Source organism: Pyrus communis, chromosome 8 (assembly GCF_041283825.1).
Source record: "Pyrus communis isolate YQ-2024b chromosome 8, ASM4128382v1, whole genome shotgun sequence".
Lineage (NCBI taxonomy): Eukaryota > Viridiplantae > Streptophyta > Magnoliopsida > Rosales > Rosaceae > Pyrus > Pyrus communis.
This window is the reverse complement of record NC_142572.1, coordinates 9,845,633-9,967,528: the sequence shown is the minus strand read 5'-3', so window position 1 is coordinate 9,967,528 and position 121,896 is coordinate 9,845,633. Positions and strand designations below refer to the sequence as shown.

General features: G+C 38.1%; 1 protein-coding gene across 1 annotated transcript; it reads left to right on the top strand.

Annotated features, from left to right (window-relative positions):
- Positions 1 to 1,160: 1,160 nt before the first annotated feature.
- Positions 1,161 to 45,295, top strand: LOC148695064 (uncharacterized; the record flags this gene model as incomplete). Its single annotated transcript, XM_088698297.1, has 5 exons — positions 1,161 to 2,567; positions 22,605 to 22,649; positions 23,460 to 23,759; positions 23,853 to 25,185; positions 45,282 to 45,295. Coding segments are annotated over 5 exons (3,099 nt in total), but the record flags the coding sequence as incomplete, so codon positions are not given.
- Between the last annotated feature and the right edge of the window lie 76,601 nt (positions 45,296 to 121,896).

The following is a 121,896-nucleotide window of genomic DNA, read 5'->3' as shown; positions in this document are numbered from 1 at the left end:
TGACACCCATAAATGTCGATGGGAACATTCTAATGATGAAAGCTTTTCCATTCTCTCTTGTGGAAAAGGCTAAGGATTGGCTTTATGAATTGGCACCCGGGACCGTTACTTCTTGGGAGAGCATGAAGAGAGCGTTCTTGGAGAAGTTCTTCCCTACTTCAAGAGTCATTCTCTTAAGGAAGAAAATTAGCGGAATCCAACAAAGTCAAGGAGAATCTTTTCCGGCATACTACGAGCGTTTTAAAGCCCTTGTTGCATCATGTCCTCAACATCAAATGAAGGAGGAGCTTCTCCTTCAATATTTCTATGAGGGCCTTCTTCCCATTGAAAGGCAAATGCTCGATGCTTCGGCGGGAGGTGCATTGGTGGACAAAACTCCTATGTCGGCCAAGACCCTAATTGCAAACCGTGCTCTAAATGCACAACAATATGAAGGACTTGGGCAAAGGGACCCCCCACGGCAACAAGTGAATGAGGTAAGTTCTCAATCCGACCTTTAAACTCAATTAGCTAATCTTACTTCTATTGTGTCTCAGATGGCCGAAGGAATGAAGATACAAGGACCGATTGTATGTGGTGTATGTTCTATCCAAGGACACCCTTCGGAAAAATGCCCACAATTGATTGAGAATGGGGGATGGGAGAGTGCAAATGCCATTGGATTTCCGAGCCACAATCAACCAAGGAATGATCCATATTCCAACACATACAATCCGGGTTGGAGAGACCATCCAAACTTCAAGTGGAGGGAACCTCAACAACCTCAACAACAAGGAGGCTTTAGACAACAACCCCTGGGGTTCTACACCAAGCCATTCGGCCCCAATCCAAACCAAGCACAACCTGCCCAAAACAATCAAGGTACGTCGTTGGGAAATGAAACACTTCTTAAATTACTTACCAATTTGTCTCAGGGGCAAGAGGATCAAACCAAAGCCATGCAAAACCAAGACAAAAGGGTGGATCACTTGGAGAAACAAATTGGGCAGATTGTGGAATTTGTAGGACAATTCCGAGACAAAGGCAAGCTCCCTAGCTCAACCATTGTCAATCCAAGGGGAGGATTCGAATCTGCCAAGGCAATCATGTTGAGAAGTGGTAAGGAGGTCGAAACCACCCCAAGCACGTCCAAAACAAGTCAAGAAAAGGACGTGTTGCTGCAAGAAGAGGAGGAACAAAGAATAAAGGCCACGGCAAGGGTGAAAGAATCTTTGCCGCAGCCCCCTATTGTGCCAAAACCGTCCAACATGCCTAAGGTAAGTCCAAATTCGACTTTGTCAAGTTCTATTCCACTAAACGTGCCCTTTCCTAGCAGGTTTAGGCAATCAAAGAAGGAGGAGAGTGAAAAGGACATTTTGGAAACCTTTAGGAAAGTTCAAGTCAACATTCCGCTCCTTGATGCAATCAAGCAAGTCCCTAAGTATGCCAAGTTCTTAAAAGAGCTTTGCATCACTAGGAAGAGGATTTCGACCAAGGAAGTGGTGAAGGTAGGTGAGAATGTGTCCGCCATCTTGCAACGCAAACTACCTCCCAAATGCAAAGATCCGGGTAGTTTTACCATTCCTTGTGTCATTGGTAACACTAGATTTGAATCTGCCATGCTTGATTTAGGTGCTTCTATAAATGTTATGCCATATTCCATTTATGCATCTATGAACCTAGGAGTGTTGAAAAATGATGGTGTTATCATACAATTGGCCGATAGATCTAATGCTTATCCAAAAGGAGTTTTGGAAGATGTTTTAGTGCAGGTTAATCATTTGATCTTTCCGGCGGATTTCTATGTTCTTGAGATGGATGAATCGGATCATGCACCCTCGCTGCCCATTCTACTTGGAAGGCCATTCATGAAGACGGCCCGGACTAAGATTGACGTGTTTAATGGAACTTTGTCCATGGAATTTGATGGGGAAGTGGTTAATTTCAATCTTTCTGATTCCATTAAGTATCCTAGTGAAGATCATTCATGTTTCTCTATTGATATTGTTGACTCTTTGGCGCAGGGATATCTTGAAGATTTGAATGACGATGCACTTGAAAAGGTCATTACAAGAGGTGTAGAAGTCAAAACCAAGGAGGCAAGCTATATGCAAACCCACGGCACACTTGAACTACCCTATGCCGTGCCTCCTAGTGAGGAATTCCTTGAAGTAGTTGCTGCCCTTGAGTCATTACCTAAACATGAGGGAAAGTTTCCTAACCGTGAGTCCATTCCCATTTCGACTAACAAATTGCTTCCATCCATAATTCAGGGACCTATTCTTGAACTCAAACCTTTACCAAGTCATTTGAAGTACATTTTCTTGGGGGAAAACGAGACACTACCTGCCATCATCTCTTCCTCCCTCACGGTACAAGAGGAGGAGAAATTAGTTCGTGTATTGAAGGAGTATAAATCTGCCCTAGGTTGGACATTGGCCGATATTAAAGGTATAAGCCCTACAACTTGTATGCATCACATATTTCTTGAGGAGGGGGCCAAACCAACTAGAGAGGCTCAACGCCGTCTTAACCCTCCGATGATGGAAGTTGTGAAAAAGGAGATAATTAAACTTCTAGATTGTGGAGTTATTTATCCTATCTCCGATAGTCGTTGGGTTTCACCTATCCAATGTGTGCCTAAGAAATCTGGGGTAACGGTTGTGGAGAATTCCGAGAATGAGCTTGTGCCTATGAGAATTCAAACCGGTTGGCGGGTATGCATTGATTATAGGAAGATAAATTCCACCACAAGGAAGGACCACTTCCCATTGCCGTTCCTAGATCAAATGTTGGAAAGGTTAGCAGGTCATTCCTTTTATTGTTTTCTTGATGGTTATTCCGGTTATAACCAAATTGTCATTGCTCCGGATGATCAAGAAAAGACCACTTTTACTTGTCCCTTTGGAACGTTTGCATATCGACGCATGCCATTTGGCTTGTGTAATGCTCCTGCCACGTTTCAAAGGTGTATGGTAAGCATATTTTCTGATTATGTTGAGAAGATTATTGAGATATTCATGGATGACTTTAGTGTTTTTGGTGATTCATTTGATCATTGTTTGGATAATCTCACTTTAATCTTGAAACGTTGTGTTGAAACAAATCTTGTTTTAAATTGGGAAAAATGTCACTTTATGGTTAAACAAGGTATTGTTTTGGGTCATATAATCTCTGAAAAAGGAATTGAAGTTGATAAGTCTAAAGTAGATCTTGTACGCTACTTACCCTCTCCTACTTCGGTTAGAGAGGTTCGTTCTTTTCTTGGTCATGCAGGATTCTATAGACGATTTATCAAGGACTTTTCCAAGATTGCACAACCCCTATGCCACCTCCTCCAAAAAGATGTGTCTTTTGAGTTCAACGAGGCATGCGAGAAGTCATTCAAGCATCTCAAAGAGCTCCTAACCACGGCACCCATCATAACTCCCCCGGATTGGTCCATTCCATTTGAATTGATGTGTGATGCCTCGGATTATGCACTTGGGGCTGTTTTGGGTCAAAGGAAAAATAAACAGTCACATGTTATTTATTATGCTTCCCGCACTTTAAATGATGCTCAATTGAATTATTCTACAACCGAAAAAGAACTCTTGGCGGTTGTATTTGCTTTAGATAAGTTTAGATCATATCTTCTTGGTACTAAAGTAATTGTTTTCACTGACCATGCAGCCTTGAAGTATCTTCTCACCAAAAAGGAGGCTAAGCCAAGACTCATTCGTTGGATGCTCCTACTTCAACAGTTCGATCTTGAAATCCGAGACAAGAAAGGGTGTGAAAACGTGGTGGCTGACCACCTAAGTAGAATGGTGCGTGAGGAAGAGTCCACCCCCATTTTAGAAACGTTTCCGGATGAGCAACTTCTGTCCATTGAGGTAAGAACCCCTTGGTATGCCGATTTGGTCAATTTCTTGGTGTCTAAGCAAGTTCCTAGTACCCTAAACAAGTTCCAACGTGATAAACTTGTTCATGATGCACGTTTTTATGTTTGGGATGATCCATATTTATGGAAATTCTGCCCAGATCAGATTGTGCGTAGATGTGTGCCCGAATCTGAATTTAATTCCATTCTTACATTCTGCCATACTTATGCATGTGGGGGACATTTTGGCACCCAAAGGACAGCCCTAAAGGTGTTACAATCTGGATTTTATTGGCCTAATCTCTTTAAAGATGCTAAAATGTTTTGTTTAACATGCGATAAGTGTCAAAGAACAGGTAACATAGGGCCTAAGGACCAAATGCCACAACAATCTCTCTCATTTGTGGAAATTTTTGATGTGTGGGGTATTGATTTCATGGGCCCCTTCCCTCCATCTTTTGGTTTCACTTATATCTTGCTAGCTGTCGATTATGTTTCCAAATGGGTGGAAGCCAAAGCCACCCGTACTAACGATTCTAAGGTTGTTGCAGATTTTGTGAAATCTAATATTTTTGCTAGGTTTGGGATGCCACGAGTTTTAATTAGTGATGGGGGTTCTCACTTTCGTAACAGCACCATTGAAGCTTTGCTCAAGAAGTACAACGTTACTCATAAGGTTTCCACACCTTATCACCCTCAAACTAATGGGCAAGCGGAGGTTTCAAATAGGGAGATCAAACAAGTCCTAGAGAAAACCGTGGGACCCTCAAGAAGAGATTGGAGTTTGCGCTTGGACGATGCATTGTGGGCCTATCGTACGGCTTACAAAACTCCCCTTGGCATGTCACCTTTTCGGCTTATATATGGTAAGCCATGTCATTTGCCCGTTGAGTTAGAGCACAAGGCACATTGGGCTGTGAAAACCTTCAATTTGGACATAGACGCTGCTGGAGTTCATAGGAAGCTCCAATTAGATGAACTTGAGGAGATTAGGAACGAGGCTTACGAGAATGCTCGCATCTACAAGGACAAGACGAAGGCTTATCATGATAAGATGCTTCGTACCAAAACGTTCTCCAAGGGGCAGAAAGTGTTGCTTTTTGATTCAAGACTTCGGTTATTCCCTGGTAAGTTACGTTCTAAATGGATTGGACCTCTTGTTGTTACTAATGTTTTTCCTCATGGTGCAGTCCAAGTCCAAAGCTTAAAAAGTGGCCACGAGTTCAAGGTGAACGGACATAGATTGAAGCCATACTATGAGAACTTTGTGGAGCATGTCGTGGAGGAGACCCCACTCCATGCCGTGGGCTCCAATGGAGCATGAACGTGTCTTCGTCCGGCTGCAAGACGTTAAAGAAAGCGCTACTTGGGAGGCAACCCATGCAATTCAACAAAGGAAGCTCAAGGAATCACTCCAATTCCAGATTTGCGTTCCTAACCCCTTCACTTTGTTGTTTATTTCGAATCTGCCTATTTAGTTGTTTTACTTGCTGTTTGTGTGTTTCTTTGTGTTTTGTGTGATTTTATGCTTGAAACATTGAGGACAATGTTTGATTTAAGTGTGGGGGGGTAACTAAGTGTTTTTGATGCAAATTCATGGGATTTTATCACCCTTTACTTATAGACTTGTTCCTTGCTGTTTTTAAGTGTTTTTAAGCAGTTTTGGTGTGTTTTAGTGTGTTTTGAAGTAAAAATCCGAAAATCACATAAAAATTTGAAAAATTTGTTTTAAAAACCCAAAAAGAGTTGTTTTCAAAGTGTTTTTGTGTGTTTGTTTTTGTTTTAGGGTACCTTCCAACACAATGATGAGGATTCGGTTTGTAATTACATGGCTGTTAAAGAGAGTGATTAACATGGATGAAAGTTTGATTTACTCTTTGTGTATGCTTGGTTGTGATTATAACTTATGACTTCACATGCAATCATAAAGAAAAAAAAAATCAGTTTTTGTAACATGCTTGAAGGAAGGAACTCAAATTAACGCTACAACCTTGTGAGACTTGAGCCTAAACGTTTATTTGGAGAGTTAGAATCTGTGCATTTTTGTTTTCTAAGTCGTTGCATGATCTCATTATTCTTTGCTTGGTTACTACTTAGAGGCGTTTCATCATTTAGTTCCAAATGCTAGAACTCATGCCCATTTCATTCAAAGCATGTTATTGATTTGCATAACACAGATTCAAGATGAAGTTGTGTAGTGACCACCACCTTAGCCATATTGCCGTGTATCCCATGTCATTTTATGTTTAAGTTAACCCACATTATCCTCACCTAGCCTAGATTAGGACCATCCACACCCTTGTTCTTAAAGCTTAGTAAAGCATGATTCAAATTGAATTTCTTTTGATTTATGTTGGCAGAAAACAAGTGTGGGGGAAGTGTTCTTGTGTGAGAATTTGTGTGCCATAGGCACGGCATGAAAGAAAAGAAAAAGAAAAAAAAAAAAAAAAAAGAGTTGAAAAGTTGTGAAAAAGAGTTCCAAAGTATTGTTTGTTGAAGTAAGGGTCCAAAACAATGAATTCGGCCCTAAGGAGTTGTCTAAGTCTTCCCCTTGTGTTTTAAAGTTAATTTCTGCAATCTAAATGAATTCTAAGTCTTAAGTACACTACTTTGCTTAATATTACTTGAAGAACACTTGTTCTCCTTATCTTTTCTTTGTTAACCACTACCCCAAGCCCCGTTACAACCCTTGACTTCATTCTTGAGTGTTATGTGTTTCAATTTGTGGAGTTTGAATTTGGTATGAGCATATGGTCATTGGTTCTCGCATCTAAGTAGTAGCATTCCATTCATGAGATCATTTCTAAACATGCTTATTAACTCCATAAATTGCGTTCTTTGTTATACGTATATGTGAGCATTCGTTTTCATATTTACATCAATCTTCTCACATATAACTAGTATAGGGTGTGTAGTTAGAAAATCTGAGTGAAGATTGAGTGCATATCTTGTAAGGATTGAGCAAATTCTCTAAGGCATGTTACTACATTCAACACATTCTTTTAATCGATTAATTGTGAACTAGTAAGTGGTGACTATGATTAAGTATGTTCTCAATTGTAAAGATGACTCAAATCTGTGGGGATGATGATTTTTAACATGTCATGTACCATTGGAAATCCCTGAGGTGAACGTTGGAAGGTTTAGGTTATGTTTTGTTTCTTTGTTTTGCTCGAGGACTAGCAAAAGCTAAGTGTGGGGGAATTTGATAGGAGCATATTTATGCGCCTTAGTTAGCTAGTTCTTATGCATTTATGTTGTGTTTTCTTACTTAATTTAGTGTTTAAAGTCATTTTCGTGTGTTTATAGGTTCATATGGCTAAGGATGCAAAAGGATGCCTTTCGGAGCCTAATGAGTAGTGAAGGTTGCTAGTCACAACCGCGTTAATTGAATTCTTGGCAAAAGTATCATGCATTCATAGTTACAATTGCCTCGTCAACACTTATAATTCTCATAGAGCATAATGATCTCTCATTGTATCTCTTCTATGCATTCATGTGGAGAACCATTGGAGAATGATTTGAATTGTCGCATGCATCATCCAATTCAATAACATAAGGAAAATTTGAGAGTTAATTAGTGCATCACGGTTAACTTGGGGTGTTGAGCATCATAGATAATGAAAAGCAATTGGAGAATCGATTCATATATAAATGTGTCATGTGTGGAGAATGGACCTCTAACTAATCCATCCATCATCTTGTTTCTCAAATCCGTTTATACAATCTGCCTAGTTTATTAACTTGTTTTATTTAATTTAATTTCGTCAAAACCTTAATCCCCCTTTACTTTAATGTCCAATTTAGTTAGAAATCAATTTAGTTTGTGCTTTTAAGTGTTTTGATTCATTTTATTTCCCAATTTCGTCCAGATTCACCAAAGTGCTCAAAACTGCCCAGAAAGTGATTTTAAGGCAGTTTTGAGTGTTTTGGGTGATGTTTGAGTCTTTTGGTTTGTTTTAATGTTTTAAGTGTTTAGTTTTACATTCTTTGAGTTAGTTTAGTGTTTTATATTGTGTTTTTACGTTCTTGAGTCAAGTTATTACTTAATTTCGTCCAAATTTGTGTTTGTGCTCAAATCTGCCCAGAAAGTGGTTTTTAGGCAGATTTGAGTGTGTTTGTGTTGTTTTGAGTCTTTTGAGTCAATTTCACATTGATTAGCATCCCTAGTTAATCCCCGGTCTAGAACGATCCCTATTTGCTCATTTACTACAATTGTCATCCATAGGGTTAATTTGTGTGTTTAACTATTTTCGCATCAACTGCCTAAAACAATCAAATTGACTCAAACAGAAACTAGAACTTGATTTAGACGAATTTGAAAGTGTTTATGATTCCAAATGCTTAAAAACACAAAATAAAACAGATTTGAATGACTAAGACTCAACAAAATATGGGGGGATTGTGGTTGGACGAATTTAAACTAAATGGGCAGATTGTAAAGAAAACAGATTGTAAGACAAAATTGTGATGAATCAATGGATGATGGAATAGCTAAGGGGTTCTTCTCCACACATGAAATATATGCAACGTAAATCAATTTCCAGTTATCACTTCAATAAGTTATGAACCTCGACACTCCAAGTTAATTAGGTCCGCTTAAATTAACCTTCAGATTTCCCTAGAATCATTGAATTGGATGAATATGCATCGCAAACAAATTATTCCTAACAAATTCTCTATATGAACAGCATGATAAAGACATAAGTTAGAATCATTACGTTCTTTGGAAATCATAAACATCGACAAGGCATTTGTAACTATGAAAAGCATGATACTCTTGCCAGGAATCTACTTAACATGATCCTGACTAGCGACCTTCACTACTTGTGAATATAAATTCATAACGATTAGGTGAAACAAACTTATATCCTAGCACCAAATTCAAGCATGCAAATTAAGCGTGCACTCTCAATCAACATACAAGAATAAGTTCTAAATCAAACGGTTAAGCAAATTGTATTCACGACTTATGCACCGATAACTGGAAGTAATCAACTTAATTCACATATATAATCATGGTTTCGAATACACCCTTAGCCAAAACGAATTTAGCCAATCATTCTCAAAGAAAAACAAAGATTACATGAATTAAACATTGAAATTTAAGATAGAATACACCTAAAATTGTTCAACAACTCAGAATGAAGAGCCAAACAATTGTGTGAAACTGTCTCCTTTCCTTTGCTTGCGGCAGATTGGATGATGATGGTTTCTGGGCTGTTTTGATGATGTAGAATGGATTTTGGGTGGTGTAGAGGCACGGCAAGGGGTGTAGGTTGAGTGTGGATGGGTGTTTGATGGTTGGAAGGTGGTGGAGAACTCGGCAAAGAGGTGGAAGAAGGTGGAGCGGCTGCTTGTATTTTATGGGCGCTAGAATGGTGTTTTGGGGTGTTTTTCTGCCCTAGGGTGTTTTTGGACGAATTTCTGTGATGAATGATGAATGGCTGCGTAGGTTATTTGTTAGGGGGTGCGGCACACTAATGGGTATATTTATATAGCATGGCCGAAACCCTAGCAAACAGATTTAGGGTTAACCTAGCTGATACAAGTGTTTTTGGGCCCCTAAGTTGTGGCATGGGTTTGGGAATTAAGTCCTAGCCCAATTGGTTTCAGATATGGACTTACACAATCCAAATTCAAGAGAAAAAGGGCCAATTAAAATCAGAATCCAATTAGAAATAGGTTAAGAATTTTCGTCCAAAATTGGGCCTTCTAGAAACTAAGTGTCTTATGGCTGATTTTGGGTATTCTAGAAGGCATAAAAGAGGGAAAGGTGTGGCACCCTTTTAGGGTCATATAGGGCCTCTAGAAATTAGGTTTTTAGGTCTACTTGTAGCTAGGATTAAGGTGGAACAAGATTAGGTTAGGACAAGATAGGATAAGGTTTGGATAAGATAAGGTTGGATAAGGTTTTGGATAATGTTTCCTCTTTTCTTGCACTTTCCTTATCTTCTTTGTCATGAACTTTCCTTTTCTGATTTGTAGCATGTTTCTAACCTCTTTTGACTCCAAATTCGTCCATCCACCTTGCTCCATATACAAGCTATCCATAATAAGCCCAAAACTGCTCTAAAAGGCTCCAAAATGCATCATTTTGCCAAAATACGTCTTATGAACCTGAAAACACACAAAAGAGGCTTAAAGAACTAAAATAACTAAGAACTAATAACATAAATGCACGAAAACAAGAAACTAAGTCGCATAAATATGCTCCTATCAGCGGATTGAAGGGATTTAGGTGATGGTGGCTGCGGCAAAAGGGAGAAAGTGGAAGGGTGGCTGCGGCTTAGGGGGAATTAGGTTTATGGTGGCTGAATGATGACAGAAAAGGGATGGGATTTGCTGCAGATATGGATGATGGATGAATGAAAATTGTGAATGAAGAGAATAGGGTGCGGCTAGGGTTTGAAATATGTATGGTTTCAGAAAATAAAACCCTAGCTAATTTTTATTAACTAAAATTAATTCAAAGGCTGCTAGAATTAGGAAATAAAATCAGAAATTAAAAGGGAATTGATTAATAGGTGCGGCTAGGGTTTAGGGTTAGGGTTTAGGTGCATAAAATGGGACAAAACTACCCCTCCTTGCACGGCAAGGGAAGGGAATTAGGGGAAAGGCACGGCAAAGAGGTTTAAGGGGGCTAGGGCCTTTGTTTTGTGTCCTAAAATGCCTACAAGGCCTTCAAAGTGGCTAGAAAATATGGACGTTTAGATTAGGAAAGGTTACCAAAACGGGAAACCTAGGGTTAACTTTCCTACTTCAAGTAGGAATCCTTGTTGAAGTAGGAATCCTTGTTTGAGTAGGAATTCATCGTTGGAGTAGGAATTCATCGTTTCTTCAAGTCTTCAACTCATTCATTCCTCTTTTGCTCCAAAAGACTCCAATTTGCATCTTCTTGCACACTTTGGCCTTATAATCTGAAAATACACAAAAGTGACTTTAAACACTAAAATAGCTAAGGAAACACAACATAAATGCACGAGAACAAGCTAATTAAGTCGCATGAATATGCTCCTATCACTAGCCTAGATTAGGATCACCCATACCCTTGTTCTTGAAGCATAGTAAGCATGACTGAAAATGAATTCCTTTTTGATTAAGGTGTTGCAGAAACTAAGTGTGGGGGAAGGATTATTGATGTGAGTTTGTTGATTTTTGTGTTCTAAAGGGAATTCTAAGTGTCTAATTCATTACTTTGCTCACTATTGTTTAAAGTACTTTTGTTTGTCCTTATCTTTCCTTGTTAGCCAATACCCCAAGCCCCGTTACAACCCTTGACTTCTATCTTGAGTGTTGTGCATTTCAATTGTGGAGTTTGAATTTGGTATGAGCATATGGTGTCACTGGTTCTCGCATCTAAGTAGTAGCATTCCATTCATGAGATCATATCTAAACATGTTTAATTAATCCAGAAATTGCGTTCTTTGTTATAACATATGTGAGTACTAGTCTTTCATGTTTACATCAATCTTCTCACATATAACTAGTGTAGGGTGTGTAGTCAGAAAATCTGAGTGAAAATTGAGTGCATAACTAGTGAGGAATTAAGGGAATTCTCTAAGGCATGTTACTACATTCAAAATGTGTTTTAATTGATTAAATGCGAACTAGTGAATGGTGACTATGATTAAGTATGTGCTCGAGGGGAAGGAAGACTAAAAGCTATGTGAGTAATGATCTTTGACATGTCATGTTTCATTGGAAATCCCTGAGGCAAACGTTGGAAGGTTTAGGTTATGTTTTGATTGTATTGTTTCGTTTTGTTTTCTTTAGTTGTTTTGTTTTGCTCGAGGACTAGCAAAAGCTAAGTGTGGGGGAATTTGATAGGAGCATATTCATGCGACTTAATTAGCTTGTTCTCGTGCATTTATGTTGTGTTTCCTTAGTTATTTTAGTGTTTAAAGTCACTTTTGTGTATTTTCAGATTATAAGGCCAAAGTGTGCAAGAGGATGCAAATTGGAGTCTTTTGGAGCAAAAGAGGAATGAATGAGTTGAAGACTTGAAGAAACGATGAATTCCTACTCAAACGAGGATTCCTACTTCAACAAGGATTCCTACTTGAAGTAGGAAAGTTAACCCTAGGTTTCCCGTTTTGGTAACCTTTCCTAATCTTAAACGTCCGTATTTTCTAGCCACTTTGAACGCCTTGTAGGCACTTTAGGACACAAAACAAAGGCCTTAGCCCCCTTAAACCTCTTTGCCGTGCCTTTCCCCTAATTCCCTTCCTTTGCCGTGCAAGGGGGGGTAGTTTTGTCCTAGGTTGTGCAAATAAACACATGCTCCTCTCCTAATTTAAAACCCTAGCCGCACCTTGCAGCCATTCCTTCTTTAATTTCTGATTTTATTTCCTTTTTCTAGAAGCCTTTGATTTTATTTTAGTTAATAAAAATAAGCTAGGGTTTTATTTTCTAAAACCCTATATAAACTAAACCCTAAGCCGCACCCTAGCCCTCCCTTCTTTCATTCATTCATTCTTCATATTTTCAGCCGCAAACACATCTCTGCCGCAGCCACCATCCCTTCTCCCACCTTCAGTCCGCAACAACCATCCATTGCAGCCACCTTCCACTCTCTGCCGCAGCACCACCATCCATTCCACACCTCCATACACCACCCACACCCCTTGCCGCAACCCTTTACCACCCTAAACCCATCTATAACTCAGAAAATCATCCAAAAACCCATAAAACCTTCTCTGTCGCTGCAAGAAGAAAGGAGAAAGAGGAGCTTGAAACGTGCAGAAATTCAAAGTGGATTCGTTGGGCATTTTAGGTGTAATCAATCTTTTGTTCTTTATGTTTAATTTCAATTTCGTTTCTCTTTCTGCGAACATGAGAGGCTAAATCCCTAGTTAGCTAGGGGGTGATTCGAAACCATGTTTATGCTTGCAATATGAATTGATTACATTTGGTTGGAATTTCATGAGTTGTGGATTCAATTTGTTTAACTGCTTGATTGATAACTTATTTTGTGTATGTTTATTGACAGTGCACGCTTAGTTTTCATGCATGAATATGATGCTAGAATATAAGTGAGTTTCACGTAATAGTTACAAACTTATATTCACAAGTAGTGGAGGTTGCTTATAAACAATCGCGTTAAATGAATTCTTGGCACTAGTTTCATGCTCATCATAGTAACGAATGCCTCGTCAACACTTATAGTTTTCATGTTGCTTAATGATCTTTGATTGTATCTTTATTGTGCTTTTCACATAAAGGACTTTTGGAGAATGTTTTGAGTTGTGTATGCGCTGTCCCATCCAATTCATTAACTTAAGGAAAACTTGAAGGTTAATTTAAGCGGACCTAATTAACCCGGGGTGTTGAGTTTCATGATTCATCGAAAGACCAACTGAAAATCATCTTGTATGCAAGTGTGACATGTGTGGAGAAGAACCTTCTAGCTAGCATTCCATCCATATTTTCATCAAATTCATCTTTACAATCTGTTTTAATTACAATCTGTGCATTTTATTTAATTTCGTCAAAAACTAAATCCCCATTTACTTTAGTGTCCAATTTAGTTAGAAAGTGTCTTAGTTTGTGTTTCTAAGTGTTTTGATTCAAGTTATTACCCAAATTCGTCCAAAATAGTGTAAGTGCTCAAAACTGCCCAGATTGTGTTTTTAAGGCAGTTTTGAGTGTTTTGGGGCTGTTTTGAGTCTTTTGGTTTGTTTTAGTGTTTTATTGTTTAGTTTTGCATTCTTTGAGTCTAGTTTAGTGTTTTAACTTTTGTTTTACGTTTTTGAGTTAGTTTTCAAGTGATTTAGCAATCCCTCCTAATCCCCGGTCTAGAACGATCCCTACTTATTCATATACTACAATTGTCAAAAGAGGATTTTAATTTGTGTGCTTATATATTCCACATCACTAGAATCTCCCATAAGTGCAGCAGATTATGTATATATAGAGGGAGAAAGGTTAAGGCAATAAGTAATTGATAGGAGCATATTTATGCGACTTAATTGGCTTTATCTCGTGCATTTATGTTGTTAATTCATAGTTGTTTTAGTAGTTTAAGCCATTTTCGTGTGTTTTTAGGTTCACATGGCTAACGAAGCAAAAAGGTGCATTTTGGAGCAAAATTGGACTTGGAATGGATAGCTTATGTTTGGAGCAAAAGGAATGGACGAAATTGAAGACCTAATTGAGTTAGGATTCCTAATCACAAGAGGATTCCTAATCAAATGAGGAATCCTAGTCAAAGAAGGTTTCCTACTTGAAGTAGGAAAGTTAAGCCAAGGTTTCCTATTTTGGTTTAATCTTTCCTAATCCTTAAGGACTCCATATTTTAGCAATATCAAAGGCTCCTAACTATTCTAGGTCACAAAACAATGTCCCTTGCAACCTTAAGTCATTGCCGTGTGTTCATGATTCATTGAATAAGAAATTGGAGATTGTTTTGTATGCAAGTATGCCATGTGTGGAGAAAAACCTCCTAGCTAGCCTACCATCCACTTAATTCTATCAAATTCGTCCAAATCTGCCTAGTTTAAAGTCTTGTTTTGTTTATTTTATTTTCGTCCAAAACCAAATCCCCATTTATTCTAGAGTGTCTAACTAGTTAGAATATGTGTTAGATTGTGTTTTCAAGAGTTCTGAGTCAAGTTAGAACTGAATTTCGTTCAATTTTGTGTTTAGATTCAAATCTGCCCAGTTTGTGTTTTTTAGACAGTTTTGAGTGTTTTCAGCTCATTGTGAGTCTTGTGAACTTGTTTTGAGTCTTTTGAGTTGAGTTAAGTGTTTAAAAGCTTTGTTTTATTTATTTGAGTCAGTTTAAAGTGTTTAGCAATCCCTCCTAATCCCCGGTGTAAGAACGATCCCTACTTACCTATATGCTACAATTGTCAAAAGAGGGTTAATTTGTGCGTTAAGTTAATTTTCGCATCAACCCTCTCTCTTTATTGCATTTATTTCGTCATGTTAGTTCGTTTATGTTGTTTGTTTGAATGTGAGTCTTTGTTTGAAACATTGAGGACAATGTTTGATTTAAGTGTGGGGGGGTACGCAAGTTGTTTTTGCATAATTTTCGTGGGATTTTATCACCTATCACTTCTAATGTTGTTTCTCACTGTTTTGAAGTCTTTTTAGTGTGTTTTGAAGTGTTTTTACGTGTTTGGATCAGAAAATACGAAAATTTTACAAAAAAAAAATTGCAAAACAGTTTTGAAAAACCCAAAAAGAGTTGTTTTAAAGTTGTTTTTGTGTGTTTTTTTTTGTGTCCTAGGGTACCTTCCAACACAATGATGAAGATTTGGTTTTTAATTGCAAGACTATTAAAGAAAGTTACAAACATGTGATGTGAAAATTAACTTAACACACAAATTAACCCTCTTTTGACAATTGTAGCATATAAATATGTAGGGATCGTTCTTACACCGGGGATTAGGAGGGATTGCTAAGCACTATAAACTGACTCAAATAAATAAATCTGACCTTTAAAACACTTAACTCACTTAAAAAGACTCAAACACGTTCACAAGACTCATAATAGGCTAAAAAGACTCAAAACTGCCTTAAAAACACAATCTGGGCAGTTTTGAGCCTAAACACAAACTTGGACGAAAATTGGTTCTAACTTGACTCAAAACTCTTAAAAACACAATCTAAAACATATTTGAACTAATTAGACACTCTAAAACAAATGGGGATTTGGTTTTGGACGAAAATCAAACAAACAAAACAAGAAATTAAACTAGGCAGATTTGGACGAATTTGATGGAATTAAGTGGATGGTGAGATGGCTAGGAGGTTTTTCTCCACACATGGCATACTTGCATACAACACAATCTTCAATTGCTTATTCGATGAATTATGAAACTCAACACCCCAAGTTAATTAGGTACTCTTAAATTAACTCTCAGATTTCCCTTAGGTCATTGAATTGAATGGAATTAGCGCATTGCAATCAAATTATTCCTTAAAAGTTTTCTATATGAAAGCGCATATTAGAAAGACAATCAAAGATCATTAGGTTCTATGGAAATCATAGGTGTTGAAGAGGCATTCGTAACTATGAAAGCGCATGATACTTATGCCAAGAATTTACTTAACATAATTGTGACCAACAATCTTAACTACTCATGAATATAAGTTCCCAACGATTAGGTGAAGTTTCCTTATACCTGATAGGAGCATATTTACGCACCTTAGTTTAGCTTGTTTTTGTGCATTTATAGTGTTTTTCCTTAGTAAAGTAGTCTTTTAAGCTAGTTCTATGTGTTTTCAGGTTTTAAGGGCAAAGTATGCAAAAGGATGCATTTTGGAGCCTTTTGGAGCAAATTAGAGCTTGGAATGGACATCATATGCTTGGAGCCAAGAGGATGGACGAAATTGAAGACTTGAAGATGATGATTCCTACTTGAGCAAGGTTTCCTAGTTGAAGTAGGAAAGTCCCTAAATGGAAGATGGGTTTCCTAGTTGAATTAGGATTCCTAGTTAAGATGGGTTTCCTAGTTGAATTAGGATTCCTAGAAGAATGAAGATTCCTACTCAAATAAGGTTTCCTACTTGATAAAGGAAAGTCAAAGTCCAAATGGTCTCAAGTGAAGCAACAAAGAAGTTTTCCAAGTCCAAGAAGGAAAAGGAGTCCAAGATGAAGAAGGAATGATGAAGACAAGGTTTCCTAATCCTAATAGGCAAAGTTTCCAAGTGCAATGAGGAGTCCTTATCCATTTAGGGCACCTTATCCATTTAGGACACCTTATCCTAATCCTATAGGGATGCCATGCACTTTACCTTATCTTGGAGGGTTTCTAGAAGCCTTAGATGCCCTATCCTATCTTTGCCGTGGGTTTTATCCAAATCCCCTTAGTTTTTAGGCTTTCTAGAAGCCCTAACATTATCCCTACAAAGGTGCCGCACCCTTATCCCTTTTTCCCTACAAATTTGGCCCTTAAAACATGTTTCTAGGAACCTTATCTTATCTCCTACAAAAGTGGCGCCCCAAATCCTTCTAGAAAGCTGATTTCCCTTGCCTTGCAAGGCATTCTAGAAGCCTTATCACCTTATCTCCTTACCTGCCGCACCTAGGAAGCATTATCCCTTTCTATTTCTGATTTCTAAGCCTATTTCCTTGTGGATTTGGGTTATTCAAGTCCATATCTGATTACCCTAGGGTTTTAAGTGCCTATATATACTCATATTAACCCCTAGATCAGATCACCACCTCTCATACACATTCATTAATTCCAGAAATTCGTCCAACCCTCTCCACACCCTTGCCGCAGCCACCAAACACTTTTCTCCTTAGTTTTAAGCTTTGCCGCACTATCCCATCCCTCCTAAACACTACCCTACCATCACACATCCATTCCTCCATACAAATACCACCCAAAACCTGTCCCTAGACCCTTGCCGCACCAAGGAGGAGGAGAAGGAAGCTCGGGAGTTCATGCAATTCGAGTTCGCGTCGCTGGAATTTCTAGGTGTTTCTTTTCCTTTGAATTCAATGTTTAATTTCAATTCTCTTTGTTTTGTGCGTATCAGGAACTAAACCCCCCCTTGGCTAGGGGGGGATTCGAAACCATGAACATACTTGCTATATGAATTGATTACTTCTAATTGCGTTTCATAAGTTGTGAATTCAATTTACTTATCTATGTGAATTACATTGATTTGTGTGTGTTGGTTGAGAGTGCACGCTTAATTATCATGCATAAATTGGATGCTAGGATATAAGGAAATTTCACCTAATCGTTATGGAATTATATTCACAAGTAGTAAAGGTTGATGATCTCAATCGCGTTAAGTAAATTCTTGGCATAAGTTTCATGCAATCATAGTAACAAGTGCTTCGTCAATGCTTATGGTTTTCATAGAACTTAATGATTCTTGCTTGTATCTCTATTATGCAATCATGTAGGGGACTTGTGGGGAATGTTTTGGGTTGTCGTATGCAATCATCCAATTCAATAACGTTAGGAAAATCTGAAGGTTAATTTAAGCGAACCTAATTAACTTGGGGCGTTGAGAATTCATGGGTTATTGAAAAGCAATTGGAAATCGTTTTATATGCAAGTATAACATGTGTGGAGATGAACCCCCTAGCTAGCTTCCCATCCATTCAATTCCATCAAATTCGTTTTACAATCTGTTCTAATTTAAAAAGTTTGTTTTGTTTTTAAATTCGTCCAAAACCAATCCCCCTTTACTTTGTTGAGTCATAGTAGTTAGAAATCACTTTAGTTTGTGTTTTTAAGTGTCTTAGGTCAAAGTAAAACCAATTTTCGTCCAAAGTTGTGTCTAGTGTTCAAAACTGCCCAGATTGTGTTTTTAAGGCAGTTTTGAGTGTTTTGGTGCTGTTTTGAGTCTTTTGGTTTGTTTTGGTGTTTTAAAGTTTAGTTTTGCATTCTTTGAGTCTAGTATAGTGTTTTATATTGTGTTTTTACGTTTTTGAGTCAAATCCAAGTGATTAATAATCCCTCCTAATCCCCGGTCCAGAACGATCCCTACTTACATTCTTCACTACAATTGATAAAAAGAGGGTTTAATTTGTGTGCGTATAATTCTCGCATCAAATTTTGGCGCCGTTGCCGGGGATTAGCAACTTTGCTAATCCCTTGGATTGTTATTTTCGTTTTTCTTATTAGATCAGATTCTTATGTTATTTTGTTTCTTGTTTTAGGTACTTGTTTATGACTCGGAGTTCTAATCCGGTTCACGAACATATTTTAGACTTTGACGACGATTTTGAGCGTGAATTGAGACGTAAGAGGAAGAACCCGGAACCTAGTGAATCAAGTGCAAGTTCCGAGTCCGTTTCTGAATTTGAAGAAGAAGTGGAAGACATGGCAGCGGACAACCGAACAATTGATAGAAGCATATTTATGCGCCTTAGTTAGCTAGTTCTTATGCATTTATGTTGTGTTTTCTTACTTAATTTAGTGTTTAAAGTCATTTTCGTGTGTTTATAGTTTCATATGGCTAAGGATGCAAAAGGATGCCTTTCGGAGCCTTTTGGAGCAAATTAGAGATTGGAATGGATTGCATATGCTTAAAGCCAAGTAGATGGACGAAATTGAAGACCAAAGGAATGAAAATGAAGAACAAAGAGTTCACATTCATCACCAACACAACCATGCATCCACACATTCTTTCTCCATCATTGCCGTGCAAAACACCATCATTGCAGCCACATGCACATTCCACTTCATCATTTCAGATTTCCACCATCAACAAAGAACCATTCATTAATCATTTACACTTTAATCATTCAACCACATTCATCCATAATCATCTCTCAAAACCGTGCATTTCATGTTCATTCCAACCTTTATTCCACATGCACTCCCTTTAAATAATCAACCCACATGCACCATTCAAACATAAACCCATTCACCACCAGAAAACAACCATGCCGTGGGTTCCCATTCCAGATTTCCAGCATTCCCTTTTATTTTCTGTCAAAACACATGCATTCCCACCCTTTAATCACATGCATTTCTGCCACATGCATCTCCCATCACCATTTCAGCTTTCCACCTAATTCCTAGTCATCATGTTCCCCCCATTTCACCTATAAATAAGCATGCATTGCAGCCACAAAACACACACTCTTCCATTTCAGAAAACCATCTCTCATACACATTCATTCACGCCAGAAATTCCTCCCCTCTCTCTAGCACTACCATACTTCACCATTCTTCATATTTTCTGCCCAAAAACACTCCTTACCTTCCCCTACATCCATCCCTACCCTAAACACATCATTCTACATCATCCATAACCCCCAAAACTCACCAAAACCCCTTGTGCCGCAGCAACTAGAGGAGAAGAGGCCTAAACGTTCATACAATTCAAGATTGAGTTGTTGGAATTTTTAGGTGTACTTCGATTCTTGTTTTCAATGTTTACTTTGTTATTACTCTCTAAGTTTGTTGTAATCATGAGTGGCTAAACCCCTAATTAGTTAGGGGAAAGTTTGAAGCCATGGATATGTTTGAAATATGAATTGATTTCTTCCAATTGTGATTTGTTAATTTGTGATTGCAATTCAATTATCATGTTTATTAAAGACATGTTTTTGTATGTTGATTAGGGATGCATACTTAGTCTTCATGCATAAACTCGATGCTAGTTTATAAACGAGTTTCACCTAATCGTCACAAGTTTATAAACATGAGTAGTGAAGGTTGCTAGTCACAACCGCGTTAATTGAATTCTTGGCAAAAGTATCATGCATTCATAGTTACAATTGCCTCGTCAACACTTATAATTTTCATAGAGCATAATGATCTCTCATTGTATCTCTTCTATGCATTCATGTTGAGAACCATTGGAGAATGATTTGAATTGTCGCATGCATCATCCAATTCAATAACTTAAGGAAAATTTGAGAGTTAATTAGTGCATCACGGTTAACTTGGGGTGTTGAGCATCATAGTTAATGAAAAACAATTGGAGAATCGATTCATATATAAATGTGTCATGTGTGGAGAATGGACCTCTAACTAATCCATCCATCATCTTGTTTCTCAAATCCGTTTATACAATATGCCTAGTTTATTAACTTGTTTTATTTAATTTAATTTCGTCAAAACCTTAATCCCCCTTTACTTTAGTGTCCAACTTAGTTAGAAAGTGTCTTAGTTTGTGTTTTTAAGTGTTTTGATTCAATTTGTTACACAAATTCGTCCAAATTCACCAAAGTGTCCAAAACTGCCCATAAAGTGTTTTTAAGGCAGTTTTGAGTGTTTTGGGTGATGTTTGAGTCTTTTGGTTTGTTTTAGTGTTTTAAAGTTTAGTTTTGCATTCTTTGAGTCTAGTAAGTGTTTTATATTGTGTTCTTACGTTTTTGAGTCAATTTCACATTGATTAGCATCCCTAGTTAATCCCCGGTCTAGAACGATCCCTATTTGCTCATTTACTACAATTGTCATCCATAGGGTTTAATTTGTGTGTTTAACTATTTTCGCATCAAATTTTGGCGCCGTTGCCGGGGATTAGCAAAATCGCTAATCCCTTGTGTTTTTGCCGTATGTTTTTAGTGTAATTTACCTAGTTTTCTTATTTTGTTTTGTTTTCTTGGTTTAGGTACTAGTGCATGACGCGGAGTTCTCAAACTGTGCATGCACATATCTTGGACTTTAACGACGATTTTGAACGTGATTTGAGAAGAAAGAGGAGGCATCCCGAACCTAGTGAACCTAGTGAACCTAGTTCAAGTTCAGAGGCCGAATCTGAGTTTGAAAGTGTGGAAGAAGAAGTTATGGCAGCGGACAATCGGACCATTAAAGAGCTTTCGGCCTCGGGGTTGGCCAATGCCGCACCATTATGCATTCAATACCCCGCGGCTGCCCAAGGCAAGACCGATGAATTCGAGTTGAAGTCAAGCTTGTTGCACCACATTCCGAAATACCATGGGCTTTCCATGGAAGATCCCAACAAGCATCTCAAGGAGTTCGAGGTTGTTTGTTCGAGCATGACACCCATAAATGTCGATGGGAACATTCTAATGATGAAAGCTTTTCCATTCTCTCTTGTGGAAAAAGCTAAGGATTGGCTTTATGAATTGGCACCCGGGACCGTTACTTCTTGGGAGAGCATGAAGAGAGCGTTCTTGGAGAAGTTCTTCCCTACTTCAAGAGTCATTCTCTTGAGGAAGAAAATTAGCGGAATCCAACAAAGTCAAGGAGAATCTTTTCCGGCATACTACGAGCGTTTTAAAGCCCTTGTTGCATCATGTCCTCAACATCAAATGAAGGAGGAGCTTCTCCTTCAATATTTCTATGAGGGCCTTCTTCCCATTGAAAGGCAAATGCTCGATGCTTCGGCGGGAGGTGCATTGGTGGACAAAACTCCTATGTCGGCCAAGACCCTAATTGCAAACCGTGCTCTAAATGCACAACAATATGAAGGACTTGGGCAAAGGGACCCCCCACGGCAACACTTGAATGAGGTAAGTTCTCAATCCGATATTCAATCTCAGATAGCTAATCTTACTTCTATTGTGTCTCAGATGGCCGAAGGAATGAAGATACAAGGACCGATTGTATGTGGTGTATGTTCTATCCAAGGACACCCTTCGGAAAAATGCCCTCAATTGATTGAGAATGGGGGATGGGAGAGTGCAAATGCCATTGGATTTCCGAGCCACAATCAACCAAGGAATGATCCATATTCCAACACATACAATCCGGGTTGGAGAGACCATCCAAACTTCAAGTGGAGGGAACCTCAACAACCTCAACAAGAAGGAGGCTTAAGACAACAACCCCCGGGGTTCTACACCAAGCCATTCGGCCCCAATCCAAACCAAGCACAACCTGCCCAAAACAATCAAGGTACGTCGTTGGGAAATGAAACACTTCTTAAATTACTTACCAATTTGTCTCAGGGGCAAGAGGATCAAACCAAAGCCATGCAAAACCAAGACAAAAGGGTGGATCACTTGGAGAAACAAATTGGGCAGATTGCGGAATTTGTAGGACAATTTCGAGACAAAGGCAAGCTCCCTAGCTCAACCATTGTCAATCCAAGGGGAGGATTCGAATCTGCCAAGGCAATCATGTTGAGAAGTGGTAAGGAGGTCGAAACCACCCCAAGCACGTCCAAAACAAGTCAAGAAGAGGACGTGTTGCTGCAAGAAGAGGAGGAACAAGGAATAAAGGCCACGGCAAGGGTGAAAGAATCTTTGCCGCAGCCCCCTATTGTGCCAAAACCGTCCAATATGCCTAAGGTAAGTCCAAATTCGGCTTTGTCAAGTTCTATTCCACTAAACGTGCCCTTTCCTAGCAGGTTTAGGCAATCAAAGAAGGAGGAGAGTGAAAAGGACATTTTGGAAACCTTTAGGAAAGTTCAAGTTAACATTCCGCTCCTTGATGCAATCAAGCAAGTCCCTAAGTATGCCAAGTTCTTAAAAGAGCTTTGCACAACGAGGAAGAGGATTTCAAACAAGGAGGTGGTCCAGGTAAGTGAAAATGTCTCTGCTGTGTTACAAAGGAAATTACCCCCTAAATGCAAAGATCCGGGTAGTTTTACAATTCCGTGCGTTATTGGTAATACTAAGTTTGAACAATGCATGTTAGACTTAGGGGCTTCGATTAATGTTATGCCATACTCTATTTATGCATCTATGAACTTAGGTGAGCTTAAAAATGATGGTGTGATAATTCAATTAGCCGATCGTTCTAATGCATATCCAAAGGGTGTTTTGGAAGATGTTTTGGTACAGGTTGATAACTTGATTTTTCCAGCGGATTTCTACGTGCTTGACATGGAGGATTCACCCCATTCCACCCCATTACCGATTCTATTAGGGAGGCCCTTCATGAAAACAGCCCGCACCAAGATAGATGTGTTTAAAGGAACTTTAACGATGGAATTTGATGGGGAAGTCATTGATTTCAATCTTTCTGAAAGTATTAAATTTCCTAAGGACGATCATTCTTGCTTTTCTATTGATATAATTGATGATTTGGCGCAGGAATTTCTCGATTCTTTGGAGAGGGATACACTTGAAACAACAATTGCACAAGGAATTGGGCAAAAATCTGGTTTTGCCGTGCCTAGAAGTGAAGATGAGGCCGAGATGGTTGCTGCACTTGAGTCATTGCCACAACACTTTGGTAAGCCTCCAAAACCGAGTCCAATTCCTGTTTTGACTAACAAGTTGTTACCTTCAGTGATTCAGGCACCCATTCTTGAGCTTAAACCATTGCCGGATCATTTGAAGTATGTCTATTTGGGAGACAATGAGACGTTGCCTGTCATAGTTTCCTTATCCCTCACAGCAATGGAGGAGGAGAAATTGATTCGGGTGTTGAAAGAGCACAAGACGGCCATAGGATGGACCTTGGCCGACATAAAGGGTATTAGTCCTACAACTTGCATGCATCGCATACTTTTAGAGGAGGGGGCTAAACCAACCAGAGAGGCTCAACGCCGGCTCAACCCTCCAATGATGGAAGTTGTGAAAAAGGAGATTATCAAGCTTCTAGATTGTGGGGTGATCTATCCTATCTCGGATAGTCGTTGGGTTTCACCGGTTCAAGTTGTGCCAAAGAAATCCGGAGTGACTGTGGTGAAGAATGAAGAAGATGAACTTGTGCCTACACGCATTCAAACCGGTTGGAGGGTGTGCATTGACTATAGAAAGCTAAATGCCGCAACAAGGAAAGATCACTTCCCTTTGCCATTCATTGATCAAATGCTTGAAAGGTTAGCCGGTCATTCTTTTTATTGCTTTCTTGATGGTTATTCGGGTTATAATCAAATTGTCATAACGCCGGATGATCAAGAAAAGACCACCTTTACTTGTCCATTTGGTACTTTTGCATATCGTCGTATGCCATTTGGTTTATGCAATGCACCGGCCACTTTCCAACGATGCATGGTAAGTATCTTCTCTGATTATGTTGAAAAGATAATTGAAGTATTTATGGACGATTTTAGTGTGTTTGGAGACTCATTTGATGCTTGTTTGCATAATCTCACTTTAATCTTGAAAAGATGCATGGAAACTAACCTTGTTTTGAATTGGGAAAAATGTCATTTTATGGTTAAACAAGGTATAGTTTTGGGTCATATCATCTCTGAAAAAGGAATTGAAGTTGATAAGTCTAAAATAGATCTTGTACGTCACTTACCCTCTCCTACGTCGGTTAGAGAGGTCCGTTCTTTTCTTGGCCATGCAGGATTCTATCGACGATTTATCAAGGACTTTTCCAAGATTGCACAACCCCTATGCCGCCTACTCCAAAAGGATGTGTCTTTTGAGTTCAACGAGGCGTGTGAGAAGGCATTCAAGCATCTAAAAGACTTACTCACCACGGCACCCATCATAACTCCCCCGGATTGGTCCATTCCCTTTGAATTGATGTGTGATGCATCGGATTATGCACTTGGGGCTAATTTGGGTCAAAGGAAAAATAAACAGCCACATGTTATTTATTATGCTTCACGCACTTTAAATGATGCTCAATTGAATTATTCTACAACCGAAAAAGAACTTTTGGCGGTTGTATTTGCTTTAGATAAGTTTAGATCATATCTTCTTGGTACTAAAGTAATTGTTTTCACTGACCATGCAGCCTTGAAGTATCTTCTCACCAAAAAGGAGGCTAAGCCAAGACTCATTCGTTGGATGCTCCTACTTCAAGAGTTCGATCTTGAAATCCGAGACAAGAAAGGGTGTGAAAACGTGGTGGCTGACCACCTAAGTAGAATGGTGCGTGAGGAAGAGTCCACCCCCATTTTAGAAACGTTTCCGGATGAGCAACTTCTGTCCATTGAGGTAAGAACCCCTTGGTATGCCGATTTGGTCAATTTCTTGGTGTCTAAGCAAGTTCCTAGTACCCTAAACAAGTTCCAACGTGATAAACTTGTTCATGATGCACGTTTTTATGTTTGGGATGATCCATATTTATGGAAATTCTGCCCAGATCAGATTGTGCGTAGATGTGTGCCCGAATCTGAATTTAATTCCATTCTTACATTCTGCCATACTTATGCATGTGGGGGACATTTTGGCACCCAAAGGACAGCCCTAAAGGTGTTACAATCTGGATTTTATTGGCCTAATCTCTTTAAAGATGCTAAAATGTTTTGTGTAACATGCGATAAGTGTCAAAGAACAGGTAACATAGGGCCTAAGGACCAAATGCCGCAACAATCTCTCTCCTTTGTGGAAATTTTTGATGTTTGGGGTATTGATTTCATGGGCCCCTTCCCTCCATCTTTTGGTTTCACTTATATCTTGCTAGCTGTCGATTATGTTTCCAAATGGGTGGAAGCCAAAGCCACCCGTACTAACGATTCTAAGGTTGTTGCAGATTTTGTGAAATCTAATATTTTTGCTAGGTTTGGGATGCCACGAGTTTTAATTAGTGATGGGGGTTCTCACTTTCGTAACCGCACCATTGAAGCTTTGCTCAAGAAGTACAACGTTACTCATAAGGTTTCCACACCTTATCACCCTCAAACCAATGGGCAAGCGGAGGTTTCAAATAGGGAGATCAAACAAGTCCTAGAGAAAACCGTGGGACCCTCAAGAAGAGATTGGAGTTTGCGCTTGGACGATGCATTGTGGGCCTATCGTACGGCTTACAAAACTCCCCTTGGCATGTCACCTTTTGGGCTTATATATGTCCAAGTCCAAAGCTTAAAAAGTGGCCACGAGTTCAAGGTGAACGGACATAGATTGAAGCCATACTATGAGAACTTTGTGGAGCATGTCGTGGAGGAGATCCCACTCCATGCCGTGGGCTCTAATGGAGCATGAACGTGTCTTCGTCCGGCTGCAAGACGTTAAAGAAAGCGCTACTTGGGAGGCAACCCATGCAATTCAACAAAGGAAGCTCAAGGAATCACTCCAATTCCAGATTTGCGTTCCTAAACCCTTCACTTTGTTGTTTATTTCGAATCTGCCTATTTAGTTGTTTTACTTGCTGTTTGTGTGTTTCTTTGTGTTTTGTGTGATTTTATGCTTGAAACATTGCGGACAATGTTTGATTTAAGTGTGGGGGGGTAACTAAGTGTTTTTGATGCAAATTCATGGGATTTTATCACCCTTTACTTATAGACTTGTTCCTTGCTGTTTTTAAGTGTTTTTAAGCAGTTTTGGTGTGTTTTAGTGTGTTTTGAAGTGTTTTTACGTGTTTGGATCAGAAAATACGAAAATTTTACAAAAAAAAAATTGCAAAACAGTTTTGAAAAACCCAAAAAGAGTTGTTTTAAAGTTGTTTTTGTGTGTTTTTTTTTGTGTCCTAGGGTACCTTCCAACACAATGATGAAGATTTGGTTTTTAATTGCAAGACTATTAAAGAAAGTTACAAACATGTGATGTGAAAATTAACTTAACACACAAATTAACCCTCTTTTGACAATTGTAGCATATAAATATGTAGGGATCGTTCTTACACCGGGGATTAGGAGGGATTGCTAAGCACTATAAACTGACTCAAATAAATAAATCTGACCTTTAAAACACTTAACTCACTTAAAAAGACTCAAACACGTTCACAAGACTCATAATAGGCTAAAAAGACTCAAAACTGCCTTAAAAACACAATCTGGGCAGTTTTGAGCCTAAACACAAACTTGGACGAAAATTGGTTCTAACTTGACTCAAAACTCTTAAAAACACAATCTAAAACATATTTGAACTAATTAGACACTCTAAAACAAATGGGGATTTGGTTTTGGACGAAAATCAAACAAACAAAACAAGAAATTAAACTAGGCAGATTTGGACGAATTTGATGGAATTAAGTGGATGGTGAGATGGCTAGGAGGTTTTTCTCCACACATGGCATACTTGCATACAACACAATCTTCAATTGCTTATTCGATGAATTATGAAACTCAACACCCCAAGTTAATTAGGTACTCTTAAATTAACTCTCAGATTTCCCTTAGGTCATTGAATTGAATGGAATTAGCGCATTGCAATCAAATTATTCCTTAAAAGTTTTCTATATGAAAGCGCATATTAGAAAGACAATCAAAGATCATTAGGTTCTATGGAAATCATAGGTGTTGAAGAGGCATTCGTAACTATGAAAGCGCATGATACTTATGCCAAGAATTTACTTAACATAATTGTGACCAACAATCTTAACTACTCATGAATATAAGTTCCCAACGATTAGGTGAAGTTTCCTTATACCTGATAGGAGCATATTTACGCACCTTAGTTTAGCTTGTTTTTGTGCATTTATAGTGTTTTTCCTTAGTAAAGTAGTCTTTTAAGCTAGTTCTATGTGTTTTCAGGTTTTAAGGGCAAAGTATGCAAAAGGATGCATTTTGGAGCCTTTTGGAGCAAATTAGAGCTTGGAATGGACATCATATGCTTGGAGCCAAGAGGATGGACGAAATTGAAGACTTGAAGATGATGATTCCTACTTGAGCAAGGTTTCCTAGTTGAAGTAGGAAAGTCCCTAAATGGAAGATGGGTTTCCTAGTTGAATTAGGATTCCTAGTTAAGATGGGTTTCCTAGTTGAATTAGGATTCCTAGAAGAATGAAGATTCCTACTCAAATAAGGTTTCCTACTTGATAAAGGAAAGTCAAAGTCCAAATGGTCTCAAGTGAAGCAACAAAGAAGTTTTCCAAGTCCAAGAAGGAAAAGGAGTCCAAGATGAAGAAGGAATGATGAAGACAAGGTTTCCTAATCCTAATAGGCAAAGTTTCCAAGTGCAATGAGGAGTCCTTATCCATTTAGGGCACCTTATCCATTTAGGACACCTTATCCTAATCCTATAGGGATGCCATGCACTTTACCTTATCTTGGAGGGTTTCTAGAAGCCTTAGATGCCCTATCCTATCTTTGCCGTGGGTTTTATCCAAATCCCCTTAGTTTTTAGGCTTTCTAGAAGCCCTAACATTATCCCTACAAAGGTGCCGCACCCTTATCCCTTTTTCCCTACAAATTTGGCCCTTAAAACATGTTTCTAGGAACCTTATCTTATCTCCTACAAAAGTGGCGCCCCAAATCCTTCTAGAAAGTTGATTTCCCTTGCCTTGCAAGGCATTCTAGAAGCCTTATCACCTTATCTCCTTACCTGCCGCACCTAGGAAGCATTATCCCTTTCTATTTCTGATTTCTAAGCCTATTTCCTTGTGGATTTGGGTTATTCAAGTCCATATCTGATTACCCTAGGGTTTTAAGTGCCTATATATACTCATATTAACCCCTAGATCAGATCACCACCTCTCATACACATTCATTAATTCCAGAAATTCGTCCAACCCTCTCCACACCCTTGCCGCAGCCACCAAACACTTTTCTCCTTAGTTTTAAGCTTTGCCGCACTATCCCATCCCTCCTAAACACTACCCTACCATCACACATCCATTCCTCCATACAAATACCACCCAAAACCTGTCCCTAGACCCTTGCCGCACCAAGGAGGAGGAGAAGGAAGCTCGGGAGTTCATGCAATTCGAGTTCGCGTCGCTGGAATTTCTAGGTGTTTCTTTTCCTTTGAATTCAATGTTTAATTTCAATTCTCTTTGTTTTGTGCGTATGAGGAACTAAACCCCCCCTTGGCTAGGGGGGGATTCGAAACCATGAACATACTTGCTATATGAATTGATTACTTCTAATTGCGTTTCATAAGTTGTGAATTCAATTTACTTATCTATGTGAATTACATTGATTTGTGTGTGTTGGTTGAGAGTGCACGCTTAATTATCATGCATAAATTGGATGCTAGGATATAAGGAAATTTCACCTAATCGTTATGGAATTATATTCACAAGTAGTAAAGGTTGATGATCTCAATCGCGTTAAGTAAATTCTTGGCATAAGTTTCATGCAATCATAGTAACAAGTGCTTCGTCAATGCTTATGGTTTTCATAGAACTTAATGATTCTTGCTTGTATCTCTATTATGCAATCATGTAGGGGACTTGTGGGGAATGTTTTGGGTTGTCGTATGCAATCATCCAATTCAATAACGTTAGGAAAATCTGAAGGTTAATTTAAGCGAACCTAATTAACTTGGGGCGTTGAGAATTCATGGGTTATTGAAAAGCAATTGGAAATCGTTTTATATGCAAGTATAACATGTGTGGAGATGAACCCCCTAGCTAGCTTCCCATCCATTCAATTCCATCAAATTCGTTTTACAATCTGTTCTAATTTAAAAAGTTTGTTTTGTTTTTAAATTCGTCCAAAACCAATCCCCCTTTACTTTGTTGAGTCATAGTAGTTAGAAATCACTTTAGTTTGTGTTTTTAAGTGTCTTAGGTCAAAGTAAAACCAATTTTCGTCCAAAGTTGTGTCTAGTGTTCAAAACTGCCCAGATTGTGTTTTTAAGGCAGTTTTGAGTGTTTTGGTGCTGTTTTGAGTCTTTTGGTTTGTTTTGGTGTTTTAAAGTTTAGTTTTGCATTCTTTGAGTCTAGTATAGTGTTTTATATTGTGTTTTTACGTTTTTGAGTCAAATCCAAGTGATTAATAATCCCTCCTAATCCCCGGTCCAGAACGATCCCTACTTACATTCTTCACTACAATTGATAAAAAGAGGGTTTAATTTGTGTGCGTATAATTCTCGCATCAATACCCTAGCATCATATTTATGCATGCAAATTAAGTGTGCACTCTCAATTCATATACATAAACAAGTTTTAATTAAAACAGATAAGTAAATTGAATTCACCATTCATGAAATCACAACTGAAAGTAATCAAATCATCATGCAAATATAACCATGGTTTCGAAATTCCCCCCTAGCCAAAGGGGATTAGTTCCTCATGCTTGAACAACAAAAAGTATTGAATTTAAACATTGAAATCATAAGAAAGATTACACCTAAACGTTTCAGCAATTCCAAGATGGATTTGATGCACGGCTTGGCTCCTCTTCTTCCTCCTTGCTGCGGCACAAGGTATATGGGGTGGAATTGGGGGTTTTGGATGGTGTTTTCTTATTTAGAGGGATGGAGGATGGTTGATTATGGTGGTAAGGGTGCGGCAGATGTGTATGGAGATGTATGGAGGTGTATGGAGGTGTTTGGAGGTTGAGAATGGAGGCTAAGGTGTTGCGGCAATAGATTTCTGAATAGCATAAGGGGGTTGTACGAAATTTTGGCTGATTTTATGTTTATATAGTCCTAGGGTTAAGTAGATTAGGGTTAGGCTTAACAGATTTTATGGACTAGGGCCCTAGAATTCGGCCATAGGTGAGTTAAATCCACTTAGGAGAGGGTTTGGCCCAATTAGTTTCATAAAAGGATTTGTGTAACCCAAATCCACAAGGAATGAGGCCTAACAAATCAGAATCCAAAAGGAAAAAGGTTTAGGAAATTCGTCCAAAATTGGGCCTTCTAGAAACTAGGTGTTTTGTGGCTGATTTTGGGTTTTCTAGAAGAGATAAAAGGGGGAAGGGTGTGGCACCCTTTTAGGGTTAGATAAGGCTTCTAGAAATCATGTTTTTAGGTCCACTTGCGGCTAGGATTAAGACATGAGAAGGTTAGGATAGGATAAGATGAGATAAGGTTTTGGATAATGTTGGATAAGGTTTTAGATAAGGTTTTGGATAGGGTTTCCTCTTTTGAGCTACTTCCTTATCCACATTCTCTTGAGCTTAGTTCCTTCCTCTTGTCATCACATTTCTAGCCTCTTGAAGTCCAAATTCGTCCATCCATGTGATGCGAAAATAGTTAAGCACACAAATTAACCCTCTTGTTGTCAAATTGTAGTAAGGATGCAAGTAGGCATCGTTCTGGACCGGGGATTAGGAGGGCTTGCTAAAACCTCTAAACTGACTTAAAAACATAAAAACAAAGTTAAAAACGTTCACAAAGACTCAAAGGACTCGAAACAAGTTCAAAAGACTCAAAACTGCCTAAAAACACTAACTAGGCAGTTTCTGACCTTAAACACAATTTTGGACGAATTTAAGATTATGGTTTGATTCAAAACACTTTAAAACACGAACTAAACAGATTCTAAACACTATAGAACAAGAAAGTAAAGGGGGGTTTTGATTTGACGAAAATTGAAATAACAAAACAAGTTATAAAACTAGGCAGATTGTAAAACGAATTTTTGGAAACAAGATAATGGATGGATTAGTTAGAGGTCCATTCTCCACACATGACACATTTGTATATGAATCGATTTTCCAATTGCTTTTCATTAACTATGATGCTCAACACCCCAAGTTAACCGTGATGCACTAATTAACCCTCAGATTTCCTTATGTCATTGAATTGGATGATGCATGCGACAATTCAAATTATTCTCCAACGGTCCTCAACATGAATGCATAGAAGAGATACAGTGAGAGATGTTAATAGGTGCGGCAATGGCAATGGCATAAAACACAATAGGAATGTGTTTTAATGCAAGGAAATAGGAAAGAACTATCTCCCTTGCACGGCAAGGCTTGCATAGGAAATAAGTAAGTGTTTAATTCCCCAAATCCATTCTAAGAATCAGGAATTAAGGAGAATGGCTAAGTCTTGCGGCAAAGGGAGGAAAAGAAGGGGAAAGTGCAATTAAACTTGCAGATTTTGAGTGAAAGGGAATGTATAGGTGCGGCTAAGACTTTTAAGAAAGGGATTGTGACATAATCTTGCAGATTTTGGGAGAGAGAAAGGAAGGTAAGGTGCGGCACAATTTAGGACATGTCTAGGGCTTCTAGAACATGTGATTTAGGCAACCAACATTATTTGGAAACTTCAAAAATGGACACCTTCACAAATGGAAACTCCCAATAATGGAAACTGGTTTCCAATTCTTGATTCCTCCTTCTTCCTTCGATTCTAGGCTCACTTAGTCTTCAATTTCGTCCAACACTTTGGCTCCAAGCATAAGCTATCCATCCTTAGCCCAAAAGTGCTCCAAAAGACTCCAAAATGCACTTCTTTGCTCCTTTAGCCCTTAGAACCTGAAAACATACGAAAAAGGCTTAAAAGACTTAAAGAACTAAGAAAACACAACGTAAATGCATGAGAACAAGCCAATTAAGTCGCATAAATATGCTCCTATCACCATGTTGGCCCATTGATAGGAGCATATTCATGCGACTTAAATGGCTTGTTCTCGTGCATTTAAGTTATGTTTCTTTAGTTATTTTAGTCCTTTATGCTTCTTTTGTGTGTTTTCAGGTTCTAAGGGCAAAGTATGCAAAAGGATGCCTTTTGGAGCCTTTTGGAGCACATTAGAGATTGGAATGGATATCATATGCTTGGAGCCAAGAGGATGGACGAAATTGAAGGATTCCTCCTCCATTGCAGCCACATGCACATTCAATCATTCACACCAAAACCTTGCACATGCTTTCCCATTTCATTATTCATTCACCTTGCAGCCACTCCACATGCATTTCTAGCTTTTCCTTTGCATTCCCCCTTTAATCAACACATGCATCCACTCACCAAGAAATCATTCATTCCACATGCACCCAAAACACCACCAGAAATCATCATTGCCGTGGGTACCTATCCCATTTCAGATTGTCATTCCACTTCATTGCACATGCATCTTCATAATTCAACACATGCATTCATTATTTATTTACTTTGCATCCTTTAATTTAATCACATGCACATTCAAACAAACACAATCATTCCAGCCATACCTTGCATTTTCAGATTGTTCCTCCATCATTGCACCACATGCACTTGTTCCTCTAACATTTCAGCCACTTGCACTCCCATTCTCTCCCAAAACTGTGCACATGCCTTCTCCTTGCATTTCCAGCCATTCCACATGCTATTTCAGCCACATGCACTCATAATCATTCAACCAACATGTGCACATGCAACCTAGCTGTCATGTTCCCCCCATTTCACCTATAAATACTCATTCATTCACACTCATTCATGGACAATTCATTTCACAACAGAAATTGGTCCCTTGGGGCCGTGCCCTTCACAAGTCCATCCATTCCATTCATAAACACTCATCCATTGCAGAAATGTAGACCATAAAACTCCCTTGTGCCATGCTCTCCCTTACAATCCAAACACCATCCTTCCATATTCCACCACTCCTCTTCCATTCCTCCACCACTCCCCAAACCATTCACACCATCAAACTATCCTTAGACCTTGTGCTACAACGAAGAGGAAGAGAAGAGTGCCTAAACGTTCATACAATTCAAGTTTGAGTTGTTGGAATGTTTAGGTGTTTCTTTGATTTCAATGTTTAATTTCAATGCTCTTTGTTTTGTACGAATGAGGAATGGAAGATAAGAGGGCCTAAACGTTCATACAATTCAAGTTTGAGTTGTTGGAATGTTTAGGTGTTTCTTTGATTCTCTTTGTTTTGTACCATGAGGACTAAACCCCCCTTGGTTAGGGGGTGATTCGAATATATGTTTATGCTTGCATTTTGATTTGAATACTTCTAATTGCGTTTCATAAGTTGTGGATTCAATTTGTTTAACCGTTTGATTGATAACTTATTTATGTATGTTTATTGAGAATGCGCGCTTAATTTTCATGCATGAATATGAAGCTAGAATATAAGTAAGTTTCACCTAATCGTTATGAACTTATATTCACAAGTAGTGGAGGTTGCTTATAAACAATCGCGTTAAACAAATTCTTGGCATAAGTTTCATGCAATCCATAGTAACGAATGCCTCGTCAACACTTATAATTTTCATAGAGCGTAATGATTCTTGCTTGTATCTCTTCTATGCATTCATGTTGAGGACTTGTGGGGAATGTTTTGAATTGTTGTATGCGCTAACCCATCCAATTCAATAACGTTAGGAAGATTTGAAGGTTAATTAGTGCATCACGGTTAACCCGGGGTGTTGAGTTTCATGGTTTATTGAAATGCAATTGGAAATCATTTTATTATGCAAGTATAACATGTATGGAGATGAACCCCTTAGCCATTCTATCATCCATTCATTCCATTCCATCAAATTCGTTTTACAATCTGTTTAGTTTATTAACTTGTTTCGTTATTTCAATTCTCGTCAATTTAAAACCCCCCTTTACTTTCTTGTTCTTTAGTGTTTAGAATTTGTTTAGTTTATGTTTTAAAGTGTTTTGATTCAATTTTATTTCCCAATTTCGTCCAAATTCACCAAAGTAAAGTGATTTTAAGGCAGTTTTGAGTGTTTTGGGTGATGTTTGAGTCTTTTGGTTTGTTTTAATGTTTTAAGTGTTTAGTTTTACATTCTTTGAGTTAGTTTAGTGTTTTATATTGTGTTTTTACGTTCTTGAGTCAAGTTATTACTTAATTTCGTCCAAATTTGTGTTTGTGCTCAAATCTGCCCAGAAAGTGGTTTTTAGGCAGATTTGAGTGTGTTTGTGTTGTTTTGAGTCTTTTGGTTTGTCTTAGTGTTTTAAAGTTTAGTTTTGCATTCTTTGAGTCCAGTATAGTGTTTCATATTGTTATTTTACGTTTTTGAGTCAAATCCAAGTGGTTAACAATCCCTCCTAATCCCCGGTCTAGAACGATCCCTACTTATACATATACTACAATTTGACGAAAATAGGGTTTAATTTGTGTGCGTATAAATCACGCATCACCCATATGCAAGCTATCCACATAGTGTCCAAAATTGCTCCAAATTGCCTCAAAATGCACTTCCTTGGTACTTTAACCCATAGGACCTAACACACGAAATTGAGTTGTGATACGACATTAACTAAGAAATAATAGCACAAATGCACAAGAATAAGCTAGTTAAGTCGCCTAAATATGCTCCTATCAAATTCCCCCACACTTATCTTTTGCTAGTCCTCGAGCAAAACAAACAACAAAAAGTAACAAAACAAACAATCTTAACCTTCCAACGTTCGCCTCAGGGATTTCCAATGAAACATAACATGTCAAAGATCACTACTCACATAGATTTAAGCAATCCTTACCCTTGAGCATACTTAATCATAGTCACCATTCACTAGCTCGCTTTTAATCAATTAAAACAACATTTTGAATGTAGTAACATGCCTTAGAGAATTCCCTCAATTCCTTACTAGATGTACTCTCGATTTTCACACAGATTTTCTGACTACACTCCCTACACTAGGTATATGTGAGGAGATTGATGTAAACATGTAGACGAACACTCACATATGTTATAACAAGGAAAGCATTTTCTGGAATTATTAACATGTATATATATGATCTCATGAATGGAATGCCACTACTTAGATGATGCGAAAATAGTTAAGCACACAAATTAACCCTCTTGTTGTCAAATTGTAGTAAGGATGCAAGTAGGGATCGTTCTGGACTGGGGATTAGGAGGGCTTGCTAAAACCTCTAAACTGACTTAAAAACATAAAAACAAAGTTAAAAACGTTCACAAAGACTCAAAGGACTCGAAACAAGTTCAAAAGACTCAAAACTGCCTAAAAACACTAACTAGGCAGTTTCTGACTCTAAACACAATTTTGGACGAATTTAAGATTATAGGTTGATTCAAAACACTTTAAAACACAAACTAAACAGATTCTAAACACTATAGAACAAGAAAGTAAAGGGGGGTTTTGATTTGACGAAAATTGAAATAACAAAACAAGTTATAAAACTAGGCAGATTGTAAAACGAATTTTTGGAAACAAGATGATGGATGGATTAGTTAGAGGTCCATTCTCCACACATGACACATTTGTATATGAATCGATTTTCCAATTGCTTTTCATTAACTATGATGCTCAACACCCCAAGTTAACCGTGATGCACTAATTAACCCTCAGATTTCCTTATGTCATTGAATTGGATGATGCATGCGACAATTCAAATTATTCTCCAACGGTCCTCAACATGAATGCATAGAAGAGATACAGTGAGAGATCATTATGCTCTATGAAAATCATAAGTGTTGACGAGGCAATTGTAACTATGAATGCATGATACTCTTGCCAAGAATTTAATTAACGCGGTTGTGACTAGCAACCTTCACTACTCATGTTTATAAACTTGTGACGATTAGGTGAAACTCGTTTATAAACTAGCATCGAGTTCATGCATGAAAACTAAGTATGCATCCTTAATCAACATACAAGAACAAGTTTTGAATAAAACAGATAATTGAATTGCAATCACAACCTAACAAATCACAATTGGAAGAAATCAATTCATATCTCAAACATGGTCATGGCTTCAAACTTTCCCCTAACTAATTAGGGGTTTAGCCACTCATGATTACAGCAAACTCAGAGAGTAATAACAATGTAAACATTGAAAACAAGAACGAAGTACACCTAAGAACGCCCCAATCTGCAAGCATGAAACGTTCAAGGCCTCCTTCCTCTCCTAATTGCTGCGGCACAAGAGGTTATTGTGAGTTTAGGGGGTTATGGATGATGTTGAATGATGGATTTAGGGTTAGGATGGATGTAAGGGACGGCAAAGGTTGGTTTTGGGCAGAAAATATGGAGAATGGTGAAGTATGGATGTGCTAGAAGGAAGGGATGAATTTCTGGCGTGAATGGTGAATGAATCAATCCCTTGTGGCTGCAACAAGAATGTTTCTTTATAGGATTTCAGGAATTAAAACCCTAGGTTATTTAGGTAAACAGAAATTAAGTCAAAAGCTTCTAGAAATAGGAAATCAAATCAGAAAATTAAAGGAAAGTGGTTAATAGGTGCGGCAATGGCATAAAACACAATGAGAATGTGTTTTAATGCAAGGAAATAGGAAATAAGTAAGTGTTTAATTCCCCAAATCCATTCTAAGAATCAGGAATTAAGTTAAATCCCTTTAAAATAGGTAATTGAAATCAGGAATTAAGGAGAAGGGCTAAGTCTTGCGGCAAAGGGAGGAAAAGAAGGGGAAAGTGCAATTAAACTTGCAGATTTTGAGTGAAAGGGAATGTATAGGTGCAGCTAAGACTTTTAAGAAAGGGATTGTGACATAATCTTGCAGATTTTGGGAGAGAAAAGGAAGGTAAGGTGCGGCACAATTTAGGACATGTCTAGGGCTTCTAGAACATGTGATTTAGGCAACCAACATTATTTGGAAACTTCAAAAATGGACACCTTCACAAATGGAAACTCCCAATAATGGAAACTGGTTTCCAATTCTTGATTCCTCCTTCTTCCTTCGATTCTAGGCTCACTTGGTCTTCAATTTCGTCCAACACTTTGGCTCCAAGCATAAGCTATCCATCTTTAGCCCAAAAGTGCTCCAAATGACTCCAAAGTGCACTTCTTTGCTCCTTTAGCCCTTAGAACCTGAAAACATACGAAAATGGCTTAAAAGACTTAAAGAACTAAGAAAACACAACGTAAATGCATGAGAACAAGCCAATTAAGTCGCATAAATATGCTCCTATCATTAGACGCGAGAACCAGGGATACCATATGCTCAAACCCATTTTAAACTCCACATATTGAAACACATAACAATCAAGATAGAAGTCAAAGGGTTGTAACGAGGCTAGGGTATTGGCTAACAACGAAAGGTGAAGGATAAACAAACATTCTTAAAGCAATAGTGAGCAAAGTATTGAATTAGGCACTTAGAATTCCCTTTAGAACGCAGAAGTCAACTTTGAACACCCAAGGGGAAGTCACACAACACTTAGGGCCATATTCAAACTTTTTGGACCCTTTCTTCAACAATCACACTTGTGAGTTCATTCTCACTTATTCTGACTCCTTTTCTTTCTTTTCTTCTTCTTTTTCTTCTTTTTCACAATTTTTTTTTTCCTTTTCGTTTTTTTTTTTCCTTTCTTTTTCTCGTACCTCTTTTGAGACTTTGGCGCACACACACTCACAAAATCCCTTCCCCCACACTTGTTTTCTGCACAAATGTCACTCAAAAGGAATTCCTTCTAAGTTATGCTCCACTATACTTCAAGAACAAGGGTATGGAAAGTCCTATTCTAGGCTAGGTAAGGATGATGTGGTTAACAAGAAAATAGGCTAAACAAGGCTCAAGGGGGTTTAAACCTATAATACAAATGACAAGGGTGGATTCGGCTATTTGGCTATGGTGGTGACTACTACACAACTTCATCCTGTTATTTGTTATGCTAATCAATTTCATGCTTTGAATAAAACGGGTATGAGTTCTAGTATTTGGAACTATAATGATGAAACGCATTCTAAGTAGCAACCAAGCAAAGAATAATGAGATCATGCAACGACTTTAGAAAACAAGAATGCACAGATTAATAACTCTCCAAATAAACATTTAGGCTCAAGTCTCTCAGGGATGTAGCGTTTGTTTGAGTTCCTTCCTTCAAGCATGTTACAAAAACTGATTTTATCCTTTGTGATTACATGTGAATTCGTAAACTATAACTACAACCAAGCATAAACCAAGGAGCAAATCAAACTTCCATCATTGTTTGTAACTCTCTTTAACAGTCTTGCATTAAAAACCAAATCTTCATCATTGTGTTGGAAGGTACCCTAAGACACAAACAAACACACAAAAACAACTCTTTTTGGCTTTTTCAAAACACTTTTTTTCAATTTTTTTCAAATTTTCGGATTTTTACTTCAAAACACACCAAAACAGCTCAAAATGCATTAAAAACACTTAAATACAGTGGGAAATGATAGGAGCATATTTAGGCGACTTAACTAGCTTATTCTTGTGCATTTGTGCTATTATTTCTTAGTTAATGTCGTATTACAACTCAATTTCGTGTGTTTGTAGGTCCTATGGGTTAAAGTATCAAGAAAGTGCATTTTGGTGCATTTTGGAGCTATTTTGGACACTAGGTGGTGAGCTTGCATGTGGGCTAACATGGATGGACGAATTTGGACTTCAAGAAGGTGGAAATGTGATAAGAAGAGGAAGGAACTAAGCTAAGGACAAAGTGGATAAGGAAAGTGCAAGAAAAGAGGAAACATTATCCAAAACATTATCCAAACCTTATCTCATCTTATCCTATCCAAACCTTATCATGTCTTACTCCTAATTACATGGGGACTTAAATGGATCATTCTAGAACCTATTTCTAGAAGCATCCTAGTCTAGAAGGCCCAAATCTGCCACATAACCTATTCTTTCTAGAAACCCTAGAAAAGTGGCGCCCAAACCTTTCTAGAAGGCTTTACCTTGCCTTGCAAGCCAAGCTACCCTCTCCCCTAAATCAGCCGCACCTTCCTAGGCCCAATCCCTTTGGGATTCTGATTTCCAAGGCCTAATCCTTGTGGATTTGGGTATACAATTCGTTTTATAAAACTATGTGGGCCAAAAACCTCTTCCTAGGTGGATTTGACAACCCATGGCCGAATTCTAGGGCCCTAATCCACCAAATCTGCTAAGGAAACCCTAATCTAATAAACCCTAGGACTATATAAACATATTTTCAGCCACAAATTCGTACCACCCCCTTATGCTAGTCAGAAACCCTTGTGCCTCACCTCCATTCTCCATTCTAAGCCTCCATAGACCTCCCTCCACATCCATACATCTCTGCTGCACCCTTCCCCACCATAATCAACCATCCTCCATCCCTCCAAACAAGAAAACACCACCCAAAACCACAAATTCCATCACCCAAACTTTGTGCCGCAGCAAGGAGAAGGAAGAGGAGCCAATCTGTGCATCGAATCCATCTTGGAATTGCTGAGCATTTAGGTGTATTCTTTCTTATGATTTCAATGTTTAAATTCAATACTTTTTGTTGTGCAAGCATGAGGAACTAATCCCCCCTTTGGCTAGGGGGGAATTTCGAAACCATGGTTATATTTGCATGATGATTTGATTACTTTCAGTTGTGATTTCATGAATGATGAATTCAATTTACTTATCTATTTTAATTAAAACTTGCTTATGTATATGAATTGAGAGTGCACGCTTGATTTGCATGCATAAACATGATGCTAGGGTATGAGGGAACTTCACCTAATCGTTGGGAACTCACATCTATGAGTAGTTAAGATTGTTGGTCGCAATTATGTTAAGTAAATTCTTGGTATAAGTATCATGCGCTTTCATAGTTACGAATGCCTCGTCAACACCTATGATTTCCATAGAACCTAATGATCTTTGATTGTCTTTCTATCATGCGCTTTCATATAGAAAACTTTTAAGGAATAATTTGATTGCAATGCGCTAATTCCATTCAATTCAATGACCTAAGGGAAATCTGAGAGTTAATTTAAGCGTACCTAATTAACTCGGGGTGTTGAGGTTCATAAATTCATCGAATAAGCAACTGGAGATTATTTTGTATGCAAGTATGCCATGTGTGGAGAAAAACCTCCTAGCCATCTCACCATCCACTTAATTTCACCAATTTCGTCAGAATCTGCCTATTTTACATATTTGTTTTGTTTGTTTGATTTTCGTCAAAAACCAAATCCCCAAGTGTCTTAGAGTGTCTAATTAGTTAGAATATGTTTAGATTGTGTTTTTGAGTGTTTTGATTCAAGTTGTTACCCAAATTCGTCCAAATTAGTGAAAGTGCTCAAAACTGCCCAGAAAGTGTTTTTAAGGCAGTTTTGAGTGTTTTGGGGCTGTTTTGAGTCTTTGGGTTTGTTTTAGTGTTTTTATTGTTTAGCTTTGCATTCTTTGAGTCTAGTTTAGTGTTTTAACCTTTGTTTTACGTTTTTGAGTCAGTTTCCAAGTGATTTAGCAATCCCTCCTAATCCCCGGTTTAGAACGATCCCTACTTATTTATATGCTACAATTGTCAAAAGAGGGTTAATTTGTGTGTTAAGTTAATTTTCGCATCAGGAAACAACATTAGAAGTGATAGGTGATAAAATCCCACGAATTTTGCATAAGAACACTTGTTTACCCCCCCCCCCCCCCCCCACACTTACATCAAACATTGTCCTCAATGTTTCACATAAAGACTCACACAAAAGCAAACAAATAACAAACAACTAAGCATGATAAAATAAAGCAGCAAAGAGAAGGGTTTAGAAACGCAAATCTGGGTTTGGAGTGGAAGTTCCATCTTCTCCTTGTTGAATGCATGGGTTGCCTCCCAAGAAGCGCTTGCTTTAACGTCTTCCAGCCGGACGAATATGCCATGCTAACCTTCACTAGTACCCACGGCATGGAGGGGTACATCATCCACAACATGCCCCTCGAAATTCTCATCATATGGCTCTATGAATGGAAGGGGATAGTGATCCTCCCTGATTTTGGTGTTTTGGTTCCTAAAGTCCATATAAATGCTCCCACCACCTTGAAATCGACTGGGTACCTGCACCAAAGAAGGTAACAACCTATTAGTTGAAATGGGAATTGGAATTGGGATTGGAGACTTACTAGGTTGTTGTGGCAATGCCCCTAGGGCAGCCACCATCTCGCCAATTTTATCACTAGGCATGGCCAAATTGGGTGTTTTTAGGGTAATGGCGTGCTCCTTGTGCTCCACTCCAATTCCTTCCTCAATGGTGGTTCTAGATGCATCCTTCTTGATGGGTGCTGAACGTTCCTGCCCTATATTTTTAATTATACTAATGGCAAAACAAGAACGAACATCATTAGGATTCTCAATGGATTCAGAGACTTTAAAGTTAATCATATCACCACCAAATTCCATAGTTAAGGCTCCTTTGGCCACGTCAATCTTGGTATGGGCTGTTTTCATGAAAGGTCGTCCAAGTAAGAGTGGTGATGGTGGAGAGTGGGTTGAATCCTCCATGTCAAGCACATAGAAATCTGCAGGAAAAATCAAGTGTTCTACCTGCACCAAAACATCTTCCAAAACTCCTCTTGGGTATGCATTAGATCGATCGACTAATTGAATAATAATACCATCATTTTTAAGCTCTCCTAGATTCATAGATGCATAAACAGAATATGGCATGACATTAATTGATGCACCTAAATCTACCATAGCATGTTCAAACCTTGTATTACCAATTACACAAGGGATAGTGAAACTACCTGGATCTTTGCATTTAGGTGGCAGCTTTCTTTGCAACATTGCAGAGACATTCTCACTTACATGTACCACTGCTTTCTCCCGAATCCGTTTCCTTGTTGTTGATGCGAAATATATAAGCACATGATGTGAAAATTAACTTGACACACAAATTAAACCCTATTTGCGACAATTGTAGTAGATATGTAAGTAGGGATCGTTCTAGACCGGGGATTAACTAGGGATGCTAATCTATGTAAATAAGACTCAAAAACACTAAACTAGACTCTATGGACTCAAAACTAACTTTAGACACTTAAAACAGCAACCAATACTCAAAAAGACTCACTTTTAGACTCAATAAAGGTTTTGGACGAAAATAGGACTTGACTAGATTCAAAAGACTCAAGGAAAACAAGTTTTGACTCAAATATGAAGACTAAATAACATGGGGATTGTTTTTGACGAATTTTAGACTCAAAACAAAAACTTTATAGAAAACACTTTTGAAAAACGAATTTAGGTAAAATAAATGGGTAAAAGGCTAGTTAGAGGGTCCTTCTCCACACATGATATATGCATACGAACCAATGTCCAGTTATTACTTCTTTAGACTATGAATGACAACGCCCCAAATTAGTTGCATCGCACAACTAACCCTCAAGTTTTCCTTATTTCATTGAATTAGATGGAATACGCATCTAAACCAAATTATCTTTTTCAAGTTCTTTATATGAGACGCATAACAAAGATACATATCAAAAGTCATTAAGTTTTGTGAAAACTATAAGCATTGACAAGGCATTCATCACTATGAAAAACATGAGACTCATACCAAGGATTTACATAACGCGATTGTGACTAGCAACCTCCACTACTTGTGAATATAAGTGAATAACAATTACGTGAAACCCCCTTATATTCTAGCATCAAGTTTATGCATGCAAATTAAGTGTTAACCCCCAACCCACATACATAAACCATTTTTAATAACTTAGATAAGCAAATCACATTCATGCCTTAAGAAATAATAACCGGACGTAATCAATTCATATAAAACATATAATCATGGCTTCAAATTCTCCTCTAACTAAAAAGAAGTTAGTTCCTCATGTTCGCAAAACAAAGATAATTAAATTTAAACATTGAACTATGACTAAGGATAGAAAGCACCAAGAAAAACGTTCAACACTCCAATGGCATGCACGGCACTCCCTTGGATGGCAGATTGCACAATTCCTCCTTTCCTTGCTTCCTTGCTTGCGGCACTAGGGTGTTGTAGAATGGATTGTGGTGTTTGATGGATGAAAGTATGAATGAATGAATGTGTGAGTGGATGGATTAAATGGTGAGGCATTGGCTGTTTATATAGGCTAATTATGCACACTTAGTGAAGGACAAGGATTGCACAATCCCATGGAAAAAGGGTTAAGTCTTTGTAGAAACCAAAAGGGAAAGGGATAGGGAATTTTCGCCAGAAATTAAGGGCTTCTAGAAACTAGGTATTTTTTGGCAGAATTTAGACTTCTAGAAGGGGTAAAGGGTAGATTTCTGGACCTAAATGGATAAGGACTCATGATATAGGTGTAGAGGAAGGATTGCAATTCCTAAACCTACAAGGAATGGAGTTCTTGCAGCATTTAAATGGATAAGGCTTCTAGAAACTGAAATAGGTGTTTAAATGTGTAATTAATTCCCTCTAAGTAGCTAAGTTTAAGTCCTAACTTGATTTGGATAGGATACAATAGGATAATGTTAGAGTTAGGATAGGATAAGGTTTCTAGGATAGGATAAGATAAGGTTGGATAAGGTTCCTTGTTTCTTGCTTCTTCCTTATCTTCATTGCATTAGGACTTCTTCCACCAGATTTGTAGCCTTTCCTAGCCCTTCTTGACTTCAATTTCGTCCATCCTCTTTACTCCATGGTTAAGCTATCCAATCCATGCCCAAAAATGCTCCAAATAGCCTCAAAATGCACTTTCTTGCTCCTTTTGCCATTAGGACCTAAAAACATACGGAAATAACTTAAAAGACTGAAATAAATAGTAATTAATTCACTAAATGCAAGGAAACAACATAACTAAGTAGCATAAATATGCTCCTATCAGCACACAAATTAAAACCCTCTTTTGACAATTGTAGTATATGTATAAGTAGGGATCGTTCTAAACCGGGGATTAGGAGGGATTGCTAAATCACTTGAAAACTGACTAAAAAACGTAAAACAAAGGTTAAAACACTAACCTAGACTCAAAGAATGCAAAACTAAACACTAAAACACTAAAACAAACCAAAAGACTCAAAACAGCAACAAAACACTCAAAACTGCCTTAAAAACACAATCTGGGCAGTTTTGAACTCCTACACTAATTTGGACGAATTTGGGTTATAACTTGAATCAAAACACTTAGAATCACAAACTAAGACACTTTCTAACTAAATTGAACCACTAAAGTAAAGGGGGATTTAGTTTTGATGAAATTAAAACAAAGAAAACAGAATATAATGAAAACAGATTGGAAAACGAATTTGATGAAAATATGGATGGAATGCTAACTAGAAGGTTCTTCTCCACACATGTCACACTTGCATATAAGATGATTTTCAGTTGGTCTTTCGATGAATCAAGAAACTTAACACCCCGGGTTAATTAGGTTCGCTTAAATGAACCTTCAAGTTCTCCTTAAGTTAATGAATTGGATGGGACAGCGCATACAACAATTCAAAACATTCTTCAAAAGTCCTTTACGTGAAAAGCACAATAAAGATACAATCAAAGATCATTAAGCAACATGAAAACTATAAGTGTTGACGAGGCATTCGTTACTATGATGAACATGAAACTGGTGCCAAGAATTCATTTAACGCGATCGTTTATAAGCGACCTCCACTACTTGTGAATATAAGTTTGTAACTATTAGGTGAAACTCCCTTATATTCTAGCATCATATTCATGCATGAAAACTAAGCGTGCACTCTCAATAAACATACACGAATAAGTTATCAATCAAGCAGTTAAACAAATTGAATCCACAACTCATGAAATTCCAACTGAAGGTAATCAACTTATATTGCAAGCATAAACATGGTTTTGAATCACCCCCTAGCTAACTAGGGATTTAGCCTGATAGGAGCATATTTAGGCGACTTAGCTAGCTTATTCTTGTGCATTTGTGCTATTATTTCCTAGTTAATGTTGTATTATAACTCATTTTCGTGTGTTTGTAGGTCCGAAGGGTTAAAGTTCCAAGAAAGTGCATTTTGATGCATTTTGGAGCAGTTTTGGGCACTATGTGGATAGCTTGCATATGGGCCAACATGGATGGACGAATTTGGACTTCAAGAGGCTAGAAATGTGATAAGAAGAGGAAGGAACTAAGCTAAGGACAAAGTGGATAAGGAAGTAGCTCAAAAGAGGAAACCCTATCCAAAACCTTATCTAAACCTTATCCAACATTATCCAAAACCTTATCCAACCTTATCTTATCCAAACCTTATCCTATCTTATCCTAACTAAATCTTGTTCCACCTTAATCCTAGCTGCAAGTGGACCTAAAAACATGATTTCTAGAAGCCTTATCTAACCCTAAAAGGGTGCCACACCCTTCCCCCTTTTATCTCTTCTAGAAAACCCAAAATCAGCCACAAAACACCTAGTTTCTAGAAGGCCCAATTTTGGACGAATTTCCTAAACCTTTTTCCTTTTGGATTCTAATTTGTTAGGCCTTAATCCTTGTGGATTTGGGTATACAAATCCTTTTATAAAACTAATTGGGCCAAACCCTCTCCTAAGTGGATTTAACTTGCTTGTGCCGAACCCTAGGGCCCTAATCCATAAAATCTGCTAAGTGTAACCCTAATCTAGTTAACCCTAGGACTATATAAACATAAAATCAGCCAAAAATTCGTACCACCCCTTATGCTATACAGAAAACACCTTGCCGCAACACCCTATCCTCCATTCTTCATCCTTCATCCACTCCATACACCTCCATACATAACCTGCCACACCCTACCACCATAATCAGCCATTATTCATCCTTCTAAACAAGAACACACCATTCTCAACCCCCAAAACCACCACCCACACCAAGTGTCGCAGCAAGGAAGAAGGAGGAAAGCCCTTAGACATGCATGCCATTCAACTTGGAGTTGCTGGACGTTCTAGGTGTAATCTTTCTTGTGTTTTCAATGTTTAATTTCCAGAATTTTTGCTTTGCGAGTATGAGGAACTAATCCCCTTTTTGGCTAGGGGGAATTTCGAAACCATGGCTATATTTGCATTATGATTTGATTACTTTCAATTGTGATTTCATGAATGGTGAATTCAATTTGCTTATCTGTTTGAATTAAAACTTGTTTATGTATATGAATTGGGGGTGCACACTTAATTTGCATGCATAAATCTGATGCTAGGGTATAAGGAAACTTCACCTAATCGTTGGGAACTTATATCTATGAGTAGTTAAGGTTGTTAGTCACAATTATGTTAAGTAAATTCTTGGCATAAGTATCATGCGCTTTCATAGTTACGAATGTCTCGTCAACACCTATGATTTCCATAGAACCTAATGATCTTTGATTGTCTTTCTATTACGCGCTTTCATATAGAAAACTTTTAAGGAATAATTTGATTGCAATGCGCTAATTCCATTCAATTCAATGACCTAAGGGAAATCTGAGAGTTAATTTAAGCGTACCTAATTAACTTGGGGTGTTGAGGTTCATAATTCATTGAATAAGCAACTGAGGATTGTTTTGTATGCAAGTATGCCATGTGTGGAGAAAAACCTCCTAGCTAGCCCATCATCCACTTAATTCATTCAATTTCGTCCAAATCTGCCAGTTTAAAGTTTTGTTTTGTTTATTTTATTTTCGTCCAAAATCAAATCCCCATTTATTTTAGAGTGTCTAATTAGTTAGAATATGTTTTAGATTGTGTTTTCAAGTGTTTTGAGTCAAGCTAGAATCAAATTTCGTCCAAATTTGTGTTTAGAGTCAAATCTGCCCAGTTTGTGTTTTTTAGGCAGTTTTCAGTGTTTTTAGCTTATTTTGAGTCTTGTGAACTTGTTTTGAGTCTTTTAAGTTGAGTTTAGTGTTTAAAAGCTTTTTTTTATTTATTTGAGTCAGTTTAAAGTGTTTAGCAATCCCTCATAATCCCCGGTTTAAGAACGATCCCTACTTATTTATATGCTACAATTGTCAAAAGAGGGTTAATTTGTGTGTTAAGTTATTTTCACATCATAGCCTCTCATGTTCACAGAAAGAGAAACAAAATTGAAATTAAACATAGAGAACAAAAGATTGATTACACCTAAAACGCCCAACAATTCCACTTTGAATTTCTGCACGTCAAGCTCCTCTTTCTTCTTCTCCTTGCTGCGGCAGAGAGGGTTTAGGGGATTTTTGGATGTGATTTTGGTTTAGGAAGGGAGTTAGGAAGGTATGTGATGCGAAAATAGTTAAGCACACAAATTAACCCTCTTGTTGTCAAATTGTAGTAAGGATGCAAGTAGGGATCGTTCTAGACCTGGGATTAGGAGGGCTTGCTAAAACCTCTAAATTGACTCAAAAACATAAAAACAAAGTTAAAAACGTTCACAAAGACTCAAAGGACTCAAAACAAGTTCAAAAGACTCAAAACTGCCTAAAAACACTAACTAGGCAGTTTCTGACCTTAAACCCAATGTTGGACGAATTTAAGATTATGGCTTGATTCAAAACACTTTAAAACATAAACTACACAGATTTTAAGCACCAAGGAACAAGAAAGTAAAGGGGGTTTTGATTTGACGAAAATTGAATTAACAAAACAAGTTAATAAACTAGGCAGGTTGTATAAATGGATTTGAGAAACAAGATGATGGATGGATTAGTTAGAGGTCCATTCTCCACACATGATACATTTATATATGAATCGATTCTCCAATTGTTTTTCATTAACTATGATGCTCAACACCCCAAGTTAACCGTGATGCACTAATTAACTCTCAAATTTTCCTTATGTTATTGAATTGGATGATGCATGCGACAATTCAAATCATTCTCCAATGGTTCTCAACATGAATGCATAGAAGAGATACAATGAGAGATCATTATGCTCTATGAAAATTATAAGTGTTGACGAGGCAATTGTAACTATGAATGCATGATACTTTTGCCAAGAATTCAATTAACGCGGTTGTGACTAGCAACTGATGCGTGAATTATACGCACACAAATTAAACCCTCTTTTCGTCAAATTGTAGTATATGTATAAGTAGGGATCGTTCTAGACCGGGGATTAGGAGGGATTGTTAACCACTTGGATTTGACTCAAAAACGTAAAATAACAATATGAAACACTATACTAGACTCAAAGAATGCAAAACTAAACTTTAAAACACTAAGACAAACCAAAAGACTCAAAACAACACAAACACACTCAAATCTGCCTAAAAACCACTTTCTGGGCAGATTTGAGCACAAACACAAATTTGGACGAAATTAAGTAATAACTTGACTCAAGAACGTAAAAATACAATATAAAACACTAAACTAACTCAAAGAATGTAAAACTAAACACTTAAAACATTAAAACAAACCAAAAGACTCAAACATCACCCAAAACACTCAAAACTGCCTTAAAATCACTTTCTGGGCAGTTTTGAGCACTTTGGTGAATTTGGACGAAATTGGGAAATAAAATTGAATCAAAACACTTTAAAACATAAACTAAACAAATTCTAAACACTAAAGAACAAGAAAGTAAAGGGGGGTTTTAAATTGACGAGAATTGAAATAACAAAACAAGTTAATAAACTAAACAGATTGTAAAACGAATTTGATGGAATGGAATGAATGGATGATAGAATGGCTAAGGGGTTCATCTCCATACATGTTATACTTGCATAATAAAATGATTTCCAATTGCATTTCAATAAACCATGAAACTCAACACCCCGGGTTAACCGTGATGCACTAATTAACCTTCAAATCTTCCTAACGTTATTGAATTGGATGGGTTAGCGCATACAACAATTCAAAACATTCCCCACAAGTCCTCAACATGAATGCATAGAAGAGATACAAGCAAGAATCATTACGCTCTATGAAAATTGTAAGTGTTGACGAGGCATTCGTTACTATGGATTGCATGAAACTTATGCCAAGAATTTGTTTAACGCGATTGTTTATAAGCAACCTCCACTACTTGTGAATATAAGTTCATAACGATTAGGTGAAACTTACTTATATTCTAGCGTCATATTCATGCATGAAAATTAAGCGCACATTCTCAATAAACATACATAAATAAGTTATCAATCAAACGGTTAAACAAATTGAATCCACAACTTATGAAACGCAATTAGAAGTATTCAAATCAAAATGCAAGCATAAACATCTATTCGAATCACCCCCTAACCAAGGGGGGTTTAGTTCCTCATGGTACAAAACAAAGAGAATCAACGAAACACCTAAACATTCCAACAACTCAAACTTGAATTGTATGAACGTTTAGGCCCTCTTATCTTCCATTCCTCATTCGTACAAAACAAAGAGCATTGAAATTAAACATTGAAATCAAAGAAACACCTAAACATTCCAACAACTCAAACTTGAATTGTATGAACGTTTAGGCACTCTTCTCTTCCTCTTCGTTGTGGCACAAGGTCTAAGGTGAGTTTGGTGGTGGAGATATGGAAGAGGAGTGGTGGAAATGGAAGGATGGTGTTTGGATTGTAAGGGAGAGCACGGCACAAGGGAGTTTGATGGTCTACATTTCTGCAATGGATGAGTTGTATGAATGGAATGGATGGACTTTGTGAAAGGCACGGCCCCAAGGGACCAATTTCTGTTGTGAAATGAATTGTGTATGAATGAGTGTGAATGAATGAGTATTTATAGGTGAAATGGGGGGAACATGACAGCTAGGTTGCATGTGCTAATGCTTGTGTGTGCATGTTAAATCTGCCAAGATGCATGTGATTAAAGGGTGGAATGCAATCTGAAATGCATGTGAATTAAATGGATGTGAGTGGAAATGTGGCTGCAATGATGAAGTGAATGCATGTGATAGCATGTGCACGGTTTTGGTTGGAATGATGGCAGATTGTGTGGGTGAGTGATTAGGTTGGAAATGCATGTGAATGCAAGGTGTGAATGAATGATAAGTGGTGAATGATAAGTGATGAATGATAAGTGGTTATGATAAGTGATAAGTGGTGATGATAAGTAATGGAAGCATGTGAGGGAATGAATAATGAATGCATGTGTATGGTTTTGGGAGAAAGGTGGAGATGCACGGCATAAGGGAATTGGAAAGGTTTAAATGTCCTAAAACTAAAAGGAACAAGGTTCCAACACTTTGGTCTTCAATTTCGTCCAACATTTTGGCGCCAAGCATAAGCTATCCATCCTTAGCCCAAAAGTGCTCCAAAAGTCTCCAAAATGCATCTTTTTGCTCCTTTAGCCCTTTGGACCTACAAACACACGAAAATAGCTTAAAGGACTAAAATAACTAAAGAAACATAACGTAAATGCACGAGAACAAGCCATTTAAGTCGCATGAATATGCTCCTATCAGCAACCTTCACTACTCATGTTTATAAACTTGTGACGATTAGGTGAAACTCGTTTATAAACTAGCATCGAGTTTATGCATGAAGACTAAGTATGCATCCCTAATCAACATACAAAAACAAGTTTTTAATAAACATGATAATTGAATTGCAATCACAACTTAACAAATCACAATTGGAAGAAATCAATTCATATTTCAAACATGTTCATGGCTTCAAACTTTCCCCTAACTAATTAGGGGTTTAGCCACTCATGATTACAACAAACTTAGAGAGTAATAACAAAGTAAACATTGAAAACAAGAATCGAAGTACACCTAAAAATTCCAACAACTCAATCTTGAATTGTATGAACGTTTAGGCCTCTTCTCCTCTAGTTGCTGCGGCACAAGGGGTTTTGGTGAGTTTTGGGGGTTATGGATGATGTAGAATGATGTGTTGAGGGTAGGGATGGATGTAGGGGAAGGCAAGGAGTGTTTTTGGGCAGAAAATATGAAGAATGGTGGAGTATGGCTGTGTTAGAGAGAGGGAATGAATTTCTGGCGTGAATGAATGTGAATATGAGATGGTTTTCTGAATATGGAAGAGTGAGTGATTTGTGGCTGCAATGGGTGCTTATTTATAGGTGAAAAAGAGGGAATATGACAGCTAGGAACTTGGTGGAAAGCTGAAAATGCATGTGCAATGTTTTGGGAGAAAATGGGAGTGCATGTGGCTGCAATGGATTAAAGGGTGAATGCATGTGCAATGATGAAGTGGGATGGCTGAAATTGTAAGGGGAATGCATGTGGGTGAATGTGTGGCTGCATGGTTGAATGATTAAAGGGTGCATGTGGCTGAATTGGTGGTGCAAAGAGAATGAATAATGAAATGGGAAAGCATGTGCAAGGTTTTGGTGTGAATGATTGAATGTGCATGTGGCTGATATGGATTAGGAATCCTTCAATTTCGTCCATTCCTTTTGCTCCAAACATAAGCTATCCATTCCAAGTCCAATTTTGCTCCAAAATGCTCCAAAATGCATCTTTTTGCTTCCTTAGCCATATGAACCTAAAAACACACGAAAATGGCTTAAACTACTAAAACAACTATGAATTAACAATATAAATGCACGAAAACAAGCTAAGTAAGTCGCCTAAATATGCTCCTATCAATGATCACTCATGTTTCTCTATTGATATTCTTGATTCTTTGGCGCAGGCACACTTTGATCAATTACATGGCGATGCACTTGAAACGGTCATTACAAATGGCATAGAAATGAAGGATCACATGGATGTCACCATAACAAACCACGGCACACAATTGAACACCCATGCCGTGGCCTTTGATGAAGATGTAATTGAGACCGTGGCAGCCCTAGAGTCATTGCCACGGCTCCAAGGTAAGTCCCCTAGTTCAATTTCAATTCCAATTTCAACTAATAAGTTGTTTCCTTCTATAGAACAACCACCTACACTTGAGCTCAAACCGTTGCCAAATCACTTGAAGTATGTGTTTTTGGGCGAGCAAGACACATTGCCCGTCATTATAGCTTCATCACTCACGGCACAAGAGGAGGAGAAGTTGGTGAGGGTTCTCAAAGAGCACAAGACGGCCATAGGGTGGACTTTGGCCGACATCAAGGGTATAAGTCCTACCACGTGCATGCATCGAATTCTCATGGAAGAAGGTGCCAAACCATCAAGGGAAGCCCAACGTCGACTCAACCCACCAATGATGGAAGTAGTGAAGAAGGAAATCATCAAATTGCTTGATTGTGGCGTCATCTATCCCATCTCAGATAGTTGTTGGGTTTCACCGGTCCAAGTGGTTCCCAAGAAATCCGGAGTCACGGTGGTGAAAAATGAAGAAGATGAACTTGTGCCTACACGCATTCAAACCGGTTGGAGGGTGTGCATTGACTATAGGAAGCTAAATGCGGCAACAAGGAAAGATCACTTCCCTTTGCCATTCATCGATCAAATACTTGAAAGGTTAGCCGGTCATTCTTTTTATTGCTTTCTTGATGGTTATTCGGGATATAATTGATAGGAGCATATTCATGCGACTTAAATGGCTTGTTCTCGTGCATTTACGTTATGTTTCTTTAGTTATTTTAGTCCTTTAAGCTATTTTCGTGTGTTTGTAGGTCCAAAGGGATAAAGGAGCAAAAAGATGCATTTTGGAGACTTTTGGAGCACTTTTGGGCTAAGGATGGATAGCTTATGCTTGGCGCCAAAATGTTGGACGAAATTGAAGACCAAAGTGTTGGAACCTTGTTCCCTTTAGTTTTAGGACATTTAAACCTTTCCAATTCCCTTATGCCGTGCATCTCCACCTTTCTCCCAAAACCATACACATGCATTCATTATTCATTCCCTCACATGCTCCCATTACTTATCATAACCACTTATCATCATCACTTATCATAACCACTTATCATCATCACTTATCATTATCACTTATCATAACCACTTATCATCATCACATATCATTCACTTATCATATCATTCACTTATCAAACCATTCACTTATCACTTCCATTCACTTATCACTCACCACATATCATTCACTTATCACTTAACATATCATACACTTATCATAATCATTCACTTATCACTTATCATAATCATTCACTTATTCTTTCATCATTCAACCACCAATTCAACACATGCATCTTCAAACATATCAACCCTACAAGCACATGCTCCCCCTAATCCAATACCGTGCATTTCACTCCCATTTCCAGCATGCATTCACATGCATTTTCAGCACCTACACACCTACATTCCACATGCACTCCCATCATAATTTGATGCGAGATTTATACGCACACAAATTAAACCCTCTTCTTGTCAAATTGTAGTATATGTATAAGTAGAAATCGTTCTGGACCGGGGATTAGGAGGGATTGTTAATCACTTGGATTTGACTCAAAAACGTAAAAACAAAGTTAAAAACGTTCACAAAGACTCAAAGGACTCAAAACAAGTTCAAAAGACTCAAAACTGCCTAAAAACACTAACTAGGCAGTTTCTGACCTTAAACCCAATGTTGGACGAATTTAAGATTATAGTTTGATTCAAACGTAAAAACACAATATAAAACACTATACTAGACTCAAAGAATGCAAAACTAAACTTTAAAACACTAAAACAAACCAAAAGACTCAAAACAACACAAACACACTCAAATCTGCCTAAAAACCACTTTCTGGGCAGATTTGAGCACAAACACAAATTTGGACGAAATTAAGTAATAACTTGACTCAAGAACGTAAAAACACAATATAAAACACTATACTAGACTCAAAGAATGTAAAACTAAACACTTAAAACACTAAAACAAACCAAAAGACTCAAACAGCACCCAAAACACTCAAAACTGCCTTAAAATCACTTTCTGGGCAGATTTGAGCACTTTGGTTACTTTGGACGAAATTGGGTAATAAATTGACTCAAGACTCTTAAAAACACAAACTAATTCTAACTAATTTGACATTAAAGTAAAGGGGGATTTAGGTTTTGAACGAATTGAAATAAATGCACAGATTCTAAACAAAACAGAATGTAAAAATGAAATTGATGAAATGGAATGAATGGATGCTAGCCAAGGGGATCATCTCCATACATGTTACACTTGCATAATAAAATGATTTCCAATTGCATTTCAATAAACCATGAATTCTCAACACCCCAAGTTAACCGTGATGCACTAATTAACCTTCAAATCTTCCTAACGTTATTGAATTGGATGATGCATGCGACAATTCAAAACATTGCCCACAAGTCCTCAACATGAATGCATAGAAGAGATACAAGCAAGAATCATTACGCTCTATGAAAATTATAAGTGTTGACGAGGCATTCGTTACTATGGATTGCATGAAACTTATGCCAAGAATTCGTTTAACGCGATTGTTTATAAGCAACCTCCACTACTTGTGAATATAAGTTCGTAACTATTAGGTGAAACTCACTTATATTCTAGCGTCATATTCATGCATGAAAATTAAGCGCGCATTCTCAATAAACATACATAAATAAGTTATCAATCAAACGGTTAAACAAATTGAATCCACAACTTATGAAACACAATTAGAAGTAATCAAATCAAAATGCAAGCATAAACATATATTTTGAATCACCCCCTAGCTAAAGGGGGGTTTAGTTCCTCATGGTACAAAACAAAGAGTATTGAAATTAAACATTGAAATCAAAGAAACACCTAAACATTCCAACAACTCAAACTTGAATTGTATGAACGTTTAGGCCCTCTTATCTTCCTCTTCGTTGTAGCACAAGGTCTAAGGATAATTTGATGGTGTGAATGGTTTGGGGAGTGGTTGGAGTGGCTGCAATGGAGGAGAAAAGTGTTTTGGTGGCTGCTGCAAGGGTGTGGAGAGGTTTTGACGAATTTCTGGAATATGGAAGAGTGAATGAGAATGAATATCTGTTGTGTGAAGTGTGTATGGTTTTTATAGGGAGATGAATGGATGGGAGAGGGAACATGACAGCTAGGTTAAGTGAATGCATGTGCAAAACAGCTAGGATGGCTGAAATTGTAAGGGGAATGCATGTGCAATGTTGGAAATCTGATGGGAGAAAGGTGGATGCATGTGTTGGCTGATTTAAAGAATGTGAGGGAATGATGAAAGGGGAAACATGACAGCTAGGTTATGATGATGAGTGCATGTGGCTGATTTATGAAGAGTGAATGCATGTGGCTGCAAGGTGTGAATGATTATGGGTGCATGTGGCTGCAATGGATTAGGAATCCTTCAATTTCGTCCATTCCTTTTGCACCAAACATAAGCTATCCATTCCAAGTCCAATTTTGCTCCAAAATGCATCTTTTTGCTTCCTTAGCCATATGAACCTAAAAACACACGAAAATAGCTTAAAGTACTAAAATAACTAAAGAAACATAACGTAAATGCACGAGAACAAGCCATTTAAGTCACATGAATATGCTCCTATCAAATACCCCCACACTTATCTTTTGCTAGTCCTCGAGCAAAACAAAACAACAAAAGAACACGAAACTAGACAAAACGAACAAAACACCACCTACACCTTCCAACAATCGTCTTACGGATTTCCAATGCACATGACAAGTTAAAAATCATTATTCCCACATATTTTAGCCATCTTTACACTTAAATACATTCTTAATCATAGTCACCACATACTAGTTCACAATTAAGCATTTAAAACCATGATTTGAATGTAGTAACATGCTTTAGAGAATTTCCTCAATTCCTTACTAGAATGCACTCTATTTTCACACAGATTTTCTGACTACACACCCTACACTAGTTATATGTGAGAGATTGATGTGAACATGAAAGACTAGTATCTCACATATGTTATAATAAAGAAAGCATTTTCTGGATTTACGATAATGACATGAATATGATCTCATGAATGGAATGCTACTACTTAGAATGAGAACCAGTGATTCCATAAGCTCATACCAAATTCAAACTCCACAAATTGAACACATAACATCAAGATAGAAGTTGAGGGTTGTAACGGGGCTAAGGGTAATGGTTTAACAAAGAAAGGTAAAGTAAAACAAAGGTTCTTAAAGCAATAGTGAGCAAAGTATTGAATTAGGCACTTAGAATTCCCTTTAGAACGCAGAAGTCAACTTTGAACACCCAAGGGGAAGTCACACAAAACTTAGGGCCATATTCAAACTTTTTGGGCCCTTTCTTCAACAATCACACTTGTGAGTCCATTCTCACTTATTTTCACTCTTTTTCTTTCTTTTCTTCTTCTTTTTCTCACATTTTTTTTTTCTTTTTCCCGTGCCTCCTTTAAGACTTAGGCACATACATACACACAAAAATCCCTTCCCCCACACTTATTTTCTGCAACATATTAATCAAAAGGAATTCATTTAAGTCATGCTCACTATACTTCAAGAACAAGGGTATAGGAAAGTCCTACTCTAGGCTAGGTAAGGGGTGATGTGGTTAACAAAGAAAATAGGCTGAAAAGGCTCAAAAGGGTTAAAACTTACAACAAATAAGAAATATGAAAAGGGATAGGCTTTTTGGCTTTGGCTTGACTAACAACTTCATCTTATTGTATGTTATGCAAACAATATCATGCTTTGAATGAAACGGATATAAGTTCTAGCATTTAGTTCTATTATGATACAATTGCATTCTAAGTAGCAACCAAGCAAGGAATAATGAGATCATGCAACAACTTTAGAAAACAAAGAATCACAGAAAATAACACTCCAAAGAAGGTAATAGCTCGAGTCTCACAAGGTTGTAACGTTTGTTTGAGTTCCTTCCTTCAAGCATGTTACAAAAACGAATTTTTCTTTTATGATTGCATGTGAAGTCATACATTATAACCATAACCAAGCATATACCAAGAGTAAATCAAACTTTTCTCCATGTTTATAACTCTTTTTAACAGTCATGCAATTACAAACCAAATCCTTATCACTGTGTTGGAAGGTACCCTAAGACACAAACACACAAAAACGACTCAAAACACTCTTTTTAGGCTTTTCAAAACATGTTTTTCAAATTTTTATGTGATTTTCGGAGTTATAAAAACAAAACATAATAAAACACTCTAAAACAACTTAAAAACACCTTAAAACAGCAAGGAACAACATTTGAAGTTATGGGTGATAAAATCCCACGAATTTGCATTAACAACATTAGTTACCCCCCCACACTTAAATCAAACATTGTCCTCAATGTTTTAAGCATAGATTCACACAAAGCATAAGTAAACACACAAAAAGCTCTTAAACATATTAAACATGGCAGAATGTAATTAACAAAGAGAAGAGTTTAGGGACGCAAATCTGGTTATGGAGTGTAAATTCCCTCTTCTCCTTGGTGATTGCATTGAGGCTTTGATCTTTGTGATTCCACAGGCTCATTCTTGAACTGGTTTCCTCCCATCGTTGATTTTCCTTTGTGCTACTCTTGAACTGGGCAGCAGGATTCTTTTGGTCTCCCCCGGAGGTCTGAGCTTTCCCCTTTTATCTGTTTCTTTGTTCAATCTTTGCAGGAGTGGTCCCTTCTCTGGAAGTGTATCAACCGTTGAAGATGACTACTCGAGAGCAACGCTAGGTAAGCAATCAGGAATAAATTCCAGGCAGTCGGATCCAGATCGGAAGACTGACTCCAAGTGCCGGCTGATTGCTTCTTTCACTTTGCCATGCGAGTAAGAACAAGGACAAAGAAAAAGAAAGGGAAAGAGCATGATATGAGATACTTTTGCTTTTGACCTTGATGATATGAGATACCTTTGCTTTTGAAGAAGCGGTGAACGAATCAGCACACTTCAATCCGCCATTTCCTCCTGGGTCATCTGTACTCCAGGCATCTGGTATCATCTTTGGGGAAGAAGAAAGAATTGAGTATTTCGAAAGGCTTTGCTGGGAGTGCACCCTCAGAGGTGAGGGAGAGTTGGGCATTTTCTTCAGGTTTGCCTTGCCATAAAACACGAAGGTCGACATATATAGAGATAATATCAAGTGGTGGTATTGTTCTTTTACCCGTGTCGACAAACGTCTCTTCGATTTCTGAACGGACGCCTCTTCGATTTCTGCACGACGCCCCTTCGATTTCTGAACGACACGTAGTAGTGCGTACGCGGCTCTGTCTGAGCTCTTTTGACAAAGTCGCACGCGTTTTCTGAAAAGCAGAGAAAGCGTCGCCAAAATTTACGCTTGTCGGCAAAAGTGTAGCTGCGATGATGACCTCCACGTGAACTTTTGACAAAGTTGCACACGTCTTCTGAAAACCCGAGAAAGCGTCGCCAAAATTACGCCGGAAATTCCGGCTTTTTGAATCGGTGGACGCGTCGCCTTGGCTTTTTTATTGAGCTATCGATCACCATAACATACACACTCTGAAGATTTTCCATTCTTGAACATCGTCTCCGGCCCTTTGAAATTAACTCCATCCACCCCTTCTCTTTGAACACTTTTGAAAAATGGCAAACCCATCGAACCTTAGCTTAGAATTGAGTCTCAGCAGTGATACGGGCGCGCCCCGTCAAGGTAATGTATGGCGTCCTTCTTTTTTATCTTCTAACGGTCCTCTCACAGGTGAAGACTCCGTGATGCAGGACGCCACAACAGCTACAATAGTAGCTAGAAACCTCCTTACTCCAAAAGATAGTAGGCTGCTGTCAGGACGGTCCGATGAGTTGGCCGTTCAAGAGTCCCTCGCACTTAGTGTTCAGTGTGCGAGTTCTGTGTCCAACATGGGCCAACGCCTGCTTGCCCGCTCCCGTCAGGTGGAATCATTGATGGCGGAGGTGGAAAGTCTTAAGCAAGAAATCAAATTGCTTAAGTACGAGAATAGAAGTTTGCATGTGCTGGCAAACAACTATTCGACGGGCATGAAGAGGAAGCTTGATGAGCTGCAAGAATCCAATGGTCGTATGCAAAGTGACCGTCAAAGTGACCGTCAAAGGCTTGCGGCTTACTTCCAGAGGCATATTTTTCCTGGGTCATCCAGCGCTTGGCCAAGTATTGAGGCCTGGAATGCTCTAGCTCCGATGCCTTCCGCTCCGATGGCTTCCGCTCCGATGCCTCCCGCTTCGATGCCTTCTGCTTCTATGCCTTCCGCTTCTATGCCTTCCGCTTCAAGAGTATTGCCACGTAGTGGGGCTTCAAACAAACAACCTCTGTGAAGGCTACATCTGCTTTATTTTATTTATTTTATTTTTTTTTTATTTTTTTTTTCTTTTTCAATCGGCATGGAATTTGTCTTTGAATGGGCGGTGATACTTGAAATGATCCGGTAATGGTTTAAATTCAAGATTGGATGCCTGAATCATTAACAACATGTTAGTATAAAAGAAAATTGAAATTGGAGGAGGTGGCTTACTTATGTGCTCCGACATGAACTCAAGGATAAACACATCTTCTTTGAACATTTCAGGAACTTTGCCCTTGGACAGATTTGATGTGAGGATTGGTCCTTGTCTTGTGTCATAAAATTCAACTTCTTTGGGGTTGTTTGCCTCAAGACCGTCCTCTTTGATGAATTCATGATATTCCCTACTTTGCACCTTTGGAAGTGCTTCCAAGATGTCTTTTTCACTTTCTTCTTCCTTGGAATTCATGAACCTGCAAGGAATAGGGATATTAGGTGGAATGGGGTTAGAACTAATTAAATTTGGAACAACCTTACTTGAATTAGATGGCGTAGGAGCAATAGGTGCCTCCGACAAAGGTGTTTCCACCCTTTCCGTGGGGGTGTATTCCTCTTCCTTGTGATTTGATTTTGATGTTTGAGGGTCCGTTCCAACCTCCTTTTCACTTCTCAACATGAAAGCATTGGCGGTTTCAAATTCTCCCTTCGGATTTGCAATGGTTGAACTAGGAAGTTCGCCTTGGTCGCAAATTTGTTCTACAAACTCCGCTATCTGCCCAATTTGCTTTTCCAAGTGGTCCAACCTTTTGTCTTGATTTTCCCTCTCTTTGTTTTGAAGTTGGACTCCCTGCGTCAAAGTAGTAAGTAATTGAAAAATCTTATCATTATCACTTGAATTACCTACATCGCTTTGGGCAGGTTGTGGTGGCTGCATAGGCGTTGAATAGAACTCCTCATATGGCTGCCAATATCCTTCTTGTTGAACATGTTGAGGTTCCCACCACATAGAGTTTGAATGATCACTCCAATCCGAATTGTAAGTATTGGAAAACCCATCATTCCTTGAAAATGTACCAACGCTTTGCATTTGGGACTTTTCCATGAGCTGTGACAAAAGAGAAGCATTATCTAGTGCCATGTTGTGCTTCTCTAGTACTTAAAATCGACAAACAAAATACAAATCAAAAACTAAAACTGAAATACATAACAGAAACTAAAACTAAAACTAATAAGAAAACGAAAATAACAATCCAAAGGATTAGCAAAGTTGCTAATCCCCGGCAACGGCGCCAAAATTTGATGCGAGATTTATACGCACACAAATTAAACCCTCTTCTTGTCAAATTGTAGTATATGTATAAGTAGAAATCGTTCTGGACCGGGGATTAGGAGGGATTGTTAATCACTTGGATTTGACTCAAAAACGTAAAAACAAAGTTAAAAACGTTCACAAAGACTCAAAGGACTCAAAACAAGTTCAAAAGACTCAAAACTGCCTAAAAACACTAACTAGGCAGTTTCTGACCTTAAACCCAATGTTGGACGAATTTAAGATTATAGTTTGATTCAAACGTAAAAACACAATATAAAACACTATACTAGACTCAAAGAATGCAAAACTAAACTTTAAAACACTAAAACAAACCAAAAGACTCAAAACAACACAAACACACTCAAATCTGCCTAAAAACCACTTTCTGGGCAGATTTGAGCACAAACACAAATTTGGACGAAATTAAGTAATAACTTGACTCAAGAACGTAAAAACACAATATAAAACACTATACTAGACTCAAAGAATGTAAAACTAAACACTTAAAACACTAAAACAAACCAAAAGACTCAAACAGCACCCAAAACACTCAAAACTGCCTTAAAATCACTTTCTGGGCAGATTTGAGCACTTTGGTTACTTTGGACGAAATTGGGTAATAAATTGACTCAAGACTCTTAAAAACACAAACTAATTCTAACTAATTTGACATTAAAGTAAAGGGGGATTTAGGTTTTGAACGAATTGAAATAAATGCACAGATTCTAAACAAAACAGAATGTAAAAATGAAATTGATGAAATGGAATGAATGGATGCTAGCCAAGGGGATCATCTCCATACATGTTACACTTGCATAATAAAATGATTTCCAATTGCATTTCAATAAACCATGAATTCTCAACACCCCAAGTGAACCGTGATGCACTAATTAACCTTCAAATCTTCCTAACGTTATTGAATTGGATGATGCATGCGACAATTCAAAACATTCCCCACAAGTCCTCAACATGAATGCATAGAAGAGATACAAGCAAGAATCATTACGCTCTATGAAAATTATAAGTGTTGACGAGGCATTCGTTACTATGGATTGCATGAAACTTATGCCAAGAATTCGTTTAACGCGATTGTTTATAAGCAACCTCCACTACTTGTGAATATAAGTTCGTAACTATTAGGTGAAACTCACTTATATTCTAGCGTCATATTCATGCATGAAAATTAAGCGCGCATTCTCAATAAACATACATAAATAAGTTATCAATCAAACGGTTAAACAAATTGAATCCATAACTTATGAAACGCAATTAGAAGTAATCAAATCAAAATGCAAGCATAAACATATATTTTGAATCACCCCCTAGCTAAAGGGGGGTTTAGTTCCTCATGGTACAAAACAAAGAGTATTGAAATTAAACATTGAAATCAAAGAAACACCTAAACATTCCAACAACTCAAACTTGAATTGTATGAACGTTTAGGCCCTCTTATCTTCCTCTTCGTTGTAGCACAAGGTCTAAGGATAATTTGATGGTGTGAATGGTTTGGGGAGTGGTTGGAGTGGCTGCAATGGAGGAGAAAAGTGTTTTGGTGGCTGCTGCAAGGGTGTGGAGAGGTTTTGACGAATTTCTGGAATATGGAAGAGTGAATGAGAATGAATATCTGTTGTGTGAAGTGTGTATGGTTTTTATAGGGAGATGAATGGATGGGAGAGGGAACATGACAGCTAGGTTAAGTGAATGCATGTGCAAAACAGCTAGGATGGCTGAAATTGTAAGGGGAATGCATGTGCAATGTTGGAAATCTGATGGGAGAAAGGTGGATGCATGTGTTGGCTGATTTAAAGAATGTGAGGGAATGATGAAAGGGGAAACATGACAGCTAGGTTATGATGATGAGTGCATGTGGCTGATTTATGAAGAGTGAATGCATGTGGTTGCAAGGTGTGAATGATTATGGGTGCATGTGGCTGCAATGGATTAGGAATCCTTCAATTTCGTCCATTCCTTTTGCACCAAACATAAGCTATCCATTCCAAGTCCAATTTTGCTCCAAAATGCATCTTTTTGCTTCCTTAGCCATATGAACCTAAAAACACACGAAAATAGCTTAAAGTACTAAAATAACTAAAGAAACATAACGTAAATGCACGAGAACAAGCCATTTAAGTCGCATGAATATGCTCCTATCATAATTCCACCACCAATTCAGCCACAAAACATTATCATTGCACCACATTCAACCACTCCACATCCCTCACCAAGAAATCATTCAACACATGCTTTTCCAACTCATCCACAAGCCTTTGCCGTGGCTTTCATTCCCATTTTCAGAACACACTAGCATTTCCAGCTTTTCCCTTTACATTTCACATGCATTCCATATTTTTCCTAGCTATTTTCCATCATTATTTCAGTCATCATTCACTCTTTAATCCACATGCATTCACACACACTTCACACAAACAACATTCACATGCTTTCACAAGCTTTTCCCAACAAACAAATCAGCCAACACATGCACCAAAACCTTCAATGCCGTGGCCTTCATTCACATTCCAACACCTTCACATGCAATTCCAGCTTTCACATGTTTTCCTAGCTATTTGTCCATCATTAATTAGCCACTTGCATGCTTAAACAAACATCCATTTATACCTTCATTCTCCTATAAAAGCCCTTGCATTCCCACCATTCAATTCATCATCTCATTTCATACACAACACACCACAAACACTTCCATTCCTTCTCTTTGCCGTGAGTCCCCTTAGAATCCAAAACCATCTTTTCCATTCCACACTTCCATCCCCCAAACCAATTATCCCTAGACCTTATGCTACAATAAACGAGGAAGAGAAGAGGACCTAAACGTTCATACAATTCAAGTTTGAGTTGTTGGAATGTTTAGGTGATTCTTTGATTTCAATGTTTCATTTTAATTCTCTTTGTTTTGTACGTATAAGGAATGGAAGAGAAGAGTGCCTAAACGTTCATACAATTCAAGTTTGAGTTGTTGGAATGTTTAGGTGTTTCTTTGATTTCAACGTAATGAGGAACTAAACCCCCCCTAGCTAGGGGGGTGATTCGAAATATATGTTTATGCTTGCAATATGATTTGATTACTTTTAATTACGTTTCATAAGTTGTGAATTCAATTTGTTTAACTATTTGATTGATATCCTATTTATGTATGTTTATTGAGAATGAACGCTTAATTTTCATGCATGAATATGACGCTAGAATATAAGTGAGTTTCACATAATAGTTATGAACTTATATTCACAAGTAGTGGAGGTTGCTTATAAACAATCGCGTTAAACAAATTCTTGGCATAAGTTTCATGCAATCATAGTAACGAATGCCTCGTCAACACTTATAGTTTTCATGTTGCTTAATGATTCTTGCTTGTATCTCTATTATGCAATTCATGTAGGGAACTTGTGAGGAATGCTTTGGATTGTCGTATGCAATCATCCAATTCATTAACTTAAGGAAAACTTGACGGTTAATTTAAGCGGACCTAATTAACCCGGGGCGTTGAGAATTCATGGTTTATTGAAAAGCAATTAGAAATCGTTTTGTATGCAAGTATAACATGTGTAGAGATGAACCCCTTAGCTAGCTTCCCATCCATTCATTTCCGTCAAATCCATATTTACAATTTGTTTTGTTTCCAAGTATTCATTTTAGTTTAATTTCGTCCAAATCCAATTCCCCCCTATTTCGTTGAAGTCTTAGTCTTAATCTTTCTTATTTTTAGTTTTGCTTTCTTCGAGCATTAAATAGTGTTTTATATTATGTTTTTATGTTTTTAAGTCAATTTAGAAGGTTTTAGCAAGCCCTCCTAATCCCCAGTCTAGAACGATCCCTCACTTATCCATTCTACTACAATTGTCAAACGAGGGTTTAATTTGAGTGTCAAGTAATTCTCACATCAAATTTTGGCGCCGTTGCCGGGGATTAGCAACTTTGCTAATCCCTTGGTTCTTTTCTTTTTTTTTTTTTTTGTTTAGTTGTTTTCGTTTTAGTTTCTAACTTAGTGTTGTTTTCTTTGTTTGTTGTTACTTTTGATTTTTGATTTAGTTCTCTTTCTTTGATTTTAGGTACTAGAGAAGTAAGATATGGATTTTGCTAGCATTCAAGCTCAATTGGCAAATCTTACTTCTAAATTGTCGCCGTATGCCGAAAGGACCACAATGCAGAGTGTCCCTACATTTGGTGCTTCATATAGGCAAGGATTTCAAGCCAATCAATGTCCACAAAGAGATTGGAGGGATCATTCAAACTCTATATGGTGGGAAGATCAACAAGTTCAACGTGAAGCATATTGACAACCATATGAGGAGTTCTATACAACACCTATGCAGCCACCACAACCTCCCCCACAACAATTCCAATCAAGTTCAAGTATGTCCATGGATAATGATAAAAATTTTCAATTACTAACCTCTTTGACGCAGGACGAACAAAATCAAGACAAGAAGTTGGGTAAATTGGACGAGCAATTTGGGCAGATTATGGAGTTCATGAAACAAATTCAAGAGCAAAGTGAACTCTCCAACTCAACTATTGAAAACTCGAAGGAAGATTTTGAAATCCATAATGCTATCACTTTGGGAAGTGCTATGGAGGTTGGAGCTGACCTAAAAATGTCCAAACATAGCCTAGAAGTGGATGAGGAGCTGCTAATTGAGGAGGAGGAAGAAGACATGCACACGGCAAGGGTAGAACGCAGCCCCCTAAGCCCTCTAAACCACCCACCACAAGTAAGGACGTCCCAATTCCATGTTATTCTGATGTTAGTCCACCCAATGTCCCTTTTCCTAGCAGGTTTTTGATTCCCAACCAAGAAGATAGTAAAAAGGACATCGTGGAAGCCTTCCCAAAGGTGCAAAATGCTATTCCAATTCTTGGTGCAACACAGCAAGTTTTAGATGGTGTTGAATTCTTCAAAGGACTTTGTACACCAAGAAGAATGATTCAAGAGAAGGTAGTGGCTGGAGAAGATGTAGAAGGCATCAAAGAGGACATATTTGAAACCACAATTCCCAAGGAAGTTGGATTTTATGACACGGGACAAGTCATAACTTTCGAAGGGGTGTTTATTCTGGAGTTCATTTTGGAGCACACAGGTAAGCCGCCTCCCTGAATTTCAATTTTCTTTTATACTAACATGTGGTTAATAATTCAGGCACCCAATCTGGAATTTAAACTATTACCGGATCATTTCAAGTATCACCGCCCATTCAAAGATAAATTCCATGCCGTTTGATTTTATTTATGTTAAAAAAAAAAAAAAAAAAAAAAAAAAAAAAAGAAAAAGATACTAAACATGGAGAAAGGTGGAGCTTCACAAAGGTTGTTTGCGTGAAGCCCCACTACGAGGCGCAGAAGCGGAAGGCGCAGAAGCGGGAGGCATCGGAGCGGAAGCCATCGGAGCGGGAGGCATCGGAGCTAGAGCATTCCAGGCCTCAATACTTGGCCAAACGCTGGATAACCCAGGAAAAAGGTGCCTCTGGAGATAAGACGCAAGCCTTTGACGGTCATTGTGAATTCGACCCTCAGATTCTTGCAGCTCATCAAGCTTCCTCTTCATGCCCGCCGAATAGTTATTTGCAAGCACATGCAAACTTCTATTCTCGTACTTAAGCTGTTTGATTTCCTGCTTAAGACTTTCCACCTCTGCCATCAACGATTCCATTTGGCGGGACCGAGCAAGCAGGCGTAGGCCCATGTTGGACACAGAGCTCGCACACTGAACACTAAGTGCGAGGGACTCTTGAACGGCCAACTCATCGGACCGTCCTGACAGCAGCCTACTATCTTTTGGAGTGAGGAGGTTCCTAGCTACTATTGTAGCTGTTGTGGCGTCCTGCATCACAGAGTCTTCACCTGAAAGAGGACCGTTAGAAGATAAAAAAGAATGACGCCATACATTACCTTGACGGGGCGCAACCGGATCGCTGCTGAGACTCAAATCTAAGCTAAGGTTCGATGAGTTTGCCATTTTTTTAAAAAGTGTTCAAAGAGAATGGGTGGATGGAGTTAAATTTCGAAGGGCCGGAGACGATTTTCAAGAATGGGAAATCTTCAGAGTGTGTTTGTGGCGGTGATCGATACCTCAATAAGAAGCCAAGGCGACGCGTCCACCTATTCAAAGAGCCGGATTTTCCGGCGTAATTTAGGCGACGTTTTCTCGGCTTTTCAGAAGACGCACGTGGAGGCCATCATCGCAACTACACCTCTTTAGCCGACAAGCGCAAAGTTCGGCGACGCTTTCTCTGCTTTTCAGAAAACGCGTGCAGCTTTGTCAAAAGGAGCCGCATCTGCACTACCACGTGTCATTCAGAAAGCGAAGGGGCGTCGTTCAGAAATCGAAGGGGCGCCTGCTCAGAAATCGAAGAGGCGTCTTCAAAGATCGAAGAGGCGCCACTATTTCAAAAAACCGGATTTGCGGGATCAAAACGTCTGTCGACAAGGGTAAAAGAATGGTACCACCACTTGATATTATCTCTATATATGTCGACCTTCGTCTTTTATGGCAAGGCAAACCTGAAGAAAATGCCCAACTCTCCCTCACCTCTGAGGGAGCACTCCCAGCAAAGCCTTTCGAAATACTCAATTCTTTCTTCTTTCCCAAAGATGATACCAGATGCCGGGAGTACAGATGACCCAGGAGGAAACGGCGGATTGAAGTGTGCTGATTCATTCACCGCTTCTTCAAAAGCAAAGGTATCTCATATCATCAAGGTCAAAAGCAAAAGTATCTCATATCATGCTCTTTCCCTGTCTTTTTCTTTGTCCTTGTTCTTACTCGCATGGCAAAGTAAAAGAAGCAATCAGCCGGCACTTGGAGTCAGTCTTCCGATCTGGAGCCAACTGCCTGGAATCTATTCCTGATTGCTTACCTAGCGTTGCTCTCGAGTAGTCATCTTCAACGGTTGATACACTTCCAGAGAAGGGACCACTTCTGCAAAGGGGAGTAAGCAAGGCAAGTGAAAGTAGGGCATTGAAGCATGTAGAGACAAGCAATGCTGAGCTATCCTCTAACCCTCTTCAATACGAATTGGAGAGATTGAACAAAGAAACAGATAAAAGGAGGAAGCTCAGACCTTCGGGGGAGACCAAAAGAACCATCCTGCTGCCCAGTTCAAGAAGTAGCACAAAGGAAAATCAACAATGGGCAGAAACCAGTTCAAGAGTAAGCCTGTGGAATCACAAAGATCAAAGCCTCAATGCAATTACCAAGGAGAAGATGGAATTTACACTCTATAACCAGATTTGCGTCTCTAAACTCTTCTCTTTGTTAATTACATTATGCCATGTTTAGTATGTTTAAGTGCTTTTTGTGTGTTTACTTATGTTTTGTGTGAATCTATGCTTAAAACATTGAGGACAATGTTTGATTTAAGTGTGGGGGGGGGGGTAACTAATGTTGTTAATGCAAATTCGTGGGATTTGATCACCCTTAACTTCAAATGTTGTTCCTTGCTGTTTTAAGGTGTTTTTAAACTGTTTTAGTGTGTTTTGTTTTATAACTTCGAAAATCACATAAAAATTTGAAAAACATGTTTTGAAAAACCTAAAAAGAGTATTTTGAGTCGTTTTTGTGTTTTTGTGTCGTAGGTCACCTTCCAACACAATGATAAAGATTTGGTTTCTAATTGCATGACTGTTAAAAAGAGTTATAAACATAGAAAAGTTTGAATTACTCTTGGTATATGCTTGGTTATGGTTATAATGTATGACTTCACATGCAATCATAAAAGAAAGAAAAAAATTCGTTTTTGTAACATGCTTGAAGGAAGGAACTCAAACAAACGCTACAACCCTGAGAGACTTGAGCTTATAACGTTCTTTGGAGAGTATAATCTGTGATTTCTTGTTTTCTAAAGTCGTTGCATGATCCCATTATTCTTTGCTTGGTTACTACTTAGAAGGCGTTTCATCATATAGTTCCAAATGCTAGAACTCATGCCCATTTCATTCAAAGCATGTTATTGATTTGCATAACACATATTCAAGAAGAAGTTGTGTAGTGACCACCACCATAGCCAAATAGCCATACTTCCCATACTTCGTATATGTTGTAAGTTTTAACCCCGTTGAGCCTTGTTTAGCCTTTATTCTTTGTTTACCCACATTTTCCTCACCTAGCCTAGTTTAGGACAATCCCCACCCTTGTTCTTAAATGATAGTGAGCATGACTTAAATGAATTCCTTTTGAGTACATTATGAAAGAAAATGAGTGTGGGGGAGAATGTTTTGTTCTTAAGCGTTTATGTATGTTTTGAGAGTCAAAAGAAAAGAAAAAAAAAAAAAATTGTGAAAAACATATGAAAAAGAAAAACAGAAAAGAAAAGAAAGAAAGAAAGAAAAAAAAAAAAGAGCTTGTTCTCCCTTTTTGTTCAAAAGTTGAGTTTTCATTCAAAAGTGAATTCTAAGTTAATTCAAATTCTTTGCTCGCTATTTCTTTAAGAACCTTTGTTTTCCATATCCCTTCTTTGTTAGCCAAACACTTTTTAGCCCCGTTACACCCCTTTGACTTCTATCTTGATCGTTATGTGTTTAATAATGTGGAGTTTGGAATTGATATGAGCTTATGGTGTCACTGGTTCTCGCATCTAAGTAGTAGCATTCCATTCATGAGATCATATCTAAACATGCTTATTAACTCCAAAAATTGCGTTCTTTGTGATACATATATGTGAGTGTTCGTTTTCATGTTTACATCAATCTTCTCACATATGACTAGATTAGGGTGTGTAGTTAGAAAATCTGAGTGAAAATCGAGTGCATATCTTGTAAGGAATTGAGCAAATTCTCTAAGGCATGTTACTACATTAAAAACATGGTTTTAAATGATTAATTGTGAACCAGTATATGGTGACTATGATTAAGAATGTACTTAAGTGTGAAGATGACTAAAATCTGTGGGATTAATGATTTTTAACTTGTCATGTGCATAGGAAATCCGTGAGACGATTGTTGGAAGGTGTAGGTTGTGTTTTGTTCGTTTTGTCTAGTTTCGTGTTCTTTTGTTGTTTTGTTTTGCTCGAGGACTAGCAAAAGTTAAGTGTGGGGGTATTTGATAGGAGCATATTCATGCGACTTAAATGGCTTGTTCTCGTGCATTTACGTTATGTTTCTTTAGTTATTTTAGTCCTTTAAGCTATTTTCGTGTGTTTGTAGGTCCAAAGGGATAAAGGAGCAAAAAGATGCATTTTGGAGACTTTTGGAGCACTTTTGGGCTAAGGATGGATAGCTTATGCTTGGCGCCAAAATGTTGGACGAAATTGAAGACCAAAGTGTTGGAACCTTGTTCCCTTTAGTTTTAGGACATTTAAACCTTTCCAATTCCCTTATGCCGTGCATCTCCACCTTTCTCCCAAAACCATACACATGCATTCATTATTCATTCCCTCACATGCTCCCATTACTTATCATAACCACTTATCATCATCACTTATCATTATCACTTATCATAACCACTTATCATCATCACATATCATTCACTTATCATATCATTCACTTATCAAACCATTCACTTATCACTTCCATTCACTTACCACTCACCACATATCATTCACTTATCACTTAACATATCATACACTTATCATAATCATTCACTTATCACTTATCATAATCATTCACTTATTCTTTCATCAGTCAACCACCAATTCAACACATGCATCTTCAAACATATCAACCCTACAAGCACATGCTCCCCCTAATCCAATACCGTGCATTTCACTCCCATTTCCAGCATGCATTCACATGCATTTTCAGCACCTACACACCTACATTCCACATGCACTCCCATCATAATTCCACCACCAATTCAGCCACAAAACATTATCATTGCACCACATTCAACCACTCCACATCCCTCACCAAGAAATCATTCAACACATGCTTTTCCAACTCATCCACAAGCCTTTGCCGTGGCTTTCATTCCCATTTTCAGAACACACTAGCATTTCCAGCTTTTCCCTTTACATTTCACATGCATTCCATATTTTTCCTAGCTATTTTCCATCATTATTTCAGTCATCATTCACTCTTTAATCCACATGCATTCACACACACTTCACACAAACAACATTCACATGCTTTCACAAGCTTTTCCCAACAAACAAATCAGCCAACACATGCACCAAAACCTTCAATGCCGTGGCCTTCATTCACATTCCAACACCTTCACATGCAATTCCAGCTTTCACATGTTTTCCTAGCTATTTGTCCATCATTAATTAGCCACTTGCATGCTTAAACAAACATCCATTTATACCTTCATTCTCCTATAAAAGCCCTTGCATTCCCACCATTCAATTCATCATCTCATTTCATACACAACACACCACAAACACTTCCATTCCTTCTCTTTGCCGTGAGTCCCCTTAGAATCCAAAACCATCTTTTCCATTCCACACTTCCATCCCCCAAACCAATTATCCCTAGACCTTATGCTACAATAAACGAGGAAGAGAAGAGGACCTAAACGTTCATACAATTCAAGTTTGAGTTGTTGGAATGTTTAGGTGATTCTTTGATTTCAATGTTTCATTTTAATTCTCTTTGTTTTGTACGTATAAGGAATGGAAGAGAAGAGTGCCTAAACGTTCATACAATTCAAGTTTGAGTTGTTGGAATGTTTAGGTGTTTCTTTGATTTCAACGTAATGAGGAACTAAACCCCCCCTAGCTAGGGGGGTGATTCGAAATATATGTTTATGCTTGCAATATGATTTGATTACTTTTAATTACGTTTCATAAGTTGTGAATTCAATTTGTTTAACTATTTGATTGATATCCTATTTATGTATGTTTATTGAGAATGAACGCTTAATTTTCATGCATGAATATGACGCTAGAATATAAGTGAGTTTCACATAATAGTTATGAACTTATATTCACAAGTAGTGGAGGTTGCTTATAAACAATCGCGTTAAACAAATTCTTGGCATAAGTTTCATGCAATCATAGTAACGAATGCCTCGTCAACACTTATAGTTTTCATGTTGCTTAATGATTCTTGCTTGTATCTCTATTATGCAATTCATGTAGGGAACTTGTGAGGAATGCTTTGGATTGTCGTATGCAATCATCCAATTCATTAACTTAAGGAAAACTTGACGGTTAATTTAAGCGGACCTAATTAACCCGGGGCGTTGAGAATTCATGGTTTATTGAAAAGCAATTAGAAATCGTTTTGTATGCAAGTATAACATGTGTAGAGATGAACCCCTTAGCTAGCTTCCCATCCATTCATTTCCGTCAAATCCATATTTACAATTTGTTTTGTTTCCAAGTATTCATTTTAGTTTAATTTCGTCCAAATCCAATTCCCCCCTATTTCGTTGAAGTCTTAGTCTTAATCTTTCTTATTTTTAGTTTTGCTTTCTTCGAGCATTAAATAGTGTTTTATATTATGTTTTTATGTTTTTAAGTCAATTTAGAAGGTTTTAGCAAGCCCTCCTAATCCCCGTTCTAGAACGATCCCTCACTTATCCATTCTACTACAATTGTCAAACGAGGGTTTAATTTGAGTGTCAAGTAATTCTCACATCAATAATCAAATTGTCATAGCGCCGGATGATCAAGAAAAGACCACCTTTACTTGTCCATTTGGTACTTTTGCATATCGTCGTATGCCGTTTGGTTTATGCAATGCACCGGCCACTTTCCAACGATGCATGGTAAGTATATTCTCCGATTATGTTGAAAAGATAATTGAAGTATTTATGGACGATTTTAGTGTTTTTGGGGACTCATTTGATGATTGCTTGCATAATCTTACTTTAATCTTAAAAAGATGCATGGAAACTAGCCTTGTTTTGAATTGGGAAAAATGTCATTTTATGGTTAAACAAGGCATAGTTTTTGGTCATATAGTCTCTGAAAACGGTATTGAGGTTGATAAGTCGAAAATAGATCTTGTACGTCACTTACCCTCTCCAACTTCGGTTAGAGAGGTTCGTTCTTTTCTTGGCCATGCAGGATTCTATCGTAGGTTTATCAAGGATTTCTCGAAGGTTGCACAACCTCTTTGCCGTCTCCTACAAAAAGACGTGACGTTTGAATTCACCAAGGAGTGCACGGCATCATTCAACCTACTTAAGGAGTTGTTGACCACGGCACCCATCATTGTTCCACCGGATTGGAGCCTACCTTTCGAGCTTATGTGCGATGCTTCCGATTATGCATTAGGAGCTGTTTTGGGGCAAAGGAAGGAAAAGAGGCCGCATGTTATCTATTATGCCTCTCGGACTTTAAATGATGCACAATTGAATTATTCTACCACTGAAAAAGAACTTCTTGCTGTTGTGTTTGCTTTAGATAAATTCCGTTCTTATTTCCTTGGTACTAAAGTTATCATTTATACTGACCATGCAGCATTGAAGTATTTGTTCACCAAGAAGGAGGCCAAACCACGACTCATTCGTTGGATGCTTCTTCTCCAAGAGTTCGATATCGAAATCCGGGACAAGAAGGGAAGTGAAAACGTGGTGGCTGACCACTTGAGCCGTATGGTGCATGAGGAGGATGCCGTGCCTATCATAGAGACATTCCCAGATGAGCAATTGATGTCCGTCAAGGTAAGTGAACCGTGGTATGCTGATTTGGTGAATTATTTGGTGTCTAAACATGTTCCTAGTGAATTACTTAAACACCAATGTGATAAATTGAAGAAAGAGGCACGGTTTTATGTGTGGGATAACCCGTATTTATGGAAATATTGCCCTGACCAAGTTATACGTAGGTGTGTGCACGATTCTGAGTTTAATGCTATTCTAACCTTTTGTCACACTTATGCTTGTGGGGGACACTTTGGCACTCAAAGAACAGCACTTAAGGTGTTAGAATGTGGTTTCTTTTGGCCTACCATCTTTAGGGATGCTAGAACATTTTGCATGTCTTGTGATAGATGCCAAAGAACGGGAAATATTGGTCCTAAACAACAAATGCCGCAAACCCCCATTTTTAGTGTTGAAATCTTTGATGTTTGGGGTATTGATTTTATGGGTCCCTTTCCTTTGTCACATGGGTTTCTTTATATATTGCTTGCTGTGGACTATGTGTCGAAATGGGTGGAAGCAAAAGCCACCCGAACTAATGATTCTCGAGTGGTTGCAGATTTTGTGAAAACTAACATTTTTGCAAGGTTTGGAATGCCACGAGTGCTAATCAGTGATGGAGGTTCCCATTTTTGTAATCGAACCATCGAGGCGTTGCTTAAGAAATACAATGTCACACATAAGGTGGCCACACCTTATCATCCTCAAACGAGCGGGCAAGCCGAGGTTTCGAATAGGGAAATCAAGCAGATTCTTGAGAAGACCGTGGGGCCTACAAGGAAGGATTGGAGTTTGCGCTTAAACGATGCATTGTGGGCGTATCGCACTGCCTACAAAACCCCCATTGGGATGTCACCTTTTCGGCTCATCTATGGGAAGCCATGCCATCTTCCCGTCGAACTAGAGCATCGTGCACATTGGGCCGTCAAAACGTTCAATATGGACCTTGATGCCGCAGGTTTACATAGGAAGCTTCAATTGTGTGAGCTTGATGAAATCCGAAATGAAGCATATGAGAATGCCCGGATTTACAAGGAGAAAACGAAGGCATTCCATGACAAGATGATTCGTGCCAAGACGTTCTCTATTGGGCAGAAAGTGTTGTTGTTCAATTCTCGCCTTCGGTTGTTTCCGGGTAAGTTGCGTTCCAAATGGGTTGGTCCTTTTATTGTCACTAATGTTTTCCCTCATGGTGCAGTGCAAATCAAAAGTTCAAGGACGCAGCAAGAATTCAAAGTGAATGGGCATCGATTGAAGCCCTATTACGAGACGTTTGAGGAGCATGTCGTGGAGGAGGTACCCCTCCATGCCGTGGAACCTAGTCAAGCTTAAACGGAGGTACCGTCCGGCTGGAAGACGTTAAAGAAAGCGCTTCTTGGGAGGCAACCCATGTGTTGAAACATGAGAAGAAGGAACTTTCACTCCAAACCCAGATTTGCGTCCCTAACCTATCTCTTTATTGCTATTACTTTGCCATTTGTGTTATGTTTGCTAGTTGTGTTAGTTGATTGTTTTTGTGTTAATCTAAGTTTGAAACATTGAGGACAATGTTTGGTTTAAGTGTGGGGGGGGGGGTAAACAAGCTGTTTTTGCATGAAATTCGTGGGGTTTTATCACCTATCACTTCACATGTTGTTTCTCACCGTTTTAAAGTGTTTTTAGTGTGTTTTGATGTGTTTTAGTGTCATATAACAGAAAACCTTAGAAAAGTTCGAAAAAGTTTGAAAAATACCGAAAAAGAGTCGTTTTTGAGTCATTTTTGTGTTTTAGGGTACCTTCCAACACAATGATGAGGATTTGGTTTTAAATTACATGACTATTATAGAATGTTGTAAACATGGCTGGAAGTCGATTTATGCTTTGGTTTATGCTTGGTTATGGTTATAGCTTATGAATTCACATGTAATTACAAAGAGAAAATCTGTTTTTGTAACATGCTTGAACGAAGGAACTTAAACTAAAGCTACATCCTTGTGAGACTTGAGCCTATAACGTTCTTTGGAAAGTATAAATCTGTGATTTCTTGTTTTCTAAAGTCGTTGCATGATCTCATCATTCTTTGCTTGGTTGCTACTTGGAATGCATTTCATTATAGTTCCAAATACTAGAACTCATGCCCAATTCATTCAAAGCATGATATTGATTGCATAACATACAATAAGATGAAGTTGTTAGTCAAGCCAAAGCCAAAAAGCCTATCCCTTTTCACATGTATTGTAGGATTACCCCTTTTGAGCCTTTTCAAGCTTATTTTCTTTGTTAACCACACTATCCTCACCTAGCTTAGATTAGGACTTTCCATACCCTTGTTCTTAAAGGATAGTGAAGCATGACTTGGAATGAACTCCTTTTGATCAATATATTGCAGAAAATAAGTGTGGGGGAAGATAATAGGGCACGGCCAAAGAATGAAATAAAGAAAAAAGAAAAAAATTCGTGGAAAAATAAAAAGAAATTAGAAAAGTGTTGAAAAGAAAGAAAAAGAGTTGAAAAATAAGTGAAAATGATCTCACAAGTATTGGTTATTGAAGGAAGGGTCCAAAAGAGTGAATTTGACCCTAGTTGTTGCATGAATCTTCCCTTGTGTTTAAAAGTTGATTTCTGCCATTAAAAGTGAGTTTAAGTGTCAATTTCATTACTTCGCTTCCTATTACTTTAAGAACCTTTGTTTTACTTTACCTTTCTTTGTTAAACCATTACCCTTAGCCCCGTTACAACCCTCAACTTCTATCTTGATGTTATGTGTTCAATTTGTGGAGTTTGAATTTGGTATGAGCATATGGAATCACTGGTTCTCATTCTCAGTAGTAGCATTCCATTCATGAGATCATATTCATGTCATTGTCTTAAATCCAGAAAATGCTTTCTTTGATATAACATATGTGAGTGTTAGAATTCATATTTACATCAATCTCCTCACATATACCTAGTGTAGGGTGTGGAGTTAGAAAATCTGTGTGAAAATTGAGTGCATTCTAGTAAGGAATTGAGGGAATTCTCTAAGGCATGTTACTACATTCAAAATGATGTTTTAATTGATTAAATGTGAAATAATAAGTGGTAACTATGATTAAGTGTTTGTTGAAGTGTAAAGTAAGCTAAATGTTGTGGGAATGATGTTCTATATTGTGTCATGTTCGTTTGAAATCCCTGAGATACATGTTGGAAGGTTTAGAATGTGTTTTGGTTTGTTTTTAGTTTCTTTCGTTTTGTTTTGCTCGGGGACTAGCAAAAGCTAAGTGTGGGGGAATTTGATAGGAGCATATTTATGCGACTTAATTGGCTTGTTCTCGTGCATTTACGTTGTGTTTCTTTAGTTATTTTAGTCCTTTATGCCATTTTCGTGTGTTTCTAGGTTCATATGGCTAAGGAAGCAAAAAGGTGCATTTTGGAGCATTTTGGAGCAAAATTGGGCTTGGAATGGATAGCTTATGTTTGGAGCCAAGGTGTTGGACGAAATTGAGGCACTTTAGGACACAAAACAATGGCCCTAGCCCAATTACATAACCTTGCCATGGCTTATCCCTTCTCCCCTTCCCTTGCCATGCAAACCACCCTATTTTAGGCCCATTCTATGTACTTAAACCTTAGCCCTTTAACCTTGCAGCCATATCCCCTCTTTTATCCACATGCATTCATAATCATTCATAATCATTCACCACCAATTCAGCCACATGCACTTGTTCTTTCATCATTGCACCACAATCCTTTACCATTGCAGCCACATGCACTTCCCCCTTTCTTTAATCCATTGCAGCCACATGCACTTCCCCCTTTACCATTGCAGCCACATGCACTTCCCCCTTTATCATTTCAGCACATGCACTCCCATCCTTTAATCCATTGCAGCCACATGCACTCCCATTAATTAATTCAAGTCCATTTCTGATTACCCTAGGGTTTTAAGTGCCTATATATACTCATATTAACCCCTAGATCAGAGCACCATCTCTCATACACATTCATTCACGCCAGAAATTCATTCCCTCTCTCTAACACTGCCATACTTCACCATTCTTCATATTTTCTGCCCAAAAACACTCCTTGCCTTCCCCTACATCCATCCCTACCCTAAACACATAATTCTACATCATCCATAACCCCCAAAACTCACAAAAACCCCTTGTGCTGCAGCAACTAGAGGAGAAGAGGCCTAAACGTTCATACAATTCAAGATTGAGTTGTTGGAATTTTTAGGTGTTCTTCGTTCTTGTTTTCAATGTTTACTTTGTTATTACTCTCTAAGTTTGTTGTAATCATGAGTGGCTAAACCCCTAATTAGTTAGGGGAAAGTTTGAAGCCATGGACATATGTTGGTTATGATTTGATTTACTCCAGTTATGAATTCATGAACTTTAGATGTGGTTTACTTTTCTATTTTGATTAAGAACTTGTTTATGTATGTGGGTTGAGGGTCGACACTTAATTTGCATGCCTAAACTTGATGCTAGGATATAAGGGAATTTCACCTAATCGTTATGAACTTATATTCATGAGTAGTAAAAATCGCTAGTCACGATTGTGTTTAGTAAACCCTAGGTTGGATTAACATGCGTATTCCATAGTTATGAATGCCTAGTCGATGTTTATGATTTCCGTTGAACTTAATGATCTTTGTTGAATGTCTCTATCATGCGTATTCCATAGTTAGGGACTTTGATTAGGAATAATTTGGTTGTAATGCGTATCCCATTCAATCCAATGAATCTAGGGAAATCTGAAAGTTAATTTAAGCGGACCTAATTAACTTGGAGCCTTGTCATTCATCGTTTGTTGAAGTCATAACTGGGAATCAAATTATATGCATATGTTCATGTGTGGATAAGGAACCCTCTAACTAGTTTCTCATCATTCTATTTCATCAATTTTGTTTTTACAATCTGTTTTAATTAGAATCTGTGCATTTAGTTTAATTTCGTCCAAAACTCAATCCCCCTTTACTTTATTGTCCAATTTAGTTAGAAAGTGTTTTAGTTTATGTTTCTAAGTGTTTTGATTCAATTTATTACACAAATTCGTCCAAATTCACCAAAGTGCTCAAAACTGCCCAGAAAGTGTTTTTAAGGCAGTTTTGAGTGTTTTGGGTGATGTTTGAGTCTTTTGGTTTGTTTTAGTGTTTTAAGCGTTTAGTTTCGCATTCTTTGAGTCTAGTATAGTGTTTCATATTGTTATTTTACGTTTTTGAGTCAAATCCAAGTGGTTAACAATCCCTCCTAATCCCCGGTCTAGAACGATCCCTACTTATACGTATACTACAATTTGACGAAAAGAGGGTTTAATTTGTGTGCGTATAATTCTCGCATCACTTATATCTTTACTACAATTGTCAAAAAGAGGGTTTAATTTGAGTGCTATTATTTATCACATCAGGGGAATTGATTTGGACGAAATTAATTAAATTGGTCAGATTGTAAACTAAACAGATTAGGCACTAAATTAGGTGAATCTAATGGGAAAAAGACTAGTTAGAGGGTACTTGTCCACACATGCACATATGTAACACAAATTGATTTCCAAATTTATCCCTTTAAACCATGAATGACAATGCCCCAAATTAATTGTGAAAAACACAAATTAACTTTCAGATTTTCCTAGTTTTATTGAATTGGATGGAATACGCATCGACAATCAAATTATTCTTATCAAATTCCCTACATGAACTGCATAATAGAGATAAAATCAAAGATCATTAAGCTTTTTGAAAACCCTAAGCATTGATGATGCAAAATAATTAAGCACACAAATTAAAACCCTCTTTTGACAATTGTAGTATATGTATAAGTAGGGATCGTTCTAAACCGGGGATTAGGAGGGATTGCTAAAACACTTGAAAACTGACTCAAAAACGTAAAACAAAAGTTAAAACACTAAACTAGACTCAAAGAATGCAAAACTAACCACTAAAACACTAAAACAAACCAAAAGACTCAAAACAGCAACAAAACACTCAAAACTGCCTTAAAAACACAATCTCGGCAGTTTTGAACACCTAACACTAATTTGGACGAATTTGGGTTATAACTTGAATCAAGACACTTAGAAACACAAACTAAGACACTTTCTAACTAAATTGAAACACTAAAGTAAAGGGGGATTTAGTTTTGACGAAATTAAAATAAAGAAAACAGATTGTAATAAAAACAGATTGTAAAAACGAATTTGATGAAAATATGGATGGAATGCTAGCTAGAAGGTTCTTCTCCACACATGTCACACTTGCATACAAGATGATTTTCAGTTGGTCTTTCGATGAATCATGAAACTCAACACCCCGGTTAACTAGGTTCGCTTAAATTAACCTTCAAGTTCTCCTTAAGTTAATGAATTGGATGGGACAGTGCATACAACAATTCAAAACATTCTCCGAAAGTCCTTTATGTGAAAAGCACAATAAAGATACAATCAAAGATCATTAAGCAACATGAAAACTATAAGTGTTGACGAGGCATTCGTTACTATGATGAGCATGAAACTAGTGCCAAGAATTCATTTAACGCGATCGTTTATAAGCGACCTCCACTACTTGTGAATATAAGTTTGTAACTATTAGGTGAAACTCCCTTATATTCTAGCATCATATTCATGCATGAAAACTAAGCGTGCACTCTCAATAAACATACACGAATAAGTTATCAATCAAGCAGTTAAACAAATTGAATCCACAACTCATGAAATTCCAACCGAAGGTAATCAATTTATATTGCAAGCATAAACATGGTTTTGAATCACCCCCTAGCTAACTACGGTTTTAGCCTCTCATGTTCACAGAAAGAGAAATAAAATTGAAATTAAACATAGAGAACAAAAAATTGATTACACCTAGAATGCCCAACGATTCCACTTTGAATTTCTGCACGTTCAAGCTCCTCTTTCTTCTTCTCCTTGCTGCAGCAGAGAGGTTTTAGGGGATTTTGGATGTGATTTTGGTTTTTGGAAGGGATTTAGGATGGTATGGTGGTGCGGCAAGGGTTGTGGAAGGTGGCTGCAATGGATGGAAGGTGTATGGAGGTGTAGAATGGTGGCTGGAATGGATGGAAGGTTGCGGCAGAGAGGTAGAAGGATGATGGTGGCTGCGGCAAGGAGGTGGAATGATGAATCAATCCCCCAGGGTTCGGCTAAAGTCCAAATATATAAAGGGTTTTCAGAAATTAAAACCCTAGCTAATTTTGGTTAACAAAAATTAAGTCCAAGGCTTCTAGAATTAGGAAATCAAACCAGAAATTAAAAAGAAATTGGCTAAAATATGCGGCTAGGGTTTTATTTGAAAGGGGAATGTGTTTAAGTGCAGAAAATAAGAAGTAAGAACCCCCCCCTTGCACGGCAAGGAATGGGGAGAAAGGGAAAGGTGCGGCAAAGGTCCCTAAGGGGTCTAGGGTCTTTGTTTTGTGTCCTAAAGTGCCTACAAGGCCTTCAAAGTGGCTGGAAAATAAGGACTTTTAAGATTAGGAAAGGTTACCAAAATGGGAAACCTTGGCTTAACTTTCCTACTTCAAGTAGGAATCCTTGTTCTTCTAGGAATCCTCATGTGAGTAGGAATCCATCTTCAATTAGGAATTCATATTTCTTCAAGTCTTCAACTTATTCATTCCTCTTTTGCTCCAAAAGACTCCAATTTGCATCTTCTTGCACACTTTGGCTTTATAATCTGAAAACACACAAAAGTGACTTTAAACACTAAAATAACTAAGGAAACACAACATAAATGCACGAGAACAAGCCAATTAAGTCGCATAAATATGCTCCTATCAATTGACTAGGCATTTGTAACTATGGATTGCATGATACTCTTGCCTAGAATTTACTTAATACAATCATGACTAGTGATTTTTACTACTTGTGAATACAAGTTCATAACGATTAGGTGAAATTCCCTTATATCCTAGCATCAAATTCATACATGAAAACTAAGTATGCATCCTTAATCAACACACAAGAACAAGTTCTCAATAAATGAATTAAGTAAATCGCATTCACAATTCAAGAAACAAAATCTGGAGGAAATCAATTTAAAACATAAGTCCATCGCTTTGAATTCACCTCTAACTAAGAAAAACTTAGTTACATATGTTCATAACAATTGAAAAGCAAATTAAAATAAACATGAAAACGAAACGAGGGAAGAAAGAACTCTGAAAGTCTCCAATGGATGTAGATTTCTTGCGGCACAAGATGGTCTTTCTCCTATGGAAGCCACGGCACTCCTTCTCCGAAGGGTTTGCATCAAAGGTTATGTCTCTGAATATATGGTGTGTGGTGTGAATGAATTGAAGGATGAATGGCTGCATAGGGTGGTGTGTAGGGGGTGCGGCACATTAAGTTACATATATATAGCACTGCAAAAACCCTAGGAATCAGAATTAGGGTTAAACCTAGCAGAAACAAGTGATTAGGGCCCCTAGGGTGCGGCACAAGGCTTGGAAATTAAGTCATAGCCCAATTAATTTCAGATATGGACTTATACAATCCAAATCCAAGAGGAAAAAGGTTAGGGAAATTCGTCCAAAATTGGGGCCTCTAGAAACTAGGTGTTTTGTGGCTAATTTTGGGTTTTCTAGAAGAAATAAAAGGGGGAAGGGTGCGGCACCCTTTTAGGGTCAGATAAGGCTTCTAGAAATTAGATTTTTAGGTCCACTTGTAGCTAGGATTAAGGTGGAACAAGATTAGGTTAGTATAAGATAGGATAAGGTTTGGATAAGATAAGGTTGTTAGGATAAGTTTCCTTATTTCTTGCTCTTTCCTTATCTTCATTGTCTTAAACTTGTCTTTTCTGATTTGTAGCATGTTCCTAATCTCCTTTGACTCCAAATTCGTCTTCCACCTTGCTCCGTATACAAGCTATCCATAATAAGCCCAAAATTGCTCTAAAAGGCTGAAAATTACCTTTTCTTGCCAACTTTGTCATTAGGACCTACAAACACACGAAAATGGCATAAAACACTATAATAAGTAGTACTTAGCTAACTAAATGTAAGGAAACAACATAACTAAGTAGCATAAATATGCTCCTATTAGTTAACCAATTCCGCAACTTCCCTTCACAATCCAATTTCCCTTCACCATTCCGCAACTTCCCTTCACAACCACAATTCCACAACTTCCCTTTACCATTCAACCAACCATCCACCACAATCCAATTTCACACCCATTCACCTTATGCTGCAGCAAAGAAGAAGGAGAGAAGACCCTTGGACGTTTTGGCCATTCAAGTTGGATTGTTGGAGTGTTTCTAGGTGTATTCAATCTTAGTTTTCAATGTTTAATTTATATTTTCTTTGTTTTGCTATGAACATGAGAGGCTAAACTTGTTTTACCTAGAGGAGACCTTGAAACCATGATTATATTTGCAATATGAATTGATTAACTCCAGTTGTGATTTCATAAATCATGAATGCAATTTACTTAACCGTTTGATTAAGAACTTATTCTTGTATGTTGATTAAGGGTGCACACTTAGTTTGCATGCTTGAATTTGATGCTAGAATATAAGGGAGTTTTACATAACGTTACAAACTTATATTCACAGGTAGTAAAGGTTGCTTACCACAATCATGTTAAGTTAAATTCCTGGCATGAGTATCATGATGTCATAGTTACGAATGCCTTGTCAATGCTTATGATTTTCACAAAACTTAATGATCTTTGATTGTATCTCTATTATGCTTTTCATGTAGGAAACTTTTGAAGAATAATTTGGGTTGATGATGTGTATCCCATCCAATTCAATGACTTAAGGAAAATCTGAGGGTTAATTAGTGATGTCACGGTTAATCTGGGGTGTAGTTCATGGTTTATTGAAAATGCAACTGGAAATCAATTTGTGTTCAAGTGTGTCATGTGTGGAAAAGGACGCTCTAGCTAGCTTATGATGCGTTACGAATGTGACACACAAATTAAACCCTATTTGTGACAATTGTAGTAATGATGTAAGTAGGGATCTGATGCGAGAATTATACGCACACAAATTAAACCCTCTTTTTGACAATTGTAGTAAGTATGTAAGTAGGGATCGTTCTGGACCGGGGATTAGGAGGGATTGTTAATCACTTGGATTTGACTCAAAAACGCTAAAAACACAATCTAAAACACTATACTAGACTCAAAGAATGCAAAACTAAACTTTAAAACACTAAGACAAACCAAAGACTCAAAATGCTTTAAAGCATAAACTAAATTGATTTCTAACTAAATTGAACAATAAGGTAAAGGGGGATTTAGGTTTTGATTAAACTAAATGACAGATTGTAAATTAAAGCATAAGGAAATGAAGTAAACACAAAATGAATGAATCAACAGCTAATAAAAAGAGATAGCACAAATGGAGATGAAGCTAGAGATTCGATTTCACCATTGCTAAGCCAAGTTCATGCTTGTTAAGTCAGATTATACTCATCCCTCTACTTATTTCTTGGGTTTGTTTCACTTAGATATGATCAGCCATATGATGTGTGGATTTGATCAAATGTCTCTAATCATGAGCCTAATTGTGATGTGCAACTTTGGTTCCTAATCAAGACTATGTAGTGCACAAGAAACTTTCACAAAACCAAAGGGAACACTTGGCAGGATGTTTGCAAAACATTCCCTTCATTCATTCACATATCTACCAAGATTATGCATGATGTGTGCTTTAATCTTGGCTAAACAACCTGTGGTTAATTCAAATGATGATCAAGCATTAAAATCAACACACTAAGTCACAATTAAATCGGAGAATGAAACAAGAAATAGATAGATTAAATGAGAATTCCGAATTAACTACATGGCAATCTTGCAAGGCTACATCGAATCCCTAGAGAGAGATTAGTTACACTTCATGTTTACAAAAGGTTTGACATAAAAATATATAACATGAGTGAACATAGGATTAAGAAGAAAGAACCCTTGAAGCAAAACTGATGTCGAAATCCTTTAAGAAATGGGAGAGTGTATCTAATGGAATGAAGCCGAGAGGAAGTTCCTCATGGTACAAAACAAAGAGAATCAAAGAAACACGTAAACATTCCAACAACTCAAACTTGAATTGTATGAACGTTTAGGCCCTCTTATCTTCCTCTTCGTCGTAGCACAAGGTCTAAGGGATGTTGTTGGTGTGTTGAATGGATTGGGGAATTATGGAAATGGATGAGTGATAGGAGCATATTTATGCGACTTAAATGGCTTGTTCTCGTACATTTACGTTATATTTCTTTAGTTATTTTAGTTCTTTATGCTTCTTTTGTGTGTTTTCAGGTTCTAAGGGCAAAGTATGCAAAAGGATGCCTTTTGGAGCCTTTTGGAGCAAATTAGAGATTGGAATGGATATCATATGCTTGGAGCCAAAAGGATGGACGGAATTGAAGACTTGAAGTAGGAAAGTTAAATCCTAAAAAGACCTCATGTTTGAGCATCATTGAAAACTCCTACGCATTTTAGAACACAAAAACAACATTCCTCGCAACCTTAGGACATTGTCGTGTGTTTCCTTGTGTCTCCCTTCCTTGCCATGCAAGGAAGGGCTTTGTTCCCTATTTTAAATACTTAAACACTACCACTTATCATTCACCACATATCATTCACCACTTATCATATCATACATTCATTTATCACTTATCATAATCATTCACTTATCACTTAACATATCATACACTTATCACTTATCACTCATAATCACCTACAACATCCACCTACTTCACCTACAACATCCACTTACTTCACCTACAACATCCACCTACTTCACCTACAACATCCACCTACTTCACCTACAAATGACATAGCCATATGTTCCCTCCACTACTCCTATAAATACCCTTGCATTCATTCATTCAAAGGCATCTCATTTCATACACAACACATTACAAACACATTCTCCCTTCCCTAGCCGTGAGCTTCCCATCCATTCCCTTATAATCCAAACACCACTCCTCATCCATTTCCATAATCCCCTAAACCTCACCTTAGACCTTGTGCTACAACAACGAGGAAGATAAGAGGGCCTAAACGTTCATACAATTCAAGTGTGAGTTGTTGGAATGTTTAGGTGTTTCTTTGATTTCAAAGTTTAAATTTAATTCTCTTTGTTTTGTACGTATGAGGAATGGAAGAGAAGAGTGCCTAAACGTTCATACAATTCAAGTTTGAGTTGTTGGAATGTTTAGGTGTTTCTTTGATTTCAAAGTTATGAGGAACTAAACCCCCTTTAGCTAGGGGGTGATTCGAAACTATGTTTATATTTGCAATATGAATTGATTAACTTTCGTTGGAATTTCATAAGTTGTGGATTCAATTCGTTTAACTGTTTGATTGATAACTTATTTATGTATGTTCATTGAGATTGCAAGCTTAATTTTCATGCATGAATATGACGCTAGAATATAAGTGAGTTTCACCTAATCGTTATGAACTTATATTCACAAGTAGTGGAGGTTGCTTATAAACAATCGCGTTAAACGAATTCTTGGCATAAGTTTCATGCGTATTCCATAGTAACGAATGCCTCGTCAACACTTATAGTTTTCATAATGCTTAATGATCTTTGATTGTATCTTTATTGTGCTTTTCACGTAAAGGACTTTTGGAGAATGTGGTGAATTGCGTTGCGCTAACCCGTCCAATTCATTAACTTAAGGAAAACTTGACGGTTAATTTAAGCGGACCTAATTAACCCGGGGCGTTGAGTTTCATAATTTATCGAAAGACCAACTGAGAATCAATCTTGTATGCAAGTGTAACATGTGTGGAGAAGAACCCCTTGGCTATTCCATCATCCATATTTTCATCACATTCATATTTACATTTTGCCTTTAATTACAATTTGTCCATTTAATTTAATCTCGTCCAAACACAATCCCTCCTTTACTTTATTGTTCAATTTAATTAGAAATCAATTTAGTTTATGTTTTAAAGTATTTTTGAATTCTTTGAGTCTAGTATAGTGTTTTATATTGTGTTTTTACGTTTTTGAGTCAAATCCAAGTGATTAACAATCCCTCCTAATCCCCGGTCCAGAACGATCCCTACTTATATCATTACTACAATTGTCAAAAAGAGGGTTTAATTTGTGTGCGTATAATTCTCGCATCAATGAGGAGTGGTGTTTGGATTATAAGGGAATGGTAGCTCAAGGCAATGAGGGAAGATTGGATGTGTTGTGTACGAAAATGAGATGTGATTTTTGTGTATGAATGCATGGGTTTTTATAGGGGGAATGGGAGAATATGTGGGTGATTGTTTAAGAGTGAATGTGGTTGTTATGATTGAGAGTGCATGTGGATGAAATGATGAAGTAGGAAGGTGGAAATGCATGTGTATGTTGGTGATTGTTTAAGAGTGAATGTGGTTGTTATGATTGAGAGTGCATGTGTTGAATTGGTGGTGCAATGATGAAAGAGTAAGTGCATGTGTGTGTGAATGGTGGTGCAATGATGAAAGAGTAAGTGCATGTGTGTGTGAATGGTGGTAGCTAGGGTGAATTATGATGAATGCATGTGGAATAAAGATGGAGAAGGTGGTGTAATGATGAAGGATTAAGTGCATGTGTGTGTGAATGGTGTTTCTTGATGGTTTTGGGGTTGTGATGTGATGCGAGATTTATACGCGCACAAATTAAACCCTCTTTTTGTCAATTGTAGTATAAGTATAAGTAGGGATCGTTCTTAACCGGGGATTAGGAGGGATTGCAAATCACTTGGAAACTGACTCAAAAACGAAAAATAAAGTTAAAAACGTTCACAAAGACTCAAAGGACTCAAAACAAGTTCAAAAGACTCAAAACTGCCTAAAAACACTACTAACTAGGCAGTTTCTGACCTTAAACCCAATGTTGGACGAATTTAAGATTATGGTTTGATTCAAACGTAAAAACACAATATAAAACACTATACTAGACTCAAAGAATGCAAAACTAAACTTTAAAACACTAAAACAAACCAAAAGACTCAAACATCACCCAAAACACTCAAAACAGCCTTAAAATCACTTTCTGGGCAGTTTTGAGCACTTTGGTGAATTTGGACGAATTTTGGGAAATAAATTGAATCAAAACACTTTAAAACATAAACTAAACAAAGTCTAAACACTAAAGAACAAGAAAGTAAAGGGGGGTTTTAAATTGACGAGAATTGAAATAACGAAAGAAGTTAATAAACTAGACAGAATGTAAAGATGAAATTGATGGAATTGAATGGATGGGAACCTAGCTAAGGGGTTCATCTCCATACATGTTATACTTGCATAATAAAATGATTTCCAATTGCATTTCAATAAACTATGATACTCAACACCCCAAGTTAACCGTGATGCACTAATTAACCTTCAAATCTTCCTAACGTTATTGAATTGGATGATGCATGCGACAATTCAAAACATTCCCCACAAGTCCTCAACATGAATGCATAGAAGAGGTACAAGCAAGAATCATTACGCTCTATGAAAATTATAAGTGTTGACGAGGCATTCGTTACTATGATTGCATGAAACTTATGCCAAGAATTTGTTTAACGCGATTGTTTATAAGCAACCTCCACTACTTGCGAATATAAGTTCGTAACTATTAGGTGACACTCACTTATATTCTAGCGTCATATTCATGCATGAAAATTAAGCGCGCATTCTCAATAAACATACATAAATAAGTTATCAATCAAACGGTTAAACAAATTGAATCTACAACTTATGAAACGCAATTAGAAGTAATCAAATCAAAATGCAAGCATAAACATATATTTCGAATCCCCCCCCTAGCCAAGGGGGGTTTAGTTGAATTTAAACATTGGAATCAAAGCAAAACCTAAACATTCCAACAACTCAAACTTGAATTGTATGAACGTTTAGGCCCTCTTATCTTCCTCTTCGTTGTAGCACAAGGTCTAAGGATAGTTTGATGGTGTGAATGGTTTGGGGAGTGGTTGGAGTGGCTGCAATGGAGGAGAAAAGTGTTTTGGTGGCTGCTGCAAGGGTGTGGAGAGGTTTTGACGAATTTCTGGAATATGGAAGAGTGAATTGTGTGTGAATGAGTGTGAATCAATGTTGTGTGAAGTGTGTATGGTTTTTATAGGGAGATGAATGGATGGGAGAGGGAACATGACAGCTAGGTTAAGTGAATGCATGTGCAAAACAGCTAGGATGGCTGAAATTGTAAGGGGAATGCATGTGCAATGTTGGAAATCTGATGGGAGAAAGGTGGATGCATGTGTTGGCTGATTTAAAGAATGTGAGGGAATGATGAAAGGGGAAACATGACAGCTAGGATGAATGCAGGTGGAGTGCATGTGCATGTGCAATGTTTTAAAGGATGGAATGCATGTGAATATGCTAGAAATCTGATGGGAATGAATGATTAAATGTGAATGGGTGATTAGAATCTAGGGTGCATGTGGGTGAATGTTTGAATGATTAAAGGGTGTGGAAGATGGCTGAAATGATGAAAGAATAAAGGGTGCATGTGGGTTAATTAATGAAGGAAATGCATGTGCAATGACAATGTGTTAGAATGGATGTGTGTTATGCATGTTAAGTGATAAGTGATAAGTGATGATGATAAGTGATAAGTGATAAGTGATGATGATAAGTGATAAGTGATATGATAAGTGATAAGTGATGAGTGATATGATATGTGGTTATGATATGATAAGTGGTGATGATAAGTAATGATATGTGGGAGTGTGGCTGAAATGAAGGAGTGGAATGTTGGAATGTTATGCACGGCTAAGGAAATTGGAAAGGTTTAAATGTCCTAAAACTAAAGGGAACAAGGTTCCAACACTTTGGTCTTCAATTAGGTCTTCAATTTCGTCCAACACTTTGGGGCCAAGCATAAGCTATCCATCCTTAGCCCAAAAGTGCTCCAAAAGTCTCCAAAATGCATCTTTTTGCTCCTTTAGCCCTTTGGACCTACAAACACACGAAAATAGCTTAAAGTACTAAAATAACTAAAGAAACATAACGTAAATGCACGAGAACAAGCCATTTAAGTCGCATGAATATGCTCCTATCATGATGCATGTGAATGCATGTGGCTAAGGGTTGTTGATTGGGCTAGAGGTTTTGCATGGCTCAAAGGATTGTTTGATTGGGCTAGGCCCTTTGTTTTATGTCCAAAGTGCATACAAGGCTTTCAAATTCGTCCAACACTTTGGCTCCAAGCATATGCTATCCATTCCAAGCCCAATTTTGCTCCAAAATGCTCCAAAATGCATCTTTTTGCTTCCTTAGCCATATGAACCTAAAAACACACGAAAATGGCTTAAACTACTAAAACAATTATGAATTAACAACATAGATGCACGAAAACAAGCTAAGTAAGTCGCCTAAATATGCTCCTATCAAATTCCCCCACACTTAGCTTTTGCTAGTCCTCGAGCAAAACAAAATAATAACAAATAAACAAAACGACACTAAACAAGTAAAACACAACCTAAACCTTCCAACAACCGTCTTAGGGATTTCCAATGCACATGACAAGTTAAAAATCATTATTCTCACAGATTTTAGCCATCTTTACACTTAAGTACATTCTTAATCATAGTCACCACATACTAGTTCACAATTAAGCAATTAAAACACATTTCAAATGTAGTAACATGCTTTAGAGAATTTACTCAATTCCTTACTAGAATGCACTCTATTTTCACACAGATTTTCTGACTACACACCCTACACTAGTTATATGTGAGAGATTGATGTAAACATGAAAGACTAGTATCTCACATATGTTATAACAAAGAAAGCATTTTCTGGATTTACGATAATGACATGAATATGATCTCATGAATGGAATGCTACTACTTAGAATGAGAACCAGTGATTCCATAAGCTCATATCAAATCCAAACTCCACATTATTGAACACATAACGATCAAGATAGAAGTCAAAGGGGTGTAACGGGGCTAGGGTACTGGTTAACAATGAAAGGTGAAGGATAAACAAACATTCTGAAAGCAATAGTGAGCAAAGTATTGAATTAGGCACTTAGAATTCCCTTTAGAGCGCGGAAAACAACTTTTAGACTAATAGGGGAAATTCAAACAACTCTTATTTTTCTTTTTCTTTTTTTCAAATTTTTTTTTTCTTCTTTTTTTTTGTTTTTTTTTAGCCGTGCCTATGGCACAACAATTCTCATCAATAATCCTTCCCCCACACTTATTTTCTGCAACATATTAATCAAAAAGGAATTCATTTTCCGTCATGCTTACTATTGATAGGAGCATATTCATGCGACTTAAATGGCTTGTTCTCGTGCATTTACGTTATGTTTCTTTAGTTATTTTAGTCCTTTATGCTTCTTTTGTGTGTTTTCAGGTTCTAAGGGCAAAGTATGCAAAAGGATGCCTTTTGGAGCCTTTTGGAGCAAATTAGAGATTGGAATGGATATCATATGCTTGGAGCCAAGAGGATGGACGAAATTGAAGGATTCCTCCTCCATTGCAGCCACATGCACATTCAATCATTCACACCAAAACCTTGCACATGCTTTCCCATTTCATTATTCATTCACCTTGCAGCCACTCCACATGCATTTCTAGCTTTTCCTTTGCATTCCCCCTTTAATCAACACATGCATCCACTCACCAAGAAATCATTCATTCCACATGCACCCAAAACACCACCAGAAATCATCATTGTCGTGGGTACCTATCCCATTTCAGATTGTCATTCCACTTCATTGCACATGCATCTTCATAATTCAACACATGCATTCATTATTTATTTACTTTGCATCCTTTAATTTAATCACATGCACATTCAAACAAACACAATCATTCCAGCCATACCTTGCATTTTCAGATTGTTCCTCCATCATTGCACCACAATGCAGCCACATGCACTTGTTCCTCTAACATTTCAGCCACTTGCACTCCCATTCTCTCCCAAAACCGTGCACATGCCTTCTCCTTGCATTTCCAGCCATTCCACATGCTATTTCAGCCACATGCACTCATAATCATTCAACCAACATGCACACATGCAACCTAGCTGTCATGTTCCCCCCATTTCACCTATAAATACTCATTCATTCACACTCATTCATAGACAATTCATTTCACAACAGAAATTGGTCCCTTGGGGCCGTGCCCTTCACAAGTCCATCCATTCCATTCATAAACACTCATCCATTGCAGAAATGTAGACCATAAAACTCCCTTGTGCTGTGCTCTCCCTTACAATCCAAACACCATCCTTCCATATTCCACCACTCCTCTTCCATTCCTCCACCACTCCCCAAACCATTCACACCATCAAACTATCCCTAGACCTTGTGCTACAACGAAGAGGAAGAGAAGAGTGCCTAAACGTTCATACAATTCAAGTTTGAGTTGTTGGAATGTTTAGGTGTTTCTTTGATTTCAATGTTTAATTTCAATGCTCTTTGTTTTGTACGAATGAGGAATGGAAGATAAGAGGGCCTAAACGTTCATACAATTCAAGTTTGAGTTGTTGGAATGTTTAGGTGTTTCTTTGATTCTCTTTGTTTTGTACCATGAGGAACTAAACCCCCCTTGGTTAGGGGGTGATTCGAATATATGTTTATGCTTGCATTTTGATTTGAATACTTCTAATTGCGTTTCATAAGTTGTGGATTCAATTTGTTTAACCGTTTGATTGATAACTTATTTATGTATGTTTATTGAGAATGCGCGCTTAATTTTCATGCATGAATATGACGCTAGAATATAAGTAAGTTTCACCTAATCGTTATGAACTTATATTCACAAGTAGTGGAGGTTGCTTATAAACAATCGCGTTAAACAAATTCTTGGCATAAGTTTCATGCAATCCATAGTAACGAATGCCTCGTCAACACTTATAATTTTCATAGAGCGTAATGATTCTTGCTTGTATCTCTTCTATGCATTCATGTTGAGGACTTGTGGGGAATGTTTTGAATTGTTGTATGCGCTAACCCATCCAATTCAATAACGTTAGGAAGATTTGAAGGTTAATTAGTGCATCACGGTTAACCCGGGGTGTTGAGTTTCATGGTTTATTGAAATGCAATTGGAAATCATTTTATTATGCAAGTATAACATGTATGGAGATGAACCCCTTAGCCATTCTATCATCCATTCATTCCATTCCATCAAATTCGTTTTACAAGCTGTTTAGTTTATTAACTTGTTTTGTTATTTCAATTTTCGTATAAATCTAAATCCCCCTTTACTTTAATGTCCAATTTAGTTAGAAATCAATTTAGTTTGTGCTTTTAAGTGTTTTGATTCATTTTATTTCCCAATTTCGTCCAAATTCACCAAAGTGCTCAAAACTGCCCAGAAAGTGATTTTAAGGCAGTTTTGAGTGTTTTGGGTGATGTTTGAGTCTTTTGGTTTGTTTTAATGTTTTAAGTGTTTAGTTTTACATTCTTTGAGTTAGTTTAGTGTTTTATATTGTGTTTTTACGTTCTTCAGTCAAGTTATTACTTAATTTCGTCCAACATTGGGTTTAAGGTCAGAAACTGCCTAGTTAGTGTTTTTAGGCAGTTTTGAGTCTTTTGAACTTGTTTTGAGTCCTTTGAGTCTTTGTGAACATTTTTAACTTTGTTTTTACGTTTTTGAGTCAAATCCAAGTGGTTAACAATCCCTCCTAATCCCCGGTCTAGAACGATCCCTACTTATACTTATACTACAATTGACAAAAAGAGGGTTTAATTTGTGTGCGTATAAATCTCGCATCAACTATGCTTTAAGAACAAAGGCATGGATGGTCCTATTCTAGGCTAGGTAGGGATAACATGGGTTAACAAAGAACATAGGCTAAACAAGGCTCAAAAGGGGTTAAAACTTACAACAAATACGAAATATGGGAAGTAAGGCTATTTGGCTATGGTGGCAACTACACAACTTTATCTTGATATATGTTATGCAATTCAATGTCATGCTTTGAATGAAATGGATATAAGTTCTAGCATTTAGTTCTATCATGATACAATTGCATTCTAAGTAGCAACCAAGCAAGGAATAATGAGATCATGCAACAACTTTAGAAAACAAAGAATCACAGAAAATAACTCTCCAAAGAAGGTAATGGCTCGAGTCTCACAGGGTTGTAGCGTTTGTTTGAGTTCCTTCCTTCAAGCATGTCACAAAAACGAATTTTTCTTTTATGATTGCATGTGAAGTCATACATTATAACCATAACCAACCATATACCAAGAGTAAATTGATAGGAGCATATTTATGCGCCTTAGTTAGCTAGTTCTTATGCATTTTTGTTATGTTTTCTTTGTTAAAGTAGTCTTTTAAGCTACTTTCATGTGTTTTCAGGTTTAAAGGACATATTACATGAAATGATGCAATTTGGAGCTTTTGGAGCAAAACTGAGCTGGAATGTGGTGTATGCAAATGGAGCACGAGGAATGGACGAGGTTGAAGGTCAAAGGAGCTTAAGAAATGAAGAAATGAAAGTGAAGAGCAAAGAAGTCGGAATTGGCAACCAAAGTTTCTAAAGTTGGAAGTTTCTATTCTTGGAGGTTTCCATTTTCGTGAGTTTCTATTCTTGGCTTTGGGCTTTTAGATGACCTAAACCCTAACTCCTTGTGGACCCTAAGCCCATGCCGCACCTAAACCCTAATCCTAACCCACTTAATCAGCCGCACCTAAACCCTAATCCATCTACCCTAAGCCCATGCCGCACGTAATGTTCTAGAAACCCTATTTTCTGGTGGATTTCCAACCCTTGCCGCACCCAAACCCTAGCCCATTTGTCTAACCTGATTTCTTTAGGGTTTGGCTGCCTATATATATATATGTTTTACCACCTTGCCGCACACACAACCCTCACCACAACTCAGAAATTCGTCAAAATATATTCAGCCCCCTTGCCGCAGCCTTCCTCCACCAATCTGCCATATTTTCACACTTTGCCGCAACCCCCATGTCCCCTAAACACTACCATATCATTCCTTACCTACTCATCCATCTAAATAACCCCTAGAACCTGTCCTAGTTCTTGTGCCGCAGACAAGAGGAGGAGAAAAAGCTTGGGACGTTCATGCCATTCTATTGAGGATTGCTGGAACGTTTTAGGTGTTGTCTTTCCGTTGAATTCCATGTTTAATTTTGATATTCTTTGTGTTGTGAGTATGAGGAACTAAACCCCCTTGGTTAGGGGGGAATTCGAAACCATGTACATGCTTGCAATATGATTTGATTACATTCAGTTGTTATTTCATAAGTTGTGGATTAAATTCGTTCATCTATTTGATTGTTACCTTATTTGTGTATGTTGATTGAGAGTGCACGCTTAGTTTTCATGCATGAATATGATGCTAGATTATGAGGGAGTTTCACCTAATAGTTACAATCTTATAATCACAAGTAGTGAAGGTCGCTTGAAAACGATCGCGTTGAATGAATTCTTAGCATAAGTTTCATGCAATTCATAGTAACGAATGCTTCGTCAATGCTTATGTTTTTCATAGAACTTAATGATTCTTGCTTGTATCTCTATTATGCAATTCATGTAGGGAACTTGTAGGGAATGTTTTGAGTTGTCGTATGCAATCATCCAACTTAATAACTTGTGGAAAAACTGAGGGTTAATTAGTGCAATTCACGGTTAATTTGGGGCGTTGAGTATTTATAATTTATTGGAAGAACAACTGAAAATCGTTTTGTTTGCAAGTGTGACATGTGTGGAGAAGAACCTCCTAACTAGCTTTTTATCCATCCTTTTTATCCAAAAACATTCTACAATCTGTTTAGTTTAAAGTTTCTGTTTTATGTTAAATTTTCGTCCAAAACAAATCCCCCTTTAATTTGAAGTCTTAGATTAGTTAGAAAGTGTTTTGATTTATGTTTCTAAGTATTTAGATTCAAGTTTTCACCCAATTTCGTCCAAATTAGTGTAGGTGCTCAAAACTGCCCAGAAAGTGGTTTTTAGGCAGTTTTGAGTCTTCTAGTTGCTGTTTTGGGTTTTAGGTTTGTTTAAGTGTTTTAACTTTTAGTTTTGCATTCTTTGAGTCGAGTTTAGTGTTTTAAACTTTGTTTTTGAGTTTTTAAGTCAGTTTCCAAGTGTTTAGCAATCCCTCCTAATCCCCGGTCTAGAACGATCCCTACTTGCATCTTTACTACAATTGTCACAAGAGGGTTTTAATTTGTGTGCTTAATTATTTCGCATCATAAATCAAAGTTTCATCCATGTTTATAACTCTTTTTAACCGTCATGCAATTACAAACCAAATCCTTATCATTGTGTTGGAAGGTACCCTAAGACACAAACACACAAAAAGCACTTAAAACACTCTTTTTAGGCTTTTCAAAACATTTTTTTCAAATTTTTATGTGATTTTCGGAGTTATAAAACAAAACACACTAAAACACTCTAAAACAATTTAAAAACACCTTAAAACAGCAAGGAACAACATTTGAAGTTATGGGTGATAAAATCCCACGAATTTGCATTAACAACATTAGTTACCCCCCCACACTTAAATCAAACATTGTCCTCAATGTTTTAAGCATAGATTCACACAAAACATAAGTAAACACACAAAAAGCACTTAAACATACTAAACATGGCAAAATGTAATTAACAAAGAGAAGAGTTTAGGGACGCAAATCTGGTTATGGAGTGTAAATTCCCTCTTCTCCTTGGTGATTGCATTGAGGCTTTTATCTTTGTGATTCCACAGGCTTACTCTTGAACTGGTTTCCGCCCATCGTTGATTTTCCTTTGTGCTACATAATCTTGAACTGGGCAGCAGGATTCTTTTGGTCTTCCTCGAAGGTCTGAGCTTACCCCTTTTATCTGTTTCTTTGTTCAATCTTTGCAGGAGTGGTCCCTTCTCTGGAAGTGTATCAACCGTTGAAGATGACTACTCGAGAGCAATGCTAGGTAAGCAATCAGGAATAGATTCCAGGCAGTTGGCTCCAGAACAGAAGACTGACTCCAAGTGTTGGCTGATTGCTTCTTTCACTTTGCCATGCGAGTAAGAACAAGGACAAAGAAAAAGACAGGGAAAGAGCATGATATGAGATACTTTTGCTTTTGACCTTGATGATATGAGATACTTTTGCTTTTGACCTTGATGATATGAGATACCTCTTTTTGACAATTGTAGTAAGTATGTAAGTAGGGATCGTTCTGGACCGGGGATTAGGAGGGATTGTTAATCACTTGGATTTGACTCAAAAACGCTAAAAACACAATCTAAAACACTATACTAGACTCAAAGAATGCAAAACTAAACTTTAAAACACTAAGACAAACCAAAGACTCAAAATGCTTTAAAGCATAAACTAAATTGATTTCTAACTAAATTGAACAATAAGGTAAAGGGGGATTTAGGTTTTGATTAAACTAAATGATAGATTGTAAATTAAAGCATAAGGAAATGAAGTAAACACAAAATGAATGAATCAACAGCTAATAAAAAGAGATAGCACAAATGGAGATGAAGCTAGAGATTCGATTTCACCATTGCTAAGCCAAGTCCATGCTTGTTAAGTCAGATTATACTCATCCCTCTACTTATTTCTTGGGTTTGTTTCACTTAGATATGATCAGCCATATGATGTGTGGATTTGATCAAATGTCTCTAATCATGAGCCTAATTGTGATGTGCAACTTTGGTTCCTAATCAAGACTATGTAGTGCACAAGAAACTTTCACAAAACCAAAGGGAACACTCGGCAGGATGTTTGCAAAACATTCCCTTCATTCATTCACATATCTACCAAGATTATGCATGATGTGTGCTTTAATCTTGGCTAAACAACCTGTGGTTAATTCAAATGATGATCAAGCATTAAAATCAACACACTAAGTCACAATTAAATCGGAGAATGAAACAAGAAATAGATAGATTAAATGAGAATTCCGAATTAACTACATGGCAATCTTGCAAGGCTACATCGAATCCCTAGAGAGAGATTAGTTACACTTCATGTTTACAAAAGGTTTGACATAAAAATATATAACATGAGTGAACATAGGATTAAGAAGAAAGAACCCTTGAAGCAAAACTGATGTCGAAATCCTTTAAGAAATGGGAGAGTGTATCTAATGGAATGAAACCGAGAGGAAGTTCCTCATGGTACAAAACAAAGAGAATCAAAGAAACACGTAAACATTCCAACAACTCAAACTTGAATTGTATGAACGTTTAGGCCCTCTTATCTTCCTCTTCGTCGTAGCACAAGGTCTAAGGGATGTTGTTGGTGTGTTGAATGGATTGGGGAATTATGGAAATGGATGAGGAGTGGTGTTTGGATTATAAGGGAATGGTAGCTCACGGCAATGAGGGAAGATTGGATGTGTTTGTGATGTGTTGTGTATGAAAATGAGATGTGATTTTTGTGTATGAATGCATGGGTTTTTATAGGGGGAATGGGAGAATATGTGGGTGATTGTTTAAGAGTGAATGTGGTTGTTATGATTGAGAGTGCATGTGGATGAAATGATGAAGTAGGAAGGTGGAAATGCATGTGTTGAATTGGTGGTGCAATGATGAAAGAGTAAGTGCATGTGTGTGTGAATGGTGGTGCAATGATGAAAGAGTAAGTGCATGTGTGTGTGAATGGTGGTAGCTAGGGTGAATTATGATGAATGCATGTGGAATAAAGATGGAGAAGGTGGTGTAATGATGAAGGATTAAGTGCATGTGTGTGTGAATGGTGGTGCAATGATGAAAGAGTAAGTGCATGTGTGTGTGAATGGTGTTTCTTGATGGTTTTGGGGTTGTGATGCATGTGAATGCATGTGGCTAAGGGTTGTTGATTGGGCTAGAGGTTTTGCATGGCTCAAAGGATTGTTTGATTGGGCTAGGCCCTTTGTTTTATGTCCAAAGTGCATACAAGGCTTTCAAATTCGTCCAACACTTTGGCTCCAAGCAAATGCTATCCATTCCAAGCCCAATTTTGCTCCAAAATGCTCCAAAATGCATCTTTTTGCTTCCTTAGCCATATGAACCTAAAAACACACGAAAATGGCTTAAACTACTAAAACAATTATGAATTAACAACATAGATGCACGAAAACAAGCTAAGTAAGTCGCCTAAATATGCTCCTATCACTTATCCTATCCAAATCAGGTTAGGACTTAAACCTAGCTAATTAGAGGGGATTAATTACATAGTTGAACACCTATTTCAGTTTCTAGAAGCCTTATCCAAGTGTATGCCCCATGAACACCATTCCTTGTAGGTTTAGGAATTGCAATCCTTCTCCTACACTTATATCACATGTTCTTGTCCCTTTAGGTTTAGGAATCTGCCCTAAACACTCCTGATACGAGCATATTTAGGCAACTTAGTTAGCTTGTTTTCGTACATTTATGTTGTTAGTTCATAGTTATTTTAGTACTTTAAGCCATTTTCGTGTGTTTTTAGGTTCATATGGCTAAGGAAGCAAAAAGGTGCATTTTGGAGCATTTTGGAGCAAAATTGGGCTTGCAATGGATAGCTTATGCTTGGAGCAAAAGGAATGGACGAAATTGAAGACCTAAAGGTGTGAGGATTCCTAATCACAAGAGGATTCCTAATCTAAGAAGGATTCCTAATCTAAGAAGGATTCCTAGTCAAAGAAGGTTTCCTACTTGAAGTAGGAAAGTTAAGCCAAGGTTTCCTATTTTTTTGACCTTTCCTAATCCTAAATATCCCTAAGTTCCAGCAACTTTGAAGGTATCTTATGCATTTTAGGACACAAACCAAAGATTCCTTGCACTATCCTAGTCTATGCCGCACCTTTCTTACCCTTTTCTTCCAAAATCTGCCATATATCTTCTTTCCCCTTTTCTTCTAGTCAATGCCGCAACTTTCCTTCCCTTTTCCATTAGGATTCTGATTTGTTACCCTTTTTCCTTTAGGATTTGGAGCTAAAAACCTTCCCAAATTAATTACTTATTGCCTTAACCTTTCTCCCTCTATATATACATAATCTGATGCACATATTGGAGATTCTAGACATCCATACAAATTTTCTCTCATTCTCCCCATTCATTCAGCCATCATCCACCCTCTATCACCATCCAACCTATCCATCCATCACCATAATTCAGACCCAAACACCCTTGTGCCGCAACAAAGAAGGAGAAAGAAGAGAGGAGAAGCCTTGATAGGAGCATATTCATGCGACTTATTTAGCTTGTTCTTGTGCATTTATGTTGTGTTTCCTTAGTTATTTTAGTGTTTAAAGTCACTTTTGTGTATTTTCAGATTATAAGGCCAAAGTGTGCAAGAAGATGCAAATTGGAGTCTTTTGGGGCAAAAGAGGAATGAATGAGTTGAAGACTTGAAGAAACTATGAATTCCTACTCCAACGAGGAATCCTACTCCAACAAGGATTCCTACTTGAAATAGGAAAGTTAACCCTAGGTTTCCCGTTTTGGTAACCTTTCCTAATCTTAAACGTCCGTATTTTCTAGCCACTTTGAAGGCCTTGTAGGCACTTTAGGACACAAAACAAAGGCCCTAGGCCACTTTAAACCCTTTGCCGTGCCTTAACCCTAATTCCCTTCCCTTGCCGTGCAAGGGGGGCATTTTTGTCCCCTTTTATGCATTTTCCTTGCAGCCACTCTCCCTTTTATTTCTAAAACTTAAACCTATTTCCCTTTCAAATAAACCCTAGCCGTACCCTTTAATCATTCCCTCTTTAATTTCTGATTTTATTTCCTAATTCTAGAAGCCTTTGAATTTATTTTAGTTAATAAAAATAAGCTAGGGTTAATTTCTGGAACCATACATATTTCAAACCCTAGCCGCACCCTATTCGATTCATTCACAATTTTCATTCATCCATCATCCATATCAGCCGCAAGTCCCCATCCATTCACCCTAAGCCTTCTAAATCCCATCTCAGCCACACCCTTTAATTCACCCTAGCTCTCTGTTCTCTCATTCATTCTTCATTCAGCCACCATAGCCCTATTTTCCCCCTAAGCCGCAGCCACCATCCCATATTATTCTTCTCTGCCGCAGCCTATTCCCACCATTCCAGCCACTTCCCTTCTCTGCCGCAGCCACTCCATCCTTCCTCCACCATTTCATACACCATCCACACCTCCATACATCATCCCACCACCTTGCCGCACCACCATCTCCCCATAAACCCATCCCTAAACCAGAAAATCATCCAAACTCACCATAAACCTTCTCTGCCGCAGCAAGAAGAAAGGAGAAAGAGGACTTTAAAACGTGCAGAAATTCAAGTGGATTCCTTGGGCGTTTAATTTCAATTTTATTTCTCTTTCTGTGAACATGAGAGGCTAAATCCCTAGTTAGCTAGGGGGTGATTCGAAACTATGTTTATGCTTGCAATATGAATTGATTACTTTTGGTTGGAATTTCATGAGTTGTGGATTCAATTTGTTTAACTGTTTGATTGATAACTTATTTGTGTATGTTTATTGAGAGTGCACGCTTAGTTTTCATGCATGAATATAACGCTAGAATATAAGTGAGTTTCACCTAATAGTTACAAACTTATATTCATAAGTAGTGGAGGTTGCTTATAAACAATCGCGTTAAATGAATTCTTGGCACTAGTTTCATGCTCATCATAGTAACGAATGCCTCGTCAACACTTATAGTTTTCATGTTGTTAATGATCTTTGATTGTATCTTTATTGTGCTTTTCACGTAAAGGACTTTTGGAGAATGTTTTGAATTGTGTATGCGCTGTCCCATCCAATTCATTAACTTAAGGAGAACTTGAAGGTTAATTTAAGCGGACCTAATTAACCCGGGGTGTTGAGTTTCATAATTCATCGAAAGACCAACTGAAAATCATCTTGTATGCAAGTGTGACATGTGTGGAGAAGAACCTTCTAGCTAGCATTCCATCCATATTTTCATCAAATTCATCTTTACAATCTGTTTTAATTACAATCTGTGCATTTTTATTTAATTTCGTCAAGAACTAAATCCCCCTTTACTTTAGTGTCCAATTTAGTTAGAAAGTGTCTTAGTTTGTGTTTCTAAGTGTTTTGATTCAAGTTATTACCCAAATTCGTCCAAATTAGTGAAAGTGCTCAAAACTGCCCAGAAAGTGTTTTTAAGGCAGTTTACACTTTCTGGGCAGTTTTGAGTGTTTTGGGGCTGTTTTGAGTCTTTTGGTTTGCTTTAGTGTTTTATTGTTTAGTTTTGCATTCTTTGAGTCTAGTTTAGTGTTTTAACTTGTGTTTTACGTTTTTGAGTCAGTTTTCAAGTGATTTAGCAATCCCTCCTAATCCCCGGTCTAGAACGATCCCTACTTATTCATATACTACAATTGTCAAAAAAGGGTTTTAATTTGTGTGCTTATATATTTCGCATCAAATTTTTGGCGCCGTTGCCGGGGATTAGCAACTTTGCTAATCCCTTGGATTGTTACTTTCTGTTTAGTTTAATTTGTTAAAGATTCTGACCTTGTTTTGTTTTTCTTGTTTTAGGTACTAGTGCATGACTCGGAGTTCTCAATCGATTCGTGAGCATATCTTGGACTTTGACAGCGATTTTGAGAGGACTTTGAGACGAAAGAGGAAGCAACACGAATGAAATGCACCAAGCCCGGAACCTGACCTCGAAGAACAAGTCCTAGAAGAGGAGGAGGAACCTACGACAAGGGTTTTTGAAGAACCACAAGTCATGGCCATGGACAACCGGACACTCAAGGAGCTTTCGGCCTCGAGATTGGATAATGCTGCACCTTTGTGTATCCAATATCCCCCACCTGCCCAAGGGAAGACCGACGAGTTCGAGTTAAAGTCAAGTTTGCTCCACCACATTCCAAAGTACCATGGGTTGTCCATGGAGGATCCGAACAAGCATCTGAAGGAATTCGAGGTGGTGTGTTCAAGCAAGACTCCCTTCAACGTCGATGGAAGTATATTGAAGATGAAGGCTTTTCCATTCTCTTTAATGGACAAAGCCAAAGATTGGTTGTACGAATTAGCTCCCGGAACCGTCACATCATGGGAGAGCATGAAGAGGGCATTTCTGGAGAAGTTTTTCCCAACTTCTCGAATCATCCTTTTACGTAAAAGGATAAGTGGAATTCAGCAAGAAGAAGGTGAGTCTTTTCCTACGTATTATGAACGTTTTAAATCCCTTGTTGCTTCTTGTCCACAACATCAGATGAAGGAGGATTTACTTCTACAGTACTTCTACGAGGGGCTCCTACCAATTGAACGTCAAATGCTCGATGCCTCGGCGGGTGGAGCATTGGTGGACAAGACACCCATGGCGGCCAAGGTCTTAATTGCTAACCGAGCGTTGAACGCTCAACAATACGAAGGAGTAGGCCAAAGAGGACCCCCACGGCAGCAAGTTAATGAGGTAACTTCCACACCCGATGTTCATTCACAATTAGCTAATCTTACTTCCATTGTGTCTCAGATGGCCGAAGGAATGAGGATGCAAGGACCAATTGTATGCGGGGTGTGTTCTATCCAAGGTCATGCTTCTGAGAAGTGCCCGCAACTCATTGAAAATGGTGGATGGGAAAGCACAAATGCAATTGGATTTCAAGGCCAAAACCAACCAAGGAACGATCCGTACTCTAACACCTATAATCCAGGTTGGAGAGACCACCCGAACTTCAAGTGGAGGGAGCCCCAACAACCACCACAACAAGGAGGCTTTAGGCAACAACCCCCGGGCTTCTACAACAAGCCATACGCACCCACACAAGCACCGCCACAATCTGCCCAAACAAGTTCAGGTAACACCCTAGACAATGATGCACTTCTTAAGTTACTAACTAATTTGTCTCAGGGGCAAGAAAATCAAGCCAAAGCCATGCAAAACCAAGACAAGAGGGTGGAGCAATTGGAGAAACAAATTGGGCAGATTGCAGATTTTGTAGGGAAGTTTCGTGAGCAAGGCCAACTTCCTAGTTCTACCATTCCAAACCCCAAGGGAGGCTTGTTGATGTATATTTCCTTCCTAATGCTAGAATATATTTAGTATAATGGCACAAGCAAGGGTGTCGAATCCGCAGGGACTAATTGGACCTATGTAACTACTTGTTTTGCAAGAACTCTAAGAAATGAATCAAACTAAACAAACTAGGCAGATTTGGAAATGAATCAAACTAGTCTAAATAGACAGATTTGTTGTTGTAACTTGAAAGCATGAGAAAATGAAGTAAACACAAATAAATGAATCAACAACTAATGTAATGGGATAGTATCAATGGAAATGAAGCTAGGGATTCGGTTTCACCATTGCTCAACTAAGTCCATGTTTGTCAAGTTAGTTTGTACTCATTCATCTACCTATTTCTTGAGTTTGTTTCACTTGGATATGATCAACCATATGATGTGTGGATTTGATCAAATGTCTCTAATCATGAACCTAATTGTGATGTGCAACTTTGGTTCATAATCAAGATTATGTAATGTACAAGAAACTTTCATAAAACCAAAGGGAATAACTCGGCAGGATGTGTGCTAAACACTCCCTTCATTCATTCACATATCTACCAAGATTATGCATGATGTGTGTTCTAATCTTGGCTACACAACTTTGTGATTAATTCAAATGATGATCAAACATTAAAATCAACACACTAAGTCACCATTAAAACAGAAAATGAAACAAGAAATAGATGGACAAACTGAGCATTCTAACTTAATTACATGGCAAACTTTGCAAGGTTACATCGAATCCCTAGAGGAGGATTAGTTACATTTCATGTTTACAAAGATTTGACATAAAAATAAATAGCATGAGTGAACATGGAATTAAGAAGAATAAACCCTTGAAGCAAAACTGATTTTGAAGTCCTTGAGGAGTGACCTTCGGGGTTGGTTCTCCAAGTATGATGCAACTGAATTAGATCCACTTGGTATGTTTTCTGCAAAGGGGAGAGCAAATGGGCAGAGAATGGACAGAGAATGGAGTGAAAATGGGAGAGGTTATGGGTGTGTAATGGACTGGTTGAAGAAGAAAACTTGCGGATGGAAGAGAATGTGTAATGAATCATGCACAAAAGTGGAGCAAATAGGGTGTGTGTAATGGAATCCAATCCGAGAGAGAGAGTGAGTCACCCTTAGTTAATTTCGGAATGTGGCTAATGATGGAAAACAAACAGAATGCATGTGAAAGCTGACATGATCCATGTGGAAGGAATGCTGAAAAGGGGATGAATGTGCACGGTATGGGCATGAAGGAGTAGGAAATGCATGAAAATGGTTGGATGAGTGGATTTCTGGCGTGATACCTGCAAAGCATGGACATGATCTGCATCTAGGTGGTTTATTTAATCCAAGATACATGTGCAATGTCTGCCACAAGGGAGTGGACAATCTGAAACTGGTTAGAATAATCTGGAATTGGGTATGGGAGTGCACGGGATGAATCATGAAGGAATTGGAAATGCAAAGGTGATTTGTTTCGGTGGTGGAAGTGCATAAGGGAGCTGGAAATGGCATGGAATGTTTAATTGAGATGCATGTGGATTTCTGCAAAGATGAAATGGAGAAAGGTGATGGAATGCACGGGCAGGTTGTGAACATGCATGTGAATGCATGTTTTGATGTTTTAGAAGTGCATAATCTGACTTGGAACCACATGGGATTTTCATGACATGATTGTGTTTCTTGGTGGAAATATGGCTGAATGTTTTAGTTAATGGGAATGGGTGTTCTTGGTGCAAAATGGAGTTGGACAAGGCAAGGGATTACACGGCACAAGTTATGTGGAATAACAAGGTGTCCGCATGTTTTTGCCTTGTTTAGAACCACCCAATGTGACTCCAATGCACCACTTTCCTAATCACATCTTCTCTTGAATTCCCTCCGCCATATTAGTCTTAGATTCCTCATATTTGGACTTCAAATTAATTCCCAAGAACCCTCTCCACGTTTGGAATAATGCTCAGCTATCAAAAGGAATGGTTTACTTCATTTGCCTTCCCTTTGATCCAAATACACACTTGACTGCACACTAACACCAAATAATGTAAAATGCAACTAGTTCAATCCAAAAACATCACAAAGACGCCAAATAAGGAATATATAAATGCATGCAAAAAGAGACTTATCAAGGCTTCGAAATTGCGAAGGCCATACTCTTGAGAAGTGGAAAAGAAGTCGGGGCAGGTCCTACACCATCACCATCAGGTCCTAATGAAGACGAAAAACTGAGAATTGAAGAGAAGGAATCAAGCCAACCCACGGCAAAGGTGGAAACACCTTTGCCGCAAGCTTTTATTGATCCAAAAATGTCCAATTCGGCCAAAAAGGGTAAGAATGTGTCAAATTCGGTTCCTACTAATGTTTTTCCTCTGAATGTGCCTTTTCCTAGTAGGTTTATGCAAACGAAGAAAGAAGAAGCCGAGAAGGACATACTTGAAACATTTCGGAAAGTTCAAGTAAACATACCCCTTTTGGATGCAATGAAGCAAGTCCCGAGGTACGCCAAGTTCTTAAAGGAGCTTTGCACCACTAGGAAGAGGATGTCGACCAAAGAGGTGGTAAAGATGGGTGAAAATGTCTCCGCCATCTTGCAACACTCGTTTTGAATCTGCCATGTTAGACCTAGGTGCTTCTGTAAATGTCATGCCATATTCAATTTATGCATCTATGAACCTAGGAGTATTGAAAAATGATGGTGTAATCATACAATTGGCCGATAGATCTAATGCCTATCCAAAGGGAGTTTTGGAAGATGTGTTAGTGCAGGTAAATCATTTAATCTTTCCCGTGGACTTCTATGTGCTCGAGATGGATGAATCTGACCATGCCCCTTCATTGCCAATCCTCCTTGGACGGCCATTCATGAAGACGGCTCGAACGAAGATTGATGTGTTTAATGGAACTTTGTCCATGGAATTTGATGGGGAAGTTTGATAGGAGCATATTCATGCGACTTAAATGGCTTGTTCTCGTGCATTTACGTTATGTTTCTTTAGTTATTTTAGTACTTTAAGCTATTTTCGTGTGCTTGTAGGTCCAAAGGGCTAAAGGAGCAAAAAGATGCATTTTGGAGACTTTTGGAGCATTTTTGGGCTAAGGATGGAAAGCCTATGCTTGGAGCCAAGGTGTTGGACGAAATTGAAGACCTAATTGAAGACCAAAGTGTTGGAACCTTGTTCCCTTTAGTTCTAGGACATTTAAACCTTTCCTTTATCCATTGCACATGCATCTCCATAAACCATCAACACATTCACACATCACCCATTCACCTTTGTGCCGTGACTTCACTCCTTCATCTCAGCCACACCTCACACATAATCATTCACACCTTGCATTCACATGCATTTCCAACCTAATCACTCACCCACACAATCTGCCATCATTCCAACCAAAACCGTGCACATGCTATCACCATGCATTCACATGCACTTGTTCCTCCATCATTCCATCCTTTAAAACATTGCACATGCACTTTAATCATTCAACACATGCACTCCCATTCTTTAATCCATGCAGCCACACATTCACCCACATGCATTTCCACCCACATGCTCTCCCATTTCAGATTGCATTCCCCCTTTAATCAACACATGCATCCATAATCATTTCTACAACCTTGCCGTGCACTCCTATCCCATTTCAGATTGCAGTTCATTCATTTCACATGCATTCCATCCTTTAATTCACTCACATACACTCATAATCATTCACATTTTGCAATCACATGCACTTCCTTTAATTAATTCATCCTAGCTGTCAAAGCACATGCACACTCACCCTAATCATTCACATAGCTTTAATTCACATGCAAACACATTGCATTACCATTCACCACAGAAAAACACCATCATTGCCGAGCCTAATTCCCTTTGCATCCATTCCACATGCATTCACTTCATCATTGCAGCCACATTTCCACCCACATCCATTTAATTCACATGCTTTCACATGCATTTTCAGCCATGCACATTCACTTTGCATTTGCAGAAAATCCACTTCCTTTGCACATGCATTCATCATCATCACTCTAGTTTTAATTCACATGCATTTCAGATTGCATTCCATTCATTCCACCCTTTAATCACATGCATTCCATCTTTGTTCCAGCAACCCACATGCACAATCCACTCCACAAACATCCCATGTCGTGCATTCCCTTTTATTTCTGTCAAAGCACATGCACTCCCACCCTTTAATCACATGCATAAACCAGCCACATGCATCTCCCATCACCATTCCAGATTTCCACCACCCTCCTAGCTGTCATGTTCCCCCCATTTCACCTATAAATAAACCTTCATTGCAACCACAAAGGGGGGGATCCATTCACCACAGAAATAAGGCCTTTGTGCCAGAAATTCACCCATTCCAAACACTCTTCCATTAACTCTTCCATATTCAGAAAACCATCTCATACACATTCATTCACGCCAGAAATTCATTCCCTCTCTCTAACACTGCCATACTTCACCATTCTTCATATTTTCTGCCCAAAAACACTCCTTGCCTTCCCCTACATCCATCCCTACCCTAAACACATCATTCTACATCATCCATAACCCCCAAAACTCACCAAAACCCTTTGGCTGCAGCAACTAGAGGAGAAGAGGCCTAAACGTTCATACAATTCAAAATTGAGTTGTTGGGATTTTTAGGTGTTCTTCGTTCTTGTTTTCAATGTTTACTTTGTTATTACTCTCTAAGTTTGTTGTAATCATGAGTGGCTAAACCCCTAATTAGTTAGGGGAAAGTTTGAAACCATGGACATATGTTGGTTATGATTTGATTTACTCCAGTTATGAATTCATGAACTTTAGATGTGGTTTACTTTTCTGTTTTGATTAAGAACTTGTTTATGTATGTGGGTTGAGGGTCGACACTTAATTTGCATGCCTAAACTCGATGCTAGGATATAAGGGAATTTCACCTAATCGTTATGAACTTATATTCATGAGTAGTAAAAATCGCTAGTCACGATTGTGTTTAGTAAACCCTAGGCTGGATTAAAATGCGTATTCCATAGTTATGAATGCCTAGTCGATGTTTATGATTTCCATTGAACTTAATGATCTTTGTTGAATGTCTCTATCATGCGTATTCCATAGTTAGGGACTTTGATTAGGAATAATTTGGTTGTAATGCGTATCCCATTCAATCCAATGAATCTAGGGAAATCTGAAAGTTAATTTAAGCGGACCTAATTAACTTGGAGCTTTGTCATTCATCGTTTGTTGAAGTCATAACTGGGAATCAAATTATATGCATATGTTCATGTGTGGATAGGGAACCCTCTAACTAGTTTCTCATCATTCTATTTGATCAATTTCGTTTTTACAATCTGTTTTAATTAGAATCTGTGCATTTAGTTTAATTTCGTCCAAAACACAATCCCCCTTTACTTTATTGTCTAATTTAGTTAGAAAGTGTCTTAGTTTGTGTTTATAAGAGTTTTGAGTCATTTTGTTACACAAATTCGTCCAAATTTGTGTTTGTGCTCAAATCTGCCCAGAAAGTGGTTTTTAGGCAGATTTGAGTGTGTTTGTGTTGTTTTGAGTCTTTTGGTTTGTTTTAGTGTTTTAAAGTTTAGTTTTGCATTCTTTGAGTCTAGTATAGTGTTTTATATTGTTATTTTACGTTTGAATCAAGCCATAATCTTAAATTCGTCCAACATTGGGTTTAAGGTCAGAAACTGCCTAGTTAGTGTTTTTAGGCAGTTTTGAGTCTTTTGAACTTGTTTTGAGTCCTTTGAGTCTTTGTGAACGTTTTTAACTTTGTTTTTATGTTTTTGAGTCAAATCCAAGTGATTAACAATCCCTCCTAATCCCCGGTCCAGAACGATCCCTAATTGCACCTATACTACAATTGATAAAAAGAGGGTTTAATTTGTGTCCGTATAATTCTCGCATCAAAGTTGTGAATTTTAGTCTTTCTGATTCTATTAAGTATCCTAGTGAGGATCATTCATGTTTCTCCATTGATATAATTGACTCTTTGGCGCAGGGATACCTTGAAGATTTGAACGCCAATGCGCTTGAAAACGTCATTACAAGAAGCATGGAAATCAAAACCAAGGGAGGGGGATTGTTGCTAGGCCACGGCATACACACTCCATTGCATGCCGTGCATCCTAGTGAAGAGTGTATCAAGTTGGTTGCTGCCCTTGAGTCATTGCCTAAGCACGAGGGTAAGTTTTCTAACTTTGAGTCAATTCCCATTTCGACTAACAAGTTGCTTCCATCCATAGTTCAGGCACCTACCCTTGATCTCAAACCACTACCTAGCCATTTGATGTACATTTTCTTGGGGGAAGAGGAGACCTTACCTGCCATTATTTCTTCATCACTCACGGCACAAGAAGAAGAGAAATTAGTGCGTGTTTTGAAGGAGTTCAAATCTGCCTGATGCGAGATTTATACGCACACAAATTATACCCTCTTTTTATCAATTGTAGTAAGTATGTAAGTAGGGATCGTTCTTAACCGGGGATTAGGAGGGATTGCAAATCACTTGGAAACTGACTTAAAAACGTAAAATAAAGTTTAAAACACTCAACTAGACTCAAAGAATGCGAAACCAAACGCTTAAAACACTAAAACAAACCAAAAGACTCAAACATCACCCAAAACACTCAAAACTGCATTAAAAACACTTTCTGGGCAGTTTTGAGCACTTTGGTGAATTTGGACGAATTTGTGTAATAAATTGAATCAAAACACTTATAAACACAAACTAAGACACTTTCTAACTAAATTGGACACTAAAGTAAAGGGGGATTTTGTCTTGATGAGATTTGAAATAACGAAACAAGATAACAAACTAGGCAGATTGTAAAAACGAATTTCTTAAAAACAAGATAATGGATGGATTAGTTAGAGGTCCATTCTCCACACATGACACATTTGTATATGAATCGATTCTCCAAGTGCTTTTCATTAACTATGATGCTCACCACCCCAAGTTAACCGTGATGCACTAATTAACTCTCAAATTTTCCTTATGTTATTGAATTGGATGATGCATGCGACAATTCAAATCATTCTCCAATGGTTCTCAACATGAATGCATAGAAGAGATACAATGAGAGATCATGATGCTCTATGAAAATTATAAGTGTTGACGAGGCAATTGGAACTATGAATGCATGATACTCTTGCCAAGAATTCAATTAACGCGGTTGTGACTAGCAACCTTCACTACTCATGTTTATAAACTTGTGACGATTAGGTGAAACTCGTTTATAAACTAGCATCGAGTTTATGCATGAAGACTAAGTATGCATCCCTAATCAACATACAAAAACAAGTTTTTAATAAACATGATAATTGAATTACAATCACAACTTAACAAATCACAATTGGAAGAAATCAATTCATATTTCAAACATGTTCATGGCTTCAAACTTTCCCCTAACTAATTAGGGGTTTAGCCACTCATGATTACAACAAACTTAGAGAGTAATAACAAAGTAAACATTGAAATCAAGGAAAGGAAGTACACCTAAAAATTCCAACAACTCAAACTTGAATTGTATGAACGTTTAGGCCTCTTCTCCTCCTCTTTGTTGTTGCGGCACAAGGGGTTTTGGTGAGTTTTGGGGGTTATGGATGATGTAGAATGATGTGTTTAGGGTAGGGATAGATGTAGGGGAAGGCAAGGAGTGTTTTTGGGCAGAAAATATGAAGAATGGTGAAGTATGGCAGTGTTAGAGAGAGGGAATGAATTTCTAGCGTGAATGAATGTGTATATGAGATGGTTTTCTGAATATGGAAGAGTTGGTGATTTGTGGCTGCAATGGATGCTTATTTATAGGTGAAAAAGAGGGAACATGACAGCTAGGAACTTGGTGGAAAGCTGGAAATGCATGTGGAGTGGCTGAAATTGTAAGGGGAATGCATGTGGAAATGATAGAATGTGTTGATGTGCAATGATGAATTGGGATGGCTGAAAATCTGGAGTGGGAGTGCATGTGGGTGTTTGGTGGCTGAAATGATGAAGGGGGAAGTGCATGTGGCTGCAATGGTAAAGGATGGGAGTGCATGTGGCTGCAATGGTAAAGGATTGTGGTGCAATGATGAAAGAACAAGTGCATGTGGCTGAATTGGTGGTGAATGATTATGAATGATTATGAATGCATGTGGATAAAAGAGGGGATATGGCTGCAAGGTTAAAGGGCTAAGGTTTAAGTAAATAGAATGGGCCTAAAATAGGGTGGTTTGCATGGCAAGGGAAGGGGAGAAGGGATAAGCCATGGCAAGGTTATGTAATTGGGCTAGGGCCATTGTTTTGTGTCCTAAAGTGCCTCAATTTCGTCCAACACCTTGGCTCCAAACATAAGCTATCCATTCCAAGCCCAATTTTGCTCCAAAATGCTCCAAAATGCACCTTTTTGCTTCCTTAGCCATATGAACCTAGAAACACACGAAAATGGCATAAAGGACTAAAATAACTAAAGAAACATAACGTAAATGCACGAGAACAAGCCATTTAAGTCGCATGAATATGCTCCTATCAAATTCCCCCACACTTAGCTTTTGCTAGTCCTCGAGCAAAACAAAACGAAAGAAACTAAAAACAAACCAAAACACATTCTAAACCTTCCAACATGTATCTCAGGGATTTCAAACGAACATGACACAATATAGAACATCATTCCCACGACATTTAGCTTACTTTACACTTCAACAAACACTTAATCATAGTTACCACTTATTATTTCACATTTAATCAATTAAAACAACATTTTGAATGTAGTAACATGCCTTAGAGAATTCCCTCAATTCCTTACTAGAATGCACTCAATTTTCACACAGATTCTCTAACTCCACACCCTACACTAGGTATATGTGAGGAGATTGATGAAAATATGAATTCTAACACTCACATATGTTATATCAAAGAAAGCATTTTCTGGATTTACGATAATGACTTGAATATGATCTCATGAATGAAATGCTACTACTTAGAATGAGAACCAGTGATTCCATATGCTCATACCTAATTCAAACTCCACAAATTGAACACATAACATCAAGATAGAAGTTGAGGGTTGTAACGGGGCTAAGGGTAATGGTTTAACAAAGAAAGGTAAAGCAAAACAAAGGTTCTTAAAGTAATAGGAAGCGAAGTAATGAAATTGACACTTAAACTCACTTTTAATGGCAGAAATCAACTTTTAAACACAAGGGAAGATTCATGCAACAACTAGGGTCAACTTCACTCTTTTGGACCCTTCCTTCAATAACCAATACTTGTGAGATCATTCTCACTTATTTTTCAACTCTTTTTCTTTCTTTTCAACACTTTTCTATTTTCTTTTTTATTTTTCCACGAATTTTTTTCTTTTTTCTTTTTTTTTTTTTCTTTATTTCATTCTTTGGCCGTGCCCTATTATCTTCCCCCACACTTATTTTCTGCAATATATTGATCAAAAGGAGTTCATTCTAAGTCATGCTTCACTATCCTTTAAGAACAAGGGTATGGAAAGTCCTAATCTAGGCTAGGTAAGGATAATGTGGCTAACAAAGAAAATAAGCTTGAAAAGACTCAAAAAGGGGAAATCCTACAATACATGTGAAAAGGGATAGGCTTTTTGGCTTTGGCTTGACTAACAACTTCATCTTATTGTATGTTATGCAATCAATATCATGCTTTGAATGAAATGGGCATGAGTTCTAGTATTTGGAACTATAATGACAAGCATTCCAAGTAGCAGCCAAGCAAAGAATAATGAGATCATGCATCGACTTAAGAAAACAAAAAAATCACAGATTATACTCTCCAAAGAACGTTATAGGCTCAAGTCTCTCAAGGATGTAGCTTTAGTTTGAGTTTCTTCCTTCAAGCATGTTACAAAAACTGATTTTCTCTTTGTAATTACATGTGAATTCATAAGCTATAACCATAACCAAGCATAAACCAAAGCATAAATCAACTTCCAGCCATGTTTACAACATTCTTTAATAGTCATGACATTAAAAACCAAATCCTCATCATTGTGTTGGAAGGTGACCTAAGACACAAACAAACACACAAAAGCAACTTTAAAACAACTATTTTTGGGTTTTTCAAAACTGTTTTGTAATTTTTTTTGTAAATTTTCGGATTTTCTGAACAAAAGGCATGAAAACACTTCAAAACACTCTAAAAACACTTAAAAACACCTTAAAACAGCAAGGAACAACATTTGAAGTTATGGGTGATAAAATCCCACGAATTTGCATCAAATAAACTTAGTTACCTCCCCACACTTAAATCAAACATTGTCCTCAATGTTTCAAGCATAGACTCACACAATTAACAAACAAACAAACAAAACAACAACTAAACAACCTAACATGGCAGAAATGAAGTAGTAACAAAGAGAAGAGTTTAGGAACGCAAATCTGGAATTGGAGTGCTTTCTAGGTCTTCCTTTGTTGAATGCATGGGTTGCCTCCCAAGTAGCGCTTGCTTTAACGTCGTACAGCCGGACGAAGAACCCAATCACTCCAGATTGTAGCCCACGGCACCCAAGGGAAGCTCTTCCACAACATGCTCCACAAAGTTCTCATAGTATGGCTTCAATCTATGTCCGTTCACCTTGAACTCGTGGCCACTTTTTAAGCTTTGGACTTGGACTGCACCATGAGGAAAAACATTAGTAACAACAAGAGGTCCAATCCATTTAGAACGTAACTTACCAGGGAATAACTGAAGTCTTGAATCAAAAAGCAACACTTTCTGCCCCTTGGAGAACGTTTTGGTACGAAGCATCTTATCATGATAAGCCTTCGTCTTGTCCTTGTAGGTCCCACGGTTTTCTCTAGGACTTGTTTGATCTCCCTATTTGAAACCTCCGCTTGCCCATTAGTTTGAGGGTGATAAGGTGTGGAAACCTTATGAGTAACGTTGTACTTCTTGAGCAAAGCTTCAATGGTGCGGTTACGAAAGTGAGAACCCCCATCACTAATTAAAACTCGTGGCATCCCAAACCTAGCAAAAATATTAGATTTCACAAAATCTGCAACAACCTTAGAATCGTTAGTACGGGTGGCTTTGGCTTCCACCCATTTGGAAACATAATCGACAGCTAGCAAGATATAAGTGAAACCAAAAGATGGAGGGAAGGGGCCCATGAAATCAATACCCCAAACATCAAAAATTTCCACAAAGGAGAGAGATTGTTGCGGCATTTGGTCCTTAGGCCCTATGTTACCTGTTCTTTGACACTTATCGCATGTTAAACAAAACATTTTAGCATCTTTAAAGAGATTAGGCCAATAAAATCCAGATTGTAACACCTTTAGGGCTGTCCTTTGGGTGCCAAAATGTCCCCCACATGCATAAGTATGGCAGAACGTAAGAATGGAATTAAATTCAGATTCGGGCACACATCTACGCACAATCTGATCTGGACAGAATTTCCATAAATATGGATCATCCCAAACATAAAAACGTGCATCATGAACAAGTTTATCACGTTGGAACTTGTTTAGGGTACTAGGAACTTGCTTAGACACCAAGAAATTGACCAAATCGGCATACCAAGGGGTTCTTACCTCAATGGACAGAAGTTGCTCGTCCGGAAACGTTTCTAAAATGGGGGTGGACTCTTCCTCACGCACCATTCTACTTAGGTGGTCAGCCACCACGTTTTCACACCCTTTCTTGTCTCGGATTTCAAGATCGAACTCTTGAAGTAGGAGCATCCAACGAATGAGTCTTGGCTTAGCCTCCTTTTTGGTGAGAAGATACTTCAAGGCTGCATGGTCAGTGAAAACAATTACTTTAGTACCAAGAAGATATGATCTAAACTTATCTAATGCAAATACAATAGCCAAGAGTTCTTTTTCGGTTGTGGAATAATTAAGTTGAGCATCATTCAACGTCCGTGAGGCGTAGTAGATGACATGCGGCCTCTTGTCCTTTCTTTGTCCTACAACTGCTCCTAAAGCATAGTCGGACGCATCACACATAAGCTCGAACGGGAGGCTCCAATCCGGGGGAACAATAATGGGTGCCGTGGTCAACAACTCCTTGAGTTGGTTGAATGATGCCGTGCACTCCTTAGTGAATTCAAACGCCACTTCTTTTTGTAGGAGACGGCATAGTGGTTGTGCAATTTTAGAAAAATCCTTGATAAATCGTCTATAGAATCCTGCATGGCCAAGAAAAGAACGGACCTCTCTAACGGAAGTAGGAGAGGGTAAGTGACGTATAAGATCTATTTTAGACTTATCAACTTCAATTCCTTTTTCAGAGATGATATGACCCAAAACTATACCTTGTTTAACCATAAAATGACATTTTTCCCAATTCAAAACAAGGTTAGTTTCCATGCATCTTTTCAAGATTAAAGTGAGATTATGCAAACAAGCATCAAATGAGTCTCCAAACACACTAAAATCGTCCATAAATACTTCAATTATCTTTTCAACATAATCAGAGAAGATACTTACCATGCATCGTTGGAAAGTGGCCGGTGCATTGCATAAACCAAATGGCATACGACGATATGCAAAAGTACCAAATGGACAAGTAAAGGTGGTCTTTTCTTGATCATCCGGCGCTATGACAATTTGATTGTAACCCGAATAACCATCAAGAAAGCAATAAAAAGAATGACCGGCTAACCTTTCAAGCATTTGATCAATGAATGGTAAAGGGAAGTGATCTTTCCTTGTTGCGGCATTTAGCTTCCTATAGTCAATGCACACCCTCCAACCGGTTTGAATGCGTGTAGGCACAAGTTCATCTTCTTCATTCTTCACCACAGTGACTCCGGACTTTTTGGGAACCACTTGGACCGGTGAAACCCAACAACTATCCGAGATGGGATAGATGACGCCACAATCTAGTAACTTGATGATTTCCTTCTTCACTACTTCCATCATTGGTGGGTTGAGTCGACGTTGGGCTTCCCTTGATGGTTTGGCGCCTTCTTCCATGAGAATTCGATGCATGCACGTGGTAGGGCTTATACCCTTGATATCGGCCAAAGTCCACCCAATGGCTGTTTTGTGCTCTTTGAGAACCCTCACCAACTTCTCCTCCTCTTGTTCCGTGAGTGATGAAGCTATAATGACGGGCAATGTGTCTTGCTCTCCCAAAAACACATACTTCAAGTGATTTGGCAACGGTTTGAGCTCAAGGGTAGGTGGCTGTTCTATAGAAGGAAGCAACTTATTAGTTGAAATTGGAATGGAAATTGGACTAGGGGACTTACCTTGGAGCCGTGGCAATGACTCTAGGGCTACCACGGTCTCTATTACATCTTCATCAAAGGCCACGGCATAATTGTTCATTTGTATGTCGTGGGTTGCTATGGTGCCATTCATGTGACCCTTCGTTTCTATGCCATTTGTAATGACCGTTTCAAGTGCATCGCCATGTAATTGATCAAGGTGTGCCTGCGCCAAAGAATCAAGAATATCAATAGAGAAACATGAGTGATCATCTTTAGGAAATCTCATAGTTTCAGAAATATTAAAATCAATCACTTCCCCATCGAATTCCATTGTTAAAGTGCCTTTAAACACGTCTATCTTAGTTCGGGCTGTCTTCATGAATGGCCTCCCAAGAAGAATCGGCAAGGATGGAACATGGGTGGTTTCCTCCATTTCAAGGACATAGAAATCCGCCGGGAAGATCAAATTATTCACCTGCACTAAGACATCTTCCAATACGCCCTTTGGATAGGCATTAGATCTATCGGCCAACTGAATAATCACACCATCATTTTTCAATTCACCAAGGTTCATTGAAGCATAAATAGAGTATGGCATGACGTTAATTGAAGCTCCTAAGTCTAACATAGCATGTTCGAACTTAGTTTGACCAATAATACAAGGGATTGTAAAGCTACCTGGATCTTTGCACTTTGGTGGTAACTTTCTTTGTAAAACAGCGGAAACGTTCTCACTTACCCTTACTACCTCTTTATGTGACGCCCTCTTCCTTGTAGTGCACAATTCCTTTAAGAACTTAGCGTATTTGGGCACTTGCTTTATGGCATCTAGGAGCGGGATATTGACTTGAACTTTCCTAAACGTCTCAAGAATGTCCTTCTCATGCTCCTCCTTCTTTGTTTGCAAAAATCTGTGAGGAAAAGGCACGTTTAGTGGAATAGAACTTGACAAAGTCGAATTTGGACTTACCTTAGGCGTGTTGGACGGTTTTGGCACAATAGGGGGCTGCGGCAAAGTTTCTTTCACCCTTGCCGTGGCCTTCTTTGCTTGTTCCTCCTCTTCTTGCAGCAACATGTCCTCTTCTTGACTTGTTTTGGATGGCCTTGAGGTGGTTCCGACCTCCTTACCACTTCTCAACATGATTGCCTTGGCAGATTCGCACCCTCCCCTTGGATTGACAATGGTTGAGCTAGGGAGCTTGCCTTTGTCTCGGAATTGTCCTACAAATTCCGCAATCTGCCCAATTTGTTTCTCCAAGTGATCCACCCTTTTGTCTTGGTTTTGCATGGCTTTGGTTTGATCCTCTTGCCCCTGAGACAAATTGGTAAGTAATTTAAGAAGTGTTTCATTGCCCAACGACGTACCTTGATTGTTTTGGGCAGGTTGTGCTTGGTTTGGATTGGGGCCGAATGGCTTGGTGTAGAACCCCGGGGGTTGTTGTCTAAAGCCTCCTTGTTGTTGAGGTTGTTGAGGTTCCCTCCACTTGAAGTTTGGATGGTCTCTCCAACCCGGATTGTATGTGTTGGAATATGGATCATTCCTTGGTTGATTGTGGCTCGGAAATCCAATGGCATTTGCACTCTCCCATCCCCCATTCTCAATCAATTGAGGGCATTTTTCCGAAGGGTGTCCTTGGATAGAACATACACCACATACAATCGGTCCTTGTATCTTCATTCCTTCGGCCATCTGAGACACAATAGAAGTAAGATTAGCTATCTGAGATTGAATATCGGATTGAGAACTTACCTCATTCAAGTGTTGCCGTGGGGGGTCCCTTTGCCCAAGTCCTTCATATTGTTGTGCATTTAGAGCACGGTTTGCAATTAGGGTCTTGGCTGACATAGGAGTTTTGTCCACCAATGCACCTCCCGCCGAAGCATCGAGCATTTGCCTTTCAATGGGAAGAAGGCCCTCATAGAAATATTGAAGGAGAAGCTCCTCCTTCATTTGATGTTGAGGACATGATGCAACAAGGGCTTTAAAACGCTCGTAGTATGCCGGAAAAGATTCTCCTTGACTTTGTTGGATTCCGCTAATTTTCTTCCTCAAGAGAATGACTCTTGAAGTAGGGAAGAACTTCTCCAAGAACGCTCTCTTCATGCTCTCCCAAGAAGTAACGGTCCCGGGTGCCAATTCATAAAGCCAATCCTTAGCCTTTTCCACAAGAGAGAATGGAAAAGCTTTCATCATTAGAATGTTCCCATCGACATTTATGGGTGTCATGCTCGAACAAACAACCTCGAACTCCTTGAGATGCTTGTTGGGATCTTCCATGGAAAGCCCATGGTATTTCGGAATGTGGTGCAACAAGCTTGACTTCAACTCGAATTCATCGGTCTTGCCTTGGGCAGCCGCGGGGTATTGAATGCATAATGGTGCGGCATTGGTCAACCCCGAGGCCGAAAGCTCTTTAATGGTCCGATTGTCCGCTGCCATAACTTCTTCTTCCACACTTTCAAACTCAGATTCGGCCTCTGAACTTGAACTAGGTTCACTAGGTTCGGGATGCCTCCTCTTTCTTCTCAAATCACGTTCAAAATCGTCGTTAAAGTCCAAGATATGTGCATGCACAGTTTGAGAACTCCGCGTCATGCACTAGTACCTAAACCAAGAAAACAAAACAAAATAAGAAAACTAGGTAAATTACACTAAAAACATATGGCAAAAACACAAGGGATTAGCAATTTTGCTAATCCCTGGCAACGGCGCCAAAATTTGATGCGAGATTTATACGCACACAAATTATACCCTCTTTTTATCAATTGTAGTAAGTATGTAAGTAGGGATCGTTCTTAACCGGGGATTAGGAGGGATTGCAAATCACTTGGAAACTGACTTAAAAACGTAAAATAAAGTTTAAAACACTCAACTAGACTCAAAGAATGCGAAACCAAACGCTTAAAACACTAAAACAAACCAAAAGACTCAAACATCACCCAAAACACTCAAAACTGCATTAAAAACACTTTCTGGGCAGTTTTGAGCACTTTGGTGAATTTGGACGAATTTGTGTAATAAATTGAATCAAAACACTTATAAACACAAACTAAGACACTTTCTAACTAAATTGGACACTAAAGTAAAGGGGGATTTTGTCTTGATGAGATTTGAAATAACGAAACAAGATAACAAACTAGGCAGATTGTAAAAACGAATTTCTTAAAAACAAGATAATGGATGGATTAGTTAGAGGTCCATTCTCCACACATGACACATTTGTATATGAATCGATTCTCCAAGTGCTTTTCATTAACTATGATGCTCAACACCCCAAGTTAACCGTGATGCACTAATTAACTCTCAAATTTTCCTTATGTTATTGAATTGGATGATGCATGCGACAATTCAAATCATTCTCCAATGGTTCTCAACATGAATGCATAGAAGAGATACAATGAGAGATCATGATGCTCTATGAAAATTATAAGTGTTGACGAGGCAATTGTAACTATGAATGCATGATACTCTTGCCAAGAATTCAATTAACGCGGTTGTGACTAGCAACCTTCACTACTCATGTTTATAAACTTGTGACGATTAGGTGAAACTCGTTTATAAACTAGCATCGAGTTTATGCATGAAGACTAAGTATGCATCCCTAATCAACATACAAAAACAAGTTTTTAATAAACATGATAATTGAATTACAATCACAACTTAACAAATCACAATTGGAAGAAATCAATTCATATTTCAAACATGTTCATGGCTTCAAACTTTCCCCTAACTAATTAGGGGTTTAGCCACTCATGATTACAACAAACTTAGAGAGTAATAACAAAGTAAACATTGAAATCAAGGAAAGGAAGTACACCTAAAAATTCCAACAACTCAAACTTGAATTGTATGAACGTTTAGGCCTCTTCTCCTCCTCTTTGTTGTTGCGGCACAAGGGGTTTTGGTGAGTTTTGGGGGTTATGGATGATGTAGAATGATGTGTTTAGGGTAGGGATAGATGTAGGGGAAGGCAAGGAGTGTTTTTGGGCAGAAAATATGAAGAATGGTGAAGTATGGCAGTGTTAGAGAGAGGGAATGAATTTCTAGCGTGAATGAATGTGTATATGAGATGGTTTTCTGAATATGGAAGAGTTGGTGATTTGTGGCTGCAATGGATGCTTATTTATAGGTGAAAAAGAGGGAACATGACAGCTAGGAACTTGGTGGAAAGCTGGAAATGCATGTGGAGTGGCTGAAATTGTAAGGGGAATGCATGTGGAAATGATAGAATGTGTTGATGTGCAATGATGAATTGGGATGGCTGAAAATCTGGAGTGGGAGTGCATGTGGGTGTTTGGTGGCTGAAATGATGAAGGGGGAAGTGCATGTGGCTGCAATGGTAAAGGATGGGAGTGCATGTGGCTGCAATGGTAAAGGATTGTGGTGCAATGATGAAAGAACAAGTGCATGTGGCTGAATTGGTGGTGAATGATTATGAATGATTATGAATGCATGTGGATAAAAGAGGGGATATGGCTGCAAGGTTAAAGGGCTAAGGTTTAAGTAAATAGAATGGGCCTAAAATAGGGTGGTTTGCATGGCAAGGGAAGGGGAGAAGGGATAAGCCATGGCAAGGTTATGTAATTGGGCTAGGGCCATTGTTTTGTGTCCTAAAGTGCCTCAATTTCGTCCAACACCTTGGCTCCAAACATAAGCTATCCATTCCAAGCCCAATTTTGCTCCAAAATGCACCAAAATGCACCTTTTTGCTTCCTTAGCCATATGAACCTAGAAACACACGAAAATGGCATAAAGGACTAAAATAACTAAAGAAACATAACGTAAATGCACGAGAACAAGCCATTTAAGTCGCATGAATATGCTCCTATCACTGCCCTAGGGTGGACCTTGGCCGATATAAAAGGTATTAGTCCTGCCACATGTATGCATCACATATTTCTTGAGGAGGGGGCCAAACCAACTAGAGAGGCTCAACGCCGTCTCAACCCTCCGATGATGGAAGTAGTGAAGAATGAGATAATCAAACTCCTTGATTGTGGAGTGATTTACCCCATCTCCGATAGCTGTTGGGTTTCACCTATCCAATGTGTTCCCAAGAAATCTGGAGTGACGGTTGTGGAGAATGCGGAGAACGAGCTGATGCCCACCCGAATCCAAGCTGGTTGGCGTGTATGCACTGATTATAGGAAGATAAACGCCACCACAAGGAAGGACCACTTCCCAATGCCGTTATTAGATCAAATGCTTGAGAGGTTAGCAGGTCATTTATTTTATTGTTTTCTTGATGGATATTCTGGTTATAATCAAATTGTTATTGCCCCGGATGATCAAGAAAAGACCACTTTTACTTGTCCCTTTGGAACGTTTGCATATCGACGCATGCCATTCGGCTTGTGCAATGCTCCTGCCACGTTCCAAAGGTGTATGGTTAGCATATTTTCTGATTATGTTGAAAAGATTATTGAAATATTCATGGATGACTTTAGTGTGTTTGGGGATTCTTTTGATCATTGTTTACATAATCTAACCTTAATTTTGAAGCGTTGTGTTGAAACAAATCTTGTGCTTAATTGGGAAAAATGTCACTTCATGGTTAAGCAAGGTATTGTTCTAGGACATATTATTTCTGAAAAAGGCATTGAAGTAGATAAATCTAAGGTAGACCTTGTTCGTCACTTACCCTCTCCAACTTCGGTTAGAGAGATTCGTTCGTTTCTTGGTCATGCAGGTTTTTATAGGCGGTTCATAAAGGATTTCTCCAAGATTGCGCAGCCACTATGCCGATTGCTTCAAAAAGAGGTGGTTTTCGAGTTCAACGAGGCGTGTGAGAAAGCATTCAACCACCTCAAGGACCTCCTCACCACGAC